General features: G+C 32.0%; 3 protein-coding genes and 1 long non-coding RNA gene across 9 annotated transcripts; 2 read left to right on the forward strand and 2 right to left on the reverse strand.

The window, feature by feature from the left end:
- The first annotated feature begins 57,819 nt into the window (after positions 1 to 57,819).
- LOC140451138 (uncharacterized) lies at positions 57,820 to 62,085 on the forward strand. Of its 3 annotated transcripts, XM_072544866.1 has the most exons (4): positions 57,820 to 58,294; positions 58,352 to 58,471; positions 58,608 to 58,839; positions 58,895 to 62,085. In XM_072544866.1, the coding sequence occupies exon 4, from the start codon at positions 58,959 to 58,961 to the stop codon at positions 59,898 to 59,900; it is 942 nt and encodes a 313-aa protein (XP_072400967.1). In that variant the 5' UTR covers positions 57,820 to 58,294; positions 58,352 to 58,471; positions 58,608 to 58,839; positions 58,895 to 58,958; the 3' UTR covers positions 59,901 to 62,085. The 3 variants fall into 3 exon arrangements, with proteins under 3 accessions (XP_072400967.1, XP_072400970.1, XP_072400978.1); XM_072544869.1 differs by having other exon boundaries at positions 57,820 to 58,471; XM_072544877.1 differs by having other exon boundaries at positions 58,608 to 62,085.
- A 4,739-nt stretch (positions 62,086 to 66,824) lies between these two features.
- Positions 66,825 to 88,407, forward strand: LOC140451148 (uncharacterized). 3 transcript variants are annotated; one of them, XM_072544885.1, is made up of 2 exons: positions 66,825 to 67,323; positions 87,937 to 88,407. In XM_072544885.1, exons 1-2 carry the CDS (start codon positions 67,032 to 67,034, stop codon positions 88,236 to 88,238), a joined length of 594 nt encoding a protein of 197 aa, XP_072400986.1. In that variant the 5' UTR covers positions 66,825 to 67,031; the 3' UTR covers positions 88,239 to 88,407. The 3 variants fall into 3 exon arrangements, with proteins under 3 accessions (XP_072400986.1, XP_072400982.1, XP_072400988.1); XM_072544881.1 differs by having other exon boundaries at positions 66,827 to 67,350; XM_072544887.1 differs by lacking the exon at positions 66,825 to 67,323 and adding an exon at positions 82,532 to 85,463.
- A 3,350-nt stretch (positions 88,408 to 91,757) lies between these two features.
- On the reverse strand, positions 91,758 to 117,106 carry Taf7 (TATA-box binding protein associated factor 7). 2 transcript variants are annotated; one of them, XM_072544892.1, is made up of 5 exons: positions 116,594 to 117,106; positions 114,516 to 114,959; positions 92,932 to 93,165; positions 92,652 to 92,817; positions 91,758 to 92,555 (listed from the first exon to the last, which is right to left on the reverse strand). In XM_072544892.1, exons 1-5 carry the CDS (start codon positions 116,657 to 116,659, stop codon positions 92,344 to 92,346), a joined length of 1,122 nt encoding a protein of 373 aa, XP_072400993.1. In that variant the 5' UTR covers positions 116,660 to 117,106; the 3' UTR covers positions 91,758 to 92,343. The 2 variants fall into 2 exon arrangements, with proteins under 2 accessions (XP_072400993.1, XP_072400996.1); XM_072544895.1 differs by having other exon boundaries at positions 116,785 to 117,105.
- A 9,290-nt stretch (positions 117,107 to 126,396) lies between these two features.
- LOC140451161 (uncharacterized) lies at positions 126,397 to 127,420 on the reverse strand. The gene is made up of 2 exons (XR_011952029.1): positions 126,945 to 127,420; positions 126,397 to 126,892 (listed from the first exon to the last, which is right to left on the reverse strand). It is a non-coding gene; the product is annotated as an uncharacterized lncRNA (long non-coding RNA).
- Positions 127,421 to 144,179: the final 16,759 nt, after the last annotated feature.

The following is a 144,179-nucleotide window of genomic DNA, read 5'->3' on the forward strand; positions in this document are numbered from 1 at the left end:
TCGAAGGTACTGCCCCAACAGGCAGTGAGCAACACGTCAGGAGGAGAAGATAAAATCCCCCGGTGTTCTACAATTAGAAAACAAAGTTTCTGGCGATGTTTCGAAAATTTCTGGTGACATCGCATCATTAGAGAACAAAGTTTCTGGCGATATTTCGAAAGCTTCCGGCGACATCGCTTCTTTGGAAAACAAAGTTTCTAACAAGATTTCTTCTCTAGAAAGCAAAGTTTCTGCTAATATCTCTTCGGAAATCTCTAAAGTCACTTCTGAGATGTCTGCTCTGGACGATAAAATATCTTCGTTAAAAAACCAAGGGGCTGCCGATAAGTTGGCCTTCGAAGAAAGGCCATAGAGCCAAAAGAAAAGGCCGTAGAGACAAAAGAAGACGAGACGAAATGTAAGTTGGAAACACGGCCGAAATTTGAAGGAAGTGGAGGTTCTGTTCATGTTAAAGTGCCAACTTTCGACGGAAAATCATCATGGAACAACTACATAAAACAGTTCGAATCAGCTGCAAGAGCGAATGGATGGTCTGAAAACGAAAAGGCTGTAAACCTGACGATCGCTCTTCGAGGAGATGCCTTAGATGTGCTTCAAACCATAGCCGTAGAGGAGACGGATGATTTCGAACAACTGAAGAAGAGGTTAAATATGCGATATGGCCACGAACATTTGGAGCACGTATATCAGTCGCAGCTTAAAAATCGAAGACAGAAGAAAGATGAGGCTCTTCAAGAATATGAGGTAGATATTGCCAGATTAGTACGATATGCTTATCCAACAGTTCCCGAAGACATGATGGAAAAATTGGCAGTTCAAACGTTTATTGATGGTCTTCGTTATCATAAAATGCAGAGAACACTGCGATTAGCTCGTCACAAGACGCTGATTGATGTCACGAGAGGGAATGCTTTGAAAAATTATACTTTGCACTAATAAGTAATATGAAGTCAAAACTGGATAAATTTTATACTAGCAATAGTGCAGTCTCTTCAGGTTATAATTTATGCGATGCTTCGATTAAACAAAATCGCTCAAGAGCTGTCGATTTGCCCGCGATAAAATTGCCAAAATTCAGTGGCAGTTTTCAACAATGGATAGAGTTCAGAGATTCATTTAAAGCCTTAGTTGACGATAACAGTACATTGTCTAATATTCAAAAAATTTTATTATTTACGATCATGTTTGAGTGATGAAGCATTAGGGCTTATAGAATCAATTTCAGTTTCCGAGAATAATTATATAATAGCCTGGGATTTGTTAAAAGATAGGTATGATCAAACCAGTTTATTAATCCATAGTCATATAAAAGAATTATTTGAATATCCTGTTATACAAAAAGAAAGTCATGTAAGTTTGAGATCAGAGTTTATGATAGCTTCACTAAGAATTTGCGAGCATTGCAAGTTTTAGGAGAGAATGTAAATATGTGGGATAGGTTATTGATTTATTTGTTTACTAACAAGTTAGATAAATATACTCGTCGAGAATGGAGCTATTTAGAATTGAGGGCGATTTGCCGACAATGATTGATTTTAATAAATTCTTAAAACAAAGATGTGAACAAAGAAAAAGTTCAATTTAAAGGTTTTAATAACAAATTCAATAACAATAAGAGGAATGCATTTGTAAGTACTTATCAAGTGGGAACAGGTGCGGTAACTTGTTATTTTTGTAAAGGAAAACATACTATTTTTCGATGTGAAAAGTTTTTAAACTTATCCCCAGCTATGCGGTTAACTGAGATTCGTAAATTAAATCTATGTGTGTGGGTGGGTGTGTTTGGTGAGTTGGCTTGGAAACTAGTCCTTTAGCCACAGAATTGTAATGTAAGATATTAGTTTTTAAATAATGTAACCAACTTTAAATAAAAAGTTACATATTAGTTCGTATACTTCTCTACTATCTAAGGAGAGTAAATGGGTGATGTTTATGGGAGTCTGAATTTTAAGTTCTGATAGTTTTGAATACAGCTGATCTGTTTCATACCTATGTTTATCGCACTTAAAAAGAATATGGTTGATATCACATTGTGATATATTATCGCATGGGCATACCCCAGAAGGGATAATATTTAACTTAGCCAAGTGAGCTGGGAATGCACCGTGATTAGTTTTCAGTCGTGTAATTGTGGCTGTCAACTTCTTTGGCATTGCATATTTGAAAATATAGTCAACATCTTGTGGTAAGGTAGGGTGGATAGTTTAATATTGATTATTTGAATTCGTTGCTATGTTTTTCCATTTTTCTTTCCAATTTATAAAAATTTTGTTATAATAATGTTATTGTAAGTCCTCCAATGTAAATATGGGAATATAGAGTCCAACATGGGTCGCATCTTTAGCAAGCTGGTCAACCAGTTCATTTCCCTTGATACCAATGTGACTTTTAACCCAAATAACTGTAATATATTTACTATATGTTTTATTTTTAATAGCACAAAGAATATTATTTCTTTTATGTTGAGTCATATCTGAGTTTAATCCTTTAATGACCGATAATGAATCTGATAATATTACTGCTTTATTTAAATTGTGTGAATCTAGCCAATCTAATGCTTTTTCGATAGCTACCGCTTCAGCAGTATATATTGAACAATGTGCTGGAAGTTTAATTTTCAAAGATTCGCTTTTATGTGGAATGTAAACTGTGCAACCTGTGGCACCATCCTCTTCTTTGGAACCATCGGTATACATTATTACGTGATCATTATAGTCACTCAATATGGATATAAGTAAGACAAAGTTTATTTGTGGGGATTCTGTGTACTTTGGTATAATGACTTTTGGTTTATTTAATGTTACCTGAAAATTAGCTTTATATATTGATAATCTTTTTTCTTTGCCATAGATGTTAGGATACTCATTAGTTTCTAAGAAAGCATCAGCAAGTGGAGGAGAATTTTTATGCGCCAGTATTTATTTGAGAGGTTTTCAATAGATAACTCATACAGTTGACTAAGTAGATTATTATTATTTAATCTTAGCTTCAGGATATGTTTAATTGCCATAATTTCTCGACGATTTTGAAGAGGTATTTCATTACTTTCAGCAAGTAGTACAGGGCAAGGAGTAGACTTCATGGTGCCCAAGCATATTCTTAGACATTTAAACTGAATGCGGTCTACAGTTAATAAGTGTGTGTTACTGGCGGTACCATACAGAATGCAACCATAGTCTACAATAGATCGCACGTAGGCTCTGTAAAACATCAATGCAACTTTAGGGTCAGCACCCCATCTTCGATTAGTGACACATTTAAGAATATTAATACCTTTTTCACACCTACTTTTTATATATTCCACATGTTTTGACCATAAGAGTTTGGGATCAAGAAGAATGCCAAGATATTTGTATTCTTTGACAATAGGTATATCATATCCAGACAACTTTATTTTGTCAGGCGTACGAATCCTATGTCTAGTGAATATCATTGTGGCTGATTTGTCAGGGGAAATGGTCAGTTCATGATTTTTTACCCAGTTATTAACGTTTTGCATGATGAATTCCAGAGCCCCCAGGCAGTCAGTATACGAGTTACGCTCTGTATAGATGCATATGTCATCAGCGTATTGGATGCAATTGATTGTGTTGTCAAAAATGCCATGAATACTTGCTGAAAATATGTTGAACAATAACGGACTTAAAACTGATCCTTGTGGAAGACCTGTATGAGCAATTCTAGGACCGTGTAGTTGGTTTAAATGATCTTTAATATATATATATATATATATATATATATATATATATATATATATATATATATATATATATATATATATATATATATATAACACGATTATTATAAAGATGAACAATATTAGTCGCTATATTTTGAGGTAAACCTATATCATATAGTTTTTTGTGTAAAATGGTTAAATTAACAGAATCATATGCCCCTTTTAGGTCTAAAAACAAACAAGCAAGATAATTGTTTCTGGAAAACGTTATTTGAATGTCGGTAACTAAATGTGATATTGCATCCAGTGTACCAACACTAGCCCTAAATCCATATTGTGTACTTGGAAGGATACTATAATGTTCTATAAGCCATTCTAATCGAGTCTTAATAAGTCTGTATAATAGATGTAATTATACATACTTAATAATGTATTATTAAGTATGTATAATTAATAAGATATCGGTCTGTAAGAAGAGGAGAGTGTTTTATCTTTATTAGGTTTAAGAATTAAACAAATAACTATTTCTTTCATATGATCCACATATCTTCCATTGAAAAGCCAATCGTTGAAAATTGTTAGTAAACTTTGTTTAGCTATAAGAGGTAATTTATATATTATGTTATAAGTAATTTGATCGCGCCCCGGAGCCGAGGACTTTGAATACTTGAGTGCAGCCTCAAATTCTTTCATATCAAAACTTTCCTGGAAAATATTGTATTTACAAGTTTTACTGTAATCCTGAATAGGAAGGTCAGCATATGGCGGAGCAAATTTATCGAGCAACTCTTCTATTAGTTCATTTGGCAGGGGATATCGTCTTGTACGGTAATTTTTTTTCACTAGTTTATTAACAAAATTCCAAATTTTACTGATGGGAGTATTTTTGTTTTAAGTATTTACAAAGTTAATCCACGAACTTTTTTGTTTGTTTGTAAAGAGGAGTTTACTTTTGGCTTGAATTTGTTTGTATTTAATATAGTTTTCAAAATTTGATGCTTCAATGTATCTTTTGTATGCAACTTTTCGTGAAATGATCATATTTTTGCATTCATAATCCCACCAGACTGGAATTCGAGATTTTGGCTGAAAGGAATTTTTGATATTCATAGAAAATGAGGCAGCATCGTCAATTGTCTTCAACAGGAAGTCAAAACGTTCCGCTGAAGTGATATTATCGGTTATATTTTCGGATAATGTTTTTTCTATATGACCTTTAAAGATATTCCAGTTTACTGAAGACTCTTTCCATTTAGATGAAGGAGTTATTGTACATGGGTGATAGTCCAAGTCGATGGTGATTACTATAGGTAAGTGAGTTGAACCCAGAGTATCGGGAACAGGATCCCATGTGGTGTATCCAATTAGATTTGGTGTAACAAGGGATAGATCCACCATTGATGGAAGTTCATTAGGTCTTGTTACTTTGGTCGGTCTACAGTCGTTTAGCAAAACTAAATTACTGTTATCTAGCGCGTCTACTATACACTTGCCCTGAGCGGAATCCTTTAAGGAACCCCACCTACTGTGGTGTCCATTGAAGTCCCCACCAATGACAACCCTACCACTAAATTGAGTTAAAAGCTTTTCCCAATCTCTATTACGGACTATTACTTTGGGTGGTTTATAAATACAAACGATTACCAATTTAATTTGTTCTATAAAAACTGCACACGTTTCAATACCTTTATTAAAGTTTTTCGTTACATTAATTTCAGTAAAAAAAAATCGGTTGCCTGTAAAGTCGGTTTTACGGGCGAAGATTTTACGTGACAACGTCTTTTTCTCGGTAGAATATTTATTGATATGAATATTATTAAATTGCACAATAGGAACAAGGAATTGCCGCTATAAACTCAGTTTCTCAACTTTTGTGTCAATCTAACAATTAATCAATCAATCATAGTTTACGATAATGAAATATTAGTGTACAATTATTTACCTTTATTGTTGTAGTTGTTGTAAATGACGAATTTACTCACGAATTGAAGACAAATCTCACGATCTCACGATTAAGGTCTTACATCTTACGATTTTTAAATTTTTTTTAAATTTCAAGTGTTTCTAATAAAATGCATGGGAGGAAATCAGCTTTTTTTAGATTGTCACCTTGAAATATCCATAAATTGACTGTATTTTTGTATCAAAGTGGGCTACTCCAATTAACTCAATTAATATACACAAAATAATATAAACAAAGCTTAAAAGGTTCTTTATGCTTTGAAAGTGGTTTATAAACAAATGAATTGTAATGTATATTTTACCGCCTTTAATAAATATGAAGTATAGACTAAATTTTGTGTAAAGAACAAACATTCAACAGACCTAATAGTAAAAACATATTGATTTAAGTGTGAATTTGAGATAATGTGCTGACAAAATGTTAAATCCTAAGAAAACAAAATTATGTTTTTATGTATATTCATTATACTTAATACTTTTGGGTAAAATACCTCATATCATATATGTCTTTAGACACAGTTAATAATTTTCATTGAAGTTTAAACTATAAAGAATGTTTACAATCATTGCTCAATATTAAATGGATAAATCCATAGCAATATTATAAAAGAATATAGGTCCCTAGGTAATTTCCTAAAATTATATCTGATACTGGTGGTTCCCCCTAAAATAGGACACTGTAAGCACTCCACATTTTCACTACAGACACAGCTGACGATACTTTCAACGATTTTCAACTTTAGCGATTCAACGCGCCTAATTCTCTAGTGCCGCGCGCAGCGGACCGATCATGTTTGAGTGGGAGAGAGACGCAAGGCATTCGCCGGTCCGGCAGGCCTCTCTCTCGTTCGGTGACTCACTGTAACAGACGTGAGCGGGCGTTACACTTTTTCTTAAATGACTCCGAGCCACAACCTAATTTAAGACGTTGTCACGTCAACAAAGGTTATTTGATCTGAGGATGGCTACACCACCGTAACCATCAGGTCTATCGCTTCTGATAACGTTGTAACCTGTTAAACCAAAATTTTTATTTTTAGAAAGCCATGTTTCATTAAGCAGAATGACATCAACAACATTGTGCTCGAGATAATTAAGTAAACTAGGTTTATGTTTATTTATAGATTGACAGTTCCACTGCAGTATGTTAAATGTCCTGTTGTTCCCCATCGCTTTCAATATCTGTTAGGTTGTTCAACATTTTTTCAATTTCTCCTTTTGTATTTTTTTGTAAGTTAGGTAAAAATATTTTAGGATTAATTGTCTTGATGATATTTTCTATTAAGGCTGGAATTTCGTTGATTATTTTACATTTTATTTTTTGTTTATACGTCATAAACTCGTCCCTGTAGGGATTAGGGATTATAGGTTGGGATGAGGTGTTTGTAGCATTTGGAAATCTTGGGAAAGTTGGTGCGTTTCTGACCGCAGTAGGAGAGATAGCTTTACGCTTGTTTCTTGTTTTTTTAATGGTAGGTACATAGGATTGATTTTGATTTGTACCTTCAGGGACGTTAGGCGTTAAGGCGGGGAAATTTTGTATAGTATTGAGGATATCGAATCTATTATTTGTAGTTACCTTGGCGTATGAAGGATTGTTAGCCATGGTTTCTGCCTCTTTATAGGTAGTGTTTTCTAAAGCCATTATTGATTTTATTTTGTATTGGTGTTTAAATGCAGGACACTGTTTAGAGAGTGAGTTGTGTTCAGTGGAGTTGCAATGTAAACAAAATAGGGAGTTAGTGCATGTTTCATTATTATTATGAGTTTGACTACATTTTTTACAACGATTTGATGTTGATTTGCATTGCCGAGCATTATGACCGAAACGAAAGCAATTAAAACACTGAACAACCGGATATATATATTGTTCAACATTAAACCTAACCAAGTCTAAATTAACAGTCTTAGGAATGCTATTTCCTTCAAATGTCAAAATGACCATCTGGCGAGGTACAAGAATTGTTTCATTATCCGAATCAATTATTTTCCGTTTTAACCTTTTTACTTCGACAACATTTTTATCTGAAACAATATTTTCTAAAATATACTTTTCATCCAAAAACGTATCGACTTTGTAACGATAATATTTTGCCTACCATAGGGTAAGATTTTGGGGGAGAAGATTGGGGAATAGAAATTCTTGGGGCGAAGATAGGGTAAGCAAAATAAACGCTACTTGTGCGAACGGCCCTCAGGGGGTTGCTGGAGAGCTGGGGTCGTGGATAAGTAAAAGACAGGGTGTCGAATTGGGGCAACTACAGAAAAATGAAATAAAGGGTCATAAATCTCTTGGGACAAACAGAATGAAAATAAACCGGAAACACCTCAAGAAATTTAATATAGGGCGCCACTTGAGGTGCCTAATTATACCTATTACAACCAGCTAGTTGTAACTGGAGATATAATTATTAAACATAAAAAACATATCTTTTTCAAATAGAACTCAAAAAGGGTTGGTTAAAAAAATAAACAAATGTTAAGAAACAAAATTTAACATTTATTTTTGTGTCACCACAAAAAGTTACAAAACATAGAGAACACAAAAATGCTCAAAAAAGACAATACAAAATATTATAACAACAGCTGCAAAATACAAAAATACAAAAAAGACTTACATGTGTCATCTGTTTACAATTTCCAGGAGTTGGAGATACTACAAAAACTTACAAAATTTACATGAAAGTTAACCTTTCTTTAAAAAAAAAAATCAAAAATGCTAACACGGGCTGTCATAAATTATCATTAAATTTAAAACAAAACTGAACAAATAAAATGACAGTTAAAAGTCAAACCATAAAATTTACTACTTTAAATATTACAATTACTTTTTTGTTATGAAAGCAATTACGTTTATTTAAAAAATGTCTGCTTTACTTTAAATTTACACAAAAAAATGTTACCTGGATTTCACTATTTCGCACATAACTCTGAAACTTGTTACATCTCTGGACTGAAACTGCAAGAACGAAACTCTGGAACAAAGGGAAACCATTTCCATAATCTGGAACGAAAATCTGACGTGGATGGAGTTGAATCCTGGACACGAACACACGAACAAAAGGGACTGGATCTCACACTGCAAATTGGATCAATCATTTGAGGCCGAAGCCGGCACTGAGCACAAAACTTATGACTCTGCCTCTGTAACAACCGGAACAGATAGAATTAGACGATTAACTGGTACTAAAATTGATTTCCATTACGTAAGACGAAGATTTCCCTGAAAAGGGACAAAAACAGAAAACTACAAATTCGACGTGAATTTGGACATGACGCTGGACCACTGGAGATCACCGCTCTTCACCGCGGCTCCAACGAAAGTGACGAAATTATCTTTAAAAATTGCTCGCATAAGTTAGAACAAACAAAGCACTTAGGGTATAAACTAAACACAACGGAAATTAAGACGTAAATTAATTTGAAAACGCAATATCAGGCGGTTTGAACAAAGAAATATCAAAGAATTTGCGCCTGTGACATAAATAAACAATAAAACGATTTATGATCGACGGCGGCGACCTAAAAAGAACGAAAAATTATATTGGTTTTAAATTGAAGGATACGAACTAAGAAACATTAAAAAAATTCTTCGTTATTATAATACATATATAAGGAGATTTCAATTATACGACACATATACGAGGGGACTTCAAAATAAAATGCTACAACTTCCCTAATAATTCCCTTCTTTTGAGTAAAAAATGATGGAATATACGCTATAAGTTTATTATCCTTAATAAGCTCATGTTCAATTAGAGAATTTGCGCAAGTATAAGTTTTAAAAATTACTTTTACCTTATTTCTGCCAACAGGTTTAATGTCTTGTACATCGTGTTTAAAATATTGGTTTTTAAATAGATAATGACCGACACGTACTGGTGATAAACGGGACAAGTTTTTGTCTGTAGATTCTACAAAGACATTATAATACCCTGAATCATTTATTTTATATCTGTTATTTAAATTAATATACCTTTTGTCTTCCGTATCCATTAATGATATATTATTCTGGGGTGGCTCAACACCACCCCCTGATTCACTCATAATAATAAATAATTAGATCCTACCTTTTTTGAGAATCGGTTGGTTTATTTTCAAATTAAATACCTATTAATTTGATAATAGCACTAGTTAAGGACCCGGCACAGATTTATCGAACGATGTTCACCTGTTAACTGTCCAACGAATACTAATTAAATCTATGTAAGAATTGTTTGAGACCAGGACATGACATTATGAATTGTATGCATTCAGGTTGTAAAGCTTGCGGAGGTCGACATAACAGTCTTCTACATGTCGATAGTTCTAGGGATACTAGGGATCTAGCGATACCTAATACCAGGGAAAATAATAATCATAAACAATCTAGCGATAATTGTAGTAAAATCTAGCTGTAACTATTAACAATCACAAGCGAACATTACAAAGTACATGTGAAAATCATAACAATACACAAGTAGAAAGTAGTCATACTTGTTTTAGCGAGAAAATGGAGGCTATATCAAAGAATAAAAACAACTAATAGTTCTATAGTTATAGGTTCTATAATTATATTGTGTTCTGTTTATTTATATCTAGGTAAATATTTCCGTTCAAAATAACTTTCATCAATATAAATTGGTTAGTTTTTCACTTTTCATATTATCTTTAGAAAGACAATTATAGAATCAATTTTGTATCTAACCCCAAATTATGATTTTTAGGGCACCAACAATTTCCATATGGACTATACAACAAGTATGATGTCAAATTGATTCACAACAATGAAAACAATTAACATGAAATGGATCTATCGGTAAACTGTTTGTTTTTATTATTAGTGTTAAAAGTATAAGAAACATTATTCTTTCTAAGTGAACGAATTAACACTTTGTCTCCTTTTTGTGATGTATTTTCTAACCTTGATAAAGCATCTGCCACTATGTTGGATTTTCCAGAAATGTATTTGATTTCAAAGCTATATTCACTCAATATTAGACTCCACCGATGTACTCTACTGTTTTCATATTTGTTATTTAATATAGATGTTAAAGCTTGGTGATCTGTTTCTATAGTAAATTCATTACCCAACAAATAAAATCTTAATTTTGTGACAGTGTATGATACTTGCTAGTTCTAATTCTGAAACTGAGTAACCCTTTTCAGGTGGCTTTGTAATTCTTGAAATGAATTGTATTGGGTATTCGACCCCATCATGTATTTGTAATAATACCCCTGATAATCTCTCTATGGATGCATCTGTTCTTAATATGAATGGTTTTGTGTATTCAGGATGGTATATTTTTAAATTTGACAGAAAAATGTTTTTGATTTCTTGGAATGCTAGTTCTCTTCTCTGATCCCATCTCCATGTTACACCTTTTCTCAGCAGTTCAAGTAATGGAATTTCTTTTATACTTAGATCTGATATCATCCTTTTATAATAATTAATTATTCCAATAAATCCTCTTAAAGTTCTTAAATTGTGTGGTGTTTTATATTCCTGAATGACCTGTGTCCGTTCTGGATCCATTTCGATTCCCTTAGTGTTAAGTTTATAACCTAGATATATTACTTCTTTTTGAAAAAATGTACATTTTTCTTGATTTATTTTTAGTAAAACTTTGTCTAATCTGTTGATTATAATTTTTAGGTGTTTCTCATGATCTTCAGCCGTTTTAGAAAAAATTAATATGTCATCAATGTAGTGAATTACAAAATGTTCATATTGATCCAAAATAGCATGAAGACATCTACATAGAGCACTGCAAGATGAATGAATGGTACTACTTTGAATTGATATACTACTCCATCTATCTGAAATCCTGTATACTGTCTACTTTTTCTTTCTAGAGGTAATAACCAGAAACTATGCTGTAAATCGATTTTAGTGAAAAATGACATTCCTGTAATTCTTCCTAGTATTCCATCTATACTCATTGGTACTTCAAATTGCTTTTTAGTAATATTGTTAATATTCCTTGCATCCAAACATAACCTGATTTCACCTGATCTTTTACGTACTACTACTATAGGGTTTATGAAATGTGTATCTGCCTTCTCAATGATTCCATCTTCTAACATATTATTAATCGTTCTGTTTACTTCTTCTCTGTATTTATATGGTATTGAGTATGATTTTGTTTTAAAATCTTTTTCTTCTTTAACTTTTATACTATGGATGTAATTTTGTGCAATTCTATTTTCTTTATTGACAAGTCCCTTGTGTTGCTGCAATATGGAAACGACTATTGATTTATATTCTTCAGGGCAATTAACTTTTATCACATCTTCTTCTTTACAAATAAAATTATTCTTCATTATGTACTCATTATTCCTTGCTTCCAATTCTACGCACTCCACCTCGTAGGCATCCATCTGCTTAAAATTTCCATTCCTTAAATATTTACTACAATTATTCTTTACATTCTTTTGGGACATATCCCTATCATCAAAATACATTTCTTCTTCATAAACATCATTACTTTCTTTTAACAATATCCTATCAACTCTTATACCTTCTTCCAGCTCATCTTTCTGCATAAATTTAATTATTTGCCCTTCCAAAGTTACTATTTTTTCTTCAAAATCTATCTTTACTTTCTTCTTTTCCAATTCGTCATTGCCCATTAATATATCAACACATAAATCCTTGACAATAAATACTTGCATATTAATTTCTTTATTATTAATTTTAAAATTGGCTAGTTTATTAATTTCACCCAACTTCTTATTATTTGCACCAACAATTTTAATTTTTGGAATCTTTATTATATCTGATAGTTTTAATGTATTAAAAATAAAATTCTCCGAGACTAAAGTACTTTCTGAACCAGTATCTATCATAATTTTAATCATTTTATTTTTGGCCAAAGCATTTATATAAATTAAATTAATAGATTCAATAATTTTATCTTCATCTAAAGAAATAAATTCAGAAGGTTTTTCATAATAGCAATGGCCCAACTTGTAATTCAGAAAGTTTACTGAACAAAATTTTGTTTGTTAGAATTGTCAGATTGTGTCTGACCACTTGTATCTAATGTCCTATTTCTTTCATTACTATGACTTCTCATATTTTCTTGCCTTGTACTAATTCGTTCACTATCTTCACAGCTTCTATTCCTTCGTACATAATTAACCTGTCTGTTGTAATTAGGTCGTTCTGTATTTCTTCTATTGTTAAAATCTTGTCTATTATTATTAGTATTATTATTAAAATTTTGTCTATTATAACTAGTATTGTTATTAAGATTCTGTCTATTTTGATTATTGTTATTATTATTAAAATGTTGTAAATTATCACCATATCTATTATTATTACATGATTGTCTATATTGTTGATAATTATTCTTATTATATTGAAAGTTATTATTGTTTTTCTGTTGTTGTTATTATTACTTGTCATATTACCTCTTTGTATTCTTTGAATAAAATTAATAAAACTCTCTATTGTTTGAATATTTTGTACAGTTACTGTTTGCACAACATCAGCATCAAAATGTCTAGATACAGTTAAGACTGTTTTATCCTCTCTAAGTGGTGGTTCTAAATATTTTGCAACCGTTATCAGTTTTAATGCATAATCTACCATATTTGATCTTAAATTGTGATTATACTTTCCAAAATATAGAATTTCTCTAAATTTGGCTTGCTCTAGTTCACCCCAATAATTTAAAAATTTATTTTCAAATGTTTGAAGATTATCTAAATCAATTTCAATACTGGCAAACCAAATTGCAGCATTATCACTTAGTGTCATTCTAATATAATCTTTAATATCATTAATATTTATGTTTTAAACTATTTATGTATACTCTAGGATGCAGATTTTTTATATTACCAGATAATTTAATCCCAGTCTCATTTGTTTCATCAAAGCAACTCTAGGATAAAGTCCTCGTAGACATACCGTCTCAGGATTTGCAACTTAATGTAGAGTCATATGTCGCCATGTTACCAATCCAACGGTAACTTTACCATCTTAACTGTAAATTAGACATAATGTAAACTAAATTTCATTTAATAATTTTTAAAGGGTTTTTACCCACATATTTAGTGGCTACATCCATGTATTAACTAGACACTGATGATGGAATACTTATTCCGAAAACGTTTTGTCAATTCAACATAGCCCAACTGGGTTTTTTATATACCTTTTTATAAAGGATTTTATTCAAAAATTTTTTTAATATATGGTATACAGCCAAATACAGGAACTTTGTTTCCTTGTGGAGTTTAATATTAATTTTTATAATAATATTAATCTTAGCTCTAAGTTTAATATATATATATATATATATATATATATATATATATATATATATATATATATAGGATTTTTATCGCGGTTCTCAAAGAATTAGTTTATAAGCACTTTTTTAAATTATCTTTATTATATCTATTATGAAACACACATATATATTTAACATAGCCAATGTAAATTTAAAATAAACTATCTTTAAATTGTAATTCTTATGAAACTAATTAAATTATATAAACAATGTAAATTTTAAACAAACTATCTTTAAAATTGAAATTGTTATGACACTAACTAAATTATATTAACAAAATTTTGTACCTTTCTGTCACTGAATGCCTAAATGAAACTGTTCTCCACTATATAGATTTTAATCACCACTCAATGTCTTCATTCTCAGCTTCGGTTACCTTGTTTTTGTGAAATTACTTTTTCTAATTATCAGCTTCCACCAATTTAAAATATTTTTCTCCTTAATAGCATTTATATTTATTCTTCTTTTTAATACACCAATATCCAATTACCAAATATATTATATAAATTTAATTTTCAATTAATACTTTCTTCCATTATCCAATCACCATTTATATATAACATAATTTTTAAGCTTCAATAATATTCTTCTAATATACTTTCCAATCAAATTTTAATACTAAATCACTGATTATTGCATACTTTATACTTTTTTCCTAATTCTGACTGACTTTATACTGACTTCATAGTAACTGTCTTCTGTCTTACTGACTGACTGGCTCCGACTCACACACACTGAATCCAAATCACCGAGTATTTATACCTTTTCAATGTTCTAGAATCATCTGGAGAAATCATATCAAGAAATCATATTCGAATTGTTCTATATATGAATGTTCTCGAAAAAGTATATCTTCGATCCACAGACATAACCATATTCGCGAAGGTTCTGCCGTAAACAAAGGTTAAATTCTGTGTTCTAGAGAAATCTTTACTTTTCTATCGAGAATTTTGTTGACATTTAGGCTTTTCAGATCAGAATATAAACTTATATGTAATTTGAACAACCTAAATTAATAAATTACACTACCTCAAATCCGTAACTATATGTAAACTAAACATTTTAAATAACAAATAACCCCACTTTATATTCGCAACCATCACTTGAATGTCATTTTCAGAGTATTTTTGGTTGCCTATGCACATGGCTCACTTAAATATATGTACAATATTATAATTATTAAAAGAAACCTTTATACACTTATTATATGCTAATTTCTTAAAAATGCCCTCACATAAATATATTTTATAGTATATAACTTATAAATTAATTTTTTAAACACTATTTTTCTTTCTCCTATGTTCATATCATTTCAATATATATATATATATATATATATATATATATATATATATATATATATATATATATATATATATATAAATATATATATATATATATATATATATATATAAATATATATATATATATATATATATAAATATATATATATATATATATATATATATATATATATATATATATATATATATATATATATATATATATATATAGATCTAGCGGTTAATGAGGGCTCCGTACTAAAACGGTATTATACTAACTCCAGGCGAATATACACCGTGTATATTATTATCTGGGTAGCGCTTTATGTGGACTCCGACCAACACGTCGGATTAAGTGGCCTCCGTAATAGGTTAAAACACTTTTGGGATCCGTATATATTTCTTCTCGTACACAACTAAACTCCTCCGATGTTGCCAATAATTTGATTAATCGTAGATTTTTAAATTTTACAGCAGGTACGTTTTGGAACTTCAAATTTATTTAAATATCAATCAATTTAGTCATCGAGAAATTTCACAAATGGGTACTTGGTTAATGTAGTTAAATATTTTTTGGTGTTAATTTATGTTACTTGCTTTAATTATAGATAAACTGAAATTAGTGTCTATTATAAACTTTGAAAAGGCAAGTGTCCATTTTTATTTACTAGTATTTTTTAAATTCATTGGAACTGAAACATTTATTATATAAATGTACGTTCCGATGTTTCGATTGCTACAGTGTATGACTTACAATATTAGTTTCATCAAGCAGTAAAATTTAAATTATAATAATTTATAAATTAATCTTAAAATTCTAATTTTTTACTGTCTAATTTAAATATTTCGATTTTTTAATGTAGCGAATTCAATATACTACTATACTTTAGATACACATAAACACATGGATACACTTATGGCAGATTCTAGCAAACAGTAGTGAGTCATTACCCAGATATAATATTTCTGTGTCTTATGGTAACTTAATTTTAGCCAACATATCTATTACAATTACATATAATATGTTCGGTCTTATCGTTTTAAATACTTTGTCGCTTGTGCAAACTATCATTATTTTCAATTTTAAATCATTGTTTTTTGTATCTTGCGTTGTCAGGCATATAATTTTTAATTTAGAAGTACATGTATGTATAATATTCTTTTTTCTGTCATTTGGTTTAAATATAGTACACTTACATTCTTCTTGCTTATTTATTTTTATTCGTAATACTTATAAAGTATGTAATAACGTACCCGTTGTTGCAAAAATCAACAACGGGTACGAAAGATATCAGGTATCAGGGGTAGTATTTGTCAATCTAAATGCCGCTTACGACATATTAAATTAGAGCACATTTCTCCAAAAATTCTATGACATCCTCTTAGATAAAAACATAACTTGTTTTATCCACGATCTAGATTAAATTGCTCTCTTCTATTGATTCGCTTGTATTTGTTTTTCATTTTGTTGGTTTTAAGTAAAACATTTTTCGTGTTCTTTTCACTTTGTTGAAGATGTCGCAGAGAGAGATCGGAGAGAGTTTCTTATGAGATCAATATCATTAGCATATGCTAGGAGTGCTTGGTACCTTGGGCCATTAATGGATTGCATTTTAAATAGGCGAATTCTATTTTAGTAAGCTGTTCTTTAATTTTTTTAATATTTGAATTGAGAATCTGTATATTATTCGACTGTTTTATTACACAGTGTTTCTTGTGTTATAGAATATAGTGCTGTTTAATAATAATAAAGTTCAAGCAACAACTCATATATGCAATAACTAGGTACTCATATCTCTGCTCCCCGATACCAGGTAGCAGTCCCGAAAACATTAAAACTGCTACACTCATGCTTCCTATTATCCAACGATTAGCCAGTCCAGGACTATACGCCTTATCATGGTACTGATATTGCTGCTGTCCCTTATAAGTGAATAAAATATGCAAAGAAGGTTTTGGCAATTTTATAGGATTTTGTATGTTAGAATATTATTTCTCCGAGAAAGTGAAAAATATCTATTTGCTATACGGTTTTAATCTATAGATGAAATATTAGAATGCTATAGAATAATGCTATTAGCAGCAAATAATATGGCAGATAATATGCTGGAATTAGCAGTAGCATGTACTAACAAATGAAAAGAACGAACGATGGGAACAAGCATGCACAGAGATAGAAAGATATATCGGAGGAACGAGAAATTCAGAATCATGGCGAATATTAAAAGCACTTCAACGAAATAAGACAGAGAAAACCCAGATCGGCAAAATTAGTGAAAACGAGTGGCAAGAATACTACGTAGAACTACTTACAGAAAACCGTCCCCAATTTCAGGAAGAGAATATAGAACATGCAAGAAATGGGGCATACGACCAGATAGAAATAAGCCTGGCAGAAGTTAAGAGAGCAATCAAGACATTGAAGAACAAAAAAGCCAAAGGACCCGGAGGAATACCAAACGAACTAATTAAAAACGGAACGGAAAAGTTATTCCGCATGCTACATAGAATGTTCGAAAGAGGACTAAATGGAGAAGAAATACCTGAGGAATGGACACAAGCATACATCACATCCATACATAAGAAAGGAAACAGGAAAAAATGTGAAAACTATAGAGGAATTAGTATAATATCGTCGGTAGGTAGACTTTACGGGAAAATTATTAAGGAAAAACTAGAAACTGAAATAATAGGAAAAATTGGAGAAGACCAAGCAGGGTTCACAGTAGGAAAATCATGCCTAGATCATACGTACACATTATAACAACTGATAGAGAAGAAAATGGCAAAAGGTAGACCGGTCCATCTGGCATTTGTTGATCTAAAGAAAGCATATGACTCAATACCTAGAGTCAAATTATGGGAAGCAATGAATGATCTCGGAATCCGACAAACACTAATAAAAGCAGTTAAAGCACTATACAAAGAAAACAAAGTAGCTAATAAATGTGGAAATAAAGCCTACAATCCATTTAAGACGACAAAAGGACTTTTACAAGGCTGTGCTACGTCCCCTACTCTGTTTAAAATATTCTTGGAAAAGACACTCAAACCATGGAGGAGAAAGTGCGAAGGAATGGGCATACCAGTAAGAGACGAATACCTATACACCTTAAGTTTTGCCGACGATCAAGTAGTCATCGCACAAGATGAAGAAGATCTCAGCTTTATGCTCAGAAAACTAGAAGAAGAATATAAAAACAACGGAATGGAAATAAACTTAGAGAAAACCGAATACCTAACAACAGAAAACAAGGATATGAGAAACCTAGAGATAGACGAGGGAAGACAAATAAATGGAACACATAAATTCAAGTATTTAGGAACCATAATATCGAACCAGGGAACAACAGAAGAAGATATAAACAACAGACTGAGACAAACAAGAAACTGTATAAGACAACTAAACTCAGTGTTGTGGGATAAGAACATTACGATAAAGACAAAAAAGAGAATATATAATACCCTGACAAGAAGTATCCTGACATATGGGTCCGAAAACTGGACAATAAACAAGAGAAATAGAGGTAGAATAGAAGCAGTAGAAATGGAGTTCCTGAGGAGAAGCTGTAGACTTACAAAAAGAGACAGAATTGAAAACGCAGAGATTAAGCGGAGAATGGGAGTGCAATCAGACATAATCGACTATATAGAGGAGAAGAGACTATCCTGGTACGGCCACGTCAGAAGAGCGGACAGAGGACGCTGGATAAACAAAATCACAGAATGGAGCCCGATTGGAAGAAGAAAGAGAGGAAGACCCCGAAGGTCATTCAGAGATGAAATCGACGAGGCTATGGAGAAAAGAACCCTGCGAGATGGAGACTGGAATGACAGGGAAAATTGGAGAAAACGGTTGAGTGAAGGAAGACAGTGAAAACTGTGGAAATCCTTAGTAGTAGTAGTAGTAGTAGTATGTACTAACAGTGGCCATACCTAGTCCACTGTTAGTACATGCTTTTAGAAGAGAGAAAGCCAACTTATCAAATTCAAAAGCAGACAAAATCAATTCCAAATATGGATCGTAAGCCAATCCCTTATGTAAAGACTCTAAAGTAATAATTAGTGAAACTGTAAGCCAACAGCATAAAGTGCTAGTACTAGATATACATGTAAAATATGAAATAAAACCAAAATATCAAGGAGAGTCACAAAAACAATTAACTGACGTTAACAAACGACAAAGTAGTTCAATTTAGAACAGAAATAAAAAAAAAGAATGTGTTGGAACATGGAAAAAGGTCATAATGAAATTTAAAGAAATTATTAAAGAGGGTGCAACTAAAATACTTGGAAAAATCTCAGGAAATTGACTTAAAAATTGGTAAATATAGGTAGTTAGACGATGTTTCAGACAATATAAAAGAAAAGAGAAGGTTATATAAGGAGGGGCAAGAAAATATATCAGACTAAGATTATCAAAAGTATCAAAGAGATAAAGAAAAAGCAAAAGTAGCGGTAGCACAATCTAAGGTAGCAGCGTATGAAAAGCTGTACAATAAACTGAATACTAAGAAAAAAACATATAAAATTGCTTAAAGTGGAGCAAAGAAAACCAAAGATTTTAATCAGATTTAATGTATACGAGATAAATACAATAAACTATTTATGCAAGAAATGGATGTAAAAAATCGCTGGAAGGAGTTATTTGACGGCCAATTAAACGAAGAGTTTGACAAAGCATCTCAACATGACGACGGCGGAAGCAATTCAAGAGCTACATAAGATGAAAGAAAAGGCCTAGGTCCTGATGACATCCCTGGATATACATATAATCAATATTAAGAAAATCAGAAACAAGTTGGCTAACAGGACTATTTAATAAAATTATAAAAGTGGGGCGAATACCGGATGAATGGAGCAGTAGCATTTTAGTACCTGTATACAAAAACGAAGTAGATGTTAAACTATGTACAAACTAAAGAGCCCTAATACTACTCTGTGACACCATGAAACTGTGGGAGAGAATAATTTATGGAAGGATACAGCAAGAAATAGAAATATTGGGAAATCAGTTTAAATCCATGCAAGGCAAATCAACAACGGATGCAATTTTTATCATAAGGCAAGTAATGGAAAACTAATGTTATAAATGTAATGTAATAAAAGAGCTGATTCCAAACCGATAATTGTTATTCAGAGATAAAAAGTATCCTATGATTAATTGAATATATAGAATTATCGATATAACTAAGTGAGAAACTTGTTGAGAAATACGTTTTAGAAAAAAGAATTGTGCTAGTCTTTTTTGACATAGCTTAGGCCTTTGCTAAAGTATAGCATAATAGTTTAACCTACAAAGTAGTATACCTATTAGAGCCTAAACTAAAGGAGTTCAAATTAATTCACGTCAAGTTTATACATTTGAAAATCTAAAACGTTCATTTTACAAAAAAACGATGTCTAAATACCTTATGCATCTTCCACAATTACATGAGAATTGTACTTGAGACTTCTATATAGTATATGTTAAAAAAAAAGGAAGGAACTAAGTTATCAGAAAATGTATCCGCAACTCCTATAGTCATTAACTTGGTACTGATATCTCTGCTCCCCGATTTCAGTAAGCAGTCACCAAACCATTAAAACTGCTACATCCATGCTTCCTATTATCCAACGATTAGCCAGTCCAGGACTATATGCATTATTATGGTACTGATATTGCTGCTGCCCCTCATGGTAGTACAATAGCAGTAGATCCTCTCCTCTGTTTTTTTACAATTTCGTTCTCAATTTCACTGAGCCTGGAACGTCTTTTGTTTTTGATCTGGTCAGTTCTTGCTAACAGTACGCTATATAAGTGGGACTTAAACTGTAACAAAGGCAACTGGTTTTTTTTTAATTTCAAAGTAATCGCAATCACGACGATACAACAACCAGCTGTTAACAACAGCTAAATCCAGAAGGTGAAAAAATATTTTTAGATACCACTTTTTAGATCTTATGTCTGTTCGGTAAAGAGCAATTAGTGAATCCATAAGATCGACACCTCCCATAAATTTATTATAAAATTGCACTGAATTTGGACAGCATACAATAGTTCTTGATTTTTGTTTCTTATCCCACCTCTTGACTAACGAAGTAGGCTCAGAACCAACAAATGTACTAAGCAAATGAACCGGTTTATTATCCTCTGTTGATTCCCTTGTATTTGGTTTTCATTTCGTTGATTTTAAGTGAAACATTTTTCGTGCTCTCTTCACTTTATTGAAGTTTGTGGACGGGAGAGTTTCTTATTAGAGTTATGAGACCTATATCATTACCATATGCTAGGAGTGCTTTGTTCCTTGGGCCGTTATTGGATTACATTTTAAATAGGCGTTATTTCTATTTTAGTAAGCTGTTCATTAATTTTTTGAATATTTGAATCGAGAATCTGTATTTTATTCGACTGTTTTATAACACAGAGTTTCTTGGAGCATATTTTGATTTCCCGTATTACAAGGATTTTGCTGGATATCGACATATTGAACCTATTGGTATGTACATGTTTTCATAACCAACGTTCAAAAATTTTTTTTACTGTAAATTCATGATTATTTTACTAGGAAATATAGTGTTGTTTAATAATAATAAAGTTCAAGCAACAATTCCTATATGCATTAACTCGGTAATGATAATTCTGCTCCCCGATACCAGGTAGCAGCCCCGAAAACATTACCAGTTTAGAACTATACGCCTTATTATGGTACTGATATTGCTGCTGCACCTCATAATTGAATAGAATATGCAAGGAAGGTTTTGACAATTTAATAGGATTTTGTGTGTTAGAATATTATTTCTCCAAGAAAGTGAAGAATATCTATTTGCTATCCGGATTTGATCCATAAATTAAATAATATAATGCCATAAAATAATGCTAGTAGCAGCAAAAAAAAGCGGTCTAATAGTCACTAATGAGAAAATCAAATAAATGTTCTTTAACATACAAAAGAGAGGAGATCTAGAGTAGGGCATAACGGAACAATAAAGCCATATAATTTTGAAAGATTGCAGCGTCTTAGATATCATAGGTAATGTTGTTACATAAAAAATAAAAGGGAATATTCAGGTAGCTAACTGATGTATATGTATATATAACCCTCTTTTAAATCCAGAAGTCTAATTCGAATCTCTAAAATCAGGATATATAAAATTGTGATCAAACCAGTGCTAATGCTAGACCAGGATTGCTAGAAAGGCCATCAAAGGTATTTTCCGACTTACAGAGGTCCGAGTACTAACCAATACTGAACAGAACTAATTCCAAGGTCAAAAACATATATAAAGATAGCAACGTCGTACAAGAAACTAAATCTCAATGCTAAAGTTGCGCTGGCTTTATCCAAAGACTCTATAAAAACTGCATTGCCAAGTTAAATTGGGAGGATGCCTCGGAGGTAACATATGGTCATATTTAGGAATAATGAGACTCTCTACCGACCCATCATATTTATCAACACCTGCTATCCTACCTACAATCAATACTTATCTGTTGTGAACTATCAAATCAATTACATGTAATCAAACGAACTAGGCTTAAAAACAAAATTATCCTAGGAAAGGCACTTTAGAAATCTTGACATAAATCTTAAAATCTTTTGAATTGGGTATGTATATGTATTACCATAGAAAATAAAAGCAAGAGAACTATAATTATGAAACAAAAAGATTACGAAATGAAAAGATTATATAAATCCCTTATATTTACACAGACTGTTTTACAAAAGGTGAACGAATGAGCATAAAAACACAGCTGTTTTAAAAACCTAATATTATTAGACGAATTTAGGATCAATTTCACTCAAAATATGATATGCTAAAATATGATACATTTAAAAAGGCAATGACTTTTACAGCTGATTGCCACATAAATATCAATGTTACCCAAATATGATGATTTTGCCACAGCATATGAATATTGTCTCATACTGTTATATAGCAATTTGTTGTCACATTTTAACCTGTTTATTTCCTTATTATCCATATATGAGTTGTAAACCGATATTACAAGCTCATTTACTTTTCACAAAGAGACTATATATTAAGTACAGTTATTATTAAACAAATCTGACTCGAAATATCGTCTAAAAGTAACAGTATGTAAAATTTAAATTTTTATTGAAAAGTAAAAGATTATTCATTTTATGGACTTCAAAGTAGAAGCCTTCACGAAATTTGTAGTAACAATAAGACCACCCCAATCGAGCGTACTCTCGGTATCGGAGCGTTTTGTCAAATCGGTCCTTTTTAGGACCAACTATTCTAATTATGTCTATAAATATTAAGGACATATCTACAGATAAAGACACTCTACTTTACTTAAGCTTATCAGACATATGCGCTTAACACAAATGTGACGTATTTCTACTGCAGGAAGCAAATAGGGGGCCAAACCTACGGTATCTGGTATTAAGCTGATCGCTGAAAATAACGAAATAAACATAATAAATGCCGGCAAAGAAGCAAAGAAAAACTTAAAATGAGAGAGGACAAAACCAGTCAGCTGAGGAAACCTTTCAACGATGTTGAGTTTGGATCATGAGGAGTGGTATTTTTCAATCTAAATTCTGCCTACGACACCTTAAATTAAAGAACGTTTCTTCAAAATCTATGTGATATCCCCTTAGGTAATAAACTCACTTGTATTATTCACGTATGCCTACATAATAGAAGATTTTCCGTATCATTTAATGGTAAGAATAGAAGATGAAGATGGAGAACGTAGAAGAACGGTTTCCTTTGGGGTACCGTAATGGCCCCTACACTGTATAACATTTACACAACCCATACCAGTAAAGACTAGAACTTTTATTATGTAGACGATACATCAATTGTTGCACAAACAAAAACTTTTTTTTCTGAAGTAGAGAAAAATCTAATTCATATCTTAAACACAACAAAAATAGATTATATATCAATTTTAAGCCAAACCCTGGAAAAAGTCAGGTGTGCTCCTTCAATGTCCCTAACAGAGACGCTTTCACAAATTTGAACATATACCTGAACCAATAGTGTTATGAAATCCTTAAACACACTTTGTAATTCACAGAACTTTAAAAGTGAAACTGGAACAAAACCATGAAGTGGAGAGTTAGCCCTAGACTCCAGCACAGATCAGAGGTAATGTAAGTCGATAAAACCTCACCAGCTCCAGGGGGTCATGTAAGATGCCCCCATTTTCAATTTTTAGTTTTTATTAATCAACAAAGTTAACAGTCTATTGCATTTACCTTTATAAATACCATGAGGATTGTTTTTAATACTGATGTCCTTTCAATGTTTTTATGTGGCCATACAATGTTTTTTAACAACTTTTTATTAAACTGATGATGGAATGATTCAATTCCAAAAAGATCCTTAAAATAAAAATTTTAAGCTTTTAATAAGCATTTTTTATACCTTAATACACACTAACACCACGTGCTTTGTATTCAACAGGTATACTAGCCACTCCTGGATATCTCCACTTCATGGTTTTGTTCCAGTTTCACTTTTTTTTATATCTTAATACACACGAACACCACGTGCTTTGTCACAGAACTTTGTTTAAAACTAAATAACAAACTAGAACCAGAAAAATAATATTCTATGCGAACTTGTCAGCTAAAAATGGGAAGCACATCCTTCCACTCTTAAAACGTAGACGCTTGAACTCTATGCTTCTACTGCCGAATATTCCTTGCTTGTATGGGTGATATCAATACATACTTAACACGTAGATTTAGCTATAAATTAGTCAGCCAAATTCAGCGGATATTAAGACTCACATCCATGCATAAGCTCTACAATATCGTAGTTATCAATCCACCTAATATCCGAATATAAGTGGCTAGAGAACAAAAGAAACAAAGTCTAGATTCGTAACATCCACTCCACGAATAACAACCCATTTTATGACTAGAATCGAGGAAAAACTGGCTAGATCAACACATCTGCAAGATATACAAAAAAATAAGCTGCTTCCTCCATCTGAACCCTCGAAAGGAAGTTCCTTATGGTAGTTATCTTCCTTAAATCTGCCAGGAGGACTCTTGCCTGCAAACACCGGTTAAGCTGTGTGAATCTGGGGTAATACAAGATTCATTACACTTTCTTAGTTGACTTACCCATTCAAATCGCTTTTTTCTGAAGGTTTATTTATTTGAACTGAACATGTAAATTACAGTCAGCAAGCTATTACTTATAAAGATCATTGACACTAACTACACTTATATTGACTACATATTACCCCTTAATAGGAGATAAAACATTCAGAAGTATGTAATATGGGTGAAGTGGTATAATTCTTGTTAGATAAATTAAGCATTCTTCCCTTTTTTGTGCACTACTATCCATTTTTACACAAAAATATCTATTTTAGCACTTAAATATTTATTTTGAGATAATCTTCTATCCAGAATTATATGTAGTACACAGATAAAACCAGAAATAAAATAATAAAAAATCTGTATACAAGATATCATAAAACAATGGATGAAATAAAAGTTCTTATTTATCGAATTCTTAAATAAAACGTATAATAAACGTATAATAAAACGAAGACATACTCACGTTAACAAAATACATTAGGAAATTTCCACATATGAAAAAAATCCAATTTGGTAACGAAATCCTTTTGTATCTATAAAGCTATTTTTAGAAAAGCACGTACCTACCAAAAACAGGTAGTTAATAGTATACATATCTGTTACACACTGTAATGCGTATGAATGATAACAAAAATAAGGAGTCCATATAAACCGTTCAGACTATACGCGAGAAGTATACAGCTTAATGGCAGAGTTGCCAAACTATCAGAGCTTACTTAAACCGACATACTTATAGTTCCAATATACAGTGAAAAAGATCTGAACGACCCCTATAAGCTATACACGTGCAACTAAGCAATATACATTCATGATACAGGGGTACTTAAGGGCTCCATAAAATTTTTAAAAATTATGAAACTAAACATGTTGACGAATCGACAGAGCCAATATTATGGAATGGTTAAGTGAGCTCCGTATATCGGTGTCCACTTGACTACGGAGCTCACTTGAACCTGAATTTTAACATGGGCGGAGTCCACTTTATGCCGTAGATATATATATATATATATATATATATATATATATATATATATATATATATATATATATATATATATATTAAAATTAGAGCTAAGATTAATACTAGCTCTAAATTTAATTGTACTAACCGTGGAAATCTTTCCGAACATTTTATATATATATATATATATATATATATATATATATATATATATATATATATATATATCCTGCTATCATCATTTTGGCATCGATTATGCTTTTATCATTAATTTAGCATCGTCTTGAAAAGTAGCATCTGTATATCGACGCTACTTTACAAGACCTTAATAACTTTTTTCCTGAACTTGTTAAAAGAAATTTAATTATCTCAATAGTTAGAGATTTTATGCCGTGTTGGTATTGGTACTTTAAAATATCCGCTTCCTTTTTTTATCCCTTACTGAGTTATATAAGTTTATTCCAGAAGATGCTCGAGACTAAAATGATGGTACAGTGAAAATATTATATATATTTAGTTGTCTTTTACCGTTTTGTCGCTGCCGGTATATACATGAAAATGTATATAGCGGCAGCGACAATGTATATAATGTATTCCTAATAACACACGTACGTCCAGTAGACGTCCGTAGTACGTCCCTCACTGACTTTAAGGACATCCCCGAACGTCCGCTTTGATCCCAAGGACGTCCTATATTGGTCCGAATGTGGCTGTGTCAAACGTCCTATGGACGTCCAATTAACATCCATAATACGTCAGGTGGACTTACTTGACAGACTTTTATGATGTCTCTCGGACGTCTATTTTAGCGCTGAGGATGTAAATTAGAAGTCAACGCCATTGTATAAAGTACTAAAAGTGGCGTCATCCTGTGTATATTAAGAATATATTTTGAGAAATAAAACGTAAATGTTTAAAGGAACTTACATTTATTATTACATATATTTATATTTATCTATTAATAACAAATGGAACAAATTTACTGTCAAAATTATACAAAAATGCAACATTTACAGATTTACAGGCACAAAATTACAGATAATAGTAAAATATACATGAATAAAATAAATAAAGTACCTACACATTTATAAAAAGTATCATTTTGCATTTTAGTGCTTCAAATAGTACCTAAAGCTATTGATACAGAAGTTTCAGACCATACCTATATTTGAACCATAATTAATTCTGCGGTAAGGAACATGGAAATGGGAATTCTGACACAGTGAATGGGGAGGAATATGAAAACAAACTAGCTGAAATAATTCAGGAGATTGGTTATTTTATGAACAAGCTTAAAAATAAAGATTGAAAGGTAACTCTTCTGGTAAGAGAATCCAGATTCAAGAAATTAATCATACCAGAATAAGAATATGGTCTACACAATTTACAAGAACAGTAGATGCTTGTAGACAAATCAGTATAAATCTAATCAACATAAAAAATGTTTCTTATTGCAATTATAACATAATCAGTGTAAATTAGTAGAAGTTGAATGACCAGACAGGAAACCATGGTGATTAGTATGAAACTGATTCTTCAAGTTTACTGTCAAAAAATCAGTCAGTAAAGCCTCAAAAATTTTAGGAATAGCAGAAAGAATTATAAGAAATTATAATAATTATAATATTTAATTATATTATAATATTTATATGTCGATCGGATTAGCCAAGCGGGCTGGGCGGCTGGCTTCTCCTTCGCTTTAAAGCGAGAGATGTCAGTTCGATCCCCAGCTCGGTGTGCAGAAAACAAAAAGGCTAACGCAGCAGTTTAAAATTCTAAAATGAATCTGCGGCTTAGTCTAGAATATGCTGGTATCTGATCGGCCTATGGTGGAGCAGTACGGCAAGAGATAAGGGCTTGTGGCTAGGTGATACTCCTCCATAGATCCCTACCGGAAGGGCGTCGAACGCCTAAATACCGGGTATATATATATATATATATATATATATATATATATATATATATATATATATATATATATATATTGTTATGATGTGTTTTTTGTTTTGAATGATGAGCAATGAGTATTTTTAATAATATAGGGTTGTTATCGCGGTTCTCAAAGAATTAGTTTGTAAGTACTTTTTTAAATTATCTTTATTATAACTATTATGGAACACACATATATATCTAACCTAGTCAATGTAAATTTAAAATAAACTATCTTTAAACTGATATTCTTATAAAACTAATTAAATTCTATAGACAATCTAAAATTTAAACAAACTATCTTCAAAATTGAAATTGTTATAACACTAACTAAATTATATTAACAAAATTTTGTACCTTTCTTTCACTGAGATGCCTAAATGAACTGTTTTCTACTATATATATTCTAATCACCACTGAATGTCTTCGTACTTCTGTTATCCTTGTTTTTTGTGAAATTACTTTTTTCAATTATCAGCTTCTACCAATTTCAGATATAGTTTTCTTCACCAGCATTTATACACCACCAACCAAACCAGCAAACAGCATTTATATTTATTCTTCGTTTCAATATACCAATATCCAATTATTATAAGTTGATTTATACTAATCTCCAACCACAATATAATTTAATTTCTTCCAATATACTTTTATAATCTTCAATAATTATTTGTGTATAATTATAAATGTGCATTAATTATATGCATAATTTTTAATCTTCATTTAACTCACTATATTTAACAATTTGACTATTTGTACCTGATTCTCTGACTCCAAATAATCTTTTATATTTCTTACTAAACTTATCTGACTGACTTCTTGAAAATTCTGAACAATTTACTTCACTAAATGTGTCTAATAACTTTCATAATAAACTGGCCTGACTTCTGACTAAAAACTTCTAAAACTTCCAAAAACTCTTCTGACTGCACTATCTAAAACTTTTCTGACTAAAAACTTTCAAAAACTGCCTGACTTCTGAATAAAAACTTAAAACTTCTAAAAACTGCCATCTTGAATCCAAATCACGGGTATTTATATGTTTTTTGGATTTCTAGAACCATCTCGTAAGATATCATGTTCCAATTTGTTCTATCAAATACTTGTCTGAATTTTCTGGAACAAACCATTTCGCAAACATGGCCATCTCCGGAGATCCAGAGAATTCCATTCTTTTCTATTAATAATTTTGTTTACATTTAGGCTTTTCAGATCAGAATATATAATTAAATTAGTAACTAACACTCTAATTTAATAAAATACACATTTCAAACAATATATTATTATAATAACCCCACTTATATTCGTATTATGATTCTTAATTTGACACTTGGAGTATGTATAGTTGTCAATCTCCGAGAGTATTTTTGGTTGCCTAAGCACATGGCTCACTTATATATATTTACAATATTAAAATACAACTTTTTATAATTATTATATGCTAATTTCTTAAAATGCCCTCACATAAATATATTTTTATAAAATTCTCTAGTATATAACTTATTTAAAATAATCAAATACTTTTTTATATCTAATATTATGTAGTATATAACTTATTAATTATTTTCTATAAACCCTAATCGTCACAATACCCCAAAAATAATATTTAAAATAAATAATTTACTTGTTATTTTTTTAAATATTAATTTTCTCATACCTTATTAAATTTAATAAATCAAAATTTTTTTTATTTAAAATGTGTTAAATACATCCCTGTTCGGTGTCTATATCAAAACAGAGAACAATGGATCACAGTTCGGCTATTCTATGGTCAAACTGTCATGTCAAATGGAGAGAATAAAATATAACCTTAATTAAAAATATAATCTATATTATGTTATGTTTATTTATAGACAAAATCTAGGAATTATTTCCATTCAAAATAACTTTCATCAATATAAATTGGTAAGTTTTTCCACTTTATTATATTAGTAAGACATTTTTATAGCAATTATAGTATCGAACCCCAAATTATGATTTTTAGGGTATCAAACAATTTCCATATGTACAAAATTCAACAAATATGATGTCAAATTTATTCACAACAAAGAAATCTACCATCTATCTATGAAATGGATCTATCAGTAAGTTATTAGTGTTATTATATTTGTGTTAAAGGTATAGAAATCATTATTCAATCTCTTCATGATATTGAAAAATGTCGTTGATATGAAATATGCCTCTTAGTCTGTTCTCTGCATCTATTAACACATAACTATTTAGTCCATTCTGATTTTCAATTGTATATGGACCTTCAAACATTGGTTGTAATTTCTTACAACGGTTTTCTTTAACATTACTTTTTCTAAGTGAACGAATTAACACTAGGTCTCCTTTTTGAAATGTGATTGGTTTTTTTATATTTCGATTTTGTCTTCTGATATATTTTTCAGCTTTCCTCCTAATTCGGTTATTCACTTTCTGCATTACTTGTTCTAACATATCCTGATTATATTCACTAATCCACTTTCTGTTTCCTATATGGCCAAACATTAAATATTCTGGTACTTCCTCTGTATTCAAATTATGTGTATTATTTAAAAAATACTCTACTTGTGGTATATGTTGCTGCCAAGTTTCGTGTTGATTTTGGCACAGTATCCTTAAATATTTTATAACTTCTTTAATATATCTTTCTGCAGGATTTGCCTGAGGATGTCTGATACTTGTAAAATGAATGTTGATTCCCTTTTTCTCACAAAATGTCTGAAATTTTTGGTTGTTAAAATATGTAGCATTATCTATTATGCAATTTCTAAATGGTCCTATTTCTTCGAAAAATTGATTAATATATAATTTTAATGTTTTAACATTTGTTCTAGAGCAGGGATATAGTTTAATAAATTTTGTATATAAATCAACTATCACTAGTATATGCTTTTTTCCTGTTGGACTGAGAACTAAATTTGAAATAAAATCCATGAAAACTGTATTTAGTTTTTCATATACAACATTAGATTTATATGTGTTCTGGTTTTTGAAATTCTTTTCTTTGTTTAGTTGACATATTGGGCATTGGGTAGTAATTTCTTTTGCTATACTTATGTCATTCTTTGCAAAATAATTGTCCCTAAATAGCATCCATAGCTTTCTTGAACCAATATGCATATAATTGTTATGTAAATTTTTCAATATTTTCTTTGCTAAAGTTCTAGTTATTACATATACTTCTATGCCATTTATTATTTTATAATGTACCCCATCTTTCCTAAGGACTTTTTGTTTTTCACTCAAATTGATCTGATCTCTTATAATTTCTTCTTTAGAATATAATCCAGTACTTTCTACTAATTGATTTAATCCAATTTTTATTGTTCGCTGCCCTTTTTGTGGTGTATTTTCTAACCTTGATAAAGCATCTGCCACTATATTGGATTTTCCAGAAATGTATTTGATTTCAAAGCAGTATTCACTAAGTATTAGACTCCACCGATGTATTCTACTGTTTCCATATTTGTTATTTAATATAGACGTTAAAGCTTGGTGATCTGTTTCTATAGTAAATTCATTACCCAACAAATAAAATCTTAATTTTGTGACACAGTGTATTATACTTGCTAGTTCTAATTCTGAAACTGAGTAACCCTTTTCATGTGGCTTTGTAATTCTTGAAATGAATTGTATTGGGTATTCGACCCCATCATGTATTTGTAATAATACCCCTGATAATCTCTCTATTGATGCATCTGTTCTTAATATGAATGGCTGTGTATAGTCAGGATAGTATATTTTCAAATTTGACAGAAAAATGTTTTTAATTTCTTGGAATGCTAGTTCTCTTCTCTGATCCCATCTCCATTTTACACCTTTTCTCAGTAGTTCAAGTAATGGAATTTCTTTTATACTTAGATCTGGTATCATCCTTTTATAATAATTAATTATTCCAATAAATCCTCTTAAAGTTCTTAAATTGTGTGGTGTTTTATATTCCTGAATGACTTGTGTCCGTTCTGGATCCATTTCGATTCCCTTAGTGTTAAGTTTATAACCTAGATATATGACTTCTTTTTGAAAAAATGTACATTTTTCTTGATTTATTTTTAGTCCAACTTTGTCTAATCTATTTATTATAATTTTTAGGTGTTTCTCATGATCTTCAGCCGTTTTAGAAAAAATTAATATATCATCAATGTAGTGAATTACAAAATGTTCATATTGATCCAAAATATCATGAAGACATCTACATAGAGCACTGCAAGATGATTGAAGTCCAAATGGTACTACTTTGAATTGATATACTACTCCATCTATCTGAAATCCTGTATACTGTCTACTTTTTCTTTCTAGAGGTATTAACCAGAAACTATGCTGTAAATCGATTTTAGTGAAAAATGACATTCCTGTAATTCTTCCTAATATTCCATCTATACTCATTGGTGCTTCAAATTGCTTTTCAGTAATCTTGTTAATATTCCTTGCATCCAAACATAACCTGATTTCACCTGATCTTTTTCGTACTACTACTATGGGGTTAATAAAACGTGTGTCTGCCTTCTCAATGATCCCATCTTCTAACATATTATTAATTGTTTTGTTTACTTCTTCTCTGTATTTATATGGTATTGGGTATGATTTTGTTTTAAAATCTTTTTCTTCTTTAACTTTTATACTATGGATATAATTTTGTGCAATTCTATTTTCTTTATTGACAAGTCCCTTGTGTTGCTGCAATATGGAAATGACTATTGATTTATATTCTTCAGGGCAATTTAAAACTTTCATCATATCTTCTTCTTTACAAATAAAATTATTCTTCATTATGTACTCATTATTCCTTGCTTCCAATTTTACGCACTCCGCCTCGTAGGCATCCATCTGCTTAAAATTTCCATTCCTTAAATATTCACTACAATAATTATTCTTTACATTCTTTTGGGACATTTCCCTATCATCAAAATACATTTCTTCTTCATAAACATCATTATTTTCTTTTAATAATATCCTATCAACTCTTATTCCTTCTTCTACCTCATCTTTCTGCATAAATTTAATTATTTGCCCTTCCAAAGTTACCATTTTTTCTTCAAAATCTATCTTTACTTTCTTCTTTTCCAATTCATCATTTCCCATTAATATATCAACACATAAATCCTTGACAATAAATCCTTGCATATTAATTTCTTTATTAAGAATATTAATTTTAAAATTGGCTAGTTTATCAATTTCACCCAACTTCTTATTATTTGCACCAACAATTTTAATTTTTGGAATCTTTATTATATCTGATAGTTTTAATGTATTAAAAATAAAATTCTCCGAGACTAAAGTACTTTCTGAACCAGTATCTATCATAATTTTATTCATTTTATTTTTGGCCAAAGCATTTATATAAATTAAATTAATAGAGTCAATAATTTTATCCTCATCTAAAGAAATAAATTCAGAAGGTTTTTCATAATAGCAATGGCCTAACTTGTAATTCAGAAAGTTTACTGCACAAAATTTTGATTATTAGAATTGTCAGATTGTATCTGACCACTTGGATCTGATGTCCTATGTCTTTCCCTACTATGACTTCTACTCACATTTTCTTGCCTTGTACTATTTCGTTCCCTGTCTTCGCAGCTTCTATTCCTTCGAACACAATTTACCTGTCTATTATAGTTAGGTCGCTCTGTATTTCTTCTATTGTTAAAATCTTGTTTATTATTATTAGTACTGTTATTAAAATGTTGTCTATTATAACTAGTATTGTTATTAAAATTCTGTCTATTTTGATTACTATTATTATTATTAAAATTTTGTAAACTATCAACATATCTATAATTATTATATGATTGTCTATATTGTTGATTATCATTTCTATTATATTGAAAGTTACTATTGTTTTTTCTGTTATTATTATTACTTGTCATATTGCCTCTTTGTATTCTTTGAATAAAATTAATAAAACTATCTATTGTTTGAATATTTTGTACAGTTACGGTTTGCACAACATCAGCATCAAAATGTCTAGATACATTTAAGACTGTTTCATCCTCTCTAAGTGGTGGTTCTAAATATTTTGCAACTGTTATCAATTTCAATGCATAATCTACCATATTTGATTTTAAATTTTGATTATACTTTCCAAAATATAGAATTTCTCTAAACTTGGCTTGCTCTAATTCACCCCAATAATAATTTAAAAATTTATTTTCAAATGTTTGAAAATTATCTAAATCATTCTCAATACTAGCAAACCAAGTTGCTGCATTGTCATTTAATGTCATTCTAATATAATCTTTAATATCATTAATATTATTCACAAATCTTAATTTATGTTTTAAACTATTTATGTATACTCTAGGATGCAAATTTTTTATATTACCAGAGAATTTAATCCCAGTCTCATTTGTTAAATTTAAGTAAGGTCTCCCTATGTCTCTCATTTGTGAAATATCATCTATTCTCTGTTCCACATTTCTTATTTGATTACTATTTATTTGGATATTTTGTTGTATATCGTCTAATTTTTCTTCTGTGTTTCTCCTGTCTTCGTTAATTTTTACTTCTAAGTTACATTTCTGTAACTCTATTTTCTGTTCTATATCTATTTTATTATCTTGAATAATCCTCTTTACTTCTGTCCTCTCATTGTCTATCCTTTTCTTGTAGTCATTCCGTATACTTTTTATTTCATTTGCTACTTTTTTCTCTGCAGCTTCAAGTTTTTTATCCATTTGTTTTTCCATTTGTTTTACAATTTTATTATTATTATCTTCTATTTTCTTTTCTAATTTTCTATAATTCTCTTCCAATTTCTGTTCCATTTTTTTCATGTCTTCTTTGACTTCTTGTGAATTCTGTTCCATTTTTTGTTCTATTTTTTTCATGTCTTCTTTGACTTCTTTTGAATTCTCTTCCAATTTTTTTATGTCTTCTTTGACTTCTTTTGAATTCTCTTCCAATTTTTTTATGTCTTCTTTGATTTCTTTTGAATTCTCTTCTATTGTCTTGTTCATCTGCATCATTAATGACATCAAAGCTGCCATATTGACATTTTCCTCTCTTTCTGGATTCATTTCTGCAGTATCTTGTGGAACTTGAACTAAACTCTCCTCTTGTATAGGTTGTGTTTCTACTTCCACATCTTCTTCATTCTTTTTGCTTCTTGTACCTTTCTTTCCTTGAGACATTCTGAGACTTTACTTGTTCAAATATAATTAATAATAAAATCTATTATTTTTCCTTTCTACTGATAATTAATTTAATTATATGAGAGCACTTATCTTCCCAAACTAATTCTTTTAAATAGAGAGCCCCACGTTGGGCGCCAAATTGTTATGATGTGTTTTTTGTTTTGAATGATGAGCAATGAGTATTTTTAATAATATAGGGTTTTTATCGCGGTTCTCAAAGAATTAGTTTGTAAGTACTTTTTTAAATTATCTTTATTATAACTATTATGGAACACACATATATATCTAACCTAGTCAATGTAAATTTAAAATAAACTATCTTTAAACTGATATTCTTATAAAACTAATTAAATTCTATAGACAATCTAAAATTTAAACAAACTATCTTCAAAATTGAAATTGTTATAACACTAACTAAATTATATTAACAAAATTTTGTACCTTTCTTTCACTGAGATGCCTAAATGAACTGTTTTCTACTATATATATTCTAATCACCACTGAATGTCTTCGTACTTCTGTTATCCTTGTTTTTTGTGAAATTACTTTTTTCAATTATCAGCTTCTACCAATTTCAGATATAGTTTTCTTCACCAGCATTTATACACCACCAACCAAACCAGCAAACAGCATTTATATTTATTCTTCGTTTCAATATACCAATATCCAATTATTATAAGTTGATTTATACTAATCTCCAACCACAATATAATTTAATTTCTTCCAATATACTTTTATAATCTTCAATAATTATTTGTGTATAATTATAAATGTGCATTAATTATATGCATAATTTTTAATCTTCATTTAACTCACTATATTTAACAATTTGACTATTTGTACCTGATTCTCTGACTCCAAATAATCTTTTATATTTCTTACTAAACTTATCTGACTGACTTCTTGAAAATTCTGAACAATTTACTTCACTAAATGTGTCTAATAACTTTCATAATAAACTGGCCTGACTTCTGACTAAAAACTTCTAAAACTTCCAAAAACTCTTCTGACTGCACTATCTAAAACTTTTCTGACTAAAAACTTTCAAAAACTGCCTGACTTCTGAATAAAAACTTAAAACTTCTAAAAACTGCCATCTTGAATCCAAATCACGGGTATTTATATGTTTTTTGGATTTCTAGAACCATCTCGTAAGATATCATGTTCCAATTTGTTCTATCAAATACTTGTCTGAATTTTCTGGAACAAACCATTTCGCAAACATGGCCATCTCCGGAGATCCAGAGAATTCCATTCTTTTCTATTAATAATTTTGTTTACATTTAGGCTTTTCAGATCAGAATATATAATTAAATTAGTAACTAACACTCTAATTTAATAAAATACACATTTCAAACAATATATTATTATAATAACCCCACTTATATTCGTATTATGATTCTTAATTTGACACTTGGAGTATGTATAGTTGTCAATCTCCGAGAGTATTTTTGGTTGCCTAAGCACATGGCTCACTTATATATATTTACAATATTAAAATACAACTTTTTATAATTATTATATGCTAATTTCTTAAAATGCCCTCACATAAATATATTTTTATAAAATTCTCTAGTATATAACTTATTTAAAATAATCAAATACTTTTTTATATCTAATATTATGTAGTATATAACTTATTAATTATTTTCTATAAACCCTAATCGTCACAATATATATATATATATATATATATATATATATATATATATATATATATATATATATATATATATATATATATATATATATATATATATATATATATATATAGAAAGAATTATAATGAAACGATAATTAAAAATCAATGATTTAGGGATGAAATCAATAAATAAACTGTGATGGAAAGTCACCCTCAGTCATAGATTTATTAAAAATAAGCCATAGAGGCCTACATAAAAAGAATGCGCAATTCCTTAAAAACAAGTTAGGATATTACGTCTGGACCAAGACCTTTATTGGCATAAAGAAACTGTAGGCATGCTAGAATGTCACAAATTTTAATAGTTAAAGAGTGAATATGGCTGTGACTGATATAGGTTCTTTGACTACACTTGTCTTGACAAGAGAAAGAAGGATTGTGCATACTGCTAAAGAAATTGGCAAAATTGTTAAAAATGATTGTGACTCACTAAAAATAGAATCATTTAACTTCCCTTATCCCTTCCCATTCTGATTTCCCTTACAATTGTGTGGTCAGCAATTAAAAGCAGACAAGTAAATTTTTGAGTACAAGTATGAAAAAGATCAATACTTAACATAGAAGTTTGTCTGTTTTATTTCACCTATAGATAAATTTTTAGGTATCTATTTTTAATAAATAAAAATGTCTCAAAACTTGACTGTCTCTTTCTGTCCACCAACCACACAATTTAACCATTACAAAATTAATCATATTTGCTAATGCAACATACAAATTAAATTTTAGTTATATTTTTATTTCTGCAGCCTCTCCTTTAGATCTCTTCAGATATTTCATTATTAAGTTTCAATTTCCTTCCCCATGACAGCACTGGTTTTTGGAGTTTTTCCAAGCAGCATCTGAAAACAAAATTAATGTACATTCATAAATTGAACAAACTAATTTCAGATTTAGTCATTAAGCTTTGCTTATTGTGAATGAATCATCATTCAAAAGCGTAAAATTAATCACAAAATTTCAAGTGATGTAGTTTTAATGAATCTCGCCTGAACTAGAAGAATACCAACCCAGCCATTGGTATTTATTTCTAATGATCAAATGAGCAGTAATTACACCTAAAAAACAAAAATAACAGTGTATAAATAAAATATACGGCCAACAACAAACCTTCATCTCATATCTCTAGCTGTAGTTCTTAAAGCAATCTCATAGCCAGACCTGAACATTTGTAGAGTTGGTAAATTTTGCCATCTAAGTTACATATAAGACACAGTTAATGATATGCTTCATCAGCTGTATGTGGCCACTTAGGTGATAGTGTAAATTCAGGACATGTAAATGTACATTGATTTATGTTTACAAGTTACAAACCTTTTAAAATCATAGCTATATCTGTGTCTTCAAAAGCTTTATATTGCTTTTTCTCTAGCCAGCTATATTTTACTTGAATTTTATTGCGGATCAACTTCTTAAAGCTTCTCCTAACAAGTTCGTTTATGGTATCCTCACCAATTTTGGAAAGCTCATTATCCTAAAATATAAATCAATATGTACCAGTAATCTAACTATCCCACAGACTTGATCATCCATGCTTAATTATTTTAGCTTAAACTATCTAATAAAAAACAGCCTCTGTTACAAAATCAATCAAACATTCATAATTTGCATCTTTTGGTTTCTCATAAATATGGTAAATGCCTATTAAACCTATAATTTTTGGATATACAAACAAATTACACAAAATAGGATAACACTGACTACTAGAACTCTTTTTCAGTGGGATTTCCTCAAAATTTACAAAAATTTCTATAACATCGTTTTTTTGCATGAAGATAAATACACGTTTGAAATTTGAATCATATGGAGTAGAGTGGAAATATTTTCCAGGGAAAACGCCCTTAAATTTAAGTTCTCTGGGTGAAGCAAAGTTTCTAGGCTGAAGGCAAATGAGAAAGATCAGGAACTTCTTTATGAATTTTTAATAAATCACCAGGTATTTTAAAGGGCAAAGTACAGTTGCATAATTTATTAGAAAAATTAAAAACATCTCGGTAAGGTTCTCCAGAATTCTCGTTACAACTATGTTTGCATCCTTCTTCAGTTTCATTGAAAGAAGAGCTTTGTAAAAGATCTAAACCAGAATGGTCGTCCACGTGGTCCATTTGGATTATTTTGGTTACTTAACATGAAGTTGATACAAAGTTTAAATCAAAAGTATTGTAATCTGAACTATTTGAACTGAAACTCTCATCAAAATGATCAGTTAGGGAATCCGAAGAAAGGTTTGAAGAAGATGGAATATCGTTGTTATTAATATTTTCAACAATATTCTTCACGTTTTTCGTAACCATCTTCTGTTGATGAGGCTTAGAAACAAATCGTTTTCTTTTAAACAACAAATCTTAGATAGAATTACACTTAACTTTTTGTAATAAAATAAAAAAACCAGACTCGGAAGTAACCTAGCAAATGGTACCCAATCTTTAAAAATACAATATAACCAAGCAAGCATCAAAAAGTTGCTAATTCACACCATTTGCATTGTATATTGCTGAAATAGAATCCTTTTATTTCTTTTAAGCATTAATAATATTATAATTAAATTGTGCCATTTGTTTAAATAGTGTTACGATAAAAATATGACTCATATTTAACTTGTAAACATTTTATTATTCTAACAAGTATTTTCTAGTAGGTTCTCCGATCCGCTAAAAACCTGTCCGGCGTTCCATCCTATTCGAGAAGGGGCAGCACAGGTCGCCGTCCGAATTCGAGGGAACTCCAGAATAACGGCTATTTTATATATATATATATATATATATATATATATATATATATATATATATATATATATATATATATATATATATATATATATATATATATATATAAAATCACAAAAGTGTCATCGACGTATCTAAACCATACTCTTGGCCTGTATGCTGAGTCCATTACCCTCTTCTCTAAATGCTCCATGAAAAGGTAGGCTACGACCGGGCTTAGTGGGCTTCCCATTGCTACTCCATCTATCTGTTCATAAATCTGGTCTTCCCATGAAAAGTAGGTGGTAGTGAGGCAAATACGGTATAATTCCACCATATCCTTGGAAACTAGTCCCTCAATTAAATTCATAAGCCCGGTCGTAGCCAACCTTTTCATTAAGCATTTAGAGAAGAGGGTAATGGACTCAGCATACAGGCCAAGAGTATGGTTTAAATACATCGAAGACACTTTTGTGATTTGGGGTCACGGAGTAGAAAAACTGAACGATTTCCTGTCCCATATAAACTGTCCTCCGGAGGCGTGTCAGCCGGGAGCTGACAGCCGTGCCGGACGCATCAAAGAATTTGGATATCGGTCAAAATACTTGGGAATTCCAAGTTTGGCCAAATCCAAATTTCTAATTAATTCGATGCAGGAAAATTCCACTTTCGCTACGTAAAACAAAGGATTTGTTTTACATAAAAGCAGGTAGATTTTCTCTCATCGATCAGTCGAGCTTGCCTCTTCTACTGTAGACCTAGTCGGTGCTATTATTGTTCCTACTAAGTTATTGTTTTAGTTTCTGATTCCCTATATACCATTTTTTTATTTCAGCATTATTGTATATTCAGACCTTTTCAGGTTAGAATATTACATTAATCTATATTTGTTCATGTACTGATTGTTTGATATTTTGGTCTCTTGGTCGTTTACTTTCGTAAGGTCTCCAATGTTGTATTGTAGTATTCCAACGTTGGTCTTTTTGTCTAGCAGTGTGGCCCGCGAAGCTCCATTTAAGTTTGGGAATTTTTGTTGCTATGTCCTCGACTTTTATTTTGGATCTTACCTAGTCGTTCCTCTTTTTATCTGATAGTCGTATACCTAATATTGTTCTTTCTGTTGTGGCTAGTTTATTCATGTTTGCCTTGGTTAGGGTCCAGGTTTAACATCCATATGTCATGATAGGAAGGATGCATTGGTTGAACACTTTGCTCCTCAAGTATTGGGGTATTTTGCGGTTCTTAAGTATCCAACTAAGTTTTCCAAATCCTGCTTATGCTAGTCTTGCTCTTCTAGTAATTTCCGCACTTTGGTTCTCTTTGTCAAGTCTCAGGATTTGGCCTAGGTAGATATATTCCTGGATTTGTTCTATCTCACTGCCATTTATAGTTATACGTCTGGGGTCATCTGTGTTTGTCATTATTTTTGTTTTTTTCATATTCATTTTTAGGCCGACGTATTGGGAGCTGACTGCTATCATAATTTGCAGTTCCTCGAATGTGCTCGCTATAATCACTATGTCGTCAGCGAATCTGAGGTGGTTTAACTTGTTGCCATTAACGTTAATGCCATAGGTTGACCAATTTGTAGTTTTAAAGACGTCTTCTAGGGCTAGGTTGAAAAGCTTTGGCGATATTACGTCTCCTCTCTTAATGAGGATGGGATTTGTATTTTCCTCTAGTTGTACTATCATAGTTGCATTTTCATATATGTTATGTATTAGTTGCCTATATCTCGAATCTATTCTACAATTATTAATAGCTTGTTCTATGGCCCACATCTCGATACTATCAAACGCCTTTTCATAGTCGACGAAGGCAAGAAATATGGGTAGTTGGTATTCATTTGCCTTCTCTATCAATGTTCTCATTGTCAGCAGATGGTCTGATGTACTATATCCTTTGCGGAAGCCAGCCTATTCAACCGGTTGGTAATTGTCCATTTTGTAGGTTAACCGGTTGTTAATAATTCTCATAAATAGTTTGTATACTTGACTGAGCAACGATATAGGTCTATAATTCTGTAGATCACATTTGTCCCCTTTTTTGTGTAAGAGTATTACTAGAGTCTCGTTCCAGACATCTATTAAATAGCTTTGTTAGTACAGGGATTGTTAATGTCTTACTTGTTTTCAAGAGCTCGGCAATTATACCGTTGTGTCCTGGAGCTTTATTATTTTTTAGTTCTTTTAAAGCTCTTTCTATTTCGAATCCCTTTATATTTGGTAGTACTTCTGATCCCACGTTTTTTATTTTTCTTTTGACGTTCTCCTTTGTTGTTTCATTAGGCTGGCCTTGCGAGCTGTACAAGGATGTGTAGAAGTCTTCGACAATATTTGTTATTTTATATTTGTCCTTCTCTACCTTATTGTTGGCGTCTTTAATTTTGATGATTTTTTGAACTCCCAGTGCGATAAATTAAATAAAGACTTTAATAAACTAAGTGTTAGAACATTTTTTTATAATAAATAAAGTTATTAAATTAGATTAATAAAAATAGTTCATTGGTGTCAAAGTGAAATATAAAATAAATTGTGAAAATGCCTACGATTTATGAGCTCACAGTTACGAATTTAAGAAGACATCTTGAGAACAGAGAATTAGCTTCTACCAGAAAAAAAGGCTGATTTAGTCCAACGACTAAAAAACGCTTTAGAGGAAGAGGGTTTGGACCCAGAAACTTATATATTTGAAGAAAAACATGCTGCTGTCATCTCGTCGATTTTGAAAGTTTTCTTTAGAAAACAAAGTTTCTAACGAGATTTCTTCTCTGGAAAACAAAGTGTCTGCTAACATCTCTAAAGTCACTTCTGAGATGGCTGCCCTCGACGATAGAATGTCTTCGTTAAAAAATCAAGTTGCTGCCGATATGTTGGCCTTCGAATAAAAAATTAAAGAGATGGAAAGAAAGATGGAGGAAACAGGGACAGCATAGAGAGGAAACAATCCAATTACAGTAGAGACACAAGAAGACGAGACGAAATGTAAGTTGTTCATGTTATTCGATAGAAAATCGTCATGGAACAACTACATGAAACAGTTCGAATCAGCTGCAAGAGCAAATGGATGGTCTGAAAAAGAAAAGGCTGTAAACCTGACTATCGCTCTTTGAGGAGATGCCTTAGATGTGCTTCAGATCATAGCCGCAGAGGAGTCGGGTGATTTCGAACAACTTAAGAAGAGGTTAAATATGCGATATGGCCACGAATATTTGGAGCATGTATATAAGTCGCAGCTTAAAAATGAAAGACAGAAGAAAGATGAGGCTCCCGAAAACATGATGGAAAAATTGGCCGTTCAAACATTTATTGATGTTCTTCGTGATCATTAAATGCAGAAAACACTGCGATTAGCTCGTCACAAGACGCTGGTTAATATCTTATCCGCCGCCCTCGAATACGAGTCAGCTACGCATGCCTCTGGCGGGTACAGTAAAGTTGGGACTGTAAAAGAGGAAGGAGATAAAGATAAACTTGACCAGCTCGTTAATATGATGAAAAGTATTACATACAAGAAAACAAAGACCATAAGATGCTGGAATTGTGGCGAAATAGGACACGTACAAAGTTCATATAAGCACCCTAGGTACGACGCAAATCAAGAAACCCACCATCAGGAAAAATAGAACGGGTCGGGCTTAGGAGGGCATCTTCGACCCGGAACTTTTCCAAGGACCCTCTCATACTAATAGCTTCTTTGAAATGTCGTGAGGATAGTGTATATGTAGATGGAGAAATAAATGGTAAAAGGGATACGTGGTTGGTGGATACCGGAGCGACCAGAACCATTATACGCCCGACAGTTATAAACAGCCGTAAGAAACTGTTACCAACGAGGTTACGACTTCGGACCGCTACAGGTGAAAATGCCAACATTCATGGAGAAATCCAGGTACAATCAGGAATTGTAGCAGAAAAGTTCGTCCATACTGTTATAGTTGCTGACATCGAAGAGGATATTATATTAGGACTGGACGTAATGAATATGCACGGATTCCAATTGAATTTTAAGAATAAGGTAATCGAAGTTGGTAACGAGGAAGTATTTCTTCATCTACATGATGACAACACTGTGCAAACAGCCGTTAAAGAAGATACAGTCGTACCTGCGAGAAGTGAAACGATCATAGTAGCGCGGTTACAGGGAATTGTGGACGAAGGGACACCTGTTATAATGGAGCCTTGGAATCATGACGACGAGGTTGGCCGAGGAATCATAATTGTAAAGAAATTGGTGGCTTCGGCTAAAGAAATACCTGTGAGGTTTATCAATGTCAATGACTACCCATTAGCCATCAAGAAAGAGACAAAAGTAGGAACTTGTGTACCTGTGACATCCATAATCCGTCAGACGACAACATCCGACAATTCCAACGACAAATTCGACCAAATGGTTGCAGTTGCTGGACAGTCTCTAAATCAGATGGAGAAAAGAAAAATTAAGGAAATTTCTTCGGCGGTATCGTGATATTTTCGTACCGAAAGGAAGAAAGACGGGAAGAACTACCATTGTTAAGCATAAAATTGATACTGGTAATGCTAAGTCAATTCGTCAAACAGCTCGACGAATACCACAGGCGAAAAGAAAGGAAGGTGAAACGATTGTTCAGGAAATGAAGAAAGACGGGGTGATAGAACCTTCTACGAGCCCATTGGTCTCTCCGGTGGTCCTGGTTAAGAAAAAAGACGAAACGATGAGGTTCTGTGTAGATTACCGTTTGCTGAACAACGTTACCAAGAAATATAGTTATCCTCTGGCTCGGATCGACGACACATTGGCTGGAAGTAAATTATTTTCTACTTTGGATTTGACGTCCGGAGTCGGAGTTAGCCACAGAAACGCTGATTCTCTTACCAGAAGGCTAAGCCCAGCAGAGTGTTCCCACTGCAACAAAACGGAATCCAAGGAAGCAGCAGTGCTAAGAACAACGATGGTCAACGACGACTGGACGCCTACTAAGATAAGGGAAGAACAAGAGAGAGATCCAGTTGTACGGTGAGACTCATTTATCATGGAAGATAGTTTGCTCAAACGAGTACTGGAAATGATGACGGTTCAGATAAGAGAAGATAGTTGGTGATCCCAAAGAGCAGAATAGCCGAAGTACTTCGTCAGTTACACGACAGTCCATCAGGAGGGCATTTCGGTGTAAAGAAAACCCTTTAGCGAATTCGGGAACGGTTTTATTGGATGAACAGTTTTGACGACGTAAAAGACTGGTGTAAGAAATGTACTATTTGTGCTACGAGTAACTGGTTTTACCGAAAAATTAGAGCTCCTATGAGACAATATAATGTTAGAAGCCCATTTGAAAGAATAGCTTTGGACATCGCTGGGCCATTTCCAGAAAGTGAAAATGGAGGCAAATACATGTTGGTAGTAATGGATTACTTCACTAAGTGGGTCGAGATTTACGCACTTCCAGACCAGAAGGCCGTCACCATTATAGATAAGTTGATCCAAGAATATATCAGCCGATTTGGAGTGCCTTTGGAGATCCATAGTGACCAAGGAAGGAACTTCTAAAGCGATCTATTCCAAGGAATCTGTGATAGACTAGGCATGAAGAAAACAAGAACTACAGCGAGACTGGGACCAATATCTTCCGTTCTTCACAATGGCCTACAGATCTGCTGTTAACGACTCAACAGGCCAGACCCCTGCCAGAGTCCTATTCGGACGCGAGATGCGACTACCTTGTGATCTAGAGTTTGGGTGTCGACCTGGAGAAGATGTAGCAGGTGAAGATTATGTAATCGAATTACAAAGAAGAATGGAAGATGTACAGGAGTTGCTCAGTTCCCACCTTTAGATCGCTACCGACCGAATGAAGAAACGGTACGATACGCAAGCCGAAAAGGGGTGCTTTAAGAAGAACGATAAAGTCTGGCTCTATAATCTCAAGAAGCGAAAAGGTTGTTCTCCCAAATTGCAGCAGTTTTGGGAAGGTCCATACCTCCCTATGGAAAAGATCAACGATGTCATCTACCGAATAAGCAAGATTCCGAGAGGAAAGCCGATGATAGAACACCATAACCGGCTGGCGTCTTTCGAAGGTGACCACGACGTAGATGAAGAAGCGGAAGTAAACCAAGTCCAAGATGTGTCTGACCTCACGTTTGAAGAATCCATGGGGGCCTATGGAGGTACCGGTAAAGCAAGACATGGTGCTACCACAGCTTCCCGATGACTACTCACTGGCCCTTACCATCCCGGCCAGTATCAAAGACGCACCCGGGTTGGCATCCGTCTTTTGAAGGAAGTTCGGTCGAGTTGCAGAGCTTCAATGCTAAGTGCCGGCTCCCGGGAAAGTCTTGAAACTCCAAGATGCATCACGTTATCTTTTCTACCTGGTAAAAAAAGACACTGCCGTGACCAACCTACCTACCGAAATGTATGGGAAGCCTTACTTTAATTGAGAGAGCACGTACTAGAGTCCGACGTGCAAAAGTTAGCCATGCCAAAGTTAGAGTGCCGCCAATTAGATTGGAGGGTTATCCGAAGTAAGGTGGAGGAGATCTTTAAAGATACCGAAGTCCAGGTGTTAGTCTGTTGCAATCCGCATAGTTACTGGTGCAGAGAGAAAACTGTCCCTTGTCATTTTTATACTACTGGAAGTTGTAGAAGAGGGTCCAGTTGCCAATACCAGCATACCGTTTCAGTTCCAGTCCCGACAAGGTTCCAGAAGGAACCATGTTTTAATAGGGGGGCAATGTTACGATAAATATGACTCATATTTAACCTGTCAACATTTTATTATTCTAACAAGTATTTTCTAGTAGGTTCTCCGATCCGCTAAATACCTGTCCGGCATTCCATCCTATTCGGGAAGGGTCAGCACAGGTCGCCGTCTGAATTCGAGGGGACTCCAGAATAACGGCTATTATATATATATATATATATATATATATATATATATATATATATATATATATATATATATATATATATATATATATAAATATATATATATATACATATATATATACATATATATATATATACATATATATATATACATATATATATATACATATATATATATATATATATATATATATATATATATATATATATATATGTAGGAATATTTCTTACTATAAGTATTTAGCATAGTTTTATTCATTAGTTACGCCACTGCAAGGAACCACTTAAACAATATGCTTAAGTCCTTATAAGGGAGACGGGATTCAGAGGTGAAGGGGGACAGGAGATATGTAGACGAGAACACACATTCCTCCTAATAGTAGAGTAAATAGACTGGCAAAAGGCTTCTAGAATAGATTTTCGTGGGCACTTTGTTGCTAAAATGTAAAACCCATTTTTTTTGGTTTCTAATATTTTTGTAATGCAAAATCACTTGGTCGTCCAAAAATCGTAGCGGGAGGGGAGTGGTGGGGAGCCTTACAAAAAAAAAATGCAATTTTTTTTTTCATAGTTTTTCGGATGAACAATATCCGAAAATTCATTCCTCAAATTTGCATACCTATCCGGACATTAGAAATATTCTTTTTTTATTTATAAAAATACGTTAAACCATTATTGTATACGGAGCGCCTTCATGCAAAATTACTTGCCCTGAAAACCCATATTTTTAAAATCGTTTACCTCGCTCTACCTCGAAAAATATTGGGTTTAGCAAAAAATGGCTTCCTATAAACGTTATAGACCAAACATCAGAGAACATGTGGGTTTTTTTTAAATTTTGATTGGATAATTAGTTTAAAAAAAAATTAATAAATCGAATGTCATGTCAAGCCGGACAGTGGCGAACGCAGAGATGCGAGGGAGGGCGAGATTCCTATGCCGTAGTCAACCGCAAATCGACTCTACTGATGGTGATGTTGTTACGGTCGTTTTTACCTCGAGACGCTGTTGTGTTATATGGTTGAATATATTCTAGCGCAACAAGCATTATGTATTGTTTTGCATATGTGCATTCTTTTTCATAAGCTTTGTTTTTAGCGCGAAATCCACTGAGATTATTATAAGTGAGATATAATAAAGTTCTTATGTGTTAATTATATTATTAACAGTGATTAATTAAACTTATTGGCAAGTTAACAATATTTAGTACTTACTTATTATTACAGTTAGTATTTTTTTTGTATCCATCTAGAAATTGATTTAACGAACAGCAGCAGCTCTGACAGCGAACTTGAGTCAAAAATCAGATTAAGGCATGTTTCTTTCCATAAATCTGATGCCGAAAAAGACGTTTTTATTCAAAATGTGTATCTTATTTGTTTGTAAGGAGGAAGGCTGGTTGACTCTAAAGAAAGATCAAAAAAAACTTTTATTGAATGCACGAGCGAACGTATGAAAAATTGTCATGAGAATAAATACATGCGGCATATATTCTCAAAGTTTGATGATCTAAAAAATCAAGATTTTTTAAAATGGCACAAAAACTGTTATAAATCTTATACGAGCTCAAAGAACATTGACTCGTACAAATCAAAAAATGCTAAACTACCATTTGATTTTCGTAGAGACGATATTTTTCAAAAACGGGCCTTGAACGGCCCTTTAATTTACAAAAGTGCATCTTTTGTCAAAAGCGCTCACCGAATCAAAAACTATGCCAAGTTATGACTAATAATATGCAAGAAAAAATAAGAGCGATATCACAAAGTAACCCTGTGTTCTTGGCGAGAAGTGGAGAAAACGACTTAATTGCCTCGGAAATAAAATATCATGCCGCTTGTGTTTCGACTGAATTACGCAATTTAAATAAAAAATTTGTTGGAAATAGTAATGTTAACAAAACTGACAATGAAGCATTTGGAAAACTTTTGGAGGAAATGAAGAAGGGTTTTGAAAAAGGTAAAGGATACAGCACGAAATCAATTGGCAAAAGGTATCGTGAAATTAGTGGCATTGACGACATTAGTGATAAACAAATAATTAAAAAAATGAAAAACCATTTTGGGGATGGTGTTAAATCAGTAAGGTCTCCTAGACAAAATGAGCCTACAACTACAATTAAGACAATCCTGCACAACCACGACGAATCTGACACTTTTAGTTTCGGGGCATCGGAGCAACACATTCTAGTCAAAATGTGCCAAACTATCCGAAGCGAGATAAACAAGATGTCAACTGAGTTCGATTTAAAAAAAATGAATGTTAGAGACTACAAAAAGTCTATTCCTGAAAGCTTGTATTCTCTTGTTAATCTTATTGTCCGCAATGAAAGCGATAATGAAAAGAAAATTGAAACTGTAAGCATTTTCCAAGACATTATTTTTGCCTGTTCGAATGGAAAAATAAAAACTCCAAAGCATATTGGGCTAGGACTTTTAGTTCACCAGGAAACAAGGTCGAAAAAACTCATTGAAGCAATACACGTTTGCGGTCATTCAATTTCATACATCGATACTCTTAGAGTGCGTAACAGCATCGTCCAAGAAGAAATTCAACTTTACTTGGAGAATAATCATGTGACCATACCGAGACAATTGGTACCCAATCGATTCGTTTAATTTGCTGCTGACAACATTGACATTTTGGAAGAGACTTTGGACAAAACACCTACTTTTCACGGAACCCAAATCGCTGCCTTCCAGAGAGGACCATTTAATAAAAATATACCTGGACAATTTAAATTTTTGCCGTATAATCAGAAGCTGGTAATACCAAATGATTTTCATTCCCTTCACAAAATTTATTTTGACAAATCAAAAAGAAAAGTACAATCTGAGGAAAATAAACTGAGCATCATAGAAAAGGGTCAGAATCTTAATAATAACATAAGATATCGTAACATGGCATGGTGCATTTGCAAAATGAGGGACTCTGTTAGCGATGAAACCGTTATCCCACAGTGGTCAGGATTTCATAAACGGACTGTGGAGGATAAATCACATGTAACGACCTATGGCTACTTACCTGTACTACCCCATGTCTCATCAGAATATGATACCGTTTGGACTGTTATCATAAAGTGTAATGAAATTGCTAAGAAGCTAAATAACAGATACACCGTACTGTTTGATCAAGCGATCTATTATAAAGCTAAAGAGCTCCAATGGTCCCAGCCAGAAGACACAAAAAACGTAGTCATTCGTCTAGGTGGATTTCACATGGTTATGAACTTCCTCAAAATAATATTGGTCGGTTCATGACAGATTCTGGACTTGCTGATGTATGGTTGGACAGTGGTCTCTATGTTCAGTCCACAATTGATGGTATTTTATCTGGCAAAAAATACAATAAAGCTATACGAGCCCATAAGTTGACGTACGAAGCTCTGTCAAGATTATTAATAAATCTTTATAAGAAGTGGCTTTTAGAGTGTGGCAGTCCTTCTGTACATTATATTAACTTAATTCATCTTTGTACATCGGAAATCATCGATAACTTCAGGAGAAAAGAAGACGTTTTGCAACTCTCCGATAAAATCTCAACTTTAACTCGTGAACTTTTGACAGAGTTTCCAGAATTCATTGCAGCTCAAACTGTCACAGGCAAATACTGGAATGCATACTTGGAAATGGTAGATATTCTATTAGAATTTGCCATTTTAGATATGTATATCACAAGCTTTTGAAATTTAACCACTTTACTACGTCTTTAGTAAGCTTTATAATAATAACAATAATCTGTAAGAACATTTGTGGGGATACGGGATACTCCTACATACCAAGTCATCTAGGGCTCGATAACACGGAAGGAGTCCCACCAGAGCTCAATTCTTTTGATATCGTAAGTATCTGAGATGAGTGAACTTTTCCCTTTGAGGGAGTGCGAGCCGTATGGCTAAATCTGGATAATACATATTAATTATTTAATAATAATAATAATAATAATAAGTATAGAACCTTAAAGGTATACAACAATACCTATTATGATAATATAAATACTACTATCACTTAACAAATACAGTATTTTAAAACTGTTAATAATCTGACAACAAAACGGGCCAAAGAAGTCACTATTTACGCTAGAGTATTCATCCTCCTTAAAATCAGCATCACAATGAAAAAACGACCATAACAACATCGCCATCAGTAGAGTCGATTTGCGGTTGACTGCTGCATAGGAATCTCGCCCTTCCTCGCATCTCTGCGTTCAGCACTGTCCGTCGTGACATGCCGTTCGATTTATTTAATTTTTTCTTAAACTAATTATCCAATCAAAATTCTAAAAAAACCAGCATGTTCTCTGATTTTTGGCCTATAACGTTTATAGGAAGCAATTTTTTGCTAAACCCAATATTTTTCGCGGTAGAGCGAGGTAAACGATTTTTAAAATATGGGTTTTCAGGGCAAGTGATTTTGTATGAAGGCGCTCCGTATACAATAATGGTATGACGTATTTTTAAAAATAAAAAAAATATATTTCTAATGTCATGTTGGGTATGCAAATTTGACGAATGAATTTTCGGATATTGTACATCCGAAAAATGATGAAAAAAAAAATTGCATTTTTTTTTTGTAAGGCTCCCCACCGCTCCCCTCCCACTACGATTTTTGGACGACCAAGTGATTTTGTCTTACAAAGATATTAGAAACCAAAAAAAATGGGTTTTACATTTTAGCAACAAAGTTCCCACGGGATAGCACAATAGGATCCTGTTTAAACTCTACTATAAGCCGGGCATTCGATTTTTGTCGCTCGAACTGAGTATACTTAAATTATCGTGCACGCCGAAAAAGACGAAAGACGAAACCAATTAACGACGGGGGTGTTCGATATTTTAATTCGCAGGTCGCAGACAATTATCCGTAATCTTGTGTATTGTAAATGTAAATAACATCGTTACAGTGTATCCTATATAATAAAGACTTCTCGCATAGATCGCAGACTTTTAATATAACGTTAACCCTCTTCAAATAATAAAAGAACTTTAATTAGAACTACATTTTGGGGGCTCGTCCGGGATTATTTCGAAAGAGACAGTAACGTTTATTTGTGCCGCTAATTATGGAAGCAAGATTATAAAAGACGCAGTTTGTGAAAATCGAATCAACGACGAAGTGACTGTTGTAACATAATATGCCAAGTGTAAATAAGAGGCTGAAGTGGCGAGACTATTGACTACGTTGCAGACGACGACGATAAGATTAATTTATGGTTTATGGATGTTTGGACCCACTGGATGATGACAAATGATCAGGTGACTTTGTTCCTTTAATAGATCGTGCGAAGATTATTTTTTTTATCATGAGCTGTGAACATTAAGAAAAGAACTTTTAAACAAACAAAAGTATTTGTAATTATTTGTTGATTTAACTTTACTCTGTTTATGTGAGGACTTTTGATTTTGATAATGATAGTTGATAATTGACTACAATATTTTAAATTGAATGTTAAAAATCAAAATCTTTTAGTAGGATATTTTGCTTTATTCTGAGATATTATTGTACTTATTATATTGTTGTAATATAAAGAGATAAGATTTGCGAATTAAAAGCGACCACAACCTCGTTCACAGTAATACTAATTTAGATTACACTCAGAAAAATAATCTATAAGTTTTTAAATTTTTAATTTTTTTATAAATTTTTAAATTTTTTATTTTTTTAAATAACTTTCATATCAATTTTTAAAATGCAGTCTAAACAAACGACTCTTACCGATTTTCAAAAAAATTAGTTATAATATTAAAAATTCGGCATATAAAGCTGTTAAGGCGTTGCACATTATAGCATATGGTGATGAAGGGGTGCCGCGACAAACAAGAAGGAACTTGCGAAATTTTTCAGGCTTTGCGTGGGATAAAAATGCCAGCGAATATGCTGATAAGATAAACGACGTAAAACAGAAATTAGATATGCCAGACTTAGTTGCAGTCTGTAACGTATTGGATCTGGATTATTCGGGTGCAAATGACGACGTAATTGAACGTATTTGTTCGTTTTTGAATGAATTAAATGTAGATGACAAGAATGACGAAGATGACGATGACGACAACGACGCGGACGACGATAAAGAAGCTTATGACGAAGATAAAGACGTTTATGACGATAAAGACGATTTCGACGATGAAGACGATAATGAATACGAGGACGAAACTGAAAGTAGGCGGACGATGGCTTTAAAGACGAAGAAAAAAACAAAATCAGGTAGAATGACGGCCGGTAAAGTAAATGATTCTTTTGCTTTGACTTTTAAAGACGTAGAAGACAGCATAAGACCCTTCGACGGAAAAGACGATTATCCGGTGAGAAAATGGATTACTGACTTCAAAGAAATATCTGAATTAATGGGATGGAATGATTTGCAAATCCTAATTTTTGCCAAACGATCCCTAAAAGGAATTGCGAAACTGTATATTCAGTCAGAAAAAGGAATTAATAGCTGGAAACTATTGAAGAAAAAGCTTATTTCGGAATTCGAAAATAAAATAAGTAGTGCTGAAATACATAAAATGCTGATGCGTAGAAAGAAGAAACATGATGAAAGTGTACAGGAGTATGTACTGACGATGAGGGAAATTGGTAGCAGAGGTAACATAGAAGACGAGGTCATAATACAATATACAATAGAAGGCATTCAAGACGACCCTGTTAACAAAGTTGTACTTTATGGCGCAAACAACTTCAGAGACTTCGAGGAAAAAATTAAATTGTATGAACTCATTAGAAAACAGACGGCACACAAATCCTCTACAACTGAAACGCATAGAAAGAAGTGGACAAACAATGAAGTACGACGAGATGGCAGAAACAATGAAATACGACGAGATTATAGAAACAACGAAGCTAGAGGAGATGACAGAAGAATGTCGGAAAACAGAATTAAGAAAGAAGAACAATGTTATAATTGTGGAAATCGAGGGCACAGATCGAGAGATTGTCCTGATAAAGCCAAGGGAACGAAATGCTTCAAATGCAACCAATTTGGACACGTTTCTTCTCGATGCAATGTTAAAGAAGATAGACCTTCGACTTCTGGTCAGGTAAATGTCATTGACGTAGTATATAAAAACTCAGTGACCTTAAAATTTGGAAAAATATCGTTACGTGCATTGTTTGATACAGGAAGTGACATAAGTGCAATGAGACAAGATATTTTTGAAAAGCACTTTGATGACGTCATTCTTATGAAGAATATAGTAGAGTTAAATGGATTAGGAGGTATTAAGGTTAAAACTTTAGGTTCTTTTAATATAATAGTGGAAATTCAAGGCGAAGATTTCCATATTTTATTTCATGTAATCCCAAAAGGAGCATTAGACGTTGAAGTTATTCTTGGAAACAATATACTAAAACAAGCAGAGGTTACCATAACCGATGATGGAATTATTGTATGCAAAAAAGAAGTAGATAATATGATAATGAGGATTGCAGTTGACGAGGCGACACACGATGATAATCTACAACTGGAACATATTAAAGACCCAAATATTAAGATGGAGATAAAAGAATTAGTGGAAAATTATGAATCGCGACAGACTAAGACTACAGATATAAAAATGAAAATAATTCTAAGTAGCGAAGAACCGATACACCAAAACCCAAGAAGGCTATCAATACCAGAAAAGCAAGAAGTAGGTAAGCAAAGTGAGGAATGGATAGAGAAAAAAATAATTCGACCTAGTACATCCGATTTTGCAAGTCCAATTGTACTAGTCAAAAAGAAAGACGGACAGATCAGAGTTTGCGGTGATTACCGAAAACTTAACCGGAATATAATAAAAGATAGGTTTCCATTACCTTTAATAGAAGATGTATTGGATCGGTTACAAGGTGCAGAATATTTTAGCACAATAGACCTCAAGAATGGATTCTTCCATGTACCAATAGAGGAAGATAGCATTAAATACACGGGATTCGTCACCCCAGACGGACAATACGAATTTTTAAGGTGTCCGTTCGGATTGTGTAATAGTCCTACAGTGTTTCAAAGATTTATTAGCCACATATTTAGAGAGCTGACATCCAAGAACATAGCAATTTACTATATTGATGACATAATAGTTTTAAGTAAATCCGAAGAAGAAGGAGTTGTACGTTTAAAGCAAGTACTCGAAGTAGCTAGGGACTACGGCTTAGAGATAAAGAAGAAAAAGTGCCAATTTTTACAGAAAAGAGTAACGTTTTTAGGATATATTATTGAGGATGGCAGAATTCAGCCATCGGATGAAAAATCAATGGCCATAAAGAAATTCAAGGAACCAACGAACTTTAAGCAGATTCAGTCATTTTTAGGCCTGACTGGATACTTTCGTAAATTTGTACCGTCATATGCTACGATAGCTAAAGCATTAAGTGATCTACTCAGAAAAAATCAAACATTTGAGTTTGGATCAAAAGAAAGGAGTGCATTTTCAAAACTTAAAGAGCTGTTAACTAGTCAGCCGGTGTTAGAAATTTATCACCCAGATAGGGAAACCGAGTTACACACAGACGCTAGCAGTCATGGATATGGAGCTTGTCTTCTACAGAGATCGAGAGAAGATAATAAGTTTCACCCAGTTTATTATATGAGCAAGAAAACAAGTCCAGCCGAGGAAAAGTATACAAGTTACGAATTAGAAGTTTTAGCTATAATAGAAGCAGTGAAAAAATTTCGTATCTATCTACTCGGAATCAAATTTAAAATAGTAACGGATTGTTCCGCATTTACTAAGACCATGAATAAAAAAGATTTAACTACCAGAGTTGCGAGGTGGGCTCTGTTACTGGAAGATTATCAATACGAACTGGAACACAGAAAGGGAACAAGGATGGCTCATGTAGACGCTCTCAGTCGATATCCTATAGTCATGATAATAAATGAGACATCAATAGTACAAGAACCAGGTTTTATAGAAAGAATAATGCATGCTCAAGAAGCTGATAACCACATTCAAGCAATAAAGAAAATACTTGCTACGGAAGCTTACGAGGACTTTCTGATTAGAAACAATATTCTATTTAAATATGACGAAGGTAAGGAATTGTTAGTTATTCCGAAACGAATGCAAACAGAAGTAATTAAATGTTACACGACGTAGGACATTTTGCTGTAACAAAAACACAGGAGTTAATTCAAAGAGAATGTTATATTCCTAACCTTAGAGAAAAAGTCGAGCATTGTGTAAGAAATTGTATTAAGTGTATACTTGGAAGTAGAAAAGAAGGCAAAAAAGAGGGTTGGTTACATCCGATACTAAAAATCGATGGACCTTTACAAACATTTCATGTTGATCATTTAGGACCGTTAGCTACAACCAACAAGAACTATAATCACATTTTGGTGATCATCGACGATTTTTCTAAATTTGCATGGTTTTATCCTACAAAATCAACGGCGGCAAAAGAAGTCATAGAATGTATGAAGAGGCAACAGAAGGATTTCGGAAATCCCCTCCGAATAATATCCGATAGAGGTACCGCATTTACAGCGAACGAGTTCGAAGAGTATTGCCAAAGTGAAGAAATTAAGCACATTAAGATTACGACAGGTGTACCAAGAGGCAATGGGCAAGTAGAACGTGTCAATAGAACGTTAATCCCAGTATTAACCAAGTTGAGTATAGAGGAACCGACGAAGTGGTATAAGCATATTTATAAGTTGCAACAATTTTTTAATTGCACTTATCAAAGAAGCATTGATGCTACGCCATTCGAAGTACTTTTTGGGACAAAGATGAAGAATAAAGAGGATCTAAGGATGAAAGAAATAATAGAGCAGGAAATGATCAAACAATATGATGAAGGTAGACACATGTTAAGAAACGAGAGTAGACGTCAGTTAATCAAGGTCCAGGAGGACAATAAGCGCAGGTATGACTTACGAAGGAAGAAGCCGAGAATGTATAGAAAAGGGGACCTAGTGGCAATTAAGAGAACGCAGTTTGGTGGTGGACTCAAACTGAGGAAGAAATATCTTGGACCATATGTGGTAGTAGATGTTAAGCCCAATGATAGATATGATGTGAAAAAGTCAGGATATCATGAAGGCCCCCTGAGCACATCAACGTGCGCTGAATATATGAAGGCATGGGTAGAGAACCAATCAGAATCCGAGTCGGATTCCTAGCAGGATGGCCGAATGTAGGAATATTTCTTACTATAAGTATTTAGCATAGTTTTATTCATTAGTTACGCCACTGCAAGGAACCACTTAAACAATATGCTTAAGTCGCTATAAGGGAGACGGGATTCAGAGGCGAAGGGGGACAGGAGATATGTAGACGAGAACACACATTCCTCCTAAGCCGGGCATTCGATTTTTGTCGCTCGAACTGAGTATACTTAAAATATCGTGCACGCCGAAAAAGACGAAAGACGAAACCAATTAACGACGGGGGTGTTCGATATTTTAATTCGCAGGTCGCAGACAATTATCCGTAATCTTGTGTATTGTAAATGTAAATAACATCGTTACAGTGTATCCTATATAATAAAGACTTCTCGCATAGATCGCAGACTTTTAATATAACGTTAACCCTCTTCAAATAATAAAAGAACTTTAATTAGAACTACATATATATATATATATATATATATATATATATATATATATATATATATATATATATATATAAATATATATAAATATATATATATATATATATATATATATATATATATATATATATATATATATATATATATATATATATTATATCATATTATATAGTCTACATATTATTCTTTTTGTTCAAATTTGCCATAAAACGATCTTTATACAATTCAATTCAGAATATTTATTTGGTAAATGCCTTATATCATATTACATTCAGCTAAGATAAATTTAAACTTCATCCAGATGGATACACCTACAAAAATGATTAATAAGTTATTTTACCACGTTCAGTAACAAAAACAAACCAAGTACATATTTCACCTACCGCGAGTTCTCTTAGAAATATCAACCGAGGTACCGAGACGTATTCATAAATGTACTTACGCGTCCGCGTACCGTTTTATCATCCACCCGTACAGCTGAGTCGGTTTAAATAGATATCGAATATAAGTATGTAAGATATAATAGATATCGAATGTAAGTAAGTATCGAATAAAAGACAAGGTCCAAGTCCAGTGCGAGTACAATACTACAATGTACGCGTACTTGTTTATATTGGTGTTACGGATCAGTTCCACAAGTATAAATAAAATACCTGTTCCAAAGTAACTGGTACGGAATCAGGTCACCATCCCTAGCAATGGTTTCGTTAATAATTTGATTTTATGCAATCGCAAATACTAGGAGCGATTAATTACAGGGACCCGATCCGTTGACTGCGCATGTGCGAGATGACTGCGTTCGAAATATTTGGAACCTTCACCTTCAAATGAAAATGTTAACGGTATATTGCCTTGTCGAATATTATACCAAAATTATACTTTGATATTGTGTTTGCAGAGGTATAAAATCACAGCATAGAAAATTGTTTTAAATAGTTTCCTATTTAAATAATTAGTAAAATGTCAGTGAACTGTTTTGATTGTGGTAAAACTTTCTCAAATCAGTCTAACTTAAATAAACATATAAAAAATATACATGGTAAACTTTCTACGCCGATGCAATATGAGGAAAATGTGCATTTAAATAAGTGTCTGGAAGGTTGTAAGACATCTTTTCGATTCATTAGCGATTTAAGATTACATTTAGAACAAGAACATCACCTTCGTAATGAAACTATGACCAAAAGTTTTAAAAATTTTGAAGGTAGGACTGATAAAATTTATCATAATAAAATTATTTTCTTTTGTCAATTTTTTTTAGAGTTTACAGCATGGTTAAAGCTCGAGGAAGAGGAAAACAATGTGCGCTATGAAAAATCTGAAGGAATCAAACGCAGTGGAACTGAAAATCAGAAGATCTATTTCAATTGCAGTCGTTCAGGTGAGGAATTAATTAAGTTTTTAAAAGTTCTGTTTGTAGTTTATAAAAGATTATATAGACTATGTCAGTAAGTATAAATATGTGTGCTGTTTTACTGAATATAACTATTTTAATTTATTTTTATGTATAATTACAGGAAAAGAAAGAAGAGAAGAAAGTGCATATACTCGAAATGTCAGGGTTCTTGTAAATTGAAAAGAAATTGTACCAGTCAGATAATAATTACGTTAGTAATTGAAACAGGGTTCTGTAGTATGAGTTATGTTAAGACTCATTATGGACATGAAGAGGATATGCAGCACATGAGACTCTAAACTCAAACGCGAAAGTGTTGCTTCCAAATTAATTGCAGGTGTTTCGGTATCGCAGTAAGTTTTTAATAAGCAATTTTGTCTTTTTTTTTGTCAACCAATTTGCTTTTAGCATTTTAAATTCTACGAGGGACAACATTGGATGTTCATTGAAAAGAGATCACTTATTAACGAGGATGGACATTAATAATGTGATGCGTTCTTATAACATAGGTCTAAAGGATGGGTGCCGTCACAAACAAGATGCAGTCAGTGTCGAATTATGGATTCAAGAAATGTCTGGAACCGAAAATAATCCTGTAGTATTTTATAAACCTCAAAATTCTGAATGTACTGCATACAATTTAGAAAATAATAATATTTGTTTAATATTAATGAGTCCAGTTCAAGCAGAGCTGTTAAAAAAATTTGGTCAAGATCTTATATGCGTAGATAGTACACATGGCCTCAATGCATATGATTTTGAAATGACTACAGTTCTGGTCATTGATGAATTTGGAAATGGATTTCAAGTAGCTTTTTTATTTTCCAACCGAAAGGACTCCTACATTAATGAAGTTTATTTTACAGAAATTATGAAAGTTGTTGGGAAAATACAAACACTCTGTTTTATGTCGGACATTACTTCAGTTTTTTATCTCCCTTGGCAAAAAATTATGGGTACCCCACTTAAACAGTTACATTGTTCAATGCACATCGATCGTGCTTGGCAACAAAATTTGGGGAAAGTGTCAGACTTGGATAAAAGAAAATGGGTTTATAAGTCATTGAAGTATGTTCAATGTATACTGGATGAAGATGAGTTTATTTCTGATTTCAACAAATTCTTAAATATTTTACTATCTGATGACGAAACTAAGAAGATGGGTGATTATGTAAAAATACATTATGGTAAAAATGTGAAACAGTGGACTTATTGTTACCGAAAAAATTGTCCTGCAAATACAAATATGCATTTAGAGGCTATGCATAAAATAATTAAACACGTGTCTTTAGAAGGGAAAAAAATTAAACGTATGGATAAAACATTACATTGTTTACAAAGATTTATGAGAGAGAAGACCCTTGAGAGAATTAAAAATAACAAAAAAATAAAAAGCATCATCACTGCAGTATGATAAATGCTAGACACAGAGCTGCATTAACATTATTGGTAAAAAATGTAGAAGTATTAGGAAATAGAGAAGATAACAGCTTTTACATAAAAACTGCCGATGATTTTCATATAATTAGTAAAAAGCAATTCGACAAAAGTTGTCACCTGATGTGCACGTTTTGTAACATCTGCATACATATGTATGAGTGTTCCTGCATAGACTATGCAATAAAATTAACCATATGCAAGCATATACATTTTGTTTGCTTAAACTTCAACAAATCAGAAGTGGAAGTGAACAGAAATGTACAAAAATTTGAAAACCCAGATATTGAGACTGAAGTGACAGCACTGCGTCAAAATGCCCCATCCTCTACCATCTGTGTTGCAGACAAAAAAAAGAAGCAACAGATCTGGCATTCCAAATAATTGAAAAATTACAAAGTGACCATTTAAACATTGATCAAATGGAACTGATAACCAAACATTTAAAAGTGGCTGCTTCTGTAGGATCTTTGAGCTGTGCAAAACCGTCAGCTGAGAAATTTATTATCAAATTGGAGGAAGATAAATTAATACCTTCAAACAAAAAAATTGAAAAACAAGCATTCTTCTCAACAAGGAAGAAAATGAAAGCTAAAACAATCCGTATGAAGAAACCAGATGCTGTTGAAAAACGTGTAATAGATAATACACTTCATTCTAAATTGTATGTTACAGGTGATGTTTCTAATGATCATATTTATACAAAAATTTAAATATATTGTTTGATATGCAAACTATTTTTTATTTTAGTTATAATTATTTTCACACAGGTAGTACAAAATATAAGTATACAAATTTTGTGCTCCATAGCTATGTTAAAGAACGATAAATTTTATTTTATTCAGTCTGCCACCCTAAGGTTTATATTTGAGGCATGTCATATCAAAATTAATAACAAACTTCAGTTTTTATTAAAATTGAGGTTTTCCTTCAATGATAAAATTGAGAAGCGATTGTGGGGTGTTCTATTTTAAGAAAGCTGCAGACACAATTATAAAATCTATAAATTCATTGTTTTTAAAATCAGTGAGTGCAAAAGGTTTTATATAGGGAAGAGTTCCAGATCTAACAAGATACTAGTAAAAGGGGAACCTGTTTATCGACAGGATATGATTGAATATAAATCACTCACAAAAAAGAATAGAAATATGGACCAGTATTGTCCTGGTATAATACCAAAGTACCTATAGTTTACAAGTAAAACAAGAAAAAGCAGTTGATGTTAAAACATTGTTAGAACAATATTACAGCTTAAACTGGAAGAGTAATAAAGAATTAAGGTATTTTAAAATTTAAATTTAGTTCATAAATAATTTGTTTACTTTCAACAACAATAATTCAATTTAAGTTTATAATAATGTATTATATTCCTTATCTTCACTTATAAACGTATATTACGTTAAATATTTTAAATTATCTGGTGCAAAGTTAACAATCTCCATATGCTACTACAACAAAATAAACAATATTCGGCAGTTCATATCAAAGTCATCAATATCCACTAGATTAATGTGATTTTATTTCTTATTACTGAGAGTACAAGTTATTTATTCTCTTTTATTTATGAATGTAACAACTATGTACCTGTAGAAATAAATAGTTTAAAATTTCCAATTTTTATGCCAAAACCGTTTTTATAAATTTGCTCAGATTATTTTAGGTGGGAGATTGTCACTTTTGATGTCCTTGTCATTTCAAAAATGCACATGCGCAGTTGACGGATCGGGTCCCTGTAATTAATCGCTCCTCAAATACTGACTTCCTAACTAAAACAATGGCGCAAGGTCACCCAATTTGTCTGACAGCTACCAATGTAAATTTATCGGAGTACACCTTCGGGTTGTTCGGTGCCATGGTACAATGAGTTCGGTGCCGGCACTTTCTCTATACCAAAGGATATAGAGTCTATATTCTTTGTCTATACTTTTGCCGTTAAACCCTTATTTGTAGCAATACGCATTTAGTGCACTCTAACCTAACCAAGCTCTTATATGACATTTAACATACTCTTAAATGGTGTCAGAGTTGCCAAGTCTCCAGTTTTTTCATACTCTCACATAATATTATAGAAATGCATATAAAAATTCATAGATTTTGGTTAAATTAAAGATAATAATCAAATGCATATACAATAAAATTGATTAAAATGATATAAAAAATTAATAGTAATAAACTTCTTAGGAAAATTTTAATTTATGATTCACAAGTGTCATTGTGCCGGTTGACCATTCGCACCAATAAGGTTCTAATAGATAAGATTTGGAAAGTGCTAATTTACAATATTTAACTGCATTTAAACAGAAAATATTTGTTTTATACTTATTTAAAACTTGTAGCCTCTCATACCACAAATTATAATTTCGTAAAAGTAGCTTATATTTTAAACCTTCATATACATTTTACAAAAAAAATATGGCAAGTTTTATACTTATTTAAAATTTGTAGCTTCTCATAACACAAATTATTATTTCGTAAAAGTAACTTTTTGTAATATTCATATACGTATTTTACTAAATTAAATACGGCAACACTGTGACGCGGTGCCTTGTGGAAAATATATTTGGTTAGTTAGGCCACCGAACACCGTTGTTCGGTGGTTAGGCTAGAGTCACCGAACAACCCGAAGGTGCACTCCGATAAATGGACCGTGGAAGTGATGACGTAAATTTTATTGACATATGTCAGTTTCACTTTCCAAACAAACCTTGTTTAGTGTGGATAATTTGTATTTTTCGTTATTTTTTCATTTTTTTTACAGAATCTTTCCGCTTTTTGCAATATCTAAGTATTCTAATAGTTACTACAACAATTTTACAAGGTTGTGTAAACAATAAAGCATGTTGTTTTATAAAAATAGAATAAAATGCATGTATCAATAAAGTAAGGTTAGAATGTCTTTAATTTAAACTTTTAAACTATATTTCATAGAAATAGAACACTGAATTATGATGGTATTATCTTAAAAACACTATACTTAAAAGAAAAAGCAGCAGAGGAAGCAAAATGTTAACTTTATAGAAATTAAAAAGTCTTGAGATTGGACATTTCAACTTTTGTTTGGAAAGTAATTGACAGTTGTGACGTCACACTTCCACGGTCCATTTACATTGGTAGCTGTCAGACAAATTCGGTGACCTTGCGCCATTCTTTTGGTTAGGAATTCAGTTTTTGCGATTGCACAAAATCAAATACTATGATTAGGGATGGTAAACTGATCCCGTACCAGTTACTTTGGAACAGGTATTTTATTTATACTTGTGGAACTGATCCCTAACACCAATATAAACGAGTACGCGTATAGTATTTATAAAGTCAGTTGAAACATTTCACTCCGACGAGATTTATAAGGGCAGTTCAATATTACATTTACCAGTAAGCAAGTTAAAGTATAAATAACACGCGTCAATGTTTCAAACGTATTTGAACAATCCCCGTACTTCGTAGGAAAGAGATAGAAGAAAGAAAGAATGAAAGATACATCCCATTAAATAAATATTGGACATTGATATGTTATTAAAAATCACCAATATTTAACAAACTACTTGGAGGTTCGCTTTCAGCCGGCGGCGATGGTGTACAGATAAGAAACGCTGTTGATTCATGCCAGTGCTGTACAGCTGAAATGTTTATTATTTTACGAAGTAACTGTTTTAAATCATTATACTGTCAATATTGCCTATTGCCATTATATATAAATTATTTTTGTTGCTAAATATGACATGTTAAAAACTTTTTTATACACTTATGTACTTTACGACAGTTTTAAGTAAATTAAAATTGTCCTTATTCTGTTCTTCATTAATCTATATTTGAATATAAAAATAAATGATGCGCCCATGTCTGGTAATATGATATTATTCTTTTAATGTTTGTCCGCAACCAGTTTTTTGGGTGTTTCAACTGACTTTATAAATACTATACGCGTACATTGTAGCATTGTACTCGCACTGGACTTGGACCTTGTCTTATATTCGATAATTACTTACATTCGATATCTATTATATCTTACATACTTATATTCGATATCTATGGTTGGATGATAAAACAGTACGCGGACGCGGACGCGTACCTACATTTATGAATACGTAGTACTCGGTACCTCGGTAGATATTTCCAAGAGAACTCGCGGTAGGTGAAATATGTACTGAACGTGGTAAAATAACTTATTAATCATTTTTGAACAAAAAGAATAATGTATATATATATATATATATACATATATATATATATATATATATATATATATATATATATATATATATATATATATATATATATATATATATATATAGAAAAGAAATTTAATCTTTGCAGATTAGTTAAATAGTAAACTCTTAAATATTGGGGAAATCTGCAAGAAATACTCTAATGTGTATCAATTGTTTCGCCGAACGTTTTCGCCAAAGAGAATTATTTACGTGTCAAGTTCAAAGCTACCATACATTTCAATCCTTATAAAAAACTTTTTTTTTTGCACATAGTAACAAAAAACACTAGCATGTTTAGCAATGTTACTAGCAAAGTTTTTTAATATTCTAACTCTACAATTCTAAGTTACGGTAAGATCAATAATGTTTTAATAGATAATATATGGTAGCTAATTATAATTTATTCTCTTTCAGCCCTGAAGAAGCCAAATTAATTCTCTTTGGCGAAAACGTTCGGCGAAACAATTGATACACATTAGAGTATTTCTTGCAGATTTCCCCAATATTTAAGAGTTTACTATATATATATATATATATATATATATATATATATATATATATATATATATATATATATATATATATATACATATATATACTAAGATTTCGAAACATAAATTAATTTCTCAGAATTACAAATAATTTTACATTTATTTTTTACTTGTTCATATAGTACTCCTAAAATTTATTATAATGATGTTATGCGTTTTCATTTGTTGTTATTCATATTCATTAGGAAATTGTATAAGCTTGTCTATCAGTGGACTATTCAACAAATATACATGAAAAATAAATAACAATTTAATCGTTTCATTGCATTTGTCCTTAATTTTCTCGTGCATTTCTTAATGTTTACAAAGCTTTAGAGAAATATCAACAGACGGCAATGCGGCGGTGTGAAGTAGGCAAGACTATCGCCATTTTGTTTGAACTTTTTATGCAATCTCTGAATAACAGTAATTTAAGTATTTGAAGTGAAACAGTCATTTTAATAACTATAAAGAAATCTAACAAAATACAAATAATGTTATCGTTACGCTTAGATGTCTATTAAACGAATGATAACAAACTGATTTCCAAACCAGTATTTTTGTTTACGCATATCAGTTTGACCTGGGTCCTGATTCTATTTCATTTCGATGTCGAAATTTAAAAGCGACTACGCCATGACAGTCGCAATCGCTAGCGATTCTCATTCATTTCGATTGTAGTTAAAACTGGGGATATTTACTTTATCATTTTGACACTGCTGAACATTTGATTTGGCCCTATTGTTTATTAGCTGCACGCTGCATACGCATAGCACACTACCACCAGGTGTAATTTTATCTATGCTGCATACGCTAGTTGAATGTTTGATTTGTTTACGTTTATACGTTACGTGAACGTCTGTTTTTTCTTGTTTGAGTTGTTAAATCATAAATAGTGGCTATTCTCAATTATATTTTGAATTGAAAGAAAAGATGGCAAGAAAAAAAAGGCGATGTGGGAGATCCTTAAGTTATAACCACTAAGATTTGACTTAGTGGTTATGTTCTAATATATTTTTAAATTTACTGCAGCTTAGTAACACCAACCCTAAACATTTTGGGTATTCTAGAGGCATAAACACCTTCTTCCAAATATGGTTCTAATACCCTTATTAAATAATTTGCAGCTTGTTTATTATGCCGGAATTGCTGCCTAAATTGAGCATCACTTAGTGAAAAAGAATTTTGAGTATCCCGTAACATTCTTCTTATCCTCCGTTGTGAGCGTCGGATATCTATCCTCTCTAATTCCTCCAAAACTAGCAAATGTCCGTAAAACACAGCCATATTAATACTTTTTGCCTCAGTTTTCCTTGCAAGGATCAAAACACAACACCGCCTACCTAAACTGAACCTAAGTTCACTTCTCCCAGTCCAGCCCACAAACCATACTACTCTGTATGTATGTATGGTCTGTGGTCCAGCCCAGCAGCCATGTCATGTCAGATGTCAGATTAATTTCGACTCGAAATTAAATTTCAACCACTTTCTTGAAGTTGAAATTAATTTCGATAAATCGAAAATTAGTGACGTCGTTTGGTTAGTTCAGCTGAAATCCACAAGGTTCGCAAAGTCGCATTTCGACCATCGAGCAAAAAGACAAAATAGGGAATCTAATCGTTATGAAAAGGCGACCAAAAAAGTGGCCTCTGATGGCGGACATATCCGGAAATGCGAATGCGCCAAATTTAAATTTTCCGACACTTATTAACAGTAGCTATAAAATAGTTTTCAGAATGTGTCTTAGACGAGAAAATTTTAATTAAATATTAACGATAACAGTCTAAAATGTGAAACAATTGTTAAAAAACTTCAATATAAATAAGATTTCATGTGACAGTTAGGACAAATAATAACATAACCCAACTAAATTTGATTTCTTAAACAAGGAAAGACTCTCTTTCCTTGTTTAATTTGGCCTCTCAAGATGGCACTTCCTGTCTAACAATATTTTTGCCCCCACTACCTTTACATTCCCTCTTTTGTCTTTTTGCTCGATGATTTCGACATGTTTTGAGTCGAAATCTCAATTAGAATCAGGGCCCTGATCCACAAAAATACTTGGATCAACCACCTCTAGATCTGACAACAACAAACACAAAATAATCGTGCCAACGACGTGACTGAAAACTAAAACATGGCAGCTGACAATGCGCAAACCAGATGCGCGAACAATGAACAATTCCCGCCGAGTCGAGTGTCGAGTGCACCGTGCACCTTGGTTGGGGTTGTTCGGTGCTAGAGTGCACTAAAATGCGTATTGCCCCTTATATTTGTTTATTAGTTTTTAAAAATATAGAATATGTAAATGTTTGACTTGTTAATTATAATAGGCATTAATTTTATTATATAACCTGTTGTAATGTTAGTATGGCTTCAAATTTCAGTAATGGTCTTCCCATTAAGATGGAAGACCTTAAAGATGAAATAATTGTGAAACGGTCGAATATCAAACAAGAAAAAGATAAAGGAGAATATATAATCCACCCCAGTTATTTTAAAATTCAGGTCAAGGAAGAATTGACATATGAAGAAAGTCATTGTAGTGATGTAGACCATTGTGTTGATACTAATAACTATTTAAAAGGATTAAACACAAAAGTAGATATTGACGACATAAAGTATGAAAAATGTGAACTTGATGATTTACCCAAATTTGAAGGTCAGCATAAAAACAATCCTGGTCCTGGTAGGTATATGGTATACTTCTACTTTGTTTCTACTTCTGCTTCCGATACAGTTGTTTTTTTTTATTTGTATTACTTTTCTAGGAATGCCCTAAAGAGAATAACATGTTATTATACCTGTATTATATCCTATAATAAAAAATGTTGCTAATATGTGGTAGAATAACATTTTTTTGTTCTATCTAGCCAACTGCCATTTTCTAAATTTCAAAAGGTGTCTAAATAGGTTAGGTAAACACCATTTTTTATATTCTTACTCTAAATATTTAAATAATAATGCTGGAAAAAGGATTTAATGAAGAGTTGTGTAGTGATATTAGAATTATATGAATTATTGTTATTAATATGAAAAAACTAACTATTGTCAGCTATTGTTAAGAAATGCTATACCAGGGGTGGGCAACTAACTTTGGGCGGGGTCCAGACCTATTTTAAAATAGGTTTGGGGAGGTCCACGAAAAAAAAATTGGCGAAACTTTGTTATATGCCTCCATTGGGTGAATCAATCAAAATGCCTCCAAAAGCACTCATATGGTTTGCTAGCTTATTTTAATTTTCACTCACAACACATTATGAAATACAAACAACAGGTGTACATTTTTAAAATCAATGTGAAAAATTACACTTATGTTCTTGAGCCAGTTTTTTAAAGTTAGGTTCGTTCACACAGGGTGCAGCTAATGTGAATAGTGTCCTCAAGATGAACATCTGTCACTATTGATCAATATTTGTCCTTCAAAAATTCATTTTTGCAAACCAAGTTTCACAAATATATATGGAGTCAAACATACTAGCAAGGTAAATGGACAATTTCATGCAGTTTTCATATTTATTGTAGAACTTGTTTACTCCAAAATTCTTGGGTGGATGCAGTTTTATGGATTTGTAACAAAATGTCTTCCTGCAAGTCTATAATCTCTATTTGGATCAAGCGCTTTGAACTGGGAAACAAATTCGCATCAATATCACCCCATTCTCCTTCTAGAGGATCTGCAAAACATGCTTTTAAGAATGATGACAACTTTTCTACCTCAGAAAAGTCTTCAAATATTCCTATTAAGTCCTTTTTACGACCTTAAATGAAAATGAAAATATTGAAATGTCTAATTCTGAGTTAGAATTATTTTTGTGTTCACATTTAAGTGTTGTAAAATGTCTTTCAGGAAAGCCACAGCCAACATACTTCTTTCGTTTGCTAGAAACTCCAAATGCTTTATTGCTTCTTGGGTATTCAAGTCTTCTAAGAAGGTAGTTATTTCATGTTTTATTTGCCAAAAACATTCAATTACTTGACCTTTTGTTGCATTGAAGTAAGTCAGAATGCATTGAATTACACTTGAAGAAAAAGAAGTTTATTTATTCAAAAATAGGGAAAGTCCTAATACATGCAAAATTAATTAATGTATAACATTAATATATAAGATAAAAATAACAATAACACTTAAAATATAGTACCTACACTTATTAAAAAATATAAAGACTACAAAACAACTACCTAACTATTGGTGCTTTTAATATGGTCCATTAATTTGCTTTTAACCATTTGTACAGATGAACAACTGTTTGAGGAAGCTTATTAAAAAGATCAAAACCCTTAAACAACGAAGAGTTTCTTGTAGCCATCCTTTTTATTTTCAGAATGTGTAAATTGCATTTACCTCGAGTAGGGTAATTGTGATGTCACAATTTCGTGTAATAAACTCACAAAAGTAAGCAGGGGCCAAATTATTTAGAATTTTATAAATGAACACCACTGTAAGGTAAAAGACCTTTTATTGAACTAAAACCCACTGCAGCATGCTAAGCATTGTTGCTATAGGTGTATATCTGCTTCCACCAAGAATGATTCTCATTCCACGATTTTGTAATTTTTGCAACTGGGCTGATTGATTTAAATTGAAGAGAAAAATAACTGACTAGCAAAAATCGAAGTGAGGTTGAATAATTGCATTAAAAACTGTAATTTTAGTTGAAGTTGACAAATTTTTAGATATTCTTGAAAAAAAGTATAATCTTTTAGAAATCTTTTTTATTATGTAGTTAAAATGGTCATTAAAAGACAATAAATTATCCAATTGAGAACCAAGGTACTTGAGTATTTGTATTTAGTTGTCATTATCATAGCCTTTGTTTTTAACAGATTTAACTTTAGTTTGTTGATCTTTAAATATTTATTAACAGACTGCAATGCTGAATTTATTTTAGATACAGCATTTTCTAAGTTTGAATCAAAACATGCAAGTAGGGTGTCATCTGCATACACATTAACGAAATCACATTTAACAAACAAGTTTATGTCATTTAAATACAATATAAACAAAATGGGTCCTAAGACACTACCTTGAGGTACCCCAATATTAACACTAATTGCAGAAGAAGTAATATCATCAATCCTCACTTGTTGCTTTCTATCCAATAAGTAATCTTTAAACCATTCAAGAACATTTCCTCCAATACCATAGCCTTCTAATTTAGTGAGAAGTATATTGCGATCAATAGTTTCAAACACTCTTTTTAAATCAAGGAATACAACTACTAAATAATTATCATTGTTCAATTCAGACCTGAATTTACAAAGTGAAAGTTGCAGTGCAGTTTCGCATGAATACTTTTTATGAAAACCTGACTGAGTATTCTTTAAGATTTCATTTTTATCAATGTGATCCATGACTTGATCATATACTACCAATTCTAATAATTTCTCAATGGGCGGAAGTATATTTATAGGTCTAAATTAATTCGCTAATAGTATTATTAACTTTTGGTATTGGAAAAAACTGTACTGATTTTTAATAAATCTGGAATTTTTGATGATCTAAGAGAAGTATTTATAAAATTTAAGATAATGTGACTACAAGTTACAAAGAACTCTTTTAATATTTTGGAGTTTAGTATTTCATTAATTTTACTACTATTATTTAACAACTTGACCATGACTGCCAAGTCACTCAGTGACAGTAACCGAAATTCATGTATACTAAGATACAAATTCTGATTATCATAACTCCATATAATTCTTCAGAGTCGATAGTTTCAACAATTTGCTGAATACTAGAGACGAAATACTATAACTGATTCTGAACCTTAAATTAAATGCGATAAGGGATTTTTTGACAATTATTGTTAATTAGAGTGTTTAGCGTTTTCCACATAAGTCTAGAGATATTTCTATACCTATCGATTTTATCAAAATAATATTGTTCTTTTTTTGCTTTTAACATATTAACTACCACATTTCTTGCTCTTTTAAAATCCTCCCATTTGGCATTTCTATCACTTATGTTAGCAGTTTTAAAATCTTTATATAATTTGTCCCTAATTTTAATTGTACTATTAATTTTATTATCAAACCATGGTATTTTTGATCTGATATGTTTGAATAGGTGCTATTTTATTTTTGACAGACTGACTGTTTGATAAAATTTCATTGTAAATAGTATTCACATCAGTACAATCTAAATCCCAATCACAAGAAAGTAAATTCATTTGGATTTGATATATTTTTTCCTTGTCAAGACATCTGTAACGTTTACTACAGACATTAAAATTTTGGAAGCTACTACTAAAACTGACCGATATTATTGAATGATCACTCAACTTGGGAGTTGAATGAACAAAACAACTAATCAGATTATTATTATATATAATATACCCGGTATTTAGGCGGCACACGCCCTTCCGGTAGGGATCTATGGAGGAGTATCACCGAGCCGCAAGCCCTTATCTCTTGCCGTACTGCTCCACCATAGGCCGATCAGATACCAGCATATTCCAGACTAAGCCGCAGATTCATTTAGAATTTTAAACTGCTGCGTTAGCCTTTTTGTTTTCTGTTCACCGAGCTGGGGATTGAACTGACATCTCTCGCATTGAAGCGAAGGAGAAGCCAGCCGCCCAGCCCGCTTGGCTATCCGATCGACATCAGATTATTATTAACAAGAACATAATCAATTAAGGTTTCACTAAAATTCGTAATTCTAGTAGGTTCCGTTACTAACTGCTTAATGCCACATTGAAAAAACATTGCTTTAATTTTCTAAGTGTAGAAGCTAGTAGACTACACTCAGATAGAAAAACTTTAAAACTGCCTGTGCTGAAAAGCAGAACAGCATAAGACAACTCATAAAATTGATCAATTTGATTAAGTTTTTTATTACCTCTTTCAGTGTCACTAAGTTTCCCACATAGGGCTGCCTGGTTAATTATGCATTGATAAGATAGTAGCCAGCATTATTTTCTTTGATTCGCTTTACAAGCCCTCTTTCTTTGCCGACCATAGCTGAGGCCCCATCAGTTGACAGAGACACCATTGTATCGTAACTAATGTTTAATTTTGTCATTACCTCGTCAAAAGTCGCAAGACTGCAGGCAAAATCTCACAAAAATAGACAATCGTTCGTCTTCAACAATATCACATGATTCATCAAGTGCTAGGGCATAGCAAGTCACGTTTTGCAGAAGTTCGAGCAAACCTCTTTTATTGTCTGCCAATATTTTGGTTCTTGTATTGCTTTTTGCCAACAATCGAATACCTTGAATTGCGGCAACAATGTCCTTTGTATCTTCATAAAGTGCTGCGGCAACAATGCCCTTTTTATCTTCAAAAAGTGCTGCGGCTACTCCTAGCATACATTCTTTAACTATCTCGAAGTAAGTAATATGGATGTGCTTTTTTTTGTAAAAAACTAGATATGACTTGAGCTTTCCTTAGCGGGCTTCACTTTCCAGAGGAAACTTTTGATTAAACTGTAGATGGGTCGTTTCATAATGTGTCTTTAAATTAGTACTTTTAATAGGAGCGACAGTTTTATTGCAAATTTGGCAAACTGGAACAGCGCCAGATCTATCAGAAAGCGTAATACAATACTGTTCAGTCCATTCAGTCAAACACTTCCTTTTTCACTATCAACTTTTTACTCTTTTTACGATCAATATCGATAAAAAATAAAAATCACAAGGATCGACAATTACAAGTTAACTAAGCGAACAACACAAAAAACAAACAGCGACAGTCACAACAACACTCACTTGCTCTCAGCTCTACTACATCACTATGACTGGCTGGCTAATGTCGGCGTGTGTGACTAATCTAACTCTATGCGTGGATGCCCAAGCTAGTGGCGAGGGTGTTGCCAACTGTAAGATGGCAATCAAACGTAGGAAAAGGCTTTAAAACATCATATTTAAAATTTATGTGATTAAACTATTAAAACATTTTTTGCAGTCCAGTTTTTGACCTTCACGGTCCGCCAGTTGATGACCCTTGTGCCACTATTTAAATCAATAGAAAATATATGCCTAATAGGGAGAGATTGCAAAACCAAATTTAAAATATTCAGTTGTTTATTGCTATATGAAAGGGAGGTAAGCCTTTGGGAGAAAACGCTAATAAACACTCTTAAGGATGTTTGTAACTTTAAAATTATGCGCTTGTCTGCTGATGGTCCATATTTGATTTTAACTGAATTTGATAAAGTGCACAATCACATTGATTGATGGGACATTTACCTAGGCACAGACAGATGCTAGCAGAAGACAAGAAATAAATTGAAAAACTTCCTCAATATGAAATGTAATAAAAAGCTGGTGCAACAGTATATTAGTAATAAAATTGCAAAGATCATTACCCTTAAAGATTTGGGTAATATAAAATATTTTTTATTGAAAGATGTTCAAAAAATTATTTATCAGAAGCTATCATAAAAATAGAAATGGGTAGTGTGGTCAAAATTGTGACAAATGAAAATAATTAAGTAATTGGTATATACTTCCAAAACATTATGAAGCATTATGTTCTAAATTAGATTTTATTTTATGTGATGCTACATAAGTTAAATAATTTAAGGATGTCACTTTATATTATTATATTTATTGATGGACTTTTCTCTTGCAGAGAAATATGTTGTGTGACTTGAAACTTACAATCGCAGGTGATCTGAAATGTAGCAACATATTGATTTTATGAAAAATTTTTTTTTTAATATTGCAATGCCTCTTAATATTTTTTGTTAATATAATCCTGATTTAATTAGGTAGTAATCAATTATTATTTATAGGTCGCAATTACCATCTTTCAATATTTAGAAGATCAGTCTAAACAACTTAGTTTTTAGATTAGCAGTTATTATTTAATATACCTACCTATTAAATGATTATTAATAAAATTTTACTGCAAGCTTTGCAAAAAACTTTTTAATTTTGCAAAGTAAGTCCTGAAAATATTTTAATCCAAGACGTCACTAAAAGCATGAATATATGTATTTATGTTAAATCAATTAACAGTGTGGTATAAAAGTAAAAGAACATAGCTTAAATCTTTAAGTTACAGTTAATTTTTGAATATACCTTGGCAGCCTGATAAAACATTTATTGTTTAATTTTTATCATAGGTAGGTACATCAATAGTAATACACTTCTATTCTCTGGAATTTCAGAATTTCCAAGTCATAAACATTGTAATCTGTAATTTTCTTGGTTGTGGGAGCAGACAAATTGGAGGATAAAAAGGCTAACATAAATTTTGCGGAAAAATATACGCAAATTGACAGGGATAAAAAATTTGCGGATGAATATGAAGACAACAAAACGAAAGGAGTTGTCATAAGAAATGTGATATTGAATGGGAATGAGCCGTTAGTGTACCACATTTCTTGTTACATTTTCAGTCTAAGACAGTTTCTTTAGTTCATTCAGTTCATTGTCAGTTCAGAAGTTCTGATAATAACCTTTACCTTTAATAATATTGATTATTTTTTTTCTCTTTGCATATATTAAGTTATTTTTTTTTCTCTTAAATAAGTTAAACATACATCATAAAGTCAACACTAATTAGTCCACTTTTTTTCAATAAAAACTTTACTTATTTGTTAATACATACCATTCGATTTTAAAACCAGCGCCCAAATTCTTACGATTAATTGCTTCAAATTGTAAAGAAGAGATTGGCCTGAATTATTGGTAGACAAGTCGAAATATTTTGAGCTCCACAACTTTTACAGTTTTTGAGAAGAAACAGTGTAAATTTAAATAATAAACCGAAATATATAGAAGCAGTGTACAATGGTCTGTTAATAGCTGTAAGTACAGTTTCCCAATTGGCAGTAGTTTGATTACAAACATTGTTTTTATATACCTACATACGAAGAACATTATTTATATTTCGTATTTATTAATTATTTAAAAAAACTAGTTTCAATTCTTGGCATTATCTTGCTAATTGCTAGATCGACTATTTACTTTTAAATAAACAAAGTCGGACCTACCCAAATTAAAATTATTGAAATGAAAGTTCAATTTAAATTAAAAAAAAGATAGAAAATTAAATTTGACAAAATGACAGGTGGTACTTCTGACTACAGGGGTCCATCAATTAATCCCGATCAGCAAAACATTACTTATTCTACCATCACTAAGCAACAACCATTAACAAAATTCCCAACAAAAAACCAGCCCATAATTTTACCGGCAGTAGATGAAATAAGAACAGAAGAGTACACCATTGCAGTAGGAACTATAGTCCATCCAAAAAAATGTATTGTTCTCACCCAAAATGTCAAACGGAAGAATATGCATCTACCTTTCAAACGTACAAGTCGTAAATGATTTAAGTCAACATGGCGAAATTAAAATTGGAGAACATACAATCAAAGCACGTAAACTAATTACACCCGCTAATAGATTACTTTTATCTAACGTATGTCCACCTATACCCCGTGACATAATCGAAGTCTGTAATTAATATTGGTTTTAAATTAATGTCTCCGATTTCGTTCCTTAGAGCTGGAATACAAGACCCGCAATACAGCCATGTACTTAGTTTTCGAAGACAAGTTTACTTTGCACCTATAGACAATTTTACTGTACCCGACTCCGTCCTAATTGATTTCGAAAATATTTCGTACCGAATTTTTCTTTCCGATAAACTAACTTGTTACTAATGCCACCAAGCTGGTCACGTTTCCTCGGACTGTACCTCAAATCCCTCTTATCCACAAAATACTCAAAAGCCCCAAACAGAGGAAAATTTTCTTCCACAAATACCATCCACTAGCTCCGAACAAAATCTAATTATAAATGACGAATCTCGAGAAAAAATGGATGCTCAAGTCAGCACTGATACCGATAGTAAAAATAAACGATCTTACTCGGAAGTGTCATCCCCAATTTGCTCTACTTCTACAGAAACTATACCAACAGAATTCATGAAACCAAAATCAGTACAAAATAAAAAAAATTATCAAATTAGACAAATCCACTTAAGAAACTACTAATATTGAGTCGTTATTACAACCAGTCAAACAATTTATCCAGGATGCATCAACACCATATGTACTAAATTACACCCAATTACTAACATTCTTAGAAGACGTTCACGGTTCTTCCACCCCAGTAGAACTGGCCCTAGAATACACAGAGGATATACACGGGCTGGGACATATGCTAACTGAAATATATCCCATGTTAAACCAAAGAGCAATTAAATCTAGAATAACAAGAATCAAGAAAAAACTACGTAGTAAAATAAACCAAGATTTTAGTATTCATGATGACATCTGTGAAGATACTGACGCATCACAGGAAAATACTCCTTTCAACGATAAATAAAAAAAAAAAAAACAAAAAGTTAACAAAATGGCTATTATTCAGTGGAACATTCAATCCGTATCTACACATATAGAAATGCTACAGCTTTTAATTAAAGAAACACATCCACAAGTTATCTGCTTACGAGAGACCAATTTCACAACAAATAAAAAATAGACACGGGTAGAACAAGGAAAACATAAATCAAAACAGAAACAAAACAAGAAACACAAGAGGCACTCAGTCTGAGTCGGATGTAAAAGTCCTTCCCTTACTAAATGTCTCTTAAGACATGCACCACAGTTAAATAAAATTAGAGTAAAAACGGTAAAATGTTGTATAAATAAAATTGATAAATAAATAGATAAAACAGAATAAATAAAAAATAAAGTAAAATAAGAGCAGTCAACGTAGTTTGGATGTAAAGGGTCCTCCCCCGCTGATTGCCTTATGACACAAACACGTTAAAAAATAAATAGTGACGATCGGTCATCCCGTTTGGGGACGCCTCTCTTTTTCCTCTTTGTGTTTGATTGTCTTGGTAACAAAAGCAATGACCAGGTCGAAGTCTCTCTTGCTATCGACAGCTTTATCGATTAACTCGTGAGGCTCGCCTAGAGGGGATCCAAGACCCAGCTGTATCTGCGAACACAATATGCTGCGCGTCATCCACCACTCCACACTGGGGACATAGATCGTCCGCGGTCTTCCCTATACGGTGGGTAAATTTCCTAAACGATCCATGTGCCGTCAAGAACTGTGTGAAGTAGTAGTTGATGCGTCGATGCCGGCATTTGTACCACATCCGGAATCAGGGATCTCGTCAGGCCGCCTTCCCGACTTCGGCTGTCCATTCCCTCTGCCACGTGTGTAGACTTCTCGTCCTTTCCTGTGGCCCTGAACCTGTTGCCCCTTCAGTACATTCGGACTCTTTCTCCGGCCAGAATATGCACCGGTACAGAACCAGCCACCACCTGTAAGGTTATGGTTGATACGGTTCTGTACGCGCTGCACACCCTGATCAGAGGTTTTCTCTGAGCCCTAAGAAGCATGTCTTTGTACTTTGTCATTCAAAGGACCTCGTGCCACACTGGGGCCCCGTACAACACTATGGACAGGATTGATTTCATCATCACCGTCCTTTTCTGAGATCCCGGATCCCCTATATTTGGCATCAGTTTATTTAGCGTGGAGGTCCTTTTTTCTGCCTTCCGACATGCTTCTTGTACGTGTTGTCCGAATGTAATCCTGTCGTCAAGTATTATACCTAAATATTTCACTGTCTTCTGGGGTCTTATTGCGGAGCCTTTGTATTCAAATAAAATATCATTTCTTTTTCTCGGTCCCCTCAAGATTATGGCTTCCGTCTTCTCTACTGCTAACTTTGAGTCATTTCTTTCTATCCAGGCCGCGGTCTTTTCTATTGCTCTATTTACTTCTCCTATTATTCCCCAATTCGTATCGTCTTCGACTAGTAAAGCTACATAGTCCGCGTAAGCAATCGCTCTCACTCCACTCTCCTTATTTACCTCTAGTAACCCGTTATATAATATATTCCATAGTAAGGGTCCCAGGACTGACCCCTGGGGTACTCCCGCGGTCATCTCTTTCTTCTTTTTTTTTCGATATTAGTTAGTCGAGTTAGTTATTCTAGGAAACAGTCTAATTTATACCATTGTTATATTATCAACTGCTATATGGTAAGAAAACTGCAAGAAGAATATGAGGTGGCAGGTCTAAACATGAATATGACAAAATGTGAATATCTCTCAGTGGGAACAGATGAAATATGTGACCTAGTCTTGGAAGACGACAAAATCAAAGGCGTGCAATCCTGCAAATATTTGGGGGTCATTTTCAACAAGAAGGGAAATAGCGCAGATGAAATCAGGGAAAGAATAAACAAGGGCAGAGCAGCGACCCGTGCCTTAAACTCTCTTCTCTGGCAAAAAACAATTCGACGAGAAACCAAAAAACACATTTACGGTAGTATAGTTCAAAGTATTACACTTTACGGTTCGGAAGTATGGGACGTCACCAAAGCTAATAAAAACAAACTTATGACGACAGAAATGGATTATCTGAGACGAAGCTGCGGTAGATCGAAACTGGAGAGAGTTAGAAACGAACAAATAAGAAACGAAATGAAAATGGAGAGAAATATCAATGATGACATAGAAAGAAAACAATTAATCTGGTTCGGACATGTAAAAAGAATGCCAGAGTACAGATGGCCTAGGAGAGTACTGGAATGGATCCCTCCTGAAAGAAGAAAGAGAGGACGACCAGGGAGAAGTTGGCGCAACGATATTGATGAAGCAATGGCGGCAAGAGACTTAGAAGAGGCAACTGCATATGACAGAAAAAGATGGAAATTGGGGGCGGAGAAGCGGCGACAGCCGTAATAAATCCGTTATTATATATATATATATATATATATATATATATATATATATATATATATATATATATATATATATATATATATATATATATATATATATATATATATATATATATATATATATATATATATATATATATATATATATATATATATATATATATATATATATTATCAACGGCAAAGAACTTGAACGTTTAAATAAAATTAAAGACCTTGGAGTTACATTTGATTATAAACTCACCTTTGTTGAACATGTAAATTTAAAGGTTAAAGAAGCACTTCATAGTTAGAAATGGTCGAAATCTCACTAATACTAAGGCAATTAAATTACTTTATTACACTTTTGTACGCTGTAAACTGGAATATGCCTCTGTCATTTGGTCACCTTTTTATGATGTACATATCCAACTTATAGAGCAGGTGCAGCGTAAATTTTTAAAATTTTTGTCTTTCAAAATTAACGGCATATATCCCAAGAGCAATCAGCAATAGTGAGTTATGTAGCGGTTTGGACGTAGTATCATTAGAATCTAGACGAATTAATGCCTTCCTAATATTCCTGTACAAGCTACTACATAATCTCATTGACTGCCCTGATATTCTTCGACAAATAAATTTTAACGTTCCATCTTATCCAGTGAGAAATTCGATTACGTTCAGAAATACACAAGCTAGAACTAATCTTATGTTAAATTCTCCTCTATTTCTCATGTGCAACTATTATAATTCCTTAAGTGCTTACTGCGATATATTTCACTGCAGTTTAAAGCAGCTTACTAGGATGGCTGAGATCTACCTAGGTGATTGAGTAGTTTTTTTATGTTAAGGTAAAATACTCGAAAAATGTGTTATTTAGTTAGTACTTATAAATTATTAATATATCATTTAACTTTAGTATTGTATTTTGTCCTATAAATGGATTCTGTTGGACAATAAACGCTATTATTATTATTATTATTATATGCATACGATTCTGTCAGATAGGTAGTCCTTTATTATGTTGGACATATATTCTGGGGCCCATTCGACGATTTTGTCTACTATAAGGCCCCAATTTGCTGAATTAAATGCATTTTTTATGTCCAACAGAACAAGGACCACCCATCTTTTCTTGCTTGTTTTTGCCGCGTCCCTTATCCAGTTCGCGGCATCGATTGTCGATCTACCTTTACGAAACCCATACTGTTGATTTGATAATACTCTCATATCTTCCAACACGCCTTCCAGCCTATTATTGATAAGTATTTAATAGAACTTACCAATGCAGTTCAGGAGGTATATTGGCCGATAAGAGGATGCTGAATCTGCGAGTTTCCCAGGCTTTAGGAGTAGAACTAGGTTCGCTTCCTTTAAGTCCCTGGGAAACTCTTGTTTCTGCAGTAGGTCGTTACATATTCTTCTGATCAAACCTGGTTTCTCAGTAGCTATAATTTTAATTGTCTCTGGTGGCAGCCCGTCGGGGCCGGCAGCTTTCCCCGTCTTCATTTCCTGACCAGCGGTTCGTATTTCCTCTTCTGTGAGCTCCTATACCATTGTTGGAAAGATTTTTTATAAAATTTTGGATTTCTTTGGTAAGGAAGAGGAGTTCAGCTGATTCCATCCGCTGGTCCTGGTCGAATTTATATGAGGCCATGACCTTCAGCGTCTTCATGGTAGTTTTATATGCGTCGCCCCATATATCCTCTTTCAATGCTTTTATCAGGGTCTGCCACTTTTCTTTTTTTTTTCCTTTCTTATTTTTTTATTTAGGGTTCTCTTTAGATCTTTGTATATTTCGTTAAGCTCGAGGTTGCCCTGGCTTCTCGTGTAATTCCTTCGAGCTCTGAGGCATCTCTCCCGTAAACCTTCTATCACATCCGTCCACCAGTAGGGGGATTTTTTATTTTTCTTTCTCTTCACGGTGGCCAAATTTGCAGCGTTTTCTAATGCTCTTTTCAGTTGACCAAGGTCAGAAATCTCTTCCTTATTGATATTTCTGACCTCCTATAGGTCCGTGGTTTTATTGAAATAGATTTCCGTGTGACCTATCGGCCGCCTTACTCCCCCTTTTACCTTTATGTCGTATTTTATGTAACGGTGGTAGGTGAATAATTGATCGTCGAGAACATCCCACCCGTGTACTTTTCTGGCTCCGTTCGACTCGCGGAGATAAGAATACGGCCGAGGTCAGAAGGCCCTGCCTGTCGTAAGAGGCGACTAATGGGTAGGAATCGAGAGGTGGAGAGCCGTCGCTTGAGGTGTCGGGTCTGTTGAAACGCACTCGAGGCGCTTAGGCGTCACGGTCACCGGTCTACACTCCTAGTATCCGAGACGAGACTCTCGTGGGACGACCCTACTCTCATTCCAAGAGAACCAGGCGAGGTTGAACGAGCTGGTCCCGGACACACCTCTTTTGGCCTTACACTACCATAAGGGGCGTCGGTGTCTCGGCACGTACCCGCTTGGAGATTTAAGAGTGGTAGAGGAGAGATCCTCGGCGGCGACCTGTCTACGTGCGAGGTGGAAATTCCTCTGCCAGCGTCACCTGTCCGCCCGTGGGAGGGGATAACGGATGGGTGAGGTAATCGCAACACAGGTACTACGGGGAAGGTGGAGCCCCGCGATGCGTATGCAACGCGCCATCCATTTTGGTGTCAGACTCGTAGAGGCAGTGGAGGCGCTAACGGTCGTATGCCGAAAGGCCAGGTAGACCAGGGTCCTGCCAGTTTTTATAAGTGGAGGGCACAAAGCTAACCTATGTACTCTTCTGGATAGCCCTTCACTCGCAATCGTGACATGAATGTGTGTTTGGCTGGCCACCCTCACGAAGGTTGGTTTATCGTTGTTTAATACTTAGAGGCCAGCCTGGGCTATCCATTCATTCCAGAGTTCCCCCGTTTTGTCGTTTATAGGGGAACCCCATAACATGGATTTCGCGTTTATGTCCCCGGCGATCAGAATTTCATTTTCATTCGTGGCGCGCTCATTATTTCGTCTACGATGACTTTGTACCTCAGCATAGGGATGCTGGGGAATATGTAACATGCCAGGAGGCAGAAATCCATCAACCTAATGAGGATATGGTTCCCCTCCCCCCTGACGATGCTCCGCACTCACACATCCCTGTTTCTAATGAGCACCGCCACGTTTTTTCCGTCATACTGGATCCAACCACCGCCTGAAGTAATCTTGTTTGATTCTGGGACGATGAGCAGGTCTGTTTCTAGGTTGCAGGCTTTTGCGTGCACAAGGTCGTGCGCCCGGCGCAATTGACTCACTTAATCTTATTGTCTACTTATATTCCTTTTAATATATACAGACTTAGTGTTTATATACACAAAGGCATGTATGTGTAAATACTTGATGGTTTTATATAATAATCTACTTTTAAAGTCCGTGTCAGACGGTCAAATGTTTGAACAAACTGACGTAATGACGTCATAATTATAGTTTGTTCAAATTTAAAAAATCTACCTGCCACACGATCATTCAAATTTAAATTTTATCAAATTGACGTTTTTTAATGGAATGAATCGTCTTTTTTGGCATATTTATTAATTGTTTGTGCTTTAATTACGATTCAAATTTTTTTATCCACAATAAAAATAAATAGATTGAAAGGATTTTTTTATAATAATGTAGATGCTCGACATTATATAAACAGCTTCTTCCTCGATATAAAGCAATTAGTTATGTTAAAACTTATTCCAGTCTCCAAGATATAGTAGTGTTGTCATGGAGATATAGTATGAAGTATAGAAGCAGTTGAGGAGGAGATGGAGATTTGGAAGAGATAGCTTTCGGCGAGTAGTGTTCAAAAGCCGACAATTTTTTTTTTTAAGTTGAGATGTGAATTTTGGCTCAAGATGCAATTTGGCACTTTTTTGTTGAGTTGATCACCGATTGTTTATGCTGTGCCCTATGTGGGAGATTTGTAAAACGGCGTTTCCAACCATTTGAGAGGTCCACATGGTTTAAAAAAGAAATTGATTGGCCGAGTTTTGAAGATTGCAATTTGCTGTCATCCAGGATAATCCAAAGCCCGAATCAGTGTCCAACTTCCCAAGAACTGTCCATTTGTGTTCCATGGTCACTCCAGACCAATTCCAGTTTGTGTGGGACACAGTTGTGTATTTGCAGTGTTTTGATTCAATTCCAATCCCAAAAACTTTATTAAAGGAAATACATCAGCCAGTGATACCAGGTACTTTTTATTAAAATTATTCAAAGTAAAAATAAACAATTTTTCATTAATAAAAAATTTGCTTTCATGACAAACTAAAAAATTATAAATAAATAAAATTATAAATTTTATGGATTAGCTAATTGTCATATTAGTCTTCTTTTTAATACAATTAATTTTAAAATTTAATTAATATTTCAAAAGTTTAATATTTCATTTCAACATATGACAGTCAGTCTTTGTGACATTTGGTACATAACCATAAATTTGATATGTTTTGTTCAAATGTAAAACCCTATGTAAACTCCGTTGAAAAATCTAGATAATTTTCATTTTTAATAATAATTTAAATTCCTACAAGTATCGCCCAAAGTCTGGAGCTTGTTGTAAATCATTACAAGTGTAGCCCAATCTGTAATGTTTGTTGATAAATTTTGTTAATATTATTTGTAATAACTATTGATGTGAAGTTATAATAAATATGTAATGTTTCTCTCTAAACCAGGAGTTGTATAATTATTTCCTTTAAAAAGATTTTCACCCTTTAATATTTTTTAGGAAAGAAAAGCCTTTCTTTCTATCCAGAAAGAGGATTCTTTTAAACGGTGTCCATTTCAAATAGTTTAGGAACCTTCTTGTGTGTATGTTGCCCAGGAAATCTATGCATTTTTTTGATTTTTTCTTTATAGTTACTCTGCAGCTCTCCAACCAAAACAAGAGTGGCCGTTCGCAAACGTTTCGGTTTGTTTGCTTACCGTATCACCAGCCCAGTAATTGCTCAGTCACCACTTTCAACTCCCTATAAGTGATACCCAATGTGGTAGGCAAATTAAATCGTTACATGTTTTGAACACAAGAATATGCTCGAGGTAACCTGGACCTCTCCTGATGGAAGAACAACGAGTCAGATTGATCACATCTTAATAGATTTAAGGCATGGAACAGACGTAATAAACTGCAGAAGTTATAGAGGCGCATATATAGACTCAGATCATTGCCTAGTGATCTCAACATTGAGGGCTAGAATTTCAAACACCAATAAAGAAAATAAATAAATAAAAAAAAAATAAATAAAATAAAATGGAAATGTGCAAAAGCTGCGAGATGCGACAATTGCAGAACGGTACTCGGAAAACATCACCATCAGGCTAAGGAATCAAAATGTAAAAGACTTCTACTGGACCAGAATAAAGGAAGACATTGAAGCAGCAGCGAAAGATGAAATACGAACAGAAATTTGTGCCCGTAACGATATGCAAGAATGCAACAAAAAAAAAAAAGAAGCCTACAGAAAGATGCTTACCCGACGAAATAGAACAACTGTAGAGAATTACCAAACAAAGAGAAGAGAAGAAAAGAGGATACACAAAAGAAAAAAACGAAACCATCTGAATACGGAACTTAAATATATAGAAAACCTTAAGAGAGAAATAATTCAGAGCATTCTATAAGAAAGTTAACATCAACTGAAAATAATTCAAGGTAACCACAAGACAATGCAGAAGTCAGAATGGCGACCTTTTAACAACAAGGAAAGATGTAATGAGTAGATGGGTAGAATATTTTAACCAGGCACTTAATATGAAGGAAGAAAAAGATAACCTGGAAGACGAAAGAGATGAGGTAAGGGGAGCAGACGAGAGGGAAGAGGAACCACCAACGATTCTTGAAGTTAAAGAAGCAATTAAAAAACTAGCCAGAAACAAATCACCTGGAATAGATAATCTCCCAGCTGAACTATATAAAAAGGTGGCCATGATACCATTATGGCATTACAGCAGCTTATAAAATATGGACACAGAAATCCCTCCCCAATGATTGGAATATTGGAATACTTTGCAAAATACACAAAAAAGGAGATATCTTTGAATACTCTAACCACAGAGGAATTACGTTTCTAAATGCAGCGTATAAAATATTTTCCACCGGTACTATGTCACCGTATGGCACCATATGCAGAACAGATAGTAGGAAAATACCAGGCTGGTTTCAGAGGTGGTAAATCTACAATCCATCAGATTGCAACCCTGAAACAAATTTTGGAAAAAACACTGGAATATGACATTGATACTCATCACATATTTATAGACTACAAAGCAGCCTACGACACTGAATAGCAGAAAAATGTTCAAAGCAATGGCTTTGAACAAAGCAAAGAGCTAGGACTACCAAATCGGTCGGTAAATTTAAAAAAAAAACTAGCTCTGGAAATAGTTGAATGTAGAGTACGAATTCAGGTGGAACTGTCTGAACCTTTAAAATCAAATAATGGGCTGTGCCAGGGAGACCCTCTCTCCTGTATCAATCTGGCTCTGAAAAAAGCAATACGTATGTCACAAATCACAACCACTGGTTCAATATATAACAAATCCTATGACCACTCATTATACAAAACGACGTCATCGAAGCAGTGAACGAATTTGTATACCTGGGAGCGCTGAACACTGAAAATTATACTACCGCAGAATTTGCACGGTCAAAAGATGCTATTTTGGGCTCAATCTCCTCCTTAAATCCACAATTATATCGAGAAATACAAAAATAAAACTCTACAAAACAATAATACTCCCAGTCGTAAAAAATAATGAAAACATGTCAGAATGTTTCGAAAGAAAAGTACTAATTCGAATCTATGGAGCAGAGAATGACAATGGACTGTGGAGAAGACGACACAACTTCGAACTTTATAGAATATACCAGAAACCTGATATCATAAAGCATATTAAGATAGGACGTCTGAGGTGGATAGGACATGTAATGCGAATGGAACAAAATGACCCAGTTATAAAAACGCTCCTTGATAGACCCATTGGTCAGAGAAGATCCAGAATAAGGTTCCTTGATAACATTGATGAAGACATGAGAAATATGGGAATACGTGCTTTGCGGAGAAAGGTGATAGACAGGGACGACTGGAGAGAAATTCTTGAGAATATCCATGTATATTATCAGGCTCTGTGCAGGTAAGTGTATACTTCTTTTTAATCATGCGGTATCTCTCTTTCCCAAGGTCTGGCTTTTACCATTCTGTGCTCGCTATCTGTTGAAACCTGGTTTAGGAGTGTAACGTCTCTAAAAATTTGCATCTTGTCAGTGATAATAAACTCGATCTGTTTAATAGTTTCTTCATTCGGGCTCTGTCACGTCCATCTCCGATTTTCTTTTTGGTAGAGTAAGCTGTTAATTTGGAATAGATTTTTCCCATCAGGAAACTAAGTAAAGTTGCACCGCGATAGTTTCTGTTTCCCAATCCAAATTTTCCCAGTGATGTTTCTGTCTCATCTGCCTTTCTCCGTGTTTTAGCGTTGAAGTCACCACATATTATGGTATAGTATGTTGTTCTATCGAATTGTAAATACAATGAAGCCGATGTTACTCAGTAACGAGGATTACTAATGATGAGAATTACTAAACATACAACACAACTTACGTAATGTGAAATAAGACATTTGGCTGTAATACTAAAAAAACAAGAACTACTGTATGTCATAATGTATTTCGGTTGTTTTTATGTTATAGTTGTAACCAGAAAATTAGCTATTTAATTGTTATCTAGTCTAAGTGTTAAATAATATACAGGGCTCACGATGAGCTTACACTATCTATATATCGGAAATTACTTAAATGATATTTATGAAAACTAGTTTATAGGGATTATAAGTTATGACGAACTTAAAGAAAATATTTTGACAGACATGTCACTTCCGGTTATACCCGAAGTGAACAGCAATTTTGTTTTAAATGGAACACCCTGTATATTATTGCATTTTTAGATGCTGTGTAAAATTGTAGAGAAAATTTCTATAAAGTACCATAGGTCAAAACTTCATATTTTTTGGGTTATTCACATTTTTAAAAAAAAATTTACAGATAGAGACAAAGTTAATAGCTCATCCATTTACAACCATAATGTCTAGAAAACTTTTGCACACCACACATGCCAATAGGTAACGTTCTTTCGGAAATTTACATCGAAATAGAATTTCTAAATACAGGGTGTTCACAAATTTATTGATACGCCATTTCTTTCAACTTCAAACCATATTAAGTCAATAATTTTAAATAAATCAACCTGTAGTTTATAATTTTAATGAAAAATGAAATCAATTATCTTTCAAATAGTATTAGGGTTCCCTATACATAAAGTTAACACTTTTGGAGATAAGTGTGGTTTAATGTTAAAGATAAATTTACTTTTAAATTATGTAAAATATGTGAGATCGACCACGATCTACTCGCAACACTGTGAAGAGATTACTTTAAAATTTACCCATTTTGGTTGTTTTCAACAAGAATTTAACAAAGCGAAGCATAATGTTGATAATAATGATGATACAATTAATGTTCTTGGTTACTATGCTGCTTATCTCGAAGCGTCATTACGTTGTTTAGCCAATTAAAAAAAGTCAAAAATTTCATCCGTATTCTTACACCACAGTTTAAGTTTAACAGACTATTATAAAAGAGTATAATTTGTAACAATAAAATGTCAAGAAGATATTAATTTTTGAAGAATATTATGTGATATGACGAATAAAAATTTACAAAAAACGGAATGTTTTTCAATATTTAACAAGAGTACGTGGTTTCACCTTTCACTTTGTAAAAGTGCCAATAATCACAAATAATGACAATTATGACATTTTCATAAACAGCCTGCTAAAATAAAACAATAAATATCTTACCTTTAACATTAAACCACAATTATCTCCAAAACTTTAGGTATATGGAACCCCAATACTAGTTTAAAGACATTATTGACTTATTGTGCTTTGAAGTTTAAAGAAATGGCGCATCATTTGTGAACACCCTGTAGCTAGAAATTCGATTTCGATATAAATTCCCGAAAGAACGTAACCTACTCTTTGTCTGCAAAGGCTTTCAAAACATGCTTGTAAATGGATGAGATATTAACTGAAAAGTTTGTCTGTAAAAATATAAATAACTCAAAACATATGAAGTTTTGACCTATGGTACCTTATAAAATTTTATCTAGAATCTTACAAAGTATCTAAAAATGCAATAATATACAGAGTCTTCAATTTTAAAATAACAAAGTATCTGTTCACTTCCAATATAACCGGAAGTCTTAAAAAACATTTTCTTTAAGTTCGTCATAACCTGTAATTCCCATAAATCAATTTTCATAAATATCGTGTAAGTAGTTTCCGATATATAGATACTGTATTCTCGTCGTAAACACCCCGTATATGTACATAAATTTTCATGTATGTATATATGTCGGCAAATTGTATATTGGAGTTATATAAATTATCTTGTTTTTTAATTGAGCAAATGTTCTTATAATATATACTACAATATTCAAACAATAACATTAAGCTTGAATTAAAATAATTCTTGGAGCTCCTGATTAAAAATAGCCGATTACCTTTCTACTGTGATGAATGTTTTATTAATTATTAAATTTTATTTTAGATGAATTTGTGAAGGAAACAATAAAACCTTCAGTAAAATCAGTACCGCAGTTAGGACTTCCAAAAAGACATATTCAAGGAGATGTAGACAAGGTTATAGAATATCTTAATAATAAACAGAAAAATCGGCAGGATGGAATTGATTTTTTGTTTTTGAGTTATGCGGATACGTTCAAGAAATTATCTCCGAGGCCACAAATACATTTAAAGCTAAAACTGGCGAAATTGTTTGCGAATGCTGAATTACAATTACTAGAACAAACTGGCAATTCCCAATCGACTTTTCATAGTAACATCACCTAGTTATTCAACAATAAGTTCTGGAAGGTCTAGATTTTTTTTATTATTGGAAGTGATGAATAAGCATAACCTTTTATTGTAAGAATTATTGAAAAAGTTTTCAAGTGATTCAACTTAAATTTTATAATTAATACCATAATAATTGAATGAATAAAATGAAAATTGTAATTTCTTTTTTTGAGTTTTATGTATTCAATAAAAATCTAATGAAATGAATCAACAAGTAAAGGGAAAACTAGAATAGACACAAAAAACAAGAAGAGTGAGATTATTAAAAGATAACCATTGAAGAGTTCGGTGGTTTATTTAGTTTGCAATTTTGTAATACCTAAAACAGGCAGACAAGGATATACAGTGTAAAACTACTTACTCCAAATTTCCTATATAATTCGGTTTTTCTAATAAAAAAAATGTATACTTTTGAGATCTCTTTAACACTATACAGCAACATAATATTTGGGTTATACTTATGGTTTCCTGAATACCACGAAACCAGTTTTATAAAATGCTAAGAACAAGCAAAGGGATGAACTATTGAGAAGTAACACAAAAGAGAATATTAAAAAGAAAAAAACTGATTTGTTCAGATTTAATAAGAGTATATGAAATTTTTTTTATAAATAACATACTTATTTAATAAAATTATATTTTAAATAAGAAAATAAACGATAAAAAGGTGACTTAAGAAAAGATTTGTACATCTCGTAGTCATTAGCTATACTTCATCTAATTTACAAACCGTTGCACGTCATCGGCATCATAGTCCATGAGGTTACATGATACCAACACGAAATATTTAAGCGGTAGGTGTGTTCTTTTTTAGAATCACTTTGCCGAGTACACTGGCATTACAGCCACTATACATATTTTATTATATACGCGTAGAAATAATATTTAAAGATTTCTATTAATGTTAACTTAAAGAAATACACAATAATGTTTCATTTAATTTGTATAAATGCATTATAAAGCGTTTTTATGAAGAACATTTGTTCGGAACACACTGTAACTGTAATCGAACAAAGGTGATATTTTGGCATAAATTGGTAACACTTATTTGACAGTTGCGGTGTTGACTAGAAATTAATAAGTAATGAAAAAAGTGTTGTTTTTGTTTAAGTATTCCATTTTACATCTTTATACGACGCATACAAGCTGCTCAAATTGTTTTTAACAAGATTATTTTTTAACTTTAGTTTTGTTTCTATTTATTTACATTAAATATTAATTTGTTTTGTTGTATAATCCACTTTTGCAATAATTCTGACCTATTTGATTTAAAATGGATTCAGGATTTTTTTATACTTTGACAACTATGTCAACTTCGATCTCTGTCAATGATAATGACGTGCAACGGTATTTAAATTAGATGGAGTGTACTTTGTTTTGGATAATTTTGTAATTAAAAGACAATAAATGATATTATTTTAACGTTGCGCCTCAGCTAAAATAAAAAGAAAGAGCAAATTTACTTCAGTAAAATCCGAGCGCACTATTTTGAAACCGTGTTGAATTTTTTGGAGAACCGGGCTGGCCCTTCATTAGATTACCCCTACTCCTTTTACTCTAGTCGGAATGCAAAGCAGCCCTTGTTTACAACACTGTTTAATAGTTTTGTTAAAATTAAAAAAAATGTAAAAAAAAAAATTAATGTAACATCGATTTAAAAAAATGTGACTATCTTGACCCGTGATGGTCGTAGGACCTCTTTTTCTTAAACTTGTGTTTTTTAACCGTTTTTTGTTTAAAGTTTTTCGAATATTTTTTTGACACTTAATTTGAACTAAATTCTACGGAGTTATTGTAAATGTTTATAAGCTTAAAAAGTGGTATTTATTACTAAATCATTTTGTGTACATTTTTTAAACTTTTTTTCATAGATTATTAGTATAAGTCTTAACGAAGAAAATAAGCCACAGGTTATCGAGATCCATTCAATCAAATTATCTAGACCAGACTTAGAAATTAGCTCATTTTTCAAAAATTCTTGTAAACAAATTAAATTTCGCAAAAACTATTCAACCGATCTGGCCCATCTTTTGCACACAATTAAAACACGATAAGATCCTCAAGTTCAGGTACATTTAAACAAATGTTAAAACATAATAAACGAAATAAGTTATTAACAATATTCAAAAACAGCGATTTTGTTGTTCATTTTACAGTAACTTTTTTGTTAATTAACAGATTTTAATTTAGCATATCTCATTTTTTTCTGAAAAAGTTGTCTGTTTTCACTAACAATTTGACGATTCTCTAGATAAGAGTCTGTTTGTACGGGTAAGGTGGGGTAATTGGATCATGATTTTACAACAAATCTGCTTTTGGCTCAGATTTTTACTTATCTAATGATCAAAGTATAAGTAAATTTTAAACTGTTTGTATAAAAACATGACCTTTATTTAATACTATTTAAATATATAGAACCTTAATTTAATTTGAAAGTGTTACAGTAATAATAAAATTGTACGTACGGTGGGTCCAGATTAACAGGGGTAAGTGGAGCAGCCAGCCTAAAGTCTCATAAGACCTGGTAGAAATCATTGTGGGCTATCTGGGCTTGATTGCTTATCTTTACATTTTCAAAGAAACCTCAAACAATAATTTAACTTGAGCGGATTTGAAACCAGACTCAGTGTAAGGTTATCGTCGTCTCGTATAACAGATAAGGTTTATGAACAAATTATACACAGTTTGTAGTTAACAACTAGTATTTAATGCCATTACATTAAAGAGTTTATTAAAACTGAACAAATCAAAACTAATATCTTATTATATTTCTAAACAAAATTCTTCCTGAAACAGAAACTGCAAATTGAAAAATAAGATTAGTAAAGAAGCATTTATAATCTCATATAATGTCCTACAAATGCTGCAATTCTTTCAGAACCCTGTTTTAGAAATAATTTTTGGTTCTTCAATTGCACCAATAACGTCATCCCAATCGTATCTTCCAATATCTGTTTTATCTGGCCACTTCTAAGACTTTAAAGATTTCTGCATCGATGAAATTTCAACATGGTCATCTGTAAAGCTTAAGATTTTTCCTGGAAAATACTCATCTTCATACTTAAAGATTAAATATTCACCAACTTTTTTGACAATTTGGTTAAGGCCTAGTTGCTGAAAATTTTCACAGGTCTGCTCAATATTATTACAGAACATTTCAAATTTCTTCTCGCTATCTAAATATCTTTCATTGTCTTCTACAGTATCTTGCAAATCAACATCATCACTACTTTCTTATACACAATCAAAACTGATCCTTTTCTTGTGTTTTTAAAAGCTTAGTGTAGGCCTACTTTATTTAAGTCCAGTCCCACGCGTTCCTTTTACTCGATGCTTCAGTGTAGATCGTGGAATATTGTAAAATAATGATGCACCTCGTGTCGTCTTTATGCCATTTCTAATATCCTCAATTGCCCTATCAAGGTCTTCCGTGGTGTATGAGAAGCCAGCACCTTTCTGAGTTTTTCTTATGTACGTTCGTACCATTTTCTGAAACAAAAACAATCTGATATACCCTAGGCTTTGAAAAAGTAAAGGATGGAAAAAAATTTTAGGTCCTGAGGGATAACTGGACCTGGCCCATCTTCAACTACGACATTTTAATTGTTTCTGTTTTATAAAAGTAAAATGACCGAAAATGTATACGAATTATATTATTTTTTTAGGTTGGTGGTCCAAGTGGTTTTTTACTTATTTCGTGAATCGTTCGCAAAAAAATTGAAGGATACACCAAAATTCATCCACTCATTTAGGGCATTCATTTGACAACTACAATGATCTTGAATGACGACTATGTTTATTTTACATGTAACAGTAGTAGAATTATACGTAGCAGTAACACGTAACAGTAGTAGAATACGTTAAGGAATGATTTTAGACGGATACCACATAAACATATATTATTAGAGAAAAGTTTTAATTAAAAATAAATTAAAATTATAAAATTGTTAAAAAATAAACAAAAATTTAACATTTTATAAAGAGTGCGTGTTTTGAAATAGATAAATTTAAGATTATCAAAAAGTGGATTTAATCTATTCGTACATTAAAAATATTCTCTGTAGTGTTCACTTGTAGATCAGTATTAAAACAAGACTAATCAATCTAATCCTTGTTTTAACATGTCTATAAGTTCATATTTCTCTTGTTCTTTCTCCAGCTGTTCTTGTAAAAGATTTTCTACTATTTCTTGAAACCGTTGCCTTAGAGCAAGATTTTCAATATTCTCAATTTTCATTTCTTGTTGTTGTCTTTTTGCTTTTAAATCGGCAATTTCTATGTTAATTTCATCGAGTCTGCTTTGAATGGTAACTGAAACGTGAAAAATGAGATTAGTTTTTATATAGTTCATTTCTAGCGAAGTAACTTTAGTCGTAAAAAAGATATCTTTTTAACATAGTCACTTACTTCGGAAATTTCCTTTATGCTCTGGTGCTCTTAAGTATGGCTCTGTATATGAAGTACTTGGTGGCTGGTAGTAATCCATTTCTTGCATTAAGTTTGAAGACTGTTCCATTTCTCTAAACATATCACTGGTAAATTCTGTGAGAATTTTGGAATCTGCCGAATGATTCTACAAAATAAACAATATTTATGAAAATTATTGTCACTACTTCACAGTCACTACAAGACAAAAAAAAAACTAATAATAATAAATTCAATAAATAAACAATGTTTGAAGTTTTACCAGAACAGAATTGGAATCAGTAAGATGACTTTCTGCTGAATTTTGGCTAGTCTCGTCCAAAACGTCCAGTACATTAAGATGAGCGTCTTCATCTTCCGAATCACTAACTGCTCCTCCAAATATATCATGCTCGGCAACATTTTTAATGGGCTCTTTAGGGCTTTTCTTAACTACCGTACCTTTGTTTATTTTATTTTCATCTTCTTCATTAATTACTTCCCATTTAACACTGACCTTCAAGTATAACATTTCAGTCATAACATTTAAATCATAATATATGGTGTGATTTGAACAATATGCATATAAAAAATAATGCAAAACTATAAATATTATAATATCTGCAAGGCTTAAAAAATATCTCACTGCATTTTTTTCGGTTATCGATGAGAAATATACATGGCGAACCATCAATAGAGGGTGTTCTGAATTCTATTAGAAAGCGATGATAAACAAATTAGAACAATATAAGCTTCAATATGATATTTTCCTGTATTTTTGAATAGTGATAGAATAGAATAGAAATATGTTTTATTGTTACTAAAAATTATACAATTTTATGGAGAAAGCTTACACAAACAGTCAGAAAAATAATAATAATTTAAAATTTACAGAAATTACATAAATCATTAATATCACAAAATTAAAAATAATAAAATAAACAAACCATTAAAAATTTATATAAATTGCAAATTGCATAATAAAAAGGTACAAACTAATAAGTTTAAGTTGCTGCATGTGATACTCAAATATATACAATGTAGGTAAAAGTTTATGGTCGGTATCGTAAAATTTAACAGGATATCCAACACAGATATAAAATCATATTTTCAGTGAAGAGACAAAGATAACAATCATATTTCCCCTTGGTCTCCCCCCCCCCATATTTTTTATTGACGCCTATTGCCCATTAGTGAGACGATTAGTTCCGATCAGAGATATTTTACATATCTCTGGTTCCGATCCTAAGAAGCTAGAGGTGGGTCGTTAACATTTTTATCGGAACCGTTTTTCGTAAACTGTAACTAGTTGATTATTTACCAGTAGTTTCAAATAAGCGAGTACACAAACAAACATATTGGCTATTCTATTGAAAGAAACTAGATTAGATTAGATTATGTGAGGTCGTTAAGGCCATGCGACCTCACCGCACTTCGACCTATAGAGATCTTTTGTGCATACCTTAATCTAGTTAAACTCTAGAATGCCAATACTTCTGATGTTGATTAGCTTCCTAGGTGACTTGTTTCCTATGTCAGAGGACGCCAGACTGACCTCTCCTAGGAATTTTAGTCTTTTGCAGAACAGTGCTACGCAGTTGCATAGTATATGTACTGCCGTTTCTTTTTCATTGTGACAGAAACGACAGTTCTCACTATCTGATTTGCCCATCTTCTTGAGATGATATCTCAGAGGGCAGTGACCAGTGACCATTTTGATATCTTTTTACTCATTTCGAGAAGGCGGTTTGTTGCAGTAGTCGACACTTTTATGAGCCTTTTTGCTTGCCTTTGTCCTGGTGTGTTAGACCAATATGATCTTAGTTGATTGAGTTCCCAGGTACGGAGTTCCTCTCTGATGTGGCTTTTCGATAGTCCACAGAAGGGTTCCGGACCCTGGAATGGGGTATTAGCTCCTTCTTTTGCGAGGCTGTCAGCTTCCTCATTTCCTGCAATTCCCTTGTGACCTGGCACCCACATCACAGTTACATTGTTGCGTTCCGCCAGCTTCTTGAAAGATTGTTTACAGTCCCAAACCAACTTTGACTCACATGTAAATGACTTTAGAGCCTTTAAGGCGGCTTGGCTGTCTGATAAAATAAAGACTTTTGCCCTACGGGTGTCTCGGTTGAGACATTCTTGGGCACTTATGTCTATAGCATGTATTTCTGCCTGGAAGATAGTTGGGGCGTTTCCAAGAGATTTAGATAGCCTGAAATTGGGCCAAGTCACTCCCACTCCTGCCCTTTCATCTATCTTAGATCCATCCGTATACCATACGAGTGAACCTTCTTCCACTTTTGGTTCAATTTCTTCACCCATTTGGTGGTTTTTTATGACCACTTCAAAGGGTGTTTCAAAGTCGAATTTGACTGGCATAGCATCTGTCGGCATGTCCTTAGAATCCAATGGAATTTCTTCTGATCTTTCCTGAAAGATTTTCAGGTGGCCAACTAGATGTCCAGGTTTCATTATTTGTGTCTGTCGGTTTTAAGGCGGTAGTTACTGCCTCCCTCCTTATGCAGAACTGCAGAGGAGGAAGATTCAGCATCGCCTCTAGAGCTGCAGTGGGACATGTTGACATTGCCCCTGTGATTTCCAGACAAGCTAGCCGATGCACTTTTTGCAGCTTGGCGTTAGCTGTTGTTTGTTGTGTTTTTGGCCACCATACGAATGATGCGTATGTGACCATTTGCCTAATTATTGTTTTATATGACCAGAGAGTCATTTTCGGTTGTAGGCCCCAAATCTTTCCAAACGTCTTGCGGCAGGTACAACTTGCCACCAAAGCTCTGGATAAAATTTTTTCAATATGACTATTCCAGGTGAGTTTTTGATCTAGGGTTACCCCCAGATATTTTACTTCCTTGGAATAGTCTAATGTGATGCCGTTCATAGTTGGAGCCTGTAAATTGTATTTACGTCTCCTTGTGAAAGGTATCAAAGTCGTTTTACTGGGGTTGACACTTAGGCCCTCTTTCGAGCACCAACTTTTAATTTCGTTAAGAGCAGTTTGCACGAGACTAGATATAGTCCGATCATACTTGCCTCTAATTGTAACAACTAGGTCATCTGCGTAACCTTGGGTTATAAAACCAGAATCATGCAACTTAGTGAGAAGGTCATCCACAACCAAAGACCACAGCAGAGGCGATAATACTCCCCCTTGAGGGCACCCCTTTACCGCTGTCACAGTCACAGATTCTCCTCTAATACTAGCAGTGATGATTCTCGTTTTTAGCATTGACTGAATCCATTGTATTAGTGAGACTTCAATGCTCCTCTTTACTAGTGCTCTTTTTATGGATTCAAATGAGGTATTATCGAATGCTCCCTCTATGTCAATGAAAGCGCAAAGAGCTATTTCTTTTGCCACTATTGTCTTTTCAATTCTTTCGACTAGCGAATTCAGAGCATTTATAGTGGATTTGCCAGTCTGGTAGGCAAACTGATGTTTGTGAAGTGGTTTTTAGGAGAAAGGAGGTCAGGCATATAGGACGATAAGACTTCGCTTCGTCCGTAGGACGTTTCCCCGCCTTTAGTATAAATACCACCTTTGCGTCCCTCCAAGTTTTTGGAATGTGACCTAACACAAGGCTTGCTATGAAAAGTCGCTGTAGTTGCGGCTGTATTTGCATGAAGCCTTTTTGGAGTAAAGCAGGAAATATTCCGTCCTTACTAGGGGATTTAAAAGGTTTAAAGCTTTTAACGGCCCATTCGATTTTATTTTGTGTAAAGATTTTATCCGCTAGTTGCCTGCTGGATCTGTTGAGGCCCCTTGGAGCCTCTGCAAGCTGCATACTTTGCGGTTCATCTTCTTGTATTTGTTGAGAGCCAGGAAAATGGGTCTTCAACAGTTCTCTAATAGTTTCCGTTAGACTCTCAGTATAGTCACCATTCGGCTTTTTGATCAGTCCGATTTCATTTGTGTGGTCTTTTGAGAGAACCTTTTGGAGACGTTGTGTAGGGGCTAATTCTGTTATTCCTTCGCACATTTTTTCCACGAGTTTCTTTTTGATTTTCTTAGTTCTTTGTTGTACTCAGTAAGGGCATTTCTGTAGGAGTCCCAACTACCTGTAGATTTTGCCCTATTGAAGAGTTGTCTGACCTTTTTTCTAAGTTTAGATAACTCTTTATTCCACCAGGGAACACCCCTAGTGGTTTTCTTGTGTTTTAGAGGACAACTTGATTCATAGGCCTGTATTATGGCATTTTGAAGTTGCCATGAGGCTCGGTCTAGATTTTCCTCTGTGTCGAGCGACGTATCCAGTTCCTCCATTTCGCTGTCGAGACACTTTCTAATTGCGTTTATAAATGTGGGTTTGTTATCTCTGTTTGCAATATCTAAGTTATTAGCAGATATATACCCAGGAGGTGCTCACCCCTGTTATTAATTCCTCTGCTACCCCATACTGTGTGGTGTGCATTTGCATCGCAGCCAATAATTAATTGTCTGTTCTTGCTATTGCACCATCCCATAAGTCTTTGAACTTCCTCTGGAGGTGGATGGTTTTCAGAGTCACCCTCTGACCGAAGTCACCCACAGAAAGAAACTAACGAAGGATATATTTATTATAACTTGAAAAATAAATTAAACAATACAAATAGTACTTACATTTACATTACACATTATTAAATCGTGAATCGTCTAAATTGACATTTAAAAACATAACTTTTTCCACTTTTCTCGTTAACCGTGTTCTTCTTTTATTTAAAATTAAACCAGATTTTGAACATGTGTTCACAAGGAACAGATTTTGTTACAATACTACAATATTTTATGAATATAGTGGTTAAGTTAGGATATACATGGCGATGGTTTTTCCGCCACTGTAATGGACAGTTCCGATCTCCGTTCGAAATTTTTTGTGGGTAATATCATCAGACAAATACATGTCGACCTCTTTTACATCTCTCGATACAGGTGTATGTTTAGATGAGTCACGTCCAATTAATTCATCAAAAATACACCATGGACTTAAGTCATCTTTTTTCTTGTACTGGTTGATTTTCACTAGTACAATCTTCTTTTTCTTTTTTTATAGAAGTAACCAGCTTCTTAACTCTTTCTTCTGTTTTTTATAACTAGGTATTCTGATTAATGAACGAGTTTCGATTTACGATTGTTCTGCATTTTCGATTTCAAATCTTTATTGATAGTTCGTCAAAGGATTTATTCATTGTAAATATTCAATTAAGAATTATTTTTCTTAGTCAAAATTATTGACCTAGTATAAGAATAATAATTTTATTTTCAAAAAATGCACATTTGTAGAAGATGCAGCTTTTATGGTCCGCCTTCTGAATAATGCAATGATTGAAACTTCTGACGCATTTCTGGCTGTTTCGACTACTTCTACTACAAGTACTGACATACTGCCTCCACCACCCAAGCGTCAAAAGGTGATGGATACTTCCATTAATAAAAATATTAGTTTAGAACAAAAGAAACAAATAGATATGAATTTACTAAACCTATGCAAAGACTCGTTTCATCCGTTTTCCATAGTTGAAGAACGAGCTTTTAAGAAGTTTGCGAGCTTCCTGGATATAAACCGCCAACAAGAAAAACTTGTTCATTACGTCAAGTTCATTACTTCAGGAATGTTATATCAAAACTGAGCAAATTATTAGATCACAAGTTGTTAAAGAAGTAGAAAATATCTGTATTACTACTGACCTTTGGACATATGGAGTAACTGAGAGTTACATCGCATTAACAGGACAATATTTAACTGAAAATTTAGAATTTAAAACGATTTTATTAGGGTGCTGCCATTTTTCTGGAAACCATAATTCAGAAAACATCGCTTTTGAAATTAGTGAAATTATTAATCAGTGGGGTCTAAAACGAAAAGTAAATTTTGCAGTAACTGATAATGCCTCAAATATGGACACAGGCTATTAAAGATGTTTTAGAATGAAAACATTTAAATTGTTTTGCTCCTACGTTAAATTTATTGGTGGAGGACGCACTTAAATGCTATCGTGTAGAAATATATAAAATAAAAAGTCTTTTTTTCGACAATTCAACAAAAAACACATTTCAAAAAAGTACTTTATCTTCAGAAAGGCCTTTAAAGTATCAATTACAACATAAAGTTCCCAAACGGTCAATCCAAGACGTGGAAACTAGGTAGAACTTCACCTATTACATGTTAAAAAGAATGACGAGTTAGAAAAGGCAATCCGTTCCACATTGGTATTACTTAATACAGACTTAGACTTAGACCAAATCTAAATAATGAAGACTGGATTTATTGTTCTTAACTTTCTAAAATTTTACGGCCTTTTAAAGAAATAACAAGTACAATGAGTGGCCAAAAATACTTGAAGGGTAGTTCAGTGATTGTTATGGTACGCTGCCTGCAAGAATCTTGCAATAAAATTTTAGCAAACGGCAACCTTACATCCATAGTATCCGACGTAGTACAATTACTAATATCGGGTTGTATTGTTTAGTTTATTTTTCAAGTTATAATAAAAATATATCCTTCATTAGTTTCTTTCACTTCAATAAATATTGTGTATAAACGATGTTTGTTTATGTAGGTACTCTCTTACTTGAAACTACTGTTAAACAATCATAGTAACTTGTTTACGAAAATCGGTTAACGATAAAAACTTAACCGACCCACCTCTACTCGTTATCTGTCCTTACTTTGATTCGGTGCTTTGACGAATCGAGAGATCGGGAGACCAGACGTTGCCAAATAATTTTGTATGAAGAATTTTCTATTGTGGCATCATATGCAGTTTATTATTTTTAATTTGAATAAGGCACAATGTGACTTTAAAATAAGCTTATTTTGATGTTTAGATTTTTAATTCGGAAATCGTACTTAAAATACGAAACGTTAATAAATTTTATTTATATAAAACGATTTCCGAAGTGGAAATCAAAATTTTATATTACACTTATTTTAAAGTAAAATTGTGGCTTATTCCCAATAAAAAACAGTAAGCTGCCATTTAAATCCATTTCGCCCAAATTTTATTCTTAGAACATTGGTCAAATGCTAAAAAGACAACAGGTCAAATAAAACCAATAAGTTTGGCAACGTTGAATTTCCCCTTCTTTATTATTTCAACTTATTCTTTTTTTTTATTAATTAGATGGCTTTGGTAAAGACCAATTAACTCATTCATTTTCGGCGATATAAAGGGCTGACCTAATATACCTCTTTCTTTTTAAACAGGTGTTTCTCACTCCATCTCACGTAAGGTCCATACCGACCATAAACTTTTACCTATACTGTATGTATGTATATATATATATATATATATATATATATATATATATATATATATATATAAATATATAACTGTTTTGGATGGGTTGGAGTCAATAAAAGGGCTATTTTTTTAATTCTCGAGCTTTCAATTGTGTTTACAATTATTATCAAGAGCTAAAAAAGACAAAATACTTACAAGGTTGAACTAAAAAGAAAAAACAATTTTTGTTAACTTACCAAATAAAAATTAGTTTGGTAAGTAAAAATTACTGCTTACATCTTCAAAATATTTAATACAAAAATGTTTTAATCTAATAAATGTTTCTCCGAAAATTTTTATAATTTTGAAAACATTTTTTTAATATAAAAATAATTGAATTTATAAATAAGTTCAAATAGCAACATAAAATTTTTAATTTTGACAATTATATGGCCAAAAGTAAAATTTCGTTTAAACATTCTTTTTTGTTTAGTAACAAAAAGAAGAAGATTTATTCACCGTTGACAGATGCCTGAAAGAAATGTGACAGATATATGGAGAATTAAATATGACATTTTACAAGTTTTATATATAAATCATAAAGAAAGAATATATAGTTCATCCCAAACCCTTCTTTCAGTGCGTCACAGTTTATCGAATTCTCTCTAACGCATTAAGCTAGAAGTGACAGAAAAAAACGTGAGTCTGTGATTATTATACATAGAACTTAGAAAATTATATTTCGTTCACGGGTATTTGTATATTAAAGCGAATTCTACTTACGGATATATAATTGGTCGGAGTTTAGAATACGCTAAATAGATATCCAATCAATGATGCGCATAAATATAATTTGACGGAGATGGTCTCGATAGTGACAGTACTTTGACAATGTCAACTGATAAAATGATAATTGTCATTCCAGGATAGTATTTTTACAGTGAAAATTTAATTTTGTATTTATTGTCATAAAAATATTTTAAATATGCCGAGATATACCGAGAATGAACAAAGACTAATATTAAAATTATTAAATTATTTTCAATTAGAAAACGAGGCTGGGACAACTTTATTACCAGTTTCTGCCGTTCGTGAAGTAAGTTTTAAATTATTCTAAAAAATATTCATATTAGTAGTTTAAATACTATACATTTTAGCCATAGTGTTTGTAATAAATAATAATAAATACATAAATAAATCTTAGGTAATTAAGCACTTTCCTTGGAATGTATAGAATAGGAATTATGACAAACTGCCGTTCCAATATAATGCACAATAAAATTTTTTATACAAGACGGGACCTCTAATATGTAAATTAAAAAAAAATTTAAATTCTTAAAATTTTTACTCCACATTTTCAAAAAATAACCTTTTCACATTTAGCCGATTACGATCCTTCAACTGTCAGATTTAACTAAAATTTCATGCAATAATTCTCGACATTCTTAAAATCCTATATGACGTCAAAATTTGTGACGCACTGAAAGAAGGGTTTGGGACAGACTGTAATTATAAATTTTGCTTAAATTTTGAATTTCTGATCTTTTGTTTAAACTTTTATCATTTTTGCTAATACAAACCTTTTCCAAAAAAGTCCTTTTAAATTTATTAATTTCACTACATAAAATTTTAATGTTATCAAAATCCATAATATGGTCTTTATCGATTATATGTTCTGCCAAAGCACAAGATGGTTTTTTAATTCTGCAATCACTTTTGTGAGAAATAATGCGATTTGAAAGATTTCTTCCGGTCTCACCAACATATTCAGCCTCACACTGAGTACAACTAATGCTGTATACTAAATTCGTTTTTTCAAATTTGTCTATAGGATATTTAGTTTTAGAATATAAAGATGAAATAGTTTTGATGTTCTTTGTTGCTATTTTTATATTGTCAATAACCTTTAGTGTTTGTATTAATTTAGGTGTTAATGATGGTATAAAAGGTAGTGAATGATAATAGATGTTCTGATTGTTAGATACAATGTTTTGAGATTGAGCAAAAAATGGTGTTAAATTATTTATATTACCAATATTAGAAAAAAGCATCCTATGTAGCATATCTGGAGGATAAGAGTTTTCAATTAGAATATTTTTTAATAATTGAAGATCTTCTTGTAGATAATCTGGATGAGAAAGTTTTAAAACACGTTCTTTTAATCCTGTTATAAGGTTCATTTTCATCTTATTTGGATGGTGAGAGTAATAGCTTATAAATCTATTACTACATATGGGTTTTCGGAACCATCTGGTTTTCAACATATTGTCTGTATTTCTTACAATGCTCATGTCAAGGAATGGTAGAGAATTATCTATCTCTTCCTCAACTGTAAATTGTATATGTTGATTATGACTGTTGAAAATGTTGACTGTTTCATGAATTTTGTGTTTAGGAAGTGCCAAAACTAAATCATCTACATATCTCTTAATAAAAGGAATGAAAAAAGTGCAATTACTGATACAATCACTGATAACATCATCCATGACATAGCTACTTAGAATGGGTGAAAGACTAGATCCCATACGACTAACAAAAATTTGTTTATAAAATACACCATTAAATATAAAAATATTAGAATCAAAAACAAAGTTGATAAGTGTTTTGAAATGTAATAAGTCAATATTAGTGTGTTGTGAAATCTCATTCCAATGTTTTTCAACACTACTTATTAAATCTAAAGGCAAATTAGTAAAAAGAGATGTTACATCAAAACTAACTAAAACATAATTTTGTGGTAATTGGAAATTATTAATGAAAGAACTAAAATCAAATGAATCTTTAATGTAAAAATTGTTGTTTAAATTCAATTAAAGATTCATTTGATTTTAGTTCTTTCATTAATAATTTCCAATTAACACAAAATTATGTTTTAGTTAGTTTTGATGTAACATCTCTTTTACTAATTTGCCTTTAGATTTAATCATAAGTAGTGTTGAAAAACATTGGAATTAGATTTCACAACACACTAATATTGACTTATTACATTTCAAAACACTTATCAACTTTGTTTTTGATTCTAATATTTTTATATTTAATGGTGTATTTTATAAACAAATTTTTGTTAGTCCTATGGGATCTAGTCTTTCACCCATTCTAAGTAGCTATGTCATGGATGATGTTATCAGTGATTGTATCAGTAATTGCACTTTTTTCATTCCTTTTATTAAGAGATATGTAGATGATTTAGTTTTGGCACTTCCTAAACACAAAATTCATGAAACAGTCAACATTTTCAACAGTCATAATCAACATATACAATTTACAGTTGAGGAAGAGGTAGATAATTCTCTACCATTCCTTGACATGAGAATTGTAAGAAATACAGACAATATGTTGAAAACCAGATGGTTCCGAAAACCCATATGTAGTAATAGATTTATAAACTATTACTCTCACCATCCAAATAAGATGAAAATGAACCTTATAACAGGATTAAAAGAACGTGTTTTAAAACTTTCTCATCCAGATTATCTACAAGAAGATCTTCAATTATTAAAAAATATTCTAATTGAAAACTCTTATCCTCCAGATATGCTACATAGGATGCTTTTTTCTAATATTGGTAATATAAATAATTTAACACCATTTTTTGCTCAATCTCAAAACATTGTATCTAACAATCAGAACATCTATTATCATTCACTACCTTTTATACCATCATTAACACCTAAATTAATACAAACACTAAAGGTTATTGACAATATAAAAATAGCAACAAAGAACATCAAAACTATTTCATCTTTATATTCTAAAACTAAATATCCTATAGACAAATTTGAAAAAACGAATTTAGTATACAGCATTAGTTGTACTCAGTGTGAGGCTGAATATGTTGGTGAGACCGGAAGAAATCTTTCAAATCGCATTATTTCTCACAAAAGTGATTGCAGAATTAAAAAACCATCTTGTGCTTTGGCAGAACATATAATCGATAAAGACCATATTATGGATTTTGATAACATTAAAATTTTATGTAGTGAAAGTAATAAATTTAAAAGGACTTTTTTGGAAATGGTTTGTATTAGCAAAAATGATAAAAGTTTAAACAAAAGATCAGAAATTCAAAATTTAAGCAAAATTTATAATTATATTCTTTCTTTATGATTTATATATAAAACTTGTAAAATGTCATATTTAATTCTCCATATATCTGTCACATTTCTTTCAGACATCTGTCAACGGTGAATAAATCTTCTTCTTTTTGTTACTAAACAAAAAAGAATGTTTAAACGAAATTTTACTTTTGGCAATATAATTGTCAAAAATAAAAATTTTTTGTTGGCATTTATGACATTGAGGCTATTTGTAATTGGTTGCTATTTGAACTTATTTATAAATTCAATTATTTTTATATTAAAAAAATGTTTTCAAAATTATAAAAATTTTCGGAGAAACATTTATTAGATTAAAACATTTTTGTATTAAATATTTTGAAGATGTAAGCAGTATAATTCCTATTCTATACATTCCAAGGAAAGTGCTTAATTACCTAAGATTTATTTATGTATTTATTATTATTTATTACAAACACTATGGCTAAAATGTATAGTATTTAAACTACTAATATGAATATTTTTTAGAATAATTTAAAACTTACTTCACGAACGGCAGAAACTGGTAATAAAGTTGTCCAAGCCTCTTTTTCTAATTGAAAATAATTTAATAATTTTAATATTAGTCTTTGTTCATTCTCGGTATATCTCGGCATATTTTGTGGTAATTGGAAATTATTAATGAAAGAACTAAAATCAAATGAATCTTTAATGTAAAAATTGTTGTTTAAATTCAATTAAAGATTCATTTGATTTTAGTTCTTTCATTAATAATTTCCAATTACCACAAAATTATGTTTTAGTTAGTTTTGATGTAACATCTCTTTTTACTAATTTGCCTTTAGATTTAATAAGTAGTGTTGAAAAACATTGGAATGAGATTTCACAACACACTAATATTGACTTATTACATTTCAAAACACTTATCAACTTTGTTTTTGATTCTAATATTTTTATATTTAATGGTGTATTTTATAAACAAATTTTTGTTAGTCGTATGGGATCTAGTCTTTCACCCATTCTAAGTAGCTATGTCATGGATGATGTTATCAGTGATTGTATCAGTAATTGCACTTTTTTCATTCCTTTTATTAAGAGATATGTAGATGATTTAGTTTTGGCACTTCCTAAACACAAAATTCATGAAACAGTCAACATTTTCAACAGTCATAATCAACATATACAATTTACAGTTGAGGAAGAGATAGATAATTCTCTACCATTCCTTGACATGAGCATTGTAAGAAATACAGACAATATGTTGAAAACCAGATGGTTCCGAAAACCCATATGTAGTAATAGATTTATAAGCTATTACTCTCACCATCCAAATAAGATGAAAATGAACCTTATAACAGGATTAAAAGAACGTGTTTTAAAACTTTCTCATCCAGATTATCTACAAGAAGATCTTCAATTATTAAAAAATATTCTAATTGAAAACTCTTATCCTCCAGATATGCTACATAGGATGCTTTTTTCTAATATTGGTAATATAAATAATTTAACACCATTTTTTGCTCAATCTCAAAACATTGTATCTAACAATCAGAACATCTATTATCATTCACTACCTTTTATACCATCATTAACACCTAAATTAATACAAACACTAAAGGTTATTGACAATATAAAAATAGCAACAAAGAACATCAAAACTATTTCATCTTTATATTCTAAAACTAAATATCCTATAGACAAATTTGAAAAAACGAATTTAGTATACAGCATTAGTTGTACTCAGTGTGAGGCTGAATATGTTGGTGAGACCGGAAGAAATCTTTCAAATCGCATTATTTCTCACAAAAGTGATTGCAGAATTAAAAAACCATCTTGTGCTTTGGCAGAACATATAATCGATAAAGACCATATTATGGATTTTGATAACATTAAAATTTTATGTAGTGAAAGTAATAAATTTAAAAGGACTTTTTTGGAAATGGTTTGTATTAGCAAAAATGATAAAAGTTTAAACAAAAGATCAGAAATTCAAAATTTAAGCAAAATTTATAATTATATTCTTTCTTTATGATTTATATATAAAACTTGTAAAATGTCATATTTAATTCTCCATATATCTGTCACATTTCTTTCAGACATCTGTCAACGGTGAATAAATCTTCTTCTTTTTGTTACTAAACAAAAAAGAATGTTTAAACGAAATTTTACTTTTGGCAATATAATTGTCAAAAATAAAAATTTTATGTTGGCATTTATGACATTGAGGCTATTTGTAATTGGTTGCTATTTGAACTTATTTATAAATTCAATTATTTTTATATTAAAAAAATGTTTTCAAAATTATAAAAATTTTCGGAGAAACATTTATTAGATTAAAACATTTTTGTATTAAATATTTTGAAGATGTAAGCAGTAATTTTTACTTACCAAACTAATTTTTATTTGGTAAGTTAACAAAAATTGTTTTTTCTTTTTAGTTCAACCTTGTAAGTATTTTGTCTTTTTTAGCTCTTGATAATAATTGTAAACACAATTGGAAGCTCGAGAATTAAAAAAATAGTTAACCAATAGCCCTTTTATTGACTCCAACCCATCCAAAACAAGTTATATATTTGTTCCAAACGAGTCACAAGTACTTCTTTTTTCTTATTCCTATATATATATATATATATATATATATATATATATATATATATATATATATATATATATATATATTCCTATATATATATATATATATATATATATATATATATATATATTCCTATATATATATATATATATATATATATATATATATATATATATACATATATATATATATACATATATATATATATATATATATATATATATATATATATATATATATTTTAGTTACTTGTACATAGATAGACTTTTGTCATTTTACGGAACTTAATGAAATATGTTGCAGATTTAAGTTGTAAAGGAAGGTGCTTGTATAATTTTTTTGTCGAATATAATATAGATTTCTTTACTAACTCAGTGGACGGGATCGATAAATACACATCAAAGGTTGAATTTCTTGTGGAGTAGTCATAATTAGGTCTTGCTGGAAAAACATGTAGGTGTTTACGAATTAAGCAAACAATTTCTAAAATATATAAAGAGGTAAGCGTTAAAATCACGTGATTTTTAAGTAGCTTCTGCAATGTGTTATAGCTACTGAAACCAAAAAGATACCGTATTGCTCTTTTTTGTAATTTAAAAATAACATCAGATTGGGCAGCTGTACTAGAACTCCAAAAAGAAAGACCATATCTGTTAAAGTCTTAACATATCACCAATACTCCCTCATTATTTTTGTTACAATTATTAAGAAAACACGAAATATATTCTATTTATTTTCGATATATCTCAGCTCAAATAAAACTAGTTTTTTGCCTCGCCTGTTTTCCCTAAACAGGTTGTTTCTCTTGGCATCTAAACACGCTTCGATATTATTTTACCGCCAATTCTCCTCTTCTCAATATAAAAAGTTATCAGTTTTACGACCAAAACTGGTCATAAATGTTTTTTCCTAGTACCAACTCTTCGCTAATTCATTAGAAAAAAAACAAGTTTTTTGTCTGCCTAGAACTGGGTCAATAATGTTTATTTGTTCTCGGAACTCGTAAAAGGGCAATAAATCTTTTAGTTTTATTGTTTTATTATTATGCATTTTCTTCGTACATGTTATAGAAAAAGTGGCTTATAACCCACCTTAGGAACGTTAAACTTCGTTAAAAACGGTTGAATTTGGCGGGTCCCTATTTTCTTTAAAATGAGAGACTCCATTCTCGGTCCCCGTACCTGACAGTAGGTACATCTAGACCTCTTAAGATTGGTGTAAAAATACACGCGCTCTACGAAAATTTTTGTTCGCACATAGCAGAAAAATAAAATGTTTTAGGTTTAGTTAATATGTTCGTAAATAAATATCTTTTGTAAGAACGCAACGTAAAATAAAGTGCCCTTAAATTCATCAAGCATTATTATTACCATTTCGACTTTAAACATTGTTTCGACGAAGGATTATTTAATCCAAGTCTACATACTTAGCCAGTTCCGACGTCTGACCCTCTACTTGTATTGTAGAAAGCAGACAAATCACAACAATATCATCAAAGATGAGACTAGAACAAAGAAAAGTCTGTTATTTTGGAAGATGCTCAGATCTTATTGCATAGCAGGCTGAGGCTAGTTTCTTACTTAACAAATCGATATGAAGGGAGCATTTAAGGTTGTTATCTATAAAAATACCAAGAAATTCCACAAAATCAACGATACTGCTCTGGCTGTTATTAAGAAGCAAGGGTTGAAGAGCTCCTTTATAGGATAATGCTACTGTCTTATCCAGGTTAACAGAGTGTAAATTAGAGTCGGGCCAGGTTTTTATTTTAAGTAGGTCAACAGTTATAGTTGCATGAAGAGTTGCAATATTAGAGTTCAGGTGATACTGGTAAAGACAAGGAAAAGTAGAGGACCCAATACTGAACCTTGTGGTACTCCACATGCAATGCTTTTGTGACAGAGTTTGTATTATTTGCTCTAACTAGTTGTTTCCTATTTTCCAAGTAAGATTGGAACCAATTCAAAGAAACACCTTGGATTCCGTAGAAATTTAGTTTTTTTATCAAAATCTCGTAATTTACACAATCAAAAACTTTGGCATAGTCACAAAAAACAGTGGCAGTCTAAAGATTATTGTTCAGTGTTTGATAGACCTCATGTAGTAGTACAGAAAACATAGCATCACTGGTACATTTATTAGATAAAATGCCGAACTGACTTCGTGATAAAATGTTGTTTTCAACAAGAAAAACATAAGTCATGCTTTTATAAGTCTCAATAATTCTGGAAGTACCGGTAGAAAGGCAATAGGTCTATAGTTGCAGACATTCGATTTTTCACTACCCTTATGAATAGGAATAATAATGGCTGCCTTTAGGCACTCGGGAAATATACCTTTTTCAAAAGAATTATTAATTAATGATACCAGGACTTCCAAAACATTTTTTGGGAGAATTAAGAAAATTTTTATCAGTAATACAGGAAGATTTGCTTTTGATACTATTGATTGTTTGCATCAGTACAGATTTATCAACTGGTCTTTTAAATAATGAATTCGAGACTTTGAATTGGGGAGGTAGGAAATGAAATCTTGTTGCGGCAAAATAGTTGATGTTATATTTTTACTCATATTAACGAAGTATTCATTTAGATTTTCAGGGTTTGGAAGAGAAAATGTTTGAGATGTGTTAGTTTATTTCGAAGATTGTTTATTATGGACCAAGGTTCTTTTGCAACATTTTTAGAGCTTCCCAGTTGATTTTGATAGTATATTTTTTTAGCTGTTTTGATAAGTTTTAGATAGGTTTCTCTGTACTTGGTGATATATTCAGTGACAAAGACGTTTGTAGTAAATTTCTTTATGTATAATAGTGAACCCATATTCTTGGCTGATATGCGGATTCCTTTGGTAATCCAGGGTTTGTGATGTTTTGACTTAATTGTAATTAAAGGAAATGCCTTATAGAGACAAGCCCATCTAAAAAATGACTGAAATTATAGTCCACGTCCACAGGAGGAAAGTGCCACCCAGAAGTCAAGCATAAATTTTGGAATTTACGAAAGTTCTGAGCGGAAAAAATTCTACCTAAACGTCTGGTTTTCGAGGAGGGTTTGTTGAGAGTGTTACGCCTGGTATATACTGCTTCATGATCAGATAGTCCTGCATTAAGAATTGTAGAGCGTACATCAAGGGGTGAGAAATCTGAGACAATATAATCAATTACGGTAGATGTTGTTTTAGTAATTCTTGTAGGAGAATTAACGTGCATTGTGAAACCATACGATTCGAATATATTGAACATTTGTATTGACCATGTAATTAATATTTAAATCACCGCATAGAATTGTGTCAGGTTCTAAAAATAGTTCCGTGGAAGAATCAGGTGATCTATAAATGCAAAGAATGTATAGAAAAATATAGATTATAAACTAATAAGAACTCAAAAAAGGCTTCATTCAACAGAAAGTCATATTTTGTTACCGGAAAGAAATCATTATTGTAGAAAGAATTAGGTTGCCTCCATGAGCTGAACTTGGACGATCATACCTAGCAAGTATGGTATATTTTTCTACAAAAAAAAGGCTCGTTGACTTCAAGCCAGTGCTCTGTAAACGCGACTATGACTACTCCAGAACTAAATTTCGTTTTGGAGAAGCAACGGAATAGTAATTTCGGCGACTTTCCCTTGATTTTTGCAGGTTAATATCGAAGTGAGAAAGGACCTAAGATTAGCTTCCACCTCAGTTGGACCAATTCCATAGGCATCGTTAAATTCTAGAAGGATTTTTCGTAGATCTTCAGACTTAGTGGGAAGTCCTTCGGAAGTCAAAGAGAGTTTAACGCTTCTATTGGTGAATCCTTCGTAACATACTGAAGCATGTTGGTCGTGTAGAAAAGCAAGATGTAGCTTAATGACTGGCAAGATATCTGGTTCCCTTAATCTTGCTAGAAGATATTGACTGTTCAACTTGTTTGTTAATCTAACTCTTGGTGGGGTCAAAGGATCCAGATTTATCGATGGTTCTCAAGTATCCTTCTTTATGAAGTTAATATGAGAATGGAAAGCATTCTTAGATTTGCAAATTTCGATGGCCTGCTTGTCTGTGAGTATTTTTGTGTTTTAACTTGTTAATTTTTGTTGTTGCTTAAAATGGTAATTGGATTGATGTATAGTCCGGATGTCTAAGCATAAGGCTTATGGTAAATAATAAAAGCAAGAATTTTTACTTTTTAAATATGAACGAAATATGCAAAAATAAGTCACTTTTTTATCCTTTTTTGATTTTTTTTTAATTCGTGAGCCTTTTTTGAAGTTCAGTGTTTATTTGGTGTTTTGCCAAAGCCAAAACCAACCGTAACTGAATGAATAAGGGAATATAATGAGTTAACATTGGAACATGGTAAATTATTTTGTAGAACGTGTGTAAAGACGATAAGTTTTATTTTACAAATTATCCATTTAGTTGAGTTCCCTGCTTAAAAAAATCCTATAAATATGTGTTTGTGTTTCTAAAGAAATACAGGGTGTTAAAAGTTTTATTTTAGTTATAATAATGTCGATATTTTGATGAAAATTAATATTTGGATTTATTTTGACATGCAAAATTTGAATAAGACTTCGGTATTGGAGTTTAGGGGGTTCTAAGGAGTAGTGATGCGCAATACAAGGTGTTGCTACCTGATAACACCTCTAGCCACTCCTACTCAATTCCTATCCTCACCTCCAAGAAGTGTGACTTAATCACACGGGTGAATCCCGGCAAACCTGAGCAACCTTACCGGAGATTGGGTAACCAAACCCAGTGGAAAGTAGGGTCAGGGCTGACGAGGAAGGGAGAAATGATCCTCCGAAAAGGGGGTTGGGCGATAGGCCAGTAACCTATTCTTGTAAAAAAGTACTACTACGAAACCTTCAGATAGGCCTCGGAATGGACGGATATCAAGACGACGACTTTGCCAACGGAATATGGAATTTACGCTGCTAACATGGAATGTCAGAACGCTAAATAGACCAGGAGCACAGAGGATCCTTCTAAACGAACTGAAAAGATATAAAATAGGAATCACTGCAGTACAAGAAACTAAATGGTTGGGAAAAGGTATCCGGGACACTAAAACACACACTATACTGTATAGCGGTAAAGATGAAGGAAATAAAGAATTTGGAGTAGCCTTTATAATAGATAATAAAAAGAAACACCTGATAACAGACTTTCAAGCCATCAATGAAAGAATCTGCAAGCTTAGGATAAAAATTTCTTTATTCGCATTTTCGCATTTCTTTAACATAACCCTTATAAATGTACAATGTCCCACAAATGAACAGGAAGAAGACACTAAGGTAGCCTTTTATCAAGATCTAGAACGAATCTATGACTCAATACCAAGAAACGACATGAAAATGGTGATAGGCGACACAAACGCCAAGATCGGAAAAGAAGAAGAGTACACAGGGGTAATAGGGAAACATAGTTTGCATAGAGACACAAATGAGAATGGCCAGTTTCAAATAGATTTCGCAGCTGGAAAGAATATGATTATCAGTTCGACATGCTTCCCACATCGGGACATACATAAGGGCACCTGGATATCACCTGACGGAAATACGATCAATCAAATAGACCATATGCTGGCTGAAAAAAGAATGGCGACGAGTATATTAGATGTAAAAAGCAGACCTGGCGCAAGCTGTGACTCAGACCATCTGCTAGTACAGACACGGTTTAGATGCAAAATCAGCCGACAGGTAAAGGAAAAATATCCAAAACAAGAAAAACTAAACTTAGATAACCTAAAAGTCTCTGAGGTACAAGAAAGATTTGAGAGAACAGTGGATGAAAAATTACTAGAAGAAAACAGAGCAGACTCCACAATAGAAAACCAATGGAACACCATAAGCAGTATCATACTCAACACAGCGAAAGAAGTCTTAGGAACAAAGACACAATGGAGAGAAGAAACATGGTTCTATAAAGAATGCAAACAAGCCATACAGGAAAGAAATGAAGCGCATAAGAATTACATACTCAGACGTACTAGAGAGAGAAAACCAGAACATGAGAACAAAAGACGAAGAGCAGATAAACTATGCAGGCAGAAAAAGAGAGTATGAAAACCAACGGATACTAAACATAGAGAGGGAGTTTAAGGAAAACTAAACACGTAGCGCATACCAATTTATCAAACATCTAAGACAAGGATACAAACCGATGACTAGCCTCTGCAAAAATAAGAAGGGTGAAATCATTAGCGATATGGACGAAATTAAGAGAACCTGGATGACATATTTTAAGGAATTACTAAACAAAGGGACACAACCACCATTATAACAACAGAGGCAGCAGCAGGCACGACAGGAGGTACAACAACAAGAACTGGGGAAAGATGGAGAAGAAAATGAATTAACTAGACCCCCAACGCTAGAGGAGGTCCAAACGGCAATCCACATACAAAAAAGCCATAAAGCACCGGGAATAGATAAAATACCGGCAGGACTACTCAAGCAAGGAGGAAGGAATTTGACACAACAGATGTACCAGCTAATACGAGAGATATGGATAGAAGAAGAAATTCCCCAACAATGGAAGAAAAGTATAATCTGCCCTATTCATAAAAAAGGAGACAAACTGTTGTGTCAGAATTATAGAGGCATCTCTTTACTTTGTTCGGATACAAAATACTCACAAACATCATTAATCGAAGACTACAACCTCTCATGGAAAATATCATCGGGGAATATCAAGCAGGGTTTAGGCAAAATAGATCTACCATTGACCAACTATTTACAGTTAAACAAATACTAGCCAAAGCATGGGAATATGACATGGACGTTGACAATCTCTTTGTAGATTTTAAACAAGCCTATGATTCAATATGACAATGACAATGACAGAAACAGTAGCACAGGTATGTATTCAGGGACAGATCACTGATGCGTTTACAATAACGCAAGGACTGAAACAAGGCGACGGACTAGCCCCAACGCTCTTTAATCTTGTTCTTGAATATGTAATTAGACGGTTGACGGTGAGCGGAAATAACATACTTACAAACAAGTCTACCCAATTAGCAGCATACGTAGATGATATAAACATAATGAGCAGAACAGTGAATGCAGCGGAAGAAACCTACGTTGAGTTGAAACAGAGTGCAGAAGCAGTAGGGCTAGCAATAAATACAAATAAAACAAAACTACTCATACAAACCAGATCAAATAGACCGGTGCAACAACACTTTATTGACGATATAGAACATGTAAATAGATTCACATACCTAGGTATGGATCTGGTCGCAAGCAATGAAGAAGAACCGGAAATAAATAGAAGGCTTGTGCTGGCAAATAAAGCCTATTTCGCGATGGGCCACATATTCAAATCGCGAGACGTACACCGGAAAACAAAACTCCGGGTCTATAAAACAATAATCAGGCCCATAGTAAGTTATGGTTGTGAAACATGGGTGGTGACACAGAAATCTGCCAATGCATTAGATGTGTTTGAAAGAAAAATATTACGTAGGATCCTGGGCCCAATAAGTGAAAACAACAACTGGCGAATTAGGTATAATAGAGAAATATATGAGCAATATAGCGAACCAACTCTAGCACAACATACTAAACTGCAGAGATTACGATGGGCAGGGCACGTGGTCCTCATGCATGAGAATAGAATCCCCAAAAAATTATTAAATGCAATAATGCAGGGAAAAAGACCTGTTGGAAGACCTAAAAAGAGATGGGAAGACGAAGTCGATGAGGATGCCAGGAACTGCCTGGGAACGCGTTCATGGAAAAGAACAGCGGTAAATCGAGATGATTGGAGAAGCCTGCTGAAGGAGGCCAAGGCCCGATTTGGGCTGTAGCGCCATTGGAGGGATTGGAGTTTAGAGGGCACCACCTATATCTCTTATATCTCTCAACCAACCAACCAACCACCCACCCACCCACCCACCTACCCTTCCACCCACCCACCTACCAATCCACCCACCCACCTTAAAAATAAAATAAAACCCATTTATTAAATTAAAATTTGTCATACTACTTACTAATTAAAATTTACTTACAGCATCATTATCAATCTTTAAAAGTCGTTTAACTTCTTTTTCAATTTCTGGAGCCTCTACATACTTCTTTTTTAAAGTTTTTCTAAACCTTCTTTTCCTTACATTCTTAACGGGGGGTGTTATTCCATGGGGCCATAAATACTTTTTGTCAACTTTGTTTGAATCTTTTTTTTTCTTTTGTGGCGAGTCCTCATCTGTAGTAGTTTGGTCATCCTCTTCTTTACAAACTAACATCTGACATATATCGGCGGTTTTATAAAACCCCTTGGTATCAATTGTTTTTAATGATTCAACTATTGTTGGTAAATCAACAACTTTTGCTCCCATCAGCCAATGATCTACTCTAACTTCACCATGACGCATATCTTCATCAATTTTAATACCTACTCTATCTTTTAATGAACTATTATTCCGAATTGCTTCTTTTAATGCTCTAGCTGGTTCCTTAAAAAGTGTATTACATTAATAGTAAAATATTTTTTTTTAAAAGTGAAAAAAAGTAAAATTGCTTAAAATCCCGAAAACGTAATATAAATGCAGTTTTTTGCTGCTAAATGTCAACATTTAAAGCATTGACCTGTGTGCTGACCAGCGGCATCACTGAAAGTGTAAACAATAGCAATAAAAAAACTTACGAAATAAAGAATTCTAATGTATGATGGTATATTTTATGATTAAAATATTTAAAATTTATCCAAAAGGATTACAAAAATCTTAAAAACATTTTTGGTCCAGTCGGACCACCATCTTGAGAGTAGCTACCAATCTAGGTGTATTGTGTTATCATTTTGTTTGTATAGTACTGTTAGAATGTGCAATATAATGACAATTGGACGAAGTTGTTCTTCTTTCGAGCAGGAAAAATGTGATATTCTATAACATCGACCTTGAGTCATCAGTTTTATAATATAATATGGTTTCCATGTAATCTAAGGGTTATTATACATGGATTTGTAGCTAGCTTCAACTACTCTCAAGATGTAAGTATTTTCCACATGCTTAGTAATTAAAGTCAAAATATTACCCTTTGTATTAATCATTTTAATAATAATCTAATATACTACAATAATAATAAACTGTTAATGGGGTTATTTCGTGTATTAAATAAATAAATAAATAAATTTTAACATGAAAATAATAACTTCTAGGTTTTGCTGATGATGGTCCCATTGGGCCAAAAACATTTTATGAAGATAATTGTAATCCTTTTGAATAAAATTTTAATAATAAAAATATACAATCATACATCAGAAGGCTTTACTTATTTGTAAGTTTTTTTAATAAAGATCTTGGGATCAAGTAAATAATAGAACAGGAGATAATTTAATGAAGGTAGAGGGACACTTAGAAATGAGAGTCGCTGTCCGTTTATCAAAATTGAAGAGGAAACAGGTGTGGACACAATTTAAGAAGAAAACATCAAAAATTTATAAAATGGGGGATTTAGTGGCAATCAAGAGAACAAAGTTAGGTGGAGGACTCAAGCTGAGGAAGAAATATTAAGGAGAGTACATGGTAGTAGAAGTTATTCTAAATGACAGATAGGTAAAAAACCAGGATGTCATGATGGATCTCAGAGCACATCAACAAGTAGAGAGTATTTGAAGCTATGGATATAGAAGCAGTTACAATCTGAGTCAGATTCGTAGCAAGATGTCCGAATGTAGGAAGTCAAATATTATATCTTATTTCATAATTTATCTGTTACACCGCTACATACTTACATAAACAAATAATGCTTGAGACGAAAGAAAAAATTTTTAACACACTTTTCTTCGTAACATGCGATGTATTAATGTTATTATAAATTGATTATTTTTTGTGTATATTAGGGCTTTGCCTATTGTTAATAAATAAACTTTTTCCATTATAAAACCAACTAATATTCAACCAACCTAGGGGCATATTTGTCCATATGTATTGCTAAAATGTTAACCCACCTTCAAAACACTAACATACAAAACAGCTCAGTTGGAGAATATAATCTAGGAAAAGCCAAAATGTAACAGTGATCATTCAAGTTTAAGTAATACATTGCAAATGCCTGTAACTTTTCTTTTTTTCTTATTGTAACTTACCACAGGTAATCTAAGTATAAATTGTGATTCTAAATCAGCTACAGGTTCTGCCTCTATTTTGGACATATTTTCCTTTTTATTTTTAATGCACACTTAAGATTTTTTAATCCTTTAAATATACTTTACGAACTATACAAATGTATATAAAGCTCAATAATAATTTATTTGTACATATATTGTATTCGTCTTACATTTTTTTATCTGGTTGTTTTATTGTCTTTTGGTACAATGAATACTGGTTTCATTGGAGATTTAAACAGTCTTTTACAATGAACAGAGTATGGGTATGTATTGTGATGAACACCACTAAATTGATTGTAAATAACCATAAATAACCATGGTAAGGTCCATTCGCTTAGCTTGCGCTTGGGCCACCAGAGATATTTACTGACTGAATACCACAGACCACTAACTAATAACTCTGTGCTGAATACAGAGTATATTTTTTTTATGTACTATGGAATATGACTCGGTTCCCTATTCCCAGTCCGAAGTGTCCGAACTGTCTAGCCTAGCATCCATGGTACAATGAATACACAAGGTATGATACATGTTCCAAAATCGGTTCGCTTTCGCATATGACGTAGTCAAGAACGCTTATTCCCGCAACATTTGAATGTAGTTGTATAGGAAAGACTTTTAATTTTAAGTTTTGTTTTTACATAATTTGGCTAATTTAATTATAGTAATTATGAAGAGACGATAAAATTATGTTATTATAATATTTAATCATAAATAAAATTTTGAAGTTAATTTAAATTTATTGATTTTTGGTACAGTTATTTTGTTAACATAGATATCCTTTATAAAACAAGTTTTAATTATCTTTTATTACACGTAGATACAGGCATGATACTATGACTAAGAAGATAAGATATTGCGCATAAGTCGTGACGTAATTGGAGAGCTGCACGTTCGTAATGTCAGTTTTTTGTATGCATCAATAAATAATCTTTAATAAATAGTTTGGAGATATCCTTTTGTGTACGATTATTGTAATTATTAAACCTTTATTTAATATTATTATTTTGTTAATTGAATAATTTCATCACAGAATACATACAAATTCCATTTAACTTTAACAAGAATTTAAATTCTACTCTCCAATGACGGCAAGCGCGAACACGACCGATTTTGTGCTATAGGAAGATCCTATGATCCTATCTTGTTAATCATAATATCACAGTATAGATAACAACTGTTATCTATACTGTGTTGTTATCTATACTGTGATAATATCATGGGTACAGGTTAATTAACTTATACTCCAGAGTTCGATATTTCAGATGTTTAAAAAGATACAGAAAAGTGGTAATGAAGGTACACAAAATTTGTACGTATATACCTACTGAACTAAACACAAAATCAAAATAAATAATGATAAAGTCAACTTTATTTATATCGAATGAGCTAGCTGGCCATCGAATATGAGTGTAGTGAGTGCTTACAATATTGCACATTTAAAATGACATCTTTTGTAATATTCACACATAAAATTATCTTGGTATTGTTTATATAAAAATATGTTATTTTGGAAAATGCTAAATTGATTTCCTCCGAAACAGTTCTTATTGCAAATTGCATAGCAGGCTGAGGCTAGTTTCTTACTTAACAAATCGATATGAAAAAACCATTTAAGGTTCCATGACTAATAATTAATAAAAATAAAGATTTAGGTCGTTGACCTAGAAGTAGTAAGAAGCTGCTCAACATACTTTTTGGACTCTCTGTGTTCGGCTCTTTGTACGCGTTTCTTTTGGTTGGTTAAAAGGGTAGCCGATCTTGATTTAGGCAAATAAAGACTAGGTACTGTCACCTCGGGGGAACAAATACGGGTCTAACCACCTTCTGATATCCCCAGGTGCTCTGTAGAGGGCTTCCAATATACTGTCGAGAGCTCCTCTACTTAAGTCCATTTTCGGGTTATGGACTTGGAAAATATTTATCTTCGGTGTCTTGCCTTGAAAAAGGCAAGATATTTCTTACATGACAATTTCTTCGTCGAAATAAAAACACCAATTTAAGTTGAAACAATTCTCAGCCACAGAGTATGGAAAATAAATGCAAGAAGCAGAGCCCCGAGAGCACTAAGCTCTCGGAGAGCCCGTGAGGAACTGACCTGGCCGTCCTGAAAATCGCCAATATTTATATGCGCTGTTCGAGCGATAAATAGGGATTTCCAGGTCAAGAGCCAATTCAAGGCAGGGCGATGCGCATCGAAATGCGCACTAGTCCACAGATTATGGCATTCGATGACAGTACTGCCTCAGGTTTGAGTTTTAGACCCTTTTTAAAAACGTAATTTAATAGTTCCTGTTGTAGATTTCTTTGGTAATCTTCAGTTTTAAAATGTTTAGAACAAATTCTTGCAGTATTACAATTAAAATTATCCTATCTACAACAAGATATAATCCACAATTTTCTGGTCACACCATCTTTAGAAAATGTATGAAACCTAAAGATTGTATCTTCATTGTCATTATTGCAACAAGCAATTGCACAGCGTACTTTGAAAAAGGTACAAAACCAGATATACAATGGCAAATAAAAACTTTCAGTTTTACAAAAAAAAAATACTATACAGTATAAATAAACAGTAACTAAACACCATTTGTATAAAGACACATACGTAAGCATATATCTAAATTATTTTTCTATTATAAAATAGATGACTCCGTTAGTATTGAGTTACTATAAAATATATTTATTATCTCATAACTTGCAATTTGCAATAGTCACCATTGATAACCGATATTATTGTTGAACTTTTGTTTTTATACAAGCTTTCTGTCTTGCCGGTGTAAAATCGTCTGAAGTCGATATTTATTGTGTTTTGCGTTTGAACTAATTTGTGTCTTATTTTCATATTATTATATTGTTTGATAAGTAAATTTTGCATATAATAATAATAATCGGTAGGTTATAGTAATGTGTATATTTTTTATTTTACTAAATTTTATTATAACTCATCTAAAATACCATATTGAATTGTAGAACAGATTTTTCTTTATTTTAATCTATTTTGTTTTTACTTCCAAGCAGTAAAACTGCTTGGAAGTGAGTGACAGTGAATCAGAATAAGCATACCTATGTCTAGCATCTGTCTAGTGAATTTAGTAATTATTTTTTTGCGAAGTTAGTTACTTTTTGACAGACGTGGCTGGAAATTACTATACAACCAAGCACACGTACTCATAGCCAATATTAATAGTAAACTAACTAAATAGTAAATAAAATAGAACTTTGCAAATTACCGACAATAAATATTTATTTATCTGCACCATATAATAAATATTTATGTTAAATTATAACAACTAAAATATATTTTTTAAATATATACTACCCAAAATTTGATGTGTTTAGTATACACTTCCACTATTTAGAATAATTCTTCTTTTTTTAAACAAAGTAGTATGCAATAGTAGGATACTTTAGCTATTAATACTGAGAAGTAGGAATTGTTGTGTTGTAGGTTTCCGACAATGAATCTGTCAAAATATGCCCGAGCTAAGCGAATGGAGTTTATGTTTTTTAAACGATGGTATACAGCCAACTACTGGGATTTTTCTATTAATTTTTATATAATGTTTTGTTATGAGAAGCCACAATTTTTGAATTCATATTAAAAAGCATTCATAAAATAGTATTTTTTACTTTAAATATAGCTAAATATTTAGTGTATTCTTTTGTTTAACCAAATTTTTTTTCATTCAACTTTACTTTATTCTGTAGTTTTTAAAGTTTCTAAACTATTAATTTTTACCTTAAGCATAATTTTAATGGTTTTTATTTTATTATCAGTATTTTTAAATGCAGAAATGCAAGATGTAATTTTACTTTATAATATTTATAGGTATAATTTTAATGCTTTTAATTATATATGTATTTTTCACGTTTTTGTTTAATTATATATGTATTTTTCAATTTTAAATTTTCTATAATATAAATCTTGCCCAAAATTTTATATGTGAGAGTGTGAAATAATTGAGTATATGGGAACACTGACGTATCATGATACAATGAATACACAAGGTATGATATTGCGCATGACATTTGACAGCTGGCCCAGGAGTGTGACGTAGTGAAGACCGCTCGAACCACCTCGAACGGATTATTACAGCTTAACACATGATACTGGGCGCGTTCAGCAGGCGGAGCTGCTCCACAACTGTTGAGTAAATGTCTGCAAAATGAAACCGCTACCGCTCCGCTACTTCCGGAGCGGCCTGTCAAATTTGGTAGCGTAAAAATGTATCGCTACCTCCATCCAACATGTTGAGAGAAATGTCATTCATGACATTTCTGTACTAAAATTGAGGGTTAGGTGTTTGTTTGTTTTGCTTTTACGTTTTTACTTCCAGCCATATATTACTTTATTATATGGACATATCCATTGAATTTATTTAACTTGTTTAGAGGTATTTCTTGATTGGATTTCTAATTCCTTTCCAGCTGTTTCCTAATAACAAAAAGGTGATCCATTATTTGAGGGGCTGAGAGGAAAAGTGGTACAAGTGACATTTAGATAGTTTTGAGAAAATGAGAGTTAAAGTTTAAGTAGTGGCACAAAAAGACCAAACAAAATTTTAAAATCTAATCAAGATATTATTATTAGTAAGTTCTTAATGTTTTCATGTGCAGTTTTTACAATCATATACATTTAGTTTTTTTGAAACATTTTTTACAAAATGTACATGTACCATTTTTGTTGTTTAGAGTAAAAATGGTACAAGTAAATATTACCATGAGTAAATAAATAAATAATATCTTTTATAAAAGAAATGCACGTAATTTTTTGAACATTTATTTAAGAAGCTACATTAGATACGAAAACAAAATGTATATTGCACAAAAATACAGGAACAAAAAATGCATAAAAATAATAACGAAATGATATTATATAGACGTGCTACCAACTGAGCTAAATATCTTCCTCATCATCATAGTCGCTCAAAAGTATTTTATCATTGTCGTCTACCTCATCGTCATCTTCATTGTCCTTCTCTTTTCTTTCTTCAGGTTGCATTGGCTTCTTTTTCTGACCTTGTTTTCCCTTCTTCGCAGTGTGATTGAGCTGATTGTAAAATTGATGGTAAATTGGTGGCACAAAGCATAGTAGGTCTTGTAAATTCTTCCATTTTTCATACTTCAGACTCATGGGTGAACTATTCAGTTGGCTAAGACTAATATTCTGAGGTGGTCTTCCACGCATCTTCTTCATACAGTTAACAGTTATAAATTCAGTCTCTTCATTGAGAGTGTACTTGAATTTCATAGTAAATGGGTCTTTCTTCTCAAACCGAATCCATTTTATTTCTCTCCATTTTATCTGATTATTCTCATCATCCTTTTTAATATTTTCCTGCACGTACTCGTTGAAGTTTTCGAGTGAAATGAAGTGCTCCATCTTCATTTCTTCACATTTAAACTTCTTAGAACTGTTTCTCACAGCATTCATCCACTCACTGGGTACAAAAATATAAGGTACTTGCTTTTTGTACTTTTCAATGACTCCGAAATCTTCATCGCATTCCATGAAGGTATGTCCCGGTTCAAGGAATTTGTGGTCTATTATTTCTAGCTGAGTTTCTTTAACCACATACATAAAAAATTTCACAATATTTTTATTCTTATTTTGTCCCGAACAAGAATCACTAAATGCAATAAGATGTCGTGTATTTTGATTAAGACCAGCAATAAATTTCCAAAGACATGAAGAAACTTCCATAGAGCCTCTGGATGCTACCCATTCATCCCACATATACATTGAAGCACATTTCTTGCCCAAATTATGGACTCCAAAATTATATGTCCATAATACTCGCATATAAAACACTTTGTTGGTTGTAAGTGCTGGTGTAGGTAAAGTTTTTTGTAGATCGAAACAAACTGATACCACTTCTTCATTCCTTGAAGTTTCAGCCACTATTTTTGCCTCTTTTTTGGCTTGTATTCCCGATTCGGCTTTTCGGTGATGAAGCTCTCTCGCACATTATTTTCTTTTTATCTGACTCACTTGTGCACGATTTTATTGATGTTTCGAACTTATCGCACGTATTACAAGTATCGGACAAGGGATGATGAAAACTTAGATTAAATTCGGTATTAAACACTCTCCTGTAGAACCATTCCTTGACAGGAGCTTCGTTATTTTCTTGACAATGCTCTAGGTAACACTTATACATTTTTCTTATGGTCAAAAATGAAGGAAGGTACCGTCTACGGGGATTGTAATGTCTGGTGTAATGGCTGGTATATTTTGGAAACATATCAATATGTCATTTTACCTTATCAATTACATCCTGTGATAGTTTATTAGGACATGGAGCTCTTCCTCTTTTATCAACAGCGGTGATTCCAACGTCAGATATCCCATTTAAAATTCTCGAATAACGTCCATTGCTGATATCCAAAGTTTTTAAGAAAAACATTTTGCAAACTCTCATATTTTTTAGTTTGATAGTAACGCTCTTTCCTTTATTAGTAACAGCTTCTGTACGTCGTCGTTTGGGCAAAGCGATCTCTGTACAAGACGTAATGAATGCATTCTGCAGATTCCAATTTCCTAGACCCCAGAATTGGTTAAATATTTCCTGTCTTTCTTCATCGGTGAATTTTTGACACTGAAATCTGCAAGTATGTATATAATTTTGCAAACTTCTTGCTTTTACTAACTTGTTTTTATAGCCTACGTATTCCTCACCTGCATTTCTTTTTCGTTTTCTTACTTGCCTCTTATCTAAATCGCTATATCTCAAACGTTTTTTGCCCTTTTTCTTTAATGACTTGTTTAAATGAACATCTGCAATGTTTTGTAGATCATGATTACTATCGCTACTACTTTCTTCTATTGGACTATAGTTTCTGTCCTCTTCTGAATCGTCATATTCCGAATAACTGTCAGATTCTGAAACAAAAAAGAAACATTTTAAGGTTATGCTATAAGTTTCTTTCAACTACTACTTTTTGAAGACATAGATAAATAAAATAACCCTATAAAATAACAATTGAAAAAATATAAAACGCATTGAAGACTTACCTTGCATTATTTTAAGACTATTTCACAAATTGTATTAATATTCCTGCACACTTTTAAAACGTGGCTGTCACAAACAACTACATAAGGTTTAGAACAAAAGTGGGACATGTAACCTTGGACCACTTATACAGAAAACCATTACCAGAAATTGGTGAGAGCTTTTACTTCTCACATACAGATGTCCGTACTGTAGTGTGTTTTGTACTTGTACCATTTTTATATTAATAAATCTCAACATCCTCTAGCTACTCATGCACATATCTCACTTTTATACAAAATGTCACTTGTACCACTTTTCCTCTCAGCCCCTCATTTATCTTTACAATTTAATGACTGTTTGGTTCCATTCCTTCATGTTTTGTTCATACTTTCTTTTCACTTCATATATTAGCTATTAAAAATGTTTACGTCGAAATTGATCATTACTTATAGTTAATGTTATCTAAAAAGAAAACTCTGAAAACTTTTGTTTTCTACATCTCTATAACTTTTATTATAATTTCTTCCCACTACAGCTATTTCAGCATTTTGTCTTTCTCAATTGACAAACAAATGTCTGTTTTACACTTTATAGTCTCTGAACAAATAAAGAAGGGGAAAGCTGTATGTCTCAAATTGGTCATTCAGAATTATATCTGTATATTTTAATACATCTCACTGCCATGAGAAGCATAATGTGATACACGGGTAATACGATTTTACAGCCGCGAGAATCAAATATCGAATACACACGCATTTGTAATGCTCACACATCACAAATTATGAAAGCTCTGAGAAGCAATTGTGGTCTCTCATATCAAAGTATCATTAATGCAGTTTAAATGTAGACGGCTGTAAGCAACAGAAACTATATTTGGCCTCTGAAATATGTGAACCAATGTTTGATTCTCACAGCCTGAAAAGTGGGTTACTGATAAAAACTACTTAAGTCAACTATTATATATTTATTTTTTAACGAAAACTATTATTTAAATACATTGTTATTTTAATAAGAAATTAACAAAAACTTTATATATTAAAAAAATATTGTTTTCATTACACTATTTAGTTTCTCTTGTTTTTTTTTAACTCATTTTCACAGTATAAAGAATTGCACAGAGTACACAGTGAAATCAACAAACACCTACGGGCTAACAGTTGGAAATAAATAATATTCATTTAGAGCAAAATTGTATTTTTCTGTAAAATGGCCTATATTGTGGAAATGGACATATAATTGTAATAAACGATATTACATTGATAAACACGGTCGCATGAATCATATGGACTTGTTTTTGTGTGAATCGGCATTTGATGCACACTGCTGTAATATACGATATCAGTCAACAAGGCTGCGTGAATCATATAGTGATTCTCACCTCTAACTAACACAAATTAAGGTTTTTTTTTTAAAGAAATGTGTAGATATATACTTAGATTTTAATTTTGTGTGTATATAGAGTTAAAAAGATATACAGCCAGAATGGTCCTTTTTTTTCACTATGGTGCAGTGTGAGGGTTCATAAATTTCTTAATATAAGGATTTGAAATTGTTCACTAAATGAATTATTATGATATAAAAGGTGAAGTGTGCATGTAGACTCTGTTTTTTGTTGTTGAAAGCTCTTTTGTGTTCTGGTATACATTTGTTTAAGGTTCTACCAGTTTAACAGATGTAATATTGTATGTTGGGTTTTGATTAAGTTTGTTATACCCCACTGTATAAATGTTTTTTATGTTGGCTCTGGTGCTTATTATATTTGCTTAAGTAATTGTTTGTTCTGAAAGCTGGTGTTATTCCTCTCTGTTTCTGGTTTTTTAGTTCTGTTGTTATCATGCCTATAGATGTAATTATTGTTTCAATTCGTTGATGGTTTTATTACTTACATATCAAAGTCTTTCTTTCAGGCACTATATAGCTTTCCTTATTTAGATGATAATTGTGTGTAATGTTTAATCTAATTGTCAACTATCTAATATGTTGTTTCCAAGTAAGTGAAAATTTACTATATATTTACTGACGATTTAAAATGCTTTAAAATAAACAAATGCCAGGCCGAAGTCTGCAAAAGGATATTGATCGCCTCTAAGTGGAGCACACAAAATGGTATTTGGATGCGTCAAAATGTCATAGTTTTCATTTGCACCTTCCTCATACCCCAATAATATTCGAATATAGTAAACACAATTTAACCATATATTCTACTTTTGAAACCAAGGATCTAGGTGTGAACCTTGACTCTAACTATAAATCACACATTTCCACAACAATACAGAAATCTATGAAGCTACTTGGATTTGTGAAGAGAACCATCAAAGATTTTTCTTACATCTCTGCTATTTGATCTCCTTCTCCATGGTTAGATCCCTTTTCATTTACTGGTCTACAGTTTTGTCCCCCTATTACATTGCATCTAAACTGAAACTTAAGACTGTCCAATTTTCTATCATGCCATTGTATGGATGCATGTATACTGTGAATATGTTGCATTAGAATGTATACTGAACTTCTCTTGAGGTATATAGAAATCAAAGAGACTTAATAGTTCTATTTAAAATTATCAACAGCCTGTGCACCTGCTTCAAACTTCTCTCCAAAATATTTGTTTATTATTCTCCAATATTGCAACTAGGTATGTGCAGACTTTTTATATTCTTTTCATAGATTCAATTACTCTTATAACAGCTTTACTCCCAGAACTCTTCTATTAGCTAACTCTTCAAAGAAGCTCCAAATTTTTAATCTATCAGTTTTCCCCTTCAAAAGTGATAATTCTGATCCAACTTTGTAATACTTTCGACTTCAGCTTTTGTATTGTGTTTAGTGTTACATTATCTGCATGCATTAGATAACTTAATACCATTATACCTTGTGACTTTTTCTGAATTGATTTGTTATCTTATTTTGTGACTGTATATGTTATTTTTTTTTGTAATCATACTATTCATATATTCTTCTTCCAAATCAGTTTATTGTATTAACTACATTTATAGCACTGTAAATAAAACTTGTAAAATGTTGTAAATAAAATGATATATTTTTAGTAGGTTTTGTTTTATTAAAATTAATTATTTTACAGAGGAAAGTGTGTTTATAAGCCAAATAAGAAAAGTTTGTAAATATAACATAAATATTAATGAACCAAAATATATACAAGTATCATCATTCTATTTGCCTTTTCGCCACATTAATAGATGTTCCACTTTTTATCTAAAGGAATTGTAGGGTATTGAATTGAAATGGGTATAACTCCTAAATTTCCTAGTTGCTGAGTAATTACCTAAAATATTTATATGTAGTTTTCAAAGAACTAATAATCTACTAAAACCTACTTCATCACATTCCCTACTCATGCGAAAATGCTTTACAAAAAGATCTCCCATATATTATTGGTGAATGGTTTCCTCATAAAAATTTTGATTAGGAGGCACTTGAGCTCTCTCAACATTATTTAGCTCTAATTCTTCATTTTGTGTCAACTGATCCACAACATTTCCAATTAGCTGGATATTATTTTCCTCGTCCGCAAGTTCTTCCACTAATACTCTAATTATGTCATTCCTTTCTATATTCCTATTATATGAATGTGACGTAAAGTTAAATAATATTTAAAAGTCAAGCTAAATTGGTAATCTACTGACAAACGTAAACAAAGAACAAAAATATTTAATTTTTAAAATGACAAATTATTTGACATTGACAGATAAGGTAGCGGTAGCGGAATCCAGCAGGTTTTGACTTATGACATTTGGTCCAGCGCTAACCGATGGATTCGGAAGTAGCGGAGCGGTAGCTGCTCCGTCTGCTGAACGCGCCCTTAAGAAGATAAGATATTGCGCATAAGTCGTGACGTAATTGGAGAGTTGCACGTCCGTAATGTCAGTTTTTTGTATGTGTCAAAATAATCTTTAATAATATTATTATTTTGCTAATTGAATAATTTCATCACAGAATGCATAAAAATCCCATTTAACTTTAACAAGAATTCAAATTCTACTCTCCAATGACGGCATGCGCGAACACGACCGATTTTGTGCTACGGGAAGATCCTATCTCGTTAGTCATAGTATCATGGCTTAACGTACACATTAATTTTGAAAATATGGTCAAAAAATGATCTAATTTTTTTTAATGTTTTGGTTATAATTGAATAAAAAATATATTTTCAGTAGCATAAAACCTTTACTTTTCTTAGGGATTCAGGCGAAATTTTTTTTTTTTTCATATATATACTAATAATATAAGCACTCTTTTTGTATGCAAATCCTTTGAAACTTAAAAATTTTCTGCAGAGGAAATACTGTGAATAGGTAAATAGTAATAGATTTGAGTATCCTGTTTCACTGTCACTCATTTCCCAGCAGTTTTACTGAAATAAAAACAAAATAGATTACAATAAAGAAAAATCTGTTTTACAATTCAATATGGTATTTTAGATGAGTTATAATGAAATTTAGTAAAATAAAAAATATACCCATTACTATAACCTACCGATTATTATATGCAAAATTTACTTATCAAACAATATAATAATATGAAAATAAGGCACAAATAAGTTCAAATGCAAAATACAATAAATATCGACTTCAGGCGACTTTACACCGACAAGACAGAAGGCTTGTATAAAAACAAAAGTTCAACAATAATATCGGTTATCAATGCTGACGATTGCAAATTGCAAGTTGTGAGATAATAAATCTATTTTAAAGTAACTCAATACTGACTGAGTCATCTATTTTATAATAGAAAAATAATTTAGATATATGCTTACTTTATACAAATATACACTTCGCAAGGGCTTAAAAAATTTGATGGGTAAAATGTTGAATACCATGTTAAATACTTTGCTTCACCACCTTTTATTGGGCCTACCTCTTGTCCTATTTGCTTGGGGTTTAATCTCTAGATTACTTGTACAGCTCGATTATCTGGCATTCTTTTTAAGTGGCCAAGCTAGTTTAGTCTTTGTGACTTTACAAATCTAACGATATCTGCGCTCTGCAGTAATGCATCCAGCTCTGCATTAATTCATTTTTATTCTTCATGAACCATCGCTATTTTTGAATGTTTGTTATGTGTTAAAAATAGGTGCTTTTAAAAACATTTGGATAAACTGAGTGATGTGCTAGTTATGCAACTAGAAAAAACTCCATTATAATATCTTTCATTTTGTAGATTAACGAAGACCCAGAATTCATATGAATATATCAGTTTAAATCTTTTTAACATGTTACTGTAAAATTGTCGTTATTTTTTTAGACAGCAACCTTAAATGGTTCTTTCATATCGATTTGTTAAGTAAGAAACTAGCCCCAGCCTGCTATGCAATTTGCAATAAGAACTGTTTCGGAAGAAATCAATTTAGCATCTTCCAAAATAACATATTTTTCTTTGTTAAATCATGTTATCATTATTAAAATATATAATGTTATCATTATTATAAACAATACCAAGATAATTTTATGTTTGAATATTACAAAGATGTCATTTAAAATGTTGTGCAATATTGTGTGACCTTACTACACTCATATTCGATGGCCAGCTAGCTCATCCGATCTAAATAAAGTTGACTTTATCATTATTTATTTTGATTTTGTGTTTTGTTTAGTAGGTATACACGTACAAATTTTGTGTACCTCCATTACCAGTTTTTTGTATCTTTTTAAACATCTGAAATATCGAACTCTGAAGTATAAGTTAATTAACTTGTACCTACGTGTAATAAAAGATAATTAAAACTTGTTTTATAAAGGATATCTATGTTAACAAAATAACTGTACCAACAATCAATAAATTTAAATTAACTTCAACATTTTATTTATGATTAAAATATTATAATAACATAATTTTATCTTCTCTTTATAATTACTATAATTAAATTACCCAAATTATATAAAAAAACTTAAAATCAAAAGTCTTTCCTATACTACATTCAAATGTTGCGGGAATAAGCGTTCTTGACTACGTCATGCGCGAAAGCGAACCGATTTTGGAACATTATGTATCATACCTTGTGTATTCGTTGTACCATGCTGACGTATATTAAGCTTACATTTTAACGTCAATTGCGTCAAACACAGTATAGACAACAAGTTGTTATTTACGGCCGATTTCATAATGACACCGTTGTTCGGTGATAATGATTCGCTAAAGTGGACTTTAGTAAAAGGAGACTTTATGTTAAAGTCGACTTTAAAGTGGCTGTCAATGATATTTGATTTCAGCCGATTTCATAATCAAGTTAAAGGAGACTTTAAATTTAAAGTTGCCTTTAACTTTAGATTTTCATTTCATAATCAAGTTAAAGGATCCTTTTTATCAAAAGCCCACTTTAACTTTAAAGTGAGGATTTCGGACCTTTAAGTTGTTAAAGCTTCCTTTAAAGAGTACATAACCTATTTTTTGAATATTTTAACCACGCTGTTTAAGGTTAGCGTAACTGCCATCCTACATTGTAATAACATATTACATATTACTTTTGTAATACCATTCTTTAAACATATTTACACTTTAAAAGCGCAATTATACATAATTTTGAAACATCTAGTTCAAATTTATCTGATGAAGAGGAATTTATTGCGGTTAGGAGACCAAAAATTTACAGATTAAGAATAAACTATTTTGAACATTATGATGATCTGGATTTTTATCAAAGATTTAGATTAAGAAAAGAGATTTAGGTTAATGATATAGGTATTATACTAATAGAATTAATAGTAGGTATCTAATATTAATAAAATTAATAGTAAACTAGAATTGAAAGTAAGTATTAAGTAATTAATCTAATTAAAAAGAAAAGTATAGTAATGATGATGAACTAATTAATAAACTAATTAATTTTTAAGTAATAGAAGCACATTTAAGTAAGTATTAAGTAATAAATCTAATTAAAAAGAAAGTCCAGTAATAATATTTATACAGAAATATATATAAAGAAATAATAATAATTAGTAGTTAAAGTGGTATTAAATTAGTATTAAAGTTATTAATAATTAAATTAAATCTGGATTAGTAATTAAGTAATAATAAGTAATTTAGTAGTTAAAAACCGACAATTAAGTATAAAATATCAATCTGGTAAGTAGAAAACAAATACAAACGTGCGGCAAAATGGCCAAAATGTATGACATTCAATGTGATTATTTCCATTTTAGTTCAAATACATCGTAATTCAGTTTAACCAACAGTGTAAAATTTCATTAAAAGCCACTTTACTTAAAGAGCCCTTTAAAGCGAGTCCGAGGCCGATTTCATAATGATTCGCTAAAGTGGACTTTAGTAAAAGGAGACTTTATGTTAAAGTCGACTTTAAAGTGGCTTTCAATGATATTTGATTTCATAACTCGCTTTAAAGGGCTCTTTAAGTAAAGTGGCTTTTAATGAAATTTTACACTGTTGGTTAAACTGAATTACGATGTATTTGAACTAAAATGGAAATAATCACATTGAATGTCATACATTTTGGCCATTTTGCCGCACGTTTGTATTTGTTTTCTACTTACCAGATTGATATATTATACTTAATTGTCGGTTTTTAACTACTAAATTACTTAATTACTAATCCAGATTCAATTTAATTATTAATACCTTTAATACTAATTTAATACCACTTTAACTACTAATTATTATTGTTTCTTTATATATTTCTGTATAAATATTATTACTGGACTTTCTTTAGATTTATTACTTAATATTTACTAAAATGTACTACTATTACTTAAAAATTAATTAGTTTATTAATTAGTTCATCATCATTACTATACTTTTCTTTTTAATAGATTAATTACTTAATACTTACTTTCAATTCTAGTTTACTATTAATTTTATTAATATTAGATATTCTATTAGTATAATACCTATATCATTAACCTAAATCTCTTTTCTTAATCTAAATCTTTGATAGAAATCCAGATCATCATAATGTTCAAAATAGTTTATTCTTAATCTGTAAATTTTTGGTCCCCTAACCGCAATAAATTCCTCTTCATCAGATGAACTTGAACTAGATGTTTCAAAATTATGTATAATTGCGCTTTTAAAGTGTAAATATGTTTAAAGAATGGTATTACAAAAGTAATATGTTATTACAATGTAGGATGGCAGTTACGCTAACCTTAAACAGTGTGGTTAAAATATTCAAAAAATAGGTTATGTACTCTTTAAAGGAAGCTTTAACAACTTAAAGGTCCGAAATCCTCACTTTAAAGTTAAAGTGGGCTTTTGATAAAAAGGATCCTTTAACTTGATTATGAAATGAAAATCTAAAGTTAAAGGCAACTTTAAATTTAAAGTCTCCTTTAACTTGATTATGAAATCGACTGTTAACTTGGATCTAGGGATCCCACCTTAAATTTTTACCTTTACCATGCGATCTGCGCGATGCTCCATTACGCATATTATGATTTTAAAATTTTGGCTTGTGATTTCAAGAAATAATAAATTGACAATTTATTTGAAAACTAGATTTAAGCTAGATATTTAATTAACCAATTATAATCTTTCATTTATGTAGTCTTATCGAAATTATGATTAAAATGATGACTAGCAAATCTCATAATTAATTTAAAAGAAAATTTTATCCTTCATATCATTCATAATATATTATCTTAATTTCCAAAATTCTTTCTTTCCTCTTTCAAAAAGCCTATTCTTGTTTTATTTGACAAACATTGAGTACTTCTACTGGTTTTTTGTATGTTTCTTTACATTTTATTCCCACTACTAAATAGCAAAATCTTTTACAATGAAACTTTTTTAAACTTCTTTTTTAATTTAAATATTATGTTTATATGGGATTAAGCTACAATTTATTGGTTGTAATGAAAATCACATTTTTTACTAACCAAAGTTTGACGTTTTGAAATCGTTCTCAAAAAATTTATAGAAATTTTGAACAACCTAAGAAAACGGCCAAGGATGGAGCAAGGTTATTTTTATTGGTTATAATATCACAGTATAGATAACAACCAGTATTCCCACTCCGCTTTGGCGCGAAAGTTCGCGCATTTTACTCGCGCAGACAGCGACGCCATGTTTTCTGGACTCCGAAAAATTTGACTGCTCTCATTGGTCATTGGCCATTGTCATTTGTCATAGGCAAATAATACAGAGGCCATTGTATTTGATTACTTTTTGTGTATTTATAGATACAAAAAATAATCTTTATACATTTTTTATTTCGCAATTACGTTGTATAATATTTTCTCATATTTTCTTCTAATAATAATATTTCTAATATTTTCCTCAAAAGCGTCGCAAAGTGTCATCGATTTAATCTGTGCTTTTGGACTTAGTCCAAAATCTGATTATCTCGGTAGTCTTACAAGTCGTGTAAGAAAATTTCTCTTTCAGAATTCTCCCAAGTCTCTACTTCATGGGACTTAGCCACCGGACGGTGCTTATATCCTTAAAGAATTGAGATTTAATAAAGGCTCCTATATTGCGTTTTATTTTCTCTTCCAGGTACACTGCAAAATAACTTGTAAGTTGATTCACCTTTGATTTTTGGTATTTACATTATTTTCAGGTACACTGTTAAAACGTATATTTTAAACTTTAACTTTGACATTTTTAATAAAACTTATAAATTGTGTTTTATTCCTCTCTCTTTCAGGTACACTGTTAAACTTGTAAATTATTTCCATCTTTGATTTATGGTATTTACATTACTTTTCAGGTACACTGTTAAAAACTTGACATTTATGTTTGACTTTGATATTTGATATTTTATTCATGTACAGGTATAAAAATAACTTGCAATATTTATGCCCTTTTTACACTTTATAAAATATCTTGTAATTTTTCCCACAGGTCTCAGCGACTTCGAAAAAATATTTCGAATTTTGTTTATAACTATTTTATTTGTGTACTTTTGTTACTTTTTATTGTTGATTCCGAATGGCACTATAACAAACATCCCTATCTTTATCCCAAGTCCCTAGCTCAAATCCTTCATACTTCAGGAATTTTTGATAAGTGACATATTCCCTATTTACTAATTTGTATTTTGCGTATATTTTGATTATTAGTTATAAATAATATACTTTCCCTTTCAGATTCTTAATTTAAGAATAATTAACATAATTATCTTCCCGATTCCCGGATCAGGAGATAATTATTAATTTCTTTCAGATTCTTAGCATAAGTTCTAGCATATCTGTTTTCTAACAATTTAATTACTATTATTATTATTATCTCAATAAAAAGTATTTATTGTGTTTCTTTATTAAAAGGCATTTAATCCTAGCTAAGTGTCCATACCCCGTGTCTATGGCCACTGACCGAGAACCCTACCCTCTTAGGTCCCAGAAAGCGATGGATAGAGCGAGTAACGAGCCTGCTCTCTCTCCTGAGGGAGCTGAGAGTTCCTTACGTTACCGACATGGCGCTCAACTCTTAGAACGGACATCACCACACCCTGAGCTGACAGAGTCCACACCGCCTGCGACGTCAGGCCTTTTCACACCACCTGTGACCGACATGACAGCCCAACTTCCACCACAGCCTGCGACGTCAGGCATTCCATCGACTCCAGATGTAGGACAGATGTTAGCAGCCCTCACCCAAGCAGTGACAGCGCTAGCCTTAACCACCTGCCCCTACACCAAGATGGAAGCCAGGCCTGAAGAAGTTCAGCAGAGCAGAGCACGAGAGCCCCGAAGAATTCGCCGCCTCAGCCACACACCATCTACTGGACATGACCATAGAAGGAAGACACTGAACAGCGTACCTCCTGGAGCATGGGTACGAAGGATAGGCATCTACATGGGCCAAGACGCATGCAGACCCCAAACTGGACCACACAACCTTCTTCAAACGATTGATAGACCACTTCAGCCACTCGTCGAGGTTCACAAAGCTACTAGCCAAGCTATATGGACATAAACAGATTTTTATCTGTAATTGTATTTATCTACAATGTATTTTTGTATAATTTTGACAGTGGGTCTGTTACCTTTGTTATTAATAAATAAATAAATATCTAATTTAACATGTAATAATAAATGAAGTTCATTTAAAAATTTATTTTTTATTTCCACAAATACATTCTTAACATTAACAGGATGACGCTACTTTTAGCACTTTGTACGATTCCGTTGGACGTCTAATGTACATCAACAAGGATTGTAAGAAAAAACTCAAAGAAAAATTGTGTTATGAAGTACAGTTATGAAATTATGAAAGGAAAACCATTATTTAAATAAAAAATTCAGATGTTACATTCTACAGAAAAGAAATGTGTCGATAATGTGATAATATGGCACTTACATCTAAATTTTGTCCTTCCTTAAATTTAGCTAATTTCATAAATGTTCAAATTTTACAATCTAGAAAAAGGCAAGAGGTAGAAGATTCAGTAATCAGTTTAAACAGGATGTCTCTTAATGTACTTCAAGGGGCCTGTGTTTTACAAAAATGTTTTGTGTAGCAAATTTTGTTTACCCAGCCCTAATATATTATTTAAAAATAATATACCAGACAGCTACTCAAAAAGTGTAACTAATTTGTCGGATAAAACTGTATATTCATATGTTAATGTATATAAAAATAGAACCGGTGACACATTTGATAATCTAAAAATCCCTACTGTTGATTCTGTTGACTTTATAAGGAGGTATACTTGACATTCTATTTCAAAAGAATTTTGAAATATTAGCTGTACAGCCGAATATTATTAAAACATGTTTTTCGATTGAGTAACATAAATTTTAGTCACCTTTTGAACAAAGACCACTCAAATATTGTACTTTATTTAGCCTTGTACGTTTGTACTATTTATTAAAATTCAAAACAGAAATTTCAACACTCAAAAAATATTGTACAACTTTATTTAGCCGTATACGTTTGTACTATTTATTAAAAAATCACTCGAAAATATGAAAATAAAACTAAAAGAAAAAAATAATAAAACGATTATTTAATCGTTTATATCGAAATAACAAGTTAAAATAGTCTATTACAATGAACAGGTAAGATCAATCACTAATCAATATATATATTTAGGAGTTTTGTTCACGTCCTCTTGTGTTTTTAGTGAGATATAATTAAAATATATTAACTGATTTCAAACTCTGTATTTGAATTTTGAAATGAAACTTTGCATTTTATTCTACTTTATAACCATACAGCTTTAAAACTAGCATATTTATTAAAAACTGTTGCATAACTCTCCATTTGATTTTTTTTTGATAGTGTATAAGACAGTTCTGTAACAAATAGTTGTGAAACTTTAGAAAACAAAATCATAAATACAACGCAGAGAAAGAAACAATTTTAGGTTTTTTTTTTAATTTCTCGAAGAATGAAAGAGTAGCAAGAAGAGTTTTGAAATTGGTTGAAATTAAAATCAATTTTGTTAAATAAATCAAAGTCGGCTCTGTCGCGTCCATATGTGCAGGGCCAGTCCTCGGTTTTCGTCCAGAAAATATGGCGTCAAGGTCACCGAATTTTGTCTAAAAAGATCAAAGGTACCGCGGTAGAGTGAGAATACTGGTTGTTATCTATACTGTGATAATATGATGAGCATCGATCTCCTTTTTTAATCGGTAAAAGATACAGGTTAGGTTAGGAGAAACAAAAATGTCAAAGTCTTAAAATCATCTGCGTAATGGTGCATAGCGCATCTCGCATGGTAAAGGTGAAAATTTAAGGTGGGATTCCTAGATCCTTGTGTTATTTATACTGTGGCGTCAAACGTATCTATAGGAGGTTATGTCACTGAACAACCGTTGTTCGGTGGTTATGTTCATTCGAAGAATATAATAGACGCTTATAGAAGAATTGTTCACTGTTATTTTTGAAAGTTAGCTAAAAGTGGGTCATATATAAGGAAAAGTGGATCGAGTGGAACGCACGTGTTGCACGTGGTACCACTAAGGAGCGGTCATGTCAGCTGTGGCTCTATTCATGATACTATGATTAAGAAGATAAGATATTGCGCATAAGTCGTGACGTAATTGGAGACTTGCACGTTCGTAATGTCAATTTTTTGTATGTGTCAATAAATAATCTTTAATAAATAGTTTGGAGATATCCTTTTGTGTACGATTACTGTAATTATTAAACCTTTATTTAATATTATTATTTTATTGAATAATTTTATCACAGAATGCATAAAAATCCCATTTAACTTTAACAAGAATTCAAATTCTGCTCTCCAATGACGGCATGCGCGAACACGACCGATTTTGTGTTACGGGAAGATCCTATCTTGTTAGTCATAGTAAACTCGGTTCGCTAATCCCAGTCCGAACTGTCTAGTGAATTTAGTAATTATTTTTTTGCGAAGTTAGTTACTTTTTGACAGACTAAAAGTGGCTGGAAATTACTATACAACCAAGCACCCGTACTCATAGCCAATATTAATAGTAAACAAACTAAATAGTAAATAAAATAGAAGTTTGCAAATTACTGACAATCAATATTTATTTATCTGCACCATATAATAAATAGTTATGTTAAATTTTAACAACTAAATATATATTTTTTAAATATATACTACCCAAAATTTGATGGGTTTAGTATACACTTCGACTATTTAGAATAATTCTTCTTTTTTTAAAGAAAGAAGTCTGTAATAGCAGGATACTTGAGCTATTAATACTGAGAAGTAGGAATTGTTGTGTTGTAGGTTTCCGACAATGAATCTGTCAAAATTTGTCCGAGCTAAGCGAATGGAGTTTATCATGCTCTACTATTGCTTCTAAAATATGAAAAAGTGGGGCAATAAATGCAACTTTGGATATTTTTATATATAGATGCCGCGTGGTCGTAGAATAGGATTAAATTTTTGCGTTTTATAAAATTTTTTAGAGAAAATAATATTGTTTTAATTTTTAATTAATTAATCTTTTAGAAAAATTATTATGATTCAAATTTTTAATTGAAATAATGTACAAATCTACAAATAATATAATTAAAACTCTCTTTTTATAAACTATAAATAAAATTAATTAAAAGTCAATCACCGGGAGAGAAAGCTCAAAAAATTGTAAGGTGTTTTGATCAAAAAACAATTCCTCATCTTGTTAGTACGCTAGGATTGCTTTTTAACACATACACCAAAGAATTATTTTTTACAATTGGAGAATTCGAAATTGTGAAGTATAATTTCGGATTTTTAAATAAAATAAAATAAAAAATAAATAAGTAAGTCTCAAATAACTCCTCACTAGAGCTCAACACAGGAAGATAAGAAAAAGGCAAAAATGACTGCTGGGATATAGACCATAGCAAATCCTTAGAAATCCAAATCAGCAACACCCGACGATAAAAAGAGACTTCGGGAGAATACCATCAACCCCCTCGTAACAGAGTTGCTAAGAACTCAAGGTGCTCTAACGAGCAGACTAGGTCATAAAGCACCCTGACAAAAGTGGTAGCACACAGGCACCATCCTGTTACTCAACTAGATCGGGCTCAAGCAAATTTGATCATTAACAAACTGGAGCAAGCACTTGATGAGGCTCCTATCTGAGGTCAAAATGAACTTCTGCAGTTCCATAAAACATCGTTTAGAGAAGGGACCCTGTAGGTGAACTGTGTTAACGAGTATACAAAAAAATGGACGACTGAAGTGGTGAAGACTATTGAGGGCCTGTGGGAGAGAGTAAACTTAAATATAATTGTTCCAAATAATATGCCCAAGCGCCCCATGGTCCTCACCCGCGTCCCCAATAAAAAACTTGATGAAGAAACTCTGACCATCAATGAGGATCTTTCAGAAACGAGTTTAAATTGTTTATCAATATTTGAAAGAGTATCACATAATGCATCTTCGACTGGCTCAACTTCTCTTTATCTCAATTCAGTTAAGTACCTTGCCGGATATTTTGCATACAAATGTCTAAAAAAAACTTGTGAAAAGTGTGAAAATTATTTTGTTCGTAAAAATGTTAATTTTGTTTCAATGACAGATCTTTTATTATTTTTAAAGCTTATAAAGTTTCTCAAAATAGTAACGAACTTGGTAATCTTTGCGTACCTACAGATGAATTTGCAGAAGTAATACGTATTTCACTTGATATTTTTGATGTTGAGTTTAAAAATGTTTGTTATTTGGAACATATATATATATATATATATATATATATATATATATATATATATATATATATATATATATATATATATTGAGATGATTGGTGTTTAAAGAAAATAATTTATAAGTTATATACTAGATAATATTAGATATAAAAAGTATTTGGGTATTTTAATAAGTTATATACTAGAGAATTTTATAAAAATTATTTATATGAGGGTATTCTTAAGAAATTAGCATATAATAAGTATAAACAGTTTTATTTTAATAATTATAATATTGTAAATATATTTAAGTGAGCCATGTGATTAGGCAACCAACTATACATTTAAGTGACAGACAGATATACATACCACAGTATAGATGTTGTTGTCTATACTGTGTACATACTCTGAAAGTGACATTTTAAATAATAATTAGGAATATAAAGTGGGGTTATAATAATGTTAGTTTAAAATGTTTAATTTAAATATAGTTACTGATTTAAGTGTATATTCTGATCTGAAAAGCCTAAATGTCGACAAAATTCTGGATAGAAAAGTAAGGAATTCTCTAGATCACCGAAACCTGTTTGCGAAATGGATTATTCCAGAAAATTCAGATGTAGATGTAGGAAATGGAACAAATCGAATAAGATTTCTTGCCATATGGTTCTGGAACATTGAAAAGGTATAAATACTCGGTGATTTGGATTCAAAATGGCCAGTCAGTTAGTAAGAAAGTTACTTAGAAGACAGACACATTTAGTTAGTGAAGTCAGTTGTTCAATAAGTTCAAGATAGTCAGTCAGAAGGTCCAGATGTTCAATATAATAAGTTCAATGAAGATTAGGAAACAGTATAAAGATAATATTATTGAAGATTAAAAATTATGTTATGTAAAAATGGTAATTGGATAATGGAACGAAGTATCAATTGAAAATTAAAATTATATAATATTTGGTGATTGGATATTGGTGTATTAAAAAGACGAATAAATATAAATGCTGTTAAGAAGAAAAATATTTTAAATTGGTGGAAGCTGATAATTGGAAAAAGTAATTTCACAGAAACAAGGATAACCGAGGCTGAGAACGAAGACATTGAGTGGTGATTAAAATCTTTATTTTGGAGAACATTTTCATTTAGGCATTCAGTGAAAGTAAGGTACAAAATTTTGTTAATATAATTTAGTTAGTATCATAAGAATTTCAATTTTAAAGATAGTTTGTTTAAAATTTACATTATCTATATAATTTAATTAGTTTCATAAGAATTTTAATTTAAAGATAGTTTATTTTAAACTTTACATTGGTTATGTTAGATATATATATATATATATATATATATATATATATATATATATATATATATATATATATATATATATATATATATATATATATATGTGTGTGTTTCATAATAGATATAATAAAGATAATTTCAAAAAGTGCTTACAAACTAATTCTTTGAGAACCGCGATAAAAACCCTATATATATTATTAAAAAACACTCATTGCTCATCATTAACAAATAATACATCATCACAATATATATATATATATATATATATATATATATATATATATATATATATATATATATATATATATATATATATATTTCTCATATATTTTTATTTTACTTTTTTTGTTTTTTAATATATCTTTAACATTAACATAAGAGTCTATATTCTTTGGTTCATTGTACGAAAATTTAAAGTTAACCGAGATTTTGCTTTGACATTATTGGTACCACTTTCCCTTTTGTTTAAACTGTTTATGCCAATCAAGTTTAAATTCATTTATTAGTGTTTGAGTATTCACAATATTCCTTTTTACTCCTGAGTGGCCTGGAATCCAGGCTATAATAATATCAAGTCCTGCTTCATTTGCCTCAAGTATTAATCTTTTAGTTGGATTTACAATGTGGTTATTTGTTCCCCAACAGGTACTTTGTAATTTTTGGGTTGCACTTTTTGCATTAGAGAAAATTATTGCTTTTTTAATATTTTTTTCTAAGCAAACTCCTACTGCCTTATTAATGGCAATAATTTCAGCAGTGCATATTTGTATGTGCTCATGTAGTCTAGATGCATAGTTATAATTTATTGATGGAATGTGAACTCCAAACCCTACTGCCCTTGAATTGAGTTCTAATGACCCATCTGTAAATATCCAAGTGAATTCTTCATAGATGGTTGAGAATTCATTAAGAAATTGTTGATTACTATATGTTTCTCCTTTTTTGTTTTTGGAGAATATTGTTTTTATTCTTTCTATTTGATATTTTAGCTCAATCTGGTAACAGGACTTAATACTATCTTTAAATAATTGTTTAAGATCTTGATCAAATTTACTTTTAATGTAAATAAGATATGGTGTCTCTTTTAATTTCCACATTCCTATCTGATTATTGATTTTGAGCTCTAGCTCAGACAATATTTCATTCAATGGGTTTTCTATATCAGCTGAGATTTTAAGATAAAATGTAGCAGACAGGATTTTTCGTCTGATTTCTAATGATGTTTCTCCACTCTCAGCTAATAAGGCATTAGTAGGAGTAGATCTCATACAACCTGTGATAATCCTCAAAGCTTTAAATTGGATTTTGTCTAATGTTATGAGGTTGGCTTTACTGCAGGGTTTTAGTACTATACATGAGTAATCAAGGTGTGATGTTATAATATCTTTATAAATTAACAGAAGTGAAATAGGGTCTGCTCCCCACCATGTGCCACATAATGCTCTCATTATATTCATTCCTTTTTGAGCTTTCGTTTCAATAGTTTTAATGTTTTCTGTCCAGTTTAATGAATTATTAAAAACTAACCCTAAATATTTAATAGAGTTTTTGATAGGAATGATCTGTTGCTTTATCTTTTTTGGAGTATATAATGTTTTTATACTAATTAAATGTAATGGATTGAACAATTTCATTATTATCGTTTAACAAGCTAAAGTAAAGGGAAAATTTCTTTATTGGGAGAAATTGTATTTCTATTGCTAAAATATGTTTTAAATTTTTTAACTGTATTCCAGATTTTGCTGATTGGTGTATCTTGATTAAGAGTCCCACAAAATGCTCTAAAACTCATCCTTTTCTTAATTTGAAGTTGCCTTTTCACAAAAGCCTTTACTTTATTACAATTTATGTAGTTTTCCAACGTCTGATTTTCAATGTAATTCTTAATTGATTCTTTTCTTTTTAATATCAATTGCTCACATTCATTGTCCCACTATGGTACACTCTTACCGTTCGGCTTGTACATATGATATGGAATATTTTCTTGTGCGCTTGAGTTGATTATTTCATACCATTCATTATATCTTACATCATGTAGAACATGCATTTTCTTTTCAATAGTATCTGCATATCTAGACCATTTTGCTTTTTTAAAATTACGTTTTCTACATGGCGGTGGACTTGTAGATGTCTGGATTTGATTGTATTCGCATACTGTTGGGAAATGATCACTACATCCAGTGTCAGAATATACTCACCAATGACACTTGGTTGCAATATTTTGACTGACAATGGTTAGATCTACTGCTGATGGGTTCTGATCAGGCAATACCATTCTAGTAGAAGTTCCATAATTTATTATTACTTATTGATCTTCCTATAAGGATTCCTTTATTATGTTTCCATTATGATCACTAATAGCACAGCCTCATAATGGATCATGAGCATTTAGATCCCCCATAATTATAACGGGTGTACCAATATTTTGAACTATATTATTCCACAATGGTTTTGTGATCTTTTTCCCAGAAGGATTATAAATATTAATGACATTTAAGTTAAATTTTGTCAGTCTTGTACCTATTATTTGAAGATTTTCTCCATTACCACAGTTGGATATTCCTATACTATTATGATCAAAGCAATTCTTAACTAAAATCATGATGCCACCATATCCATCATATCTATCATCTCTATATACACAATAATTTTTTATTTTAAAGATAAAACTATTATCTGTCCAGGTTTCATTTAATAGAACTATATCTGGTTTGATATCATTAATAAATATATTTAAATTATCATAATTTGCTTTAAGACTTTTGATGTTCCACTGCATAAGTGTGAAAGATCCTCGTGCTTTGTTATATTGATTAACTTGAGTCATCCTTTCCTATGGATGAATCAACATTTTCTGTTTTTAATTTTGTGATAAAATTAAGAACATGTTCTCTATCTGTTTTGTTTAATTTAGTAGCCATATTCATTATAACCTGGAGAGATTGAGAGTCAACCTTTCCAGGGGTAGTTACATTCCATTCATTATTGTTATAATATGTGTTACTAAAAATATGTGTTTTTTCTGTATGTACTCTTCCATTAGGATTTAATAAAAATTCATTATGTTCTAAATTTCTTTCCTTTGCGCTCTGGTCTGGGGCTGGTCTTTTCTTTGCTTTGACTGCAACACTATATATGTATTTGCCTTTACTTGATTAGCTACATATGCTGTTCTGCGCGACTTTAGGGGTATGTCTATATCTAAATTTTCCTTAGCTTGCAAGCTGGGAAAATCCAAAGGGTGCACATTGAATTTATTATTATTTTTAACCTTAGGTATCTTCTCTATTGCCTCAAAGAAAGATATGTTTTCTAGGGACATCATCTCTCTTATTTTTTTTTGTCTGGGATACTCTAGACATTGTCTACTTGTACTATTGTGATTGTCACTATCACAATGTACAAATTTCATTATGCATCTTTGATTAAAATCGTGAATTTCCGCACAATTAATACATTTGTTATTTTTTGTTTTTCATAAATTTTTTGTATGCCCATAATTCAAGCATTTGTAGCACTGAATCACTGGCATAATATAAGGAAAAACCCTATGCTCCATTCCACAAATTAGAACACCTCTTGGCAAAGATGTCCCAGTGAAGGTATAGCAAACAGTTCCAGTTGGAACTAAATTTAGCACCTCACCACGATCTCCCCTTGCAGGTGTTTCCTCGCTTCCTTGACTATTACTACATGTATCATTAATAATCTTATCTGGCTTTACTTTTATTTTAAATCTCTTCACATGTATAATTTTACAGTTTTTAGTATTTGGTTCTGAGTATTTTAGCAAGACATCATTACTAAATTTTTTGTCAATAATTTTTTTTTATTCCCTTGCATGTAACATTTTTGTTGGGTATAAATACATCATAACCTTTTTCTTTTAGCAAATTATTTTGAAGAAAGTTATTTGCTGCATTTCTATTTTTAAATTCCACACTAATTCTATTTATCCCCTTTTTGTGAGTCCTAAAGATATCGTTTAGTTGTCCTCGTAAATCAAAGATTTCTCTTGCAATTGCTAAATAATTATAATTTCCAACATTTAATTGATCCTTCCTGGCTTCTATATATACTTCAAATGGCCCCTTATCATATATGTTGTATCTATTTGGAACCAAATTTTCTTCAAATTTGGCTCTTATTTAACTTCCTTTTTTTTTGTTTATACTCTCTATACTTTAAGTAAAAAACTTCAAGCTTCGGAAAACTATTATTTGGTTGATAATTTCACAATATTC

The sequence above is a fragment of the Diabrotica undecimpunctata genome, chromosome 1 (assembly GCF_040954645.1).
Source record: "Diabrotica undecimpunctata isolate CICGRU chromosome 1, icDiaUnde3, whole genome shotgun sequence".
Lineage (NCBI taxonomy): Eukaryota > Metazoa > Arthropoda > Insecta > Coleoptera > Chrysomelidae > Diabrotica > Diabrotica undecimpunctata.

Coding starts and splice junctions, on each gene's coding strand:
- LOC140451138 (XM_072544869.1), top strand. CDS start 58,959: ATGGACATTAATAATGTGATGCGTTCTTATAACATAGGTCTAAAGGAT.
- LOC140451148 (XM_072544881.1), top strand. CDS start 67,032: ATGGCTTCAAATTTCAGTAATGGTCTTCCCATTAAGATGGAAGACCTT. Junction 67,351..87,936: donor TAAAAACAATCCTGGTCCTG/GTAGGTATATGG, acceptor ATTTTATTTTAG/ATGAATTTGTGAAGGAAACA.
- Taf7 (XM_072544892.1), bottom strand. CDS start 116,659: ATGTCCAAAATAGAGGCAGAACCTGTAGCTGATTTAGAATCACAATTT. Junction 93,166..114,515: donor TAAAGATTGATAATGATGCT/GTAAGTAAATTT, acceptor TTATACTTGAAG/GTCAGTGTTAAATGGGAAGT. Junction 92,556..92,651: donor GCATAAAGGAAATTTCCGAA/GTAAGTGACTAT, acceptor TTCACGTTTCAG/TTACCATTCAAAGCAGACTC.